This window comes from Juglans regia, chromosome 11, assembly GCF_001411555.2.
Source record: "Juglans regia cultivar Chandler chromosome 11, Walnut 2.0, whole genome shotgun sequence".
Lineage (NCBI taxonomy): Eukaryota > Viridiplantae > Streptophyta > Magnoliopsida > Fagales > Juglandaceae > Juglans > Juglans regia.
The window spans coordinates 28202716-28342681 of record NC_049911.1 but is presented as its reverse complement, the minus strand read 5'-3'; the positions used below and the strand labels follow the sequence as shown (position 1 = coordinate 28342681).

The 139966-nt window shown below is 35.0% G+C and overlaps 18 protein-coding genes across 35 annotated transcripts in view; 8 read left to right on the top strand and 10 right to left on the bottom strand.

Annotated features, from left to right (window-relative positions):
• Positions 1–6554: 6554 nt before the first annotated feature.
• LOC109010434 (CO(2)-response secreted protease-like) lies at positions 6555–11347 on the bottom strand. The gene is made up of 9 exons (XM_018991272.2): positions 10697–11347; positions 9512–9774; positions 9249–9366; positions 8575–9076; positions 8361–8461; positions 7743–7991; positions 7520–7634; positions 7234–7444; positions 6555–7147 (listed from the first exon to the last, which is right to left on the bottom strand). The coding sequence occupies exons 1-9, from the start codon at positions 10939–10941 to the stop codon at positions 6582–6584; spliced, it is 2370 nt and encodes a 789-aa protein (XP_018846817.1). The 5' UTR covers positions 10942–11347; the 3' UTR covers positions 6555–6581.
• A 9703-nt stretch (positions 11348–21050) lies between these two features.
• On the bottom strand, positions 21051–22761 carry LOC109018988 (protein FD-like). Of its 2 annotated transcripts, XM_019001197.2 has the most exons (4): positions 22181–22756; positions 21988–22081; positions 21552–21629; positions 21051–21405 (listed from the first exon to the last, which is right to left on the bottom strand). In XM_019001197.2, the coding sequence occupies exons 1-4, from the start codon at positions 22642–22644 to the stop codon at positions 21331–21333; spliced, it is 711 nt and encodes a 236-aa protein (XP_018856742.2). In that variant the 5' UTR covers positions 22645–22756; the 3' UTR covers positions 21051–21330. The 2 variants fall into 2 exon arrangements, with proteins under 2 accessions (XP_018856742.2, XP_018856740.2); XM_019001195.2 differs by having other exon boundaries at positions 21988–22761.
• A 2256-nt stretch (positions 22762–25017) lies between these two features.
• On the bottom strand, positions 25018–31283 carry LOC109018989 (la-related protein 1C-like). Its single transcript, XM_019001198.2, has 6 exons — positions 30524–31283; positions 29551–30118; positions 29309–29447; positions 29090–29180; positions 26134–26205; positions 25018–25863 (listed from the first exon to the last, which is right to left on the bottom strand). Exons 1-6 carry the CDS (start codon positions 30998–31000, stop codon positions 25576–25578), a joined length of 1635 nt encoding a protein of 544 aa, XP_018856743.1. The 5' UTR covers positions 31001–31283; the 3' UTR covers positions 25018–25575.
• A 13780-nt stretch (positions 31284–45063) lies between these two features.
• Positions 45064–48993, top strand: LOC108981421 (aquaporin PIP2-7-like). 2 transcript variants are annotated; one of them, XM_035682676.1, is made up of 5 exons: positions 45064–45403; positions 47690–47800; positions 47906–48201; positions 48294–48434; positions 48532–48993. In XM_035682676.1, exons 1-5 carry the CDS (start codon positions 45223–45225, stop codon positions 48646–48648), a joined length of 846 nt encoding a protein of 281 aa, XP_035538569.1. In that variant the 5' UTR covers positions 45064–45222; the 3' UTR covers positions 48649–48993. The 2 variants fall into 2 exon arrangements, with proteins under 2 accessions (XP_035538569.1, XP_035538568.1); XM_035682675.1 differs by having other exon boundaries at positions 45067–45410; positions 47697–47800; positions 48532–48991.
• Positions 48994–53207: 4214 nt separating this feature from the next.
• On the top strand, positions 53208–54963 carry LOC108981426 (UPF0496 protein At1g20180-like). Of its 2 annotated transcripts, none has more exons than XM_018952582.2 (2): positions 53208–53384; positions 53606–54963. In XM_018952582.2, the coding sequence occupies exons 1-2, from the start codon at positions 53315–53317 to the stop codon at positions 54694–54696; spliced, it is 1161 nt and encodes a 386-aa protein (XP_018808127.1). In that variant the 5' UTR covers positions 53208–53314; the 3' UTR covers positions 54697–54963. The 2 variants fall into 2 exon arrangements, with proteins under 2 accessions (XP_018808127.1, XP_035538559.1); XM_035682666.1 differs by having other exon boundaries at positions 53234–53432.
• A 651-nt stretch (positions 54964–55614) lies between these two features.
• LOC108981435 (protein Abitram) lies at positions 55615–59554 on the bottom strand. Of its 5 annotated transcripts, none has more exons than XR_001994555.2 (7): positions 59290–59554; positions 59089–59137; positions 58827–58953; positions 57576–57646; positions 57398–57470; positions 56828–56940; positions 55615–56015 (listed from the first exon to the last, which is right to left on the bottom strand). XR_001994555.2 is itself a non-coding variant. In XM_018952604.2 (6 exons), the coding sequence occupies exons 1-6, from the start codon at positions 59468–59470 to the stop codon at positions 55905–55907; spliced, it is 612 nt and encodes a 203-aa protein (XP_018808149.1). In that variant the 5' UTR covers positions 59471–59553; the 3' UTR covers positions 55615–55904. The 5 variants fall into 5 exon arrangements, 2 of the variants coding, with proteins under 2 accessions (XP_018808149.1, XP_018808151.1); XR_004797576.1 differs by having other exon boundaries at positions 55905–56015; positions 56832–56940; positions 57415–57470; XR_004797575.1 differs by having other exon boundaries at positions 55910–56015; positions 57415–57470.
• A 1096-nt stretch (positions 59555–60650) lies between these two features.
• On the bottom strand, positions 60651–62573 carry LOC108981424 (peroxidase 64-like). Its single transcript, XM_018952579.2, has 4 exons — positions 62111–62573; positions 61830–62018; positions 61432–61594; positions 60651–61301 (listed from the first exon to the last, which is right to left on the bottom strand). Exons 1-4 carry the CDS (start codon positions 62306–62308, stop codon positions 60907–60909), a joined length of 945 nt encoding a protein of 314 aa, XP_018808124.1. The 5' UTR covers positions 62309–62573; the 3' UTR covers positions 60651–60906.
• A 2780-nt stretch (positions 62574–65353) lies between these two features.
• On the bottom strand, positions 65354–66330 carry LOC108981427 (expansin-A11-like). The gene is made up of 3 exons (XM_018952584.2): positions 66192–66330; positions 65763–66084; positions 65354–65660 (listed from the first exon to the last, which is right to left on the bottom strand). Exons 1-3 carry the CDS (start codon positions 66328–66330, stop codon positions 65354–65356), a joined length of 768 nt encoding a protein of 255 aa, XP_018808129.2.
• Positions 66331–68328: 1998 nt separating this feature from the next.
• LOC108981423 (5'-3' exoribonuclease 2-like) lies at positions 68329–72100 on the bottom strand. Its single transcript, XM_035682679.1, has 8 exons — positions 71978–72100; positions 71255–71334; positions 71073–71159; positions 70868–70942; positions 70170–70234; positions 70035–70094; positions 69461–69646; positions 68329–68651 (listed from the first exon to the last, which is right to left on the bottom strand). The coding sequence occupies exons 1-8, from the start codon at positions 72098–72100 to the stop codon at positions 68587–68589; spliced, it is 741 nt and encodes a 246-aa protein (XP_035538572.1). The 3' UTR covers positions 68329–68586.
• Positions 72101–75407: 3307 nt separating this feature from the next.
• Positions 75408–78291, bottom strand: LOC108981433. 2 transcript variants are annotated; one of them, XM_018952599.2, is made up of 4 exons: positions 77917–78291; positions 76880–76982; positions 75925–76089; positions 75408–75719 (listed from the first exon to the last, which is right to left on the bottom strand). In XM_018952599.2, exons 1-4 carry the CDS (start codon positions 78192–78194, stop codon positions 75552–75554), a joined length of 714 nt encoding a protein of 237 aa, XP_018808144.1. In that variant the 5' UTR covers positions 78195–78291; the 3' UTR covers positions 75408–75551. The 2 variants fall into 2 exon arrangements, with proteins under 2 accessions (XP_018808144.1, XP_018808145.1); XM_018952600.2 differs by having other exon boundaries at positions 75925–76086; positions 77917–78289.
• Positions 78292–87202: 8911 nt separating this feature from the next.
• On the top strand, positions 87203–87592 carry LOC108981425 (E3 ubiquitin-protein ligase ATL23). Its single transcript, XM_018952581.2, has one exon. The coding sequence runs from the start codon at positions 87203–87205 to the stop codon at positions 87590–87592; it is 390 nt and encodes a 129-aa protein (XP_018808126.1).
• An 8010-nt stretch (positions 87593–95602) lies between these two features.
• On the top strand, positions 95603–100317 carry LOC108981430 (probable nucleoredoxin 2). The gene is made up of 3 exons (XM_018952593.2): positions 95603–95835; positions 97715–98209; positions 99510–100317. The coding sequence occupies exons 1-3, from the start codon at positions 95605–95607 to the stop codon at positions 100143–100145; spliced, it is 1362 nt and encodes a 453-aa protein (XP_018808138.2). The 5' UTR covers positions 95603–95604; the 3' UTR covers positions 100146–100317.
• Positions 100318–102591: 2274 nt separating this feature from the next.
• LOC108981428 (calcium-dependent protein kinase 29) lies at positions 102592–107308 on the top strand. The gene is made up of 8 exons (XM_018952586.2): positions 102592–103394; positions 104758–104901; positions 105208–105360; positions 105664–105779; positions 106168–106335; positions 106443–106570; positions 106676–106775; positions 106868–107308. The coding sequence occupies exons 1-8, from the start codon at positions 102713–102715 to the stop codon at positions 106919–106921; spliced, it is 1545 nt and encodes a 514-aa protein (XP_018808131.1). The 5' UTR covers positions 102592–102712; the 3' UTR covers positions 106922–107308.
• A 7516-nt stretch (positions 107309–114824) lies between these two features.
• LOC118343802 lies at positions 114825–115514 on the top strand. Its single transcript, XM_035682592.1, has one exon. It carries the CDS (start codon positions 114825–114827, stop codon positions 115512–115514), a length of 690 nt encoding a protein of 229 aa, XP_035538485.1.
• Positions 115515–115547: 33 nt separating this feature from the next.
• Positions 115548–121799, top strand: LOC108981429 (RNA pseudouridine synthase 2, chloroplastic). Of its 7 annotated transcripts, XR_001994553.2 has the most exons (9): positions 115548–116050; positions 116613–116756; positions 117327–117587; positions 117985–118187; positions 119015–119093; positions 119914–120089; positions 120178–120280; positions 120822–120902; positions 121338–121799. XR_001994553.2 is itself a non-coding variant. In XM_018952589.2 (8 exons), exons 1-8 carry the CDS (start codon positions 115694–115696, stop codon positions 120837–120839), a joined length of 1341 nt encoding a protein of 446 aa, XP_018808134.1. In that variant the 5' UTR covers positions 115548–115693; the 3' UTR covers positions 120840–121024. The 7 variants fall into 7 exon arrangements, 4 of the variants coding, with proteins under 4 accessions (XP_018808134.1, XP_018808132.1, XP_018808135.1 ...); XR_004797574.1 differs by having other exon boundaries at positions 119914–120280; XM_018952589.2 differs by lacking the exon at positions 121338–121799 and having other exon boundaries at positions 120822–121024.
• Positions 119427–126055, bottom strand: LOC108981431 (probable prolyl 4-hydroxylase 3). Of its 3 annotated transcripts, none has more exons than XM_018952597.2 (8): positions 125558–126017; positions 125365–125449; positions 124985–125082; positions 124715–124812; positions 123214–123343; positions 122919–123106; positions 122598–122687; positions 119427–119513 (listed from the first exon to the last, which is right to left on the bottom strand). In XM_018952597.2, the coding sequence occupies exons 1-7, from the start codon at positions 125737–125739 to the stop codon at positions 122614–122616; spliced, it is 855 nt and encodes a 284-aa protein (XP_018808142.2). In that variant the 5' UTR covers positions 125740–126017; the 3' UTR covers positions 119427–119513; positions 122598–122613. The 3 variants fall into 3 exon arrangements, with proteins under 3 accessions (XP_018808142.2, XP_018808141.2, XP_018808140.2); XM_018952596.2 differs by lacking the exon at positions 119427–119513 and adding an exon at positions 121688–121893; XM_018952595.2 differs by lacking the exon at positions 119427–119513 and adding an exon at positions 121911–122402 and having other exon boundaries at positions 125558–126055.
• A 10368-nt stretch (positions 126056–136423) lies between these two features.
• LOC108981434 (pentatricopeptide repeat-containing protein At1g20300, mitochondrial) lies at positions 136424–139291 on the top strand. Its single transcript, XM_018952603.2, has 2 exons — positions 136424–138289; positions 138741–139291. Exon 1 carries the CDS (start codon positions 136660–136662, stop codon positions 138277–138279), a length of 1620 nt encoding a protein of 539 aa, XP_018808148.2. The 5' UTR covers positions 136424–136659; the 3' UTR covers positions 138280–138289; positions 138741–139291.
• Positions 139292–139782: 491 nt separating this feature from the next.
• The window catches only part of LOC108981422 (LYR motif-containing protein 2), a 2391-nt gene continuing 2207 nt past the window's right edge, over positions 139783–139966 (bottom strand). For both annotated transcript variants that reach the window (XM_035682688.1, XM_018952573.2), the window contains exon 3: positions 139783–139966. This exon is cut by the window's right edge and continues 237 nt beyond it. The gene's annotated coding sequence lies outside the window, so the exon portion shown is untranslated.

Sequence of the window (139966 nt, the reverse complement as noted above, 5' to 3'; positions counted from 1 at the left end):
GCAGTGCTCATAGGGTAGGTCAGTTTTTCAACTACGATAAAATAGTGAACACAAGCTTAAAGGTAGGAACCAAAAAAAGAGGACAATAGATATCATCTATAGATCAGCAGTAGAAAGAACCAAAAAAAAAAGGTAATGCATGGATAGGTAAACATTATGCGATTAATTTTCTGCATTTTTTTCATTTTAAAACTTATAAAATGTCTCTATGTGCAGCAAAACCAGCATACTGTAACAGTACATAACTTGAAAAACACAAGTAGTAGAACAAACTGATGAAAAAAAAAAGGGAATATATGATTAAATGAATCAAATTTAAATGAGAAATACGTGACTACTCATCATCAGTAGTACTACTCACAAGTTGTTTAAAAAACAAATCTCTCCTAAGAGTTATTAATGCCTAAAAGTCACTCAAATACAAGTACAAACCAATCTATCCAAATAACAAGTTGTGGAGCTATTTTTTATTAATGCATGGATGAACCAAATGAATCACATTGGGGATTGGTTCAGATCCCGGTGAAAGCATATCAGCACTAGATTCCATAAGGTTCAACTGCAATTTGAGATAAAGCAAGAGCATGAGATTTTTTTTTTCCTGGGCTATTAAATTATGATAACAACACAATTTCGTTTTAGACCATCAAGCACAAACAAGCAACCAATATAAAACCTATTCAACCATCCAAACACCCATAAAATTTGTTCAAAACAAGCATTACATATATATGCAGATACGTACCATGCAGATTGTTGTCAAGAATTCAATCTTTGTATTTCTGAAACTTAACTTTTACATTGAAAGAATGATGAAATAAATAGATCCAAGGAATTAATCTATCTATGGTAATTGATTGAGTATGGTATGAATGTACAATTACAAAATTAATGGCTAATTTCCTAAAATCATGTTGTTGCAAATATGAAAGAGATCTTTGCTTGATTTATGGAAGTGATTTGTCAATACTCCCCCTCAAATTGGTGCATGGAGATCCGTAATGCCCAACTTGCGGAGAAAATGGTGGAAGAGACCCCTGCCTAATGCTTTGGTGAAGATGTCGGCAACTTGCTCATGAGAGGAAGTGAGGATAGTGGTAAGAGGTCCAGACCGAATTTTATCATGAACGATGTGACAGTCAATCTCAATATGTTTAGTTCGCTCATGAAACACATGATTGTGAGTGATGTGTAGAGCACATTGATTGTCACAATATAGGCTAGTAGACTTGGAGTGAGAGACACCATGATCAGTGAGTAGCTATTTCAACCAAGTAAGTTCATAGGTGGTAACGGCCATGGCGCTGTATTCAACTTCAGCAGATGAATGGGCCACTGTAGTCTATTTTTTTGTGCCCCAGGAATTAGGACTGGTACCAATCTGAACAAAGTAGCCTATTGTGGATTGATGATTAGTGGGGCAACTGGCCCAATCGTAATCAATGTAGGCATTAACATGGAGAGTGTTGGAGGAGGGGAAAAAATGCCTTGCCAGGGACTGCCTTTGATGTAGCGAAGAATTTGAGTGGCAGCCTGCATGTGAGGGGCACAAGGAGCATGCATGAATTGACTGAGAATGCTCACTGCAAAGACGATGTCAGGACGAGTAATAGTAAGATATATGAGACGGCCAACAAGTCGTCGATAAGGACAAGGATCGGGAAGGAGAGTGTTGTCGTGATTGGTGAGCTTCATGTTTTGTTTCATGGGAAAGGAAGCAATCCGAGCATTGAGTTGGCCACTATCAGATAAGATGTTAAGAGCATATTTGCGTTAGTTGAGAAAGATGCCTTGGGGTGAGCAAACAACTTCTAGACCAAGAAAGTATTTGAGAGGATCAAGATCTTTCGTTTTAAAGTGTGGAGAGAACACTTTTGAATACCTCAATTTGTGAGCGATCATTGCTTGCAACCAAAATGTCGTTGACATAGACTAGAACAAGAGTGATACTGGGAGAAGTAACCAAGGCGTATAGAGATTGGTCTGCTTGAGATTGAGAAAAACCTGCATCAAGAAGCATGGCTAATTTTCTAAAATCATGTTGTTGCAAATATGGAAGAGATATGTCAATAATTGTTTATACAGTTGCATTAGCAGTACTATATATCCAAACATTTGTCTTTACATTCATGTAATTAATTTAGTACCCTTAGAATGAGTGTTATATTGATCTATGTGTGTTCCAAAAGATTGGTGTTGACAGATTTCAATGAAGGATTATATATATTTGAAGGGTTTTTGAGAACATAAAAACCCACAAAAATCTCTTACTTCATCAAAAACAGTTTGATGAAGGAGTATGTTAATCTGATGAGCTTTGACGTATTTGTATCAGCTGTGTTTGAAGTTGGAAGAGGAATTAAAGGTAGAGCGAAAATTAGTGAAGAAAAATGAGAAGAGGGACCACAATAAGGGATTGAAGAAACTTGCAATTAAACTTTGTATGAAGGGAGAAGGAAACATAGATCAGCAAGGAATCATTAGCATGTTTTTCGAGGAGAATGTGATTTTTCTTTTCCGTAGGGAGAAACAACTCCCGCCACTTTTATGGAAGGTTTATATGTGAGGTACTAGTACTGAAGGAACTAGAAGAAAAAAGAAAATATTTATGAGTAATTAGTGTGTTTTTTGAGTATTATTGAAACCATTGTAGACAAACTGCAATGGTTTTACAAACTGGAGCACCTCTAGCAGAGGATATGTAAACACACAGGAGTACCCAAAATGTATAGGCAGGTGGACCAAAAGAAAGAACGGCCCTAAAATGTATGCAGGCCAGTTAAGATCTTAAAGCTATGAATAGATACAAAGAGAATTTTTAGGACGATTGTCTCTCGGCGAAAAGGAAGGATTCAACACATCAAAATTAAAATAAATTTCATGGACTTTCGTGTTCGACAAGTCATTTTCCCTTGTTCTAACTTTTCACCCATACCAAACACACGAAAAGCTGAAAACATTTCCAACCATAACAAACAAACTGTTATGATCCTGAGGGTTAAAGGTTTAACTAAATAGTATCCAACAGTCCTATGACTTTTGGATCAATGGTTAGGTCTTTAATAATTGGTATCAGAGTAGATACCATGTCACGGGTTTATGCCACGGAGGAGGCGACTTATAGGCTGGATTAAAATGCTTTAGTACTATATATGGGCATAATGTTAAGCCATTGAATACTAATAGATGAATGAAGCCGCCAAAAAGGAAATGGATACCACCAGGTCAGTGTCAATAGAGTGGACCGCCGTGGATATCGGATTTGGAAGCGTGGTGGAATGTCATGATCCTGAGAGTTAAAGGTTTAACCAAATTAGTATCCAACAGTCCTAAGACATCAATGGTTGGGTCGTTGACACAAACAAAGCCTTCAATTAAATTTATTTCCCATTAATATATTATGCAAAAAATCGGTTCCACATTATGAACGCTTAGATCTATACCAACCGAGATGTTCTTCTACTCGACCTACCCTAACCCAAATAACAATTTGTAGTTCACAGCCAGAACCCAAATAACCAAGATGTTCTTCCACTCGACCTATGATTATTGGAACCGTACAAACCCAAATCGTACCTGAGAGAGTGAAGACGCGACTGAGAGAGGCTGAGAGCTGAGGAGGCTGGAGCTGCGAGAGTCTGAGAGAGGCTGAGAGTGACGGAGTTGGGAACTTGGGACTTGAGAGACGAGTGAAGTATCGAAGAACGGAAGAATGGAGATGGAAGACTAAATTCAAACAAAAATGCAAAATGGCACTGTTGTACAATTGGTTATTTTACAATATTCGTATCGGATAATTACTTGATATCAAACCATTTTTAACGGAATAAAAGCGGAAGCGGAAGCCTTGGTTGGTAGATGAATTATAATATATTTGTAAAAAATTTGTAGATGATAGTTGAGCTTAGATGTGAAAGAAGAACCTATAAAAAAAGATGTGCAATAAGAGCATAGGAGCGAAAGTAGAACTAATTGTCAATATTCTCGAAGTGCATATATGGCTCATCTTTCATCGATTATTATTTTCTTTTCCCCAATTATGGAAAGTCTAGGTTTTCATACTAAATGAGTGAATTGGATCAAAGAATGCATCATGATGGTGTCTTACTCTGCACTAATCAATGGTGAACCTCAAGGATTTTTCAAACCTAGTAGAGGCCTGAGATAGAGAGATCCACTTTTACATTTCCTCTTCATCTTAGGAACGGAGGTCCTTTCCATATTGATCACAAAAAAAGAGAACCTAGGTCAAATCAGGGGTATTTCCATCAGCAGAAACAACTTATCACTCTCTCATCTGCTTTTTGTGGATGACCTTATTTTGTTCAGAAAGGCTTCGAGTAATATTGCCTGCAGCTTCAAGGAGTGTCTAGATACCTACTCTCACTGGGCTGAGCAAAAAATCCACATCAACAAATCTTTTATCACTTTTAGTGGAAACACTTTGCCTAGGAAAAAGTTGGAAGTAAAAAATGTCTTTGATTTCAAAAGAGCTCCTTCCAATATCAAATACCCGGGTCTTCCTCTAGTCTTTGGTGCCTCAAAAAAAGTAACTTTCCAGGACATTCATCAAAAAATCACTCAAAAACTAGCGGGGTGGAAGGCAAAAACTCTTTCTCAAGTTGGGAGAACCACTTTAATAAGGTCAGTAGCTAGCACAATTCCCTCTTACTACATGGCTACTATCTCCATTCCAAAAAGCAGCACCACTAGTATTGATAGGGAATTCATGAGGTTTTGGTGGGTTTCCCTTCTGACAAAGCCCATAATTTCACCAAGAACTCATGGAATTCAATATGCAAACCAAAATTGGGTGGATTGGGTCTTCGGCTCACATCAGATTTCAACAGAGCCTCTCTCAAAAATTGGTTGGCAGTTAGCAAACGGGAATAAGAGTATTTGGAGCAGAGTACTAAAGACCAAATATCTGAGAGAAAACTCCTTCTCCACCACTCAGAAACAAAATGATTCATGGATCTGGAAATACATTCACAGGCAAAAAGACTTCTTAAAAAACAGTTTGTGCTACCAAATAAACAATGGAGCAATTGTAAAAGTCTGGACAGACCCCTGGATACCTACCATGCCAAATTTCACTCCAAATCCTAGAGATGAGACAATTCCAAGAGATCAATCTCTCAAAGTTTCTGAGCTCATGATGAAAAATCCTAGAAGCTGGAACATAATTCTTATTCAGGCTCTTTTTCATCAAGACTCGGTGAATGAAATCTTAAAAATTCCTCTTGCCCAACACAACTACCACAGGCTAGAAGACAGAATCATTTGGACCCACCATTCCTCAGGTAAGTTTAGTGTAAAATCTGCATATGCGGCAATCACATCCAACCAAGAGAACACTGGTGAAAATTCCATTCACTGGAATACCTGGAAAGGCCTTTGGAAATTGAACATTCAGGATAGGTTAAAATTCTGTTGTTGGAAGATCCTCAATAATGTCATCCTGACAAAAGCTCTTTTAAAGAGTTTTTTCTACATTGATAGTGAAGCCTGTGTGTGCCCCATTTGTAATACTGGGATTGAAAATCAAGCTCATCTCTTCCTAAATTGCAATTTTACCCGTGTGCTTTGGCATCAGTCCCCTTGGCCCTTAAATATCTCAAATCTGGCTAGCAACACTGTGACTTACTGGATAGAGTTCATTCTAAGTCCACATAGGAACCTAAGAATCCATGTTAATGAGGAGCACCATTTTCAAATCTTTGCTGTAGTGGCTATGGATAGTATCTGGTTTCTAAGAAAAAAAGTTGTCCATGAAGCTTTTAAACCAAACCTCCAAATTTTAATTTCTCAAATTTTGAAAGTGTACAAGGAACATTGTGAAGCTTGGGGCAATAAAATGATAAACACTAGTCATAACTGGAAAGCTGTCCCAAAGGATCACCAGATCCTAACATTTGATGTAGCTGTGAGGACAACAGGAAGCACTGCTGCCGCAGTTTGCAGAAAAGATGATGGTGAAATAATTTTAGTTCACACAAGGCTCATTCATAGTACAAATCCCAACCAAGGAGAAGCCACTGTTTTGTTCATAGGACTGCAAGAAGCAAAGGAAAAAAATAATGAGAACCTAGTCATAGCAGGTGACTCACTGAACACATCGAGATTTGAATTGATGCGCACACTCTGTTACGCAATGGGCAGCCTCCAAATTGATCTTTGGAAGCATACCCTTAATTTCTACTCCTCCCTGTTTGTTAGATTTACAAAGTGGGAAGGATCCTCCCGTGTATTTTTAAAAAGACTGCACCGTTTGCTTGGTGCCGTATCTTGTTTTATTGTTTCACCACGGTTTTATTTTAATAGAAGTAGACTTTGTTTCAAAAAAAAAAAAATTATTTTCTTTTCCCCAACGTTGTTGAGTTCAGCTCAAGATGAGTTTCAATCCTTTTGTATGAGAAATCTGGTTAATAGACGGAAGGACAAGTGCGGATTGGTGTGTACTTACAGATATTTTACATCTGGAGATAGAAATGCAGTGCTCTCAAGTTACCGGGTATGTGTAAAAACTTATCTACATTATAAAATACCCATCATAATCGTCAAGAAAACGGTCCTTAGGCTTACTTGTCGCTTATTACAAATGGACTCCGGACTTTATAGTTTCCATTAGTCCAAGTGATTGACCCAAATACATGATCTTCCTTCAATGGCGTTCCACTGGAAGAAAAGATCACTTGGTAGCTCAGCTTCAATTCGTTTTTCGTAAACTGCAGTTTTTCTGGAACCACACTGACATTTACGCCACTGGGTGCATCCACACTTACAGTATAGACAGTTTCGCCATCCCCAGCCACATTAGTCACCGTCCTGCTCACGTTCTTGCTCTCTTTTCCATTGAAATTGGATACTGCAATTGATGGGTAGTTGATATTGGATATATAATCAGCGCTGGAGTCCTTGGGGCAAGCAAAACCATCTGGAATGGTTTGGGCGATGGTTCGAATTGCAGATATGTCAAGCCCCGAGTAGCAAAGGTAGTTCAAGTAGTCGATGGTGGTGGTCTCGTACACCAACCCTGGTCGTAATGGTCCAGATGTTGTCACCTCCCCTGCACCGTAATCATATGGCGTGGCCATTGCACCCGAGTCCGTTGTAATCGGAGCTTTCAGATTGTTTATCTGAGTCGCTGCAAATCGATGGTCGTCATAGATTAGTAGGCATAGGAAGTCTAGAAAAAATTTACATGTAATTTGTTGTTAAGACTCTGATCACCTGTTGTCATTATGGCTGATTTGATAGCTGAGGGACCCCATGTTCGGTTCTGAGATTTGACAGTGGCGACTATCCCTGAAACATGTGGGCATGCCATGGAAGTTCCTGAGAGAATGTTAAACAACGAGGCTTCTTTTCCTTTTGGAGCTCCTGATTTGTCATTTCCAATCCATGATGCCAGTATGTCCACTCCTGGTGCAGAAACATCAGGCTGCAAAAACAATCACATTAAACATGTTGTTGGTAGAAATTAAATAACATCGTAGAGAATGCAAAGAATCCTTGCCTTGAGAATGTTCCTTGTGTGATATGAAGGCCCCCTAGCCGAGAAATATGCAACATTAGGCGCGGGAGTATATTTCGTCACTGATACTGTTGGTAAAATTGTTGCGACTGGATCTCTTCAGAAATTTCCAAACTAATCAGCGACTTAGATAACGAATCGAAGCTAACAAGTTTTTGGATTATATATACTTTCTAGAAGACAAGAATTATGTGGGTATCATTACCTGGTTGAATTTATATAGGAGAGGACTACCTCGGCATCTTTCGAAGTGATTATGGTTGCTGGAAAATCACCATAAGGATTTGCCACTAACGTTGTTTTGTCATCCATCAAAGCTATACCGATTGCTCCAAGGTCCTTCACTGCATATAACTTGTCATCCTTTGAGTAACCAGAATCCTCATCATCGTTATTGCAGACCACAATCTTCCCCTTGATCAAGTCTTTATCCAATGAACCCGGTTCGCAGTTGCTGAGAACAATCTCAAGCGTTTAACATATTGTGGCAGATTGTGAAACCAAAAAATAAAAGAATTAGAGCGTTTAATTATTTATCTACTTTAATCTAAAGAGATATTTACAACGGAGATAAATTGAAATGAAAAATTCTATACATCACATTACTATCTTACTTTCATATCATTCTGTAATATATGATATATTTATCACTATTAGATGATCATTTATTAGATTATTCTTTATCATCTAATAGTAATATATAAATATGTCACATCTTACATAGTGAGATAAAAATAGAATAAAAATATAGTGTATAGTATTACTCATTGAAATATGTGTTCGCATGTAGTGTTTGAACTTTGCCATTGTTTGCTTTACGTACCTTGCTTCAACTTCTTTGGCACCACTTTTCTTGGCATTCTTAGCGTATATCAATGGATATACAGGGGATTTTTGGAGTGGAGAGAAATTTATGCCTTCACCCTATATAATGTCCATAAAGAGAAATATTATATATAATCAAATTGATTGAACCCTATAATGAAAGAAAATAAGAATTTAAAAAAAAAATTATATATATTTTCCTTTTTCTTTACCTTAATCACTTTGTTTCCGCCTAATACCAAATTAGATTGAAAATCACGGTCAATCGTCGAGGCTGCAACGGTCAAAATCCAAGGTGCAATATTCACAACGGATTCCGCATCGGGGCCGTCATTCCCTGCGGAGCAGACCACAATGATCCCGTGCTCCACCGCGTGAAACGCTCCGATCGCGATCGGATCGCTTTGGAGATCGAGTCGCGATATCGACGAAGTGCCGAGCGAGAGCGATAAAACATCAACACCGTCGTTAATCGCATCGTCGAACGCCGATAGAATAGCGGAGCCACGGCAACCGAATAACGAGCATACGCTATAGACGGCGATCCGTGAGCCCGGGGAGCCACCCTTGGCGGTCCCAGCGGCTAGGCCGTAGTAGGATGCACTGGCAATGGTGGTCCCTGCCGCAGTTGAAGCCACGTGTGTGCCATGGCCAAGCGAATCCCGGGGGGAATTGCTTCCCGTTGCATTGTAGAACCTTGCTCCAATCAGCTTTCTGATGCAAAGTAAAAATGTACAAATTGTCCATTAGAATATACCATTAAAGTATAAGATCTAATATATTCATGCATTTTCTTTCATTTTGACTTCGATTATATAAACTTTTTCACGAGAAAAATGCACTGATACGAACTGATTATATAATTATATAGGAGGTGGAGCGTTACTTGTTACAATTGGAGGAGCTGAAATCATCAGCAGTCATGCAGGTACCTTTCCACCCTGAAGGAAGTGAATTACCCACGATATCCTTGTCACTAAAGCTCTCTGACTCCGGCCAAATTCCTGTATTAATTCCATATATATACCATTCATTCAGAACTCAAAGCCGATCGATCGTTTGAGAACAAGATGAATAAATAGCATGCAAGATGAAAATACATATATATATATATATATGTATAAATAATACTGATCATTAATTAATTACCTGTATCCAAGATGCCGATTATTGAGTCTGATTGATCAAGAGATGAAGTTTCAGATTCAGAATTAGGCGTGGAGTCGATCACTACAGAAGTTTGATACTTCAAGAAATCCCAAGAACGAGTTGTGTGGAGCTGTAATAGAGGATCGGGAAAAACTGATACAACTCCAGGTTTTTGAGCAATCGAACGGGCTTCCTCCTCCGATATCCGAGCTGCGAACCCTGAGAAACCATGCTTGTAGGTGTGTACCAGTGCATTTTCTCTCCTATTGCATATCGCAACAGAAGTATCATGATTCATATATATAATATGCAAATTATTCGATGCCAATGGCCATATCATGTAGGATGCAAATTAAGATACAGTACTGATTATTATATATATCGTTAGATCATCAGGAATTTAATTGGTTCTGCATATAACGGTGATCATATTGAGAAAGAAGTTAAGAAATTAGAACATAAACTCAAGAATATTATTGTACTTTGGTAAATTAATATTAAAGAATATTTTTTTAATTTTCTTATCAATTTAATTTAGTGCTGATCTTATACAATTATTTCAACTAAAATCATTACATATCTTTCAGGAGAAGTATACAAACTAATTAGGATTAATGTAAGAATATTTAAGCATATATATATATATATATAAAAGATCCCTCTACAAACTCTAATTATAATATATTTTCATCCATTTATGTGTTTTAATCCTTTTTTTTATATTGGAGAATTGTTGTTAAAATGAGTGAAAAATAGAAGCAAAAAAACTTTAGAATTAGTAAGGAATATTGCATTTGGACTTGCTTGCCCCTTTTATATTTTGGCAAAATAGTGAGGAGGCCATGGCATTTTCTTTTCTTTAATTTCCTTTTCTTCTGAAGCTAGGAAAATGCTAAGGGGACCGAAGAAATGCACCAATGGTCTTGTTGGGTGCATGCTTCAGTCCCTCTGTAGAGGGACCCTTTTTTCTACAACTCATTCCAGTAACTCCTACAGTTGCTGCTTCCCATGAATGGACTAGCTAATATAAAAGGCGTTCAGGAAAAAGGAAAAAGAAAAAGAAAATGATTGAAAAGAACAAACAAGACAGAAATATTGTCATGCTTCCTAATCCTTTTGCCATTTTTTAAGCATTGAAGAGGTAATCATTTTCGAGTATATATGTATATAGTGTACGTAATTTACCGTCTTAACACTGTGTTCATGAGCTGAACATGGTCATCCCTCAAGGAACCATTTGAAATGTCCGCTGCTCCCATGTATACAATATAAACACCAAAATCATTCCCCGCTTCGGCTGCTCTAGTTTCATCCAAAAACAGGACAAGAAAGACAGACCAGAATGAGAAGAACTGCAGATAATTGCCTTTCATCATTCCCCGTACTTGTACCTTAATTAGAGTCTTTGAATGAACGATCGAGATTATCATTTCAAGAACCCGGACGGTGCTTTATATAGCAGTAATATCAATGTGATCATAGGTCGATTAGGTTGATGGTGGAGAAGGTGAAGGTGAAGGTGAAGGATATGGTTCTGCAAGTGGATAAAGCATTTTGCTCGTGCGCTAGCTGCAGACATATCAAGCTGATCTTATGCCATCCACCCAAAGTGCGCCTTTTGAGAAATGGAAATGCTGGTACTGCTGGCCGGTATGGATTTTGTTGTGGTGGTGAGGAAGATGAAAGTGGTGCGGATGGTTTCTGTCTGGAGTGATAATACTGGATATTCACCAATATCTAACCATAAATATATGTCTAAGGTATAACAAATTATGTAATCTACCCAACTCTCCAGTGCCGTTCAAACATGGAACTTTCCCCCACCTAGGAAGAATATTTCAGTGCGCGCGCTTGCTTTTCTCATTGATCTGTGAAAGTGGAGTAGCCTTCTGATGAACACTTTGCAATGATTTGAGGGGGTGTAATTCTGGGGTCCGATTTTGGAACTGAAATGAGTATTGTGCATGTGGTGCGTTGAACAATTGGGACCCCACCCCCCTCTCTCTCCTCCGATTTAGCTTTAACAAAAAACGCTCGCATGTGAATTAGAGAGAGTCTATGGCATGATTTTGCTCGGCCCCAAGAAGAACTTTGCTTACTTTATTTGTCCGACATTTCATATATTTTATTTTTTTAATTTTTCTTTTTACTTAATAGTTAAAAAAAGTAATAGTTAAAAAAGTGACTGTTAGTGTATTAATATTTTTTATATTTTTTAAAAATATTTTAAATAATTAAAAAATAAAAATAACATTTTGAACTGGCGGTCAAAATAGCACCGCTCGCCCCAAAATCATACCTTTAGAGAGAGAGAGAGAGAGAGAGAGAGAGTGGACTCTGACATAACTTGCACTGCAAAACATATCCTGGGTTGGAGACACGCCCACTAAATTTGTTTACTTGGGATTCGATATAATGGTTATTAAAACAGGCAACAAAGCATCTCATCTCATCTTATCTCATCTCATCGTTACAATTTTTTTAAATTTCCACACAAAATAAAATAAACAATTCAACTTTTTCAAATCCCAAAACAACAATAATATTAAAAAATATATTCTAACAATATTTTATTCAACTTTTTAACTTTAATCTCAACTCATCTCATCTCATCTCATCTCATCTCTGAAAACAAACGAACCCTAAATATGTATAAGATTATTTTTTTTATAAGATATATATTATATATATATAGGATTATGAAGGGAAGTCCAAGAAATCGGCAAATTCAATTCCTAGCTAGTACAAACTCCAAATCATCATGACTTATCAAAAGTTCAGAACTATCTTAAGGCCTTGTTTGTTTTCCAAAAACATCTCATCTCATCTCATCTCATCTCACCTCATCATTATAACTTTCTCAAATCCCTACATAAAATAAAATAAACAATTCAACTTTTTCAAATCCCAAAACAACAATAATATTAAAAAATATATTCTAATAATATTTTATTCAACTTTTTAACTTTAATTTCAACTCATCTCATATCATCTCTGAAAACAAACGAGCCCCTGCGCCTCTAGTTCCAGTTCCATAGATAGACACCTTTTTGTATGCATGTTCCTAGTGCTGGGCAATGGGGCCTATTCCTTGGCCCACCCGACCCAATCTGCCCACACTAGTTAGGGTAATGAGTTGAACTTCTACCCATTAATCAGGGCGGCGGCAAATTGTGTTTTTCATGAGTGTCGCATCTATTTACCAGTAGTGTGGGTGCGAACGGTATGTAGGGTGGGCTAGCTCGGGACGGTGAGAGTGGTGATACAGCCCCTTATGGGGGGTGAGGGGTAGACTACAGTCCACCAAAACCTGTCTGCAATGTCAGCCATGTACAACAAAAAGATACATGTTTTTGCTTGATGATACCCATTAATTAGGAAAAAGGAAACGTGTGCCATGACTATTCATATCACAAGCTAATGCTTGAATCTTCTTAGATTTGTATTAGCAGGGGTATTATCTGCCCTACATGGCAAGCAACCACCCCTTCTGTACCTCTCCCCTCGTAAGGAGTCTGTTTTTCTCCCGAACCCTACCCCCATTTACTCCCTAGCCCTATCCGCTTGATGGACGAACGGGTGGCTCATTCCATCGTTTGGATCTCCAGCATTAGTGCTACTGTATCACAGCAAAAAATCATATCACAACCAACAAAGCAGAAATAAACAAAACATAACCGCCATTTGCGTTTGGAGTCTATTCTTAATTAGATATGCGCTTGAAGGCCCACCGAATCCACACTTAGAGAGCCATAGCTGTGGCTTTCCATAGGGGTGGGGCGGAGGCACCCCTTCCCAGCACCCAGCCCCGCATGGGGCAGGGGGTGGGGTTTTCACCCCCGTCCGCCGCCCCAATGGGCGGGGTGCGGGATATATTCCCAATCCGCTCCGCCTCCTTCTACTTAAAAAAGAAAAATTATATTTTATTTGATTTAAAAATTATTTCTAAATGTAAAAATAATTAAAAATATATTTTTAGATCTAAATTATAAATTTAAATTTTATAAATATGACTATAATTTAAAAATTATGTAATTTCTAAATTTTTTAGTGCATATTTTGTGTTAATTATAGTGTATTAGTTTTTAAATTTATCAATGTATATTTTGTGAACAAGTCTAATAAATTGTAATATATATTTATATATACGTAATTTGTAAAATATAAATATAAACGAGGGCGGGCTGAGGGAAATGTAGGGCGGGGTTGGGCCCTCCCTCACTGCCCACCCCTAGCTTTCCATGCATAAAAACCACCAGATCAATGCTTGGAATCATGGCTCTTCAGAAGAAAAAGACGAGAAATAGAAGAAGAATAACAAGAAGAAGAAAGCGGAAAGGAAGAAGATGAAGAAATGATGAACTAGAGCTGCGAGTGTGTGTAGGAGAAAATGAGGAGAAAGATGAGAAAATTTTTGGTTTGGAATCTAGGTAAGTACTAACCCTTATATATAAGACATATACGAGAAAGCAAGTGGGCTTACCCATTCCCTCGTCTGCCAATACTGAGCGGCTAGTCTACCTGGTACCCAATAGTGGGGAGCGAATGTGTCGAGCGAGCCAGGTACAAGAGCCCACCTAGCACCCATATGTATTAGCCATTTTGAATGTTTTTTTATTTTTAACCCGTCACAATAAGTCAGATTTTGTTATCACTATATGAATCAATGGACTCGTGTAATTGGTTGGATCCGGATTTGAGATTGAGGCTAGGTTCGGATATAAAAATTTCATCTCCTTTAATTTAATGATTACATATTTTTCAAATTTTTATAGAAAATACAATTAATAATTTAACTTTTTTAAATTTTAAAATAATAATAATATTAAAAATAATATTTTATTCAATTTTTAATTTTTATCTTTACTCATTTCATCTCAACTTAACTCATTATCCAAACTTCATTTGTCTTTAAAATCTTAAATTTCTTAGACTTGAGTGGGATTTTACCTAAAAGCTACATTTTCTTTTCATAAAACTCACTAAAAAAAAAAACGCGCAGGATCTCAACATCAACGTTTTCATCTTTTTTCAGTAATATGTCCCCAAATAAATTGAGATTGCTAGATTCGAAATCCTCGTGCCAAAAAAATCGAGATTTCAAAAAGGTCAAAAGGGCAACATACAAAGATTCTGGTCTACCATGCCAATGATGACATAAACCGAACTTACAGTCCACAAATTGATTGTATGTTTGGTATTGAATATAATAATAAAAAATATAGACATATGATTTTTTTTTTTTAATTTTTTACACAATATTTTTTTAAAAATATGTGTCATTATTTTCTTAATTCTTTACGTATTATTTTATAAAAATACTTTCGATTTAAAACATGATTATATAAAGATAATCACGTATATATCCGACAATAAGTAAATTTAGAATAAAATATGTATTGAAAGATAATATTTAATTTTTCAATACATATTAAAACATATTTAAGAGCATGATTCCGTATACTTAACATTTACTTGAGGACTTTCATAAGTAGGAAAACTTTAAATACTAATATTTAAGAGCATTTATTTATATTAAGTTAGAGCCCTCCCCGTACTCGAGCCACCATCAATGTAAATTTAAAAGGTCTCTATAATTTTCATTTTTTTTAATAAAAAGTAATGGTTTGTATAATTTTAAATATACAAGTTTTACGCACGCTCCTTATAACAAAAAGTTGACTCCAAAATATAAAAAAATATTAAAAAAAAAAAAGACATTTTTTTTCACTGGACTCACCTTTTTAAAAAGTGTTTATGCCTAAAAAATTTATACCTAACGTTACTTTTTAATAAAGCCACGCAAGTAAAATAGGATTAATTTTTTTAAGGATTAATTACATTTTATCACATCAAATTTTTATTCAATTTATAATATGTTCCTGAAACTAATAATTACTTCAAAGTGAACCTATTTATTTTCAAAACTTATATATTCTCTCCTTTCATCTATCAGCAGAGTGAAATGTAACGAAAATTATCTCCACCTGCTTGTCACATGCATAATATTTACTGCAAAGATAAAATCACCCATGCCTTCATTGACTTCATGGCCCTCGTGCTCCTCATTGCAGTCAAAATCCCTCAGAAGCAATTATTCCAATTAATTGTAGGCAACCCAGGTCCATGGAAATTGACCAACCATAGACAACAGAAGCAATCTCGTACAAATGAAGAAGCATCTAACAAAAAACAAATACAGTTAATTCTTAATAAAGAGATAAATGAAAAATGAAGGAAGAAGGAAGAAGACACAGCTAATATGATTCAGTTGCACAGTTCTTCCCCCCACGCGAAGTGTATAAAGACAAGAGTAAGCTGGTTTTATTCACAATGTACATATCAATCACATTAGGAATGAAATTCAAAAAAAAAAAAAAAAAAAAAAAAGCAAAAACGCAGCATGACCTTCAGAAAATGTAGGTCATATATGTCAAAAACAGTACACCATGCGACTCAGTACAATACAAGACTCTCCATTCAACTCTACACCCAGGCCATCTAATGTCAACAGCAGCAATCTACTATTAAGCTGCTGCAGCTCCATAATCTTGTTAACAGACATTTATTTTCGTATAATCTTCTAAAACCAAGGGATTGCCAATGAAAAAAAGGTTCACTTTTCAACTCAAGTGACAGTATTTGCATATAAAGGCTTTTTCTCTTGGAGTGAGATCACAGTTTCAAAAGCACCCACCAAGGTCTGAACCTTGCTCTTCCGGGTTTCAGCAAGTTTACTTGTTTCTTCAATGACGTTATTAAACAAACCTTGCGCATTTCTCTTCCCCTGCACATCTTGATGTCTCAAAACAACTTTTTGTGGGTCAGGTTCGGTGCCACATGTGTCACTGTCAACTTCTGGCCTCTTAAAGCTTCTTTGACATTTTGGCTCTCCCCTAACACTCCCCTAACACTCCGCTTGAATTTGAGCCTCCTTGGGCTGTTGGTCAAAGACTGACTATCAACCACCTTCCCTATTCTGAACTTTAACTTCAATGCTTGGCCATTTTTATCTTCAGAACAAACCATCCGTCTTTTTGGGCCTCCCGTTTGTATCCCTCTTCTACGGTGTCTGCTTCTTCTATGTGCTCAGTTTCATTGCTTTCTGAGGGTAACTCGTCTTCTCCTTCACTCATTGTATACTTAGATTCCTCTTTACAATCTTCTTCATGGGATGAAGAAGACTGAGCATTTGGGCGGGATGAAAACTTTGGTCTCTATGAAGTCAGGGATAATTTTGTCTTTGAGTGAATGTTAAGCACGTGAGCAGCACGGGACAATTTTCATTACATTTTACTCTACTGATAGATAGAATGGGGGGATTGATAAGTTTTAAAAGTAAGCAGATCTACTTTGATGTAATTATTAGTTTTAAAGATATATTATGAATTGTGTAAAAGTTTAAGGGAGTAAAGTATAATTAACCTTTTTTTTAAACTCATTAATAAAACAATTACGTACACTTTCTTCAAACATTATGATGGAAGAGATTTGTACACAACGCGAAAAATATATTAGACTAGTAGTTGAAGATAATTTATTTTATTTCTTTAAAAGTAAAACTAGTAATTAAATACAAAGAAGTGTTGAGTGGCATTACTTTAATGTTGGCCTAATTGTTAAAATTATCTACTCATAGTGATAATGTTTTGGAAAATGCTAGAAGGACCGAGAGATTCCAACCGATGCTTGACCGATGCCACATGTAATATTTTTAATGGCCCATATAACTTAAAAAGAAAAACTAGTTATGTAATTTTTTTAGTGGCCGTATAAAGTATTTAAAAAAGAAAAACTAGTTAGCCCCTTCATAACTCTTTTCCCTTCGCACAGATCTACCTCCATCACCTTGGCACGCCTTCCTCCCTCCTTTCCCTCCCTCTCGTACTGAAATTATTCTGTATATTTTTCTTTTTAAGTTTTATTTTTCTATTTTACATTTTCTTTCAAGATTGTTCTGAAGAGTTTGTGAATCTGGATTTCTATTTAATCCATGGAACCTGGGTTTCTATTTGGTCTGAAGAGTTTCACTTCTCTGTTTGATTTGAAGAGTTTCACTTCCGTTTGAACCTCTAAGTTTGTTTTTTTTTTAATTTTATTTTGATCGTGACCACTTGTGGAGTTCATGAATCTGTCTGGATTTTTTTTTCCTTCTAATTTTATTTCTTTCATGACAACTTGTTTGTTCATTGAGAAGAAACTACAATAATTAGGAATGACTAGTCTGAAATGTAAATAAAAAAGAGGAAAACAAAACTTACAGTCCAGATTCACGTAGGAGTGAAGGAGGTGGGAGGGGAGTAGGCTGAGAACGAAGGTTCGCTGGAAAAAATCTCTGCTGCGCGGACGGAATGAGGGAGGGAGCGGGAATGGGTATTACAATTTACGAGTTTCCCTCTCTCTTTCTTTCTTTCTATCTCTTTTTTTGTCGTTTTCTTATTTTAATTTTTAATATTTTAAATTGTTACGTGAATCGGTCAATTATCGGTAAGAAATTGTGGGCTCTGTAGCATTACCCTAATGTTTTATTCTTTAGGCTGCAAATTGAATGGATGGCGTTGTGGCGAAATCAGTAATCGCCATTGGCCAATGCATTGTAGTTGAAGTTAACAAGTTTAATTTGCTTTCAAGTACTGGTTTGTCTCCTTCTAAATTCAGCCATAAATATTGCGTTATCCTTTACATATATACCAACTTTAACTAACTTTATGTTAATTCTTTTTCTTCTTAATTCCTTCTCTATGATACGTTTTAAGCACTTTCTTTCTTAACGTAATTATTTCATATATTTATATATATATATATAAATTATTATATTCTCAAGTCAACAATATATAATTTATATCATTTAAATGATAAGATTTAATTTATAAAATTTAAAATTTAAAATTTATTTTTTAAATTAAATTATATCATATAATCACATTACTTGGATGTATTCTACATCCTAACTAAGAATAGAATTGCGAAATTATTTCAGCTAGCTACATTTATGATATCTTTTGCAAATGAAGTGGTTGTGTGGGCCGTACTTCACGTGCGCGAACCCCACTCTTGTGGGGCCCATTGTTCCGCACATCTTGGGTGGGCCCACCCAGTTCATGAGCGGCTCGGGCGGCTACACACGAGGGTAATATTGCTCACGGGTAAAGCCAACGTAGTCGAATTAAGCAACCAGAACCCGATGGAAGGAAAGTAGACCTAGCTCTAGCTCTAGCTCAAAACACCCTAACTTTTGGAGTTTTGTATACGGAATTGCTTAAAAGAGCCGCAATTATAAATTTGTACTTAAGAAGACCTATTAAATTATGAAAAATAATTTATATAATATTTTTCACGACATTTTATATAATTATATTTTAAATAAAAAGTATTTTTATAAAACATCTTATAAAAATAATATTAATTTATAAAAATACTTTCATCTTATAATATTATTATAAAATATGAACAGTCTTTAACGGCTCTATCGGCATCTAGATGATGAACAGTATTTATATTATTCAAGTCTTTGTAAGAGCATTCTCATTGGATTAGCTAAAAGCTAAATCCAATGAGAATTTAGCTATTAGGTGGATAAATTGCTCACATTGAATTAGCTATATTCCAAATATTTGGAATATAGCTACAGTAATATCCAAACTAATTTCTAAATTTGGAAGACACTATTCATTCATCAAATCTTTTTTATATTATTTCTTTCTCTTTCCTTTTAATATTAATTATTTCTCTCTCCATTTTAAATGACAATTGAAAAAATATAATTAGAATACAATTACAAATTAATATATAATATTATAAATAATAAAATATAAAAAAATAAAATAAATTCATAATTAAAAAAATTAAAAAATTTTCAAAATTATTAATTACTCATTACTATATAATGAATAAATAGATAATTCAATTTAGAGATTTGATGTGAATAGTCAAAATTAAATTCATCTTATATTATTTTATTGTCATATAATGAAAAAATAGCTATTCTAATGTAGAGATTTATATAAATGGAATAGTTAAAAGTTAAATTCATCTTACATTCATCAAAAATATACTTTAATTTAGCTATTAGAATGCTCTAAGGGACGGTGTACTGAGAGTTTTCGCTACGCATTAATGAAGTTGTACATGTACTAGACCCAGAGGACAGAATACTGGGTCTGACGTGATAAACTTTTGAGAAATTCTAAACTTTTATTACAGGAGAGATGAAAATCTGCATGCAGACAATTTAGTAATTGTTTGGCATCTTCTCGAATACAGATCAATAGCTTTCCGCCTTTCCATGGCAACAGCCAATCTTCTTTATACATATATTCAACGATATTCGCATCTTTTCTCACGCAAAGCGATCGCCATATGAATGTTTCAATCAATGGGTTTGGTTAGTAGGTGGGGTAACCATGAATGCATCCTACAGGCTACAGAGGTTTACAGAGGGTTAAGGGTTTACAGAGCGGAGATATTATAAAAACAAGTTTAAAGTTTGAATAATGCCATTTCCGTTGCTCCCAGCTACCGCTTGCATTTTTTTTTTAATTTTATAATTAAGTAAATATTTTTTTAATAATATTATGATTTAAAAAAAATTAAAAATGTTAAAAAATATATAAAAAATAAAAGCCAAAAAATAAAACCACACAAAAATAACTAACAAGATATCAGTCGTGGTTGTAGTGTCTTATTTTTCTATAATTTTTTAAGAAAAATATACTCTTATCACTAATATTTACTGCTTAGTATTATTATTAAAAAAAAAATTCTTTTTACTTAGTGATTGAGAAAATATTTTTTAATAAAATTAATTTTTTTTTAAACATTTAAAAGTGTTAAAAAATATATGTAAAAAAAATAACAAAACAAAAAAGACTAATTATGCCTAACGGTAGCTCCCAACAAGAGCCAGAAGCGGTGGTCGTTGCATCATCGTTATAGATTATCATAGTTTGATTATCTTGCATTAAGTTACATTAAATTATAAGTTTGTTTATATAAAATGTTTAATGGACTAAATATTTTTTATTCAAGAAATATTACAATTAAGAGATTCTATAAAAGTAAATCTATAAATTAACATAACTTTAGATGATATTTTAAATTTACTTTATAATAAAAGTAATATTAAAATCTAACTTACCGAATGAAAGTAGGTCAATTTATAAATTTATTTTTATAAAAATTAAACCATTTTATTCTCACTTCACATCTTCACCTAATAAACAACCAAAGGATAAAAATAAGGTAAAAAAAAAAAAAAAGTGAGAGAGAAAAATGCATTAACCGCCACGCGAGATAACAAGAGGGGGGGATGAGAGAGGGTGCAGAAAGCAAGACAGAAAGGATTTGGGAGAGATTGGGGCGAGAAAAGAAAGGGCGCTATACTATATTAGCCAAACAAGTTACGACGTTATACTGCACAATGCACGTCATTTTATAAGCAAGCAAAAATGGCAAATGGTTCTTAGCATTGAGCACTTGTCCCCACCCACCCCAAACTTGTCCTCTGATTGGACAAGAAAAAGCTACGTCTGGACAAGGATTCAAGGAACGGGATATAATAAAAATTAAAAAATAAAAACCATACCATTAGGAATTTAGGACCTTTTCCATCTTCCATCCTTTTGTTTTTTTTCCAGCCAACTGATGGAGATGTAATAACAAACACACTTTTTTTTTTATATGGATATTGCAACCAATCCCCTCTGATCCACCCCGCTTCGAGAGAAATTTGGCGAGCCTGCTGGTTAATTCACTGAAGAAAAGGAGGCATAAAAGATCATATTACTAGGCATGCAAGAGAGCTTTTGCATTCTTACTTCTCAAAATGGAGCAGTTGAGGTTCTATAGATACGGTGTTTTTTTGGAAGCTGAGCACGGCCTGCCACCAAGCAGAGCTGCCACCACAAAAATACACCAAAAATCTATCAGCCAATTGAACTCCCTTCCCTTCCCTTCCCTTCATTGGGTAGATAAACCCAACAATAACCCTATAAAGTATAAACCCAAATAAGCAAAAATTATGAAATCGCTTTTATTTGACCTCCTCTTGCTGTCTTCTGAGCCTAGCATTCTCTTTCTGTAAACGGGCAACTTCAAGTTCCAACTCGTTCGTGTAAGCCTGCAAAAAGGATTAACTACCATATGAAACAGTGTCTCTTTGTAGATAAAGTTAACATGTTTATTGGCACTACAAATAGTTTTAACGTTGCCTGTTTGAAAATAAGATAGAAATGAATTATTTTTATAAAATAGGATGACATTAAAAGTTAAATAAAATATTATTAAAATATATTTTTTTAATATTATTTTTATTTTATAATTTAAAAAAATTAAACTATTTATTTTATTTTATACGAAAATTTAAAAAATTAGATGAAATAAAATGTGTTTTAACTGCGAGGAGGTGTAAAAAAAACATACGAACCAGACGCGTACTACTGTTTCGTTTCAATAGTTTCCAAGGAGAGTAAAGATACCTGTTTCCGTGATCTAGAACGAGCGGCTGATTCTCTGTTCTTGATCATGCGCTTATGTCTCCGATCGATGGAATCCTCAACATTTTCTTGAGCCCTTTTCTTGCAGCAAGAAGGGAACGCCGAAGAAGAGCATGAGAATTCGAAAGGAGAGTTAAAGGAAGAAACAAAAGAAGATGCAGTGAAACCCGCATGCCTTTGCAATTGTGGGTTTGACCCAACACCAACGGGAGTACGGATTTCAGGGTATGGAAAATCAGAACCGGAATTCAAGCTCAGAATAGTTGCTGGAGTTGGCGCCAGAGAACCCAAGAAAGTGGTCTCCACGGCCAATGAAAGCTCGGTGGCGCCAGATGATGACGCGCCTCTTGTTGGTGGCTCTTTGTTGAGAGGCCGAGCCAAGAAGTCTTGGAGAATCGTAGCACAAAAGGCAGGGTTTTGGGTGGTGGTAGTGGAGGAGAGGGTGTTGCTGGAGTGATCTTGAAGAGAGGCTAAGCTGATGTCTTTCCAAACTTCTTCCATTAATTTTCTGGCAGGAGGGGTTGGGAGGACTGGTGAAGAAGCTGAAAAGGGACAAGAGCATGTGGAGGAGGATTTGGAGGGTGAGCAGGTGTTTCCATTTCTGCCATTATTGTTGATTTCGCCTGTTGATGAACCCATGGTTGGGGGGAGAGAGAGAGAGAGAGAGAGAGCAGATGGAGGGAGGGAAAAAGAGTTGGGAACCTGGAAGTGGAGAGGTCTGTGTGTTGACCCTCGCTTGCGGTCTTCGCATAAATGAAAATACTAAACTCGCCGAGACTTGTCCTGATAGTTGGTAATGATAGTTTAATTTTTTATTTTATTTTTTTTATAACTTAACGATTAGGAAAATATTGTTTTAATGATGTTGTATTTGTTTTAAATGTTTACAAATATAAAAATGTATAAAAAAAAATTTTAAAAATTTAAAAAAAAAAAGCCCAAATAGCCTTCTAGGGAGAATTTCTCGGGCTACACTCTCAATTGATGTAGTACGATCCCATTATTAATTTAAATTTCAACTAAAAATAAAATTATTTTTTAATTTTTTGTAAATATAATAAGTTTCACGATAAATAGTATGTTGATTATTGCGTACAAAATTTCTAAAGAGTTAATCTAAATACAGTTTTTAAATAAAGATTGTTCTTACAAGTTAATACAATTATGTTTAAAAAAAATTAAAATTATAATAATATCTTTTTTAAAATACTATTTTTTTTCCTTTTATCCCTATTTATCAATGAGACTGCACATGCAATCCTCCACTCAGAACTGTAAATAAAATTTCTCATTTCTAAAATCTCTTAAAATTTTGCACATTCGTATTCAAGTAAAAAAAAATTATAAATGTTCCGAGTGAGATTAAAATGATTTTTTTTTTTCATTTCAACATGAATGTTGTTTTCTCAAATCTAATACACATATTTATAATAAAAAGCAATTATTGATATATTTGCAAAAGATAAAGATCGAAATGCATTGTGAGTTACGCAAAGTTAAGTGTGCCGTGAAAATATAAGTTAATTTTTAATCATTTGATATTGGGACCATGATTGATGATATATAATTTACCTCATCATCGGCTTAATTTGAGCGTGCTGTGAAAATGTATGTAAAATAATATGTTGCACTATCTAACTAATAAATAGTACTCTCATCTAATTGTTATTATTGTTAAAATTGATTAAATATTAATAAATGTTGCATGTTATGACATTTTTAATTTGGAAGTGGAACGCATCAATATTATGTATTTAGATAGAGGGTAAAACATCTATTAATTTGTCTCTTTTGTTTTCGCAGATGAGGTGAAAGGAGTTGAGATAAAAGTTTAAAGTTAAATAAAATATTGTTAGAATATATTTTTTTACTATTATTTTTATTTTAAAATTTGAAAAAAATGAATTATTTATTATATTTTATGTGAGAATTTTAAAAAATTGTAATGATGAAATAAGATGAGAATGATTGTGAAAACAAACTAGACAAATTAATAGATGTATTGTCTCCCCTTGCTAAACTTCTAATCAGTCAAGTATGCTAATCCATGTCGTAATTATTTATATATTCAATTATTACTCTGGATTCATGGAGTTAAATAGAGAAGATCAGCACTAATTCAAACCATGGGAAGCACAGCTTGGTTATTAGAGAACAGCTCCACTGGAACCAAATCCAAGAGCACTTTTTTCTCGATAGTTTTCTGCTCGTTTGTTGGCAAAATGGGGGTTGTATTTGATGTGCCAAATGAATCCAAGGTAACAGGAGCAAAATGTTGGGGACGGACCAGACAATTTGTACCTCTCCCGTTGTTATCATGTCACGACTCAGATTTGGGTTTTTACCAACTCGATGTTGCATGGGGCACGATTTTGTTGTTCCCCATTCAAATCTCAGGTACCCAAAAGCAATCTATGATTCCTTTTCTCTCTCTTTTGGGTAGAAGGAGACTGCACACAGGAAAAAATAAATAAAATTCCCAATACAGTGATAATGATTGAACACTGTTGTGTGATTCTCTTAGGCAAAATGCATAGATAGAGTGAAGACAAAGACAGTGATGTGAAACAGATTGAAAGAGAGAGAGAGAGAGAGGAATCTATCATTGGGTTGATCCATTGGAAGAGACTAGAAATAAGGGAAAGAGAGTTCCGGTGGAGAGAACAGACCAGATGGTTTCTGTTTTGTGTACGCAACAAATATATTGTCAATGTCTTTTACTTTTATAGGGGGGGTGGGGTTTGTCCCATGATTGAAAATTTCAGCGCACAGCTGACACCAAGACATAATATGCGTTAATCACGCTTTCAACCCACTAATGTTGATGTAACACTATTCATTAATCCCTATAAGGCCGTTCATACCAACATTTATTGTTGCTCAAAATACTCCCTCTACCAATATAAACACTAGATCCCCACAAATTAAATTCATATTAAATACCATTATTGAAATAAAAAAGAGAATTTAATATGCAACACCAGAAAAAACTGATTGGGGAAGAGAGTTTGCTATCATCCAACAAAAACGTCTGCAAAATTTCTATTAAAAAGGTACATTTAAAATGTAACAAAAAGTAATGATATATTTGCCAATAAATGATTAAGCAAATATAAAAAAGTTGAAAAGTAGGGGGAAGTGCAAATCGGAGACATTCAAGACCTTTTTTTTTTTCTGGCAACCAAAGCACTAATGCACTTGCCATTTTACCCACCTGAATGTTTTCACCCATCCATGCCACCGGAAAGCACCAGAAATCCAAAGGAAAAAGCATTCACACCAAAACCAAGCTATACACCCCAATAACCTTTGCCCGAACAGATAATCTAATTACTGTCTCACTTTCTTCTCATTCTTTACCTTTAGCCAATAATTTATGGATAATTCTTATTCTGTATTCCTCTACTAGCCTCATCAAAATACTGCCAAAACCACTCTATGTGACTTAGTAAACAAAAGAAAAGATCCCACACCTTCAAGAGAAGCCTCACTCCAGATTTCCAATTGTGACCCTTCAAAAATAGAAGCGCACTATACTGTGCTTGAATTTTTAGAGGGGGCACATATTATTCAGTTCCGCTTTGAGGAGGTGTTATGAGAAATCTCCCCATTAGGAAGGTGTGACTCTCCATATGAATCGGTTAAACATCTTCCTGGAACAGCTTCAGAGATAGAGTCTGCCTTAACTGTCACACCACCTCGCTTCGCATCCACTTCCTCCACTGCAATCTTCTGAAACGAAGTTGACAGCATATCATAACTCGAATTATTAGGGGAAACAAAACCTGATTCAGAGGGAGGCAGAGCAGATGCTGGTATCCATTTCTTCCACTCACTACGCCGCCTCACCTTGTCATCCTGCAGCAATTTCAACAGAGATTCAGTCCAGCTGGACACAAAAATATTATTTGGCGGCTTATGGTTTGCTTTTCCATAAGAGTACAGCGCCTCTAGTACATTGATCCTTAATAAGTAATTTTTTTACAAGTATCCTTAATTGAGTATTATTGTGTCTAACTAAATGCAAAAAACATGATTCCAATGCCATGTTGCAGGACATACAAATCCAATACAAGCAGCAGAAGATACAGTCAAACAATTCAGCTTAGAAAGAATAAAAAAAATTGCCTGCACTTCCACAAGGGTTGATGCTTTCAAGGAATCCAATATGAAATTGATATCAGTTGTCAAATTCTTAACCTGCACAAAGACATAAAGCAAGATCAATGCAAGGACATTCAATACTGGGAAAAGAAATGGAAAGTCAAAGCTGGGAAAGAAGATAGATTCAAATGTAAAATACGAAGGATAGTACTTATAACAATATAGAGAAAATTCCACTCTAGTAATAAACATTTTGCCATGAAGCCTGCCAGGTAGAAGGGGGTGCTTAATTATTCTGATGATGTGGTAAATTCAGATTGATGCATGAAACGTCAAAGAAAGGAGGGGGAGAATACAAAGAAGTGGCCCACTCCAAGTCCCATATGGCCCTGGCAAAGTAGGATTATTACTTGTAAGTCCTGCGAAAGCAGGGTCTTGGTAGAGATCTAAACATGGACTTGACTCCAACTGTCATTATATAGTTTCAAAGTTAATAAATAAGCAGCCAGACCCAGTATAAATCTCTAATCCACAAGTACAGGGATTTCATGTCAGGCCACATGGAAGCTAACACCAGTACTAAGGTGTCCACAAAAGTTAATATAAAATTCTAGACCTGATCCTTAAGGGTCCAACTACAAGGGTTACCAAAGCACAGGATTGGAAACGAAATAAATAAATATACAACAAAAAATGTAGGCATACTCAAAGTAAAAATGAATATAAAATTTTAACATGCAAAGCTACTCTCTCACAATTTATGGTAGCATACAACAGAGAAAATTTTCCTATGTTAAAGACAACCAGTGATCTGAAAATTGCCAAATACTTGCCATTGTAACACAATCGACTGTGAAGTGGATTTCACCAATATTCTTAGGATCCAAGTTGAAAAAATAGTTTTTTTTTCTTTTTTTGAGTCTGGACATACAAGAAGGAAAACCAGTTTGCAAAGCATAAGGTTCAATCTTGTACTTAACGGGCATGAAACCATAAGGCAAAACCCAATTTTTCAAATGGTGATCCTCCGCAAAAGCACCCTCCCCCTTCCTTCTGTGTGTGAGAGAGACACATCTTTAGATGGAAAATAAATTTTGTTAATGATCTTAGCTGGGATCCAAAGAATATAATTTCAGCATATTTATTTTTTCGATAGGTAAAATAAAGAGTATAAATCAGTATATTTTTTAATGTGACGGATTTGGGCCGTGCATTGTCCAAAGCAAGCCAGAAAGTACAACGCATAATATAGCAAAGTTTATATGTAAAACAAGAAAGTCTCTAGAGAGCAAACAAAGTTCTTTATGATATTTTGATCGCCGTTGCTTGGTCAATGATTTCATAATATTCTCATACAAACCAAATCGTTTTGAGTTTTTCTTTCAGGAAAAAGGATGGGGAGCATGAATGGGTTTATGCAACAACTTTTACATGAAAAAGAGTACTTCCCTTTCCACTGTTGCCACTGTTGGCCTACTACACCAGGATGGCATGACTGGGCTTAAGCCACAACTTTTACATAAAAAAAAGTACTTGCCTTTCCACCGTTGGCCCCCTACACTAGATCCTATGGCCAAAATATTCATAATCTACCCAGCACGTGAGCACCTGAAGAAAAGAGTGAGGAAGTTAAGCCAACTGCCAAGGGAAAGTTCCCCATGCTCAGAGGCAAATTTTCCAGAATTGGCTACTCACACTTCTGTCACCATGTATCAAATGCACCAAGACGATGCGTCTCAAAAACCACTTCAAAATCTGTATCTAAAGCCAATTCTTAATGATTTAGAATTAGCACTACACATCTAAAAATATGTTTATGTTGCCTTTATTTACAAAAACTGTTAACCGACGTCTTCAACACCACTGCCAAATTCTCTCCTCTCTTATGCACAGGTTGCAATGTACTGGTGGTACTACTAAAGTAAGGGCAGCTGGTGGTTTCATCATTAGTTCTGAATGAGGAGAATTCTCATACCAGAAATCACAAAATACATGTAATAAAAGGGAAGGGGATATCGTGCTTTAGGCAGGCTGCTAGGAAGTAAGGAGAAAAGTAGCAACCAAACATTAAAATCCAAAAAAGTAGATAGCAGTCAAACTAGGAGAATGCTTTAAAGAAAAAAAAGAGGCTACATAACTAATTACAGAATAAACATGCTCGGTGGTTGCAAACATCAGAAAATAAAGCTTTGTGCTTTAATAATTTGGTGCCAAAGACTAACTACATCCATGAACTCGAAACAAAATGATTCTATCCATGATTTTATCCACTCATCTTGCTCTCTATCTTGCAGATCAAAAATAACATTTTACTCGTACTTTAACTATAAACAAACTCCTAATTGGTCTGAACCAAAGCCTAGACATAAGAGTTCATAAAGTAAATACTCACCTATTGTGAAATAAAAGACCAAAACCAGCAGTTACAGAATCATAAACTCTACAAATCCCCAATGTAATGAAAATAAAATATAAATGGCGTAACATCAACCATGAACGCTTCTTCTTGAACCAAAAAAGTTTCTTGCTTGGGCTTTGCCTTGGTCTTATTCAGAAGCCTATAAGACTAGGTCTGCTAGAGTGAACAGGCATGTGAGTTACTAAAACCATAAGCCACTACACTATATTTGATGAACCTCCTAATTACACCTGAAAGAATAAGAGAGGAATAATGCATTAGCTTCAAGGCACATTTTAAATTTCAAGGCGATAATCTAGAAACAGTCATCTGCTACAGATGCGTTAGGTAATTTTTGAGCTCCCCTAGATCATAGTCCTATTTGATAGCTGTCATGCTCAACTACCGCCAAATTTTATGATTAAACAGAACAGGTCAATACTTAGGAGATGTGCAAATATCCTGAAATTTATCAACACATAAAATAAACCTTAAAAACAAAAACCATGGTAAAAAAGTAAGGGGAATAGCTTAACCATAAGAAAACTTGTAAAGAAAATAGCTAACCATCAGAAAACTTACTCGACGAAAGCTTGCTATCAAAGTAATTAGTACCCAGCCCTGATCATCCATGTTTGACCTCAAAAAATCATCTTTAATCAAATTTTCATCGCTGTAATGAACAAGTCATAGGTGCATGAATGGTTAATTTCTTTGATGAGATAAAGAAGATAGAAGATAGGTAAAAATAGATTCATATTGTAAAACCATCAAAGAAAAAGGCTGACAATGTCAGAGTACCTGAAATAATACTCTATCTGGTTGACTATCAAGGTAGGTAGAGATGGTTCGGCAACAGGTATAAGCAATGGGGGAGGTGGTGCATGAGCAATGAATGGCCTAAAGGGCTCCATTGGCATCGTAGGTATATAGTAAAACTCTGAAAAAGAACGGAGACATAAGTTTTACATTTGCAAACAGAAATAGACATAATCAGAAAGAACCACAATGCAAAGATTCTGAAAGAAAAAAATTAAACTCACCAGGATAGGCCATTGGGTTGACAAAGGGTCTCACCGGAGGGGGGGTAACAAATGCAGCTGTGTTAGGTTGTGAAGACCTTACAAAGCCCCTTGGAGGGGCTCTTTGTGGATGCAAGTGAACATCTCTGGCATTCCCATAATTTCCCCGATCTGGATCGCGCCTGCCCCCATGATTGTTATGGTAGGGGCCATCTCCACGTTGGTGGGATCCAAAGCTGCCCCTACGGGAGGAACTCCTATGATCATTTGAAGAATGTGATTGAGACACATATCCTCCAACTGGTCTGGTTTCCCAATTACTGCTCCTATAAGGAAATTCTCTAAAAGAAGGATCAGGAGCTCCTGGTACCATATTAGGATACCCATTCGGACGTATCTGGAATACGGGAAAAGGTGGTGGCGGTGGCGGAGGATGAGCAAAGCCGCTCTGTGCAGGCCCACCCCTGGTATTGCCGCCACCACCTCGCTTCATAGATCTTTGTCGAACTGGCAATGTATGGTTTGTGGTAGAACTAGGGTTTGCACTACTAGTAGCTTGTTTCTGAGGTGAATATGGAATAACAGGCCCCTGTAACAGTACACGAGGTCAACCACTGAGATATAATCGGTAATCCTTATATAATTTATTTTTGAAATCACAATCTTTATATAGGAAGAATAGTAAGTTGCAAATAACATGTAGAGCAATAAAAAGGAAATCCTAATTCTGAATCTTTTATCTTTCCGTTTGATTCCAGAAAACCCTAAGACGCCGCCAACAACTAAATGGCTCGATTAGGTAAGTTTAACCTTAAAATAGAAAAGAAAAATGGGAACAAAATATCAGATTAACCATAATATTCGAGATTATTTTATCTTTTCTTTTACCTCGGGCTTCTCCGGAGCCAAACATCAGATAAGAGAATATTCAACATTTCTTTATTTTTTTCCTAAGAAATCAAACATCTAATTAGAGAAAGAGCTGAAATCAAACCTGAGTACTGGAAACTGTTACATCAGTAACAATCTTCGAAGATGAATCAGCCGAAGATTTAGGAAAAGCCTTAGTAGACTCAGATAATGCAGGCCAAGAGCCTGCATCCATTACGGGACCAACCTCGACGCGGTTCGAGTGTTTATTCCAAGCCTGCTTCTTCTGCGGAGCCGCATTGCCGTTATTAACATCGGAACCCTCACCGGCTGAGGAGTAATCCGGCGTTGGTGACGGCGAAGCCGTCTTCGGAGGAGAGGAATCCGAGAACGGCGTTTGTTCCGGTTGAGAAGTCGTTGATAATGATGAAGATGAAGGTGAAGAATGGACAAGTGAGAGTGAATCAATAACTTGACCTCGAACGACTTGCGCCCACGGGGACTGAAGATGTTTTCGCCGGAATTGGGGACTGTTAATGTTTTCCCCACCGCGTCCGGCAGGAACCGTGGGGCTAGACGGAGAGTCGGCAGTGGTGGCCATTCCAAAATTAAGAACTTTAGAGCTCAGAAAACGAAAAAAATTTCAGAGAGATTGATTTAGTACAACACAAAACAAAACAAAAAAATAAGAAAAACAACCAACTGATTAACCAGCCAATTAATCGAATTAGATAGACAAAAAGAGGGAATTAGGGCTTGCACTTAGTAATGCAAAACGGCAAAATAGATGGATCTTGCAGAAGACCAAACCGTGAAAACAAAAGGAACCGATCTCCCCCCCTCTCTTCTGTCGCCCTCTCCCCCTCTCTCTCTCTCGCTCTCTGGTTTTGGTACCCTTCGATTTTGGTATCGGAAGCTGCAGGTTTTTGTTATGGACTTCAATTTACAAAAAACTCCCCAGCTTTTTTATTAATTTTCTGAGCCACGCCATTTATATTATTTTTAATTTATATTAATGTTTATCTTGTTTTTTCAACAAGCTTCGTACGGTTAGGAATTTTAAATCTATCAAAACACTGATCCTTATCTTGTTGAGGTGTGGTTTGGATTTAGAGAATGGTTGAGATAGTTTATAAATAGTAAAATAAAAATTAAATTATTTATTATATTTTAAATAGAAATTTAAAAATTTTGTTTTGAAATTTTAAAAAATTGAATTGTTTATTATATTTTGTGTAAGAATTTAAGAAAGTTATAATGATAAGATTTGATGAGTTGAAATGAGTTACGAATACAAACGAGGCCTAAATGTTATTTGTATTTTAATATAATATTTTCGTAAGAATTCTTCATTTGAATGAAGCTATTTGAGTTTAGATTTCAAATATTTAGAGTCCGTTTGGAGGTTCATCTTATCTTATTTAATTTTAATTAATAATCTCATTATTATTCACAAATTATGTCAACTCATTTCATCTTATTTTACTATTCAAACAGGATAAATTGATACAATTTCAGAATTTATGAGATAGAAATATATTTTCAACAAAAATAAAAAATAATATAATTTAGGTCTCTCTCTCTCTCTCTATTTATGTTGATTGAATTTTTGTAAAATTTCCTAATTTTAAACTTGGCATCATCTCATAAGTGTTTCTAATTAAAGGAATAATAAACATAATATATGATTGGTCGTATAATTGTGGTTAGATGGATTTTTTGTGCAACAACCTTAAATAAACAAGTTAAAGAATCAATTAATAATGAAGTCGACATTACCAATTTATTTTATTTTTTTGCTATAGAGGGTATCAAATATGTAAATTTTAACAATTTAAAGAACGCCCAAGTTCATCTCTATCTGTATTTTAAAAGTAGTAATCGAATTTATAATCACTACTCATTGAAATCATTATAAAAGGCAACAGCTTCTATTTTCTATTAAATGTGGGATCTTATTTTCCAACCTTGGTACTAAGTATGTGATTTTCTATTCATCCCTCTTAAATTCTCGACATCCTAATCTAACTATTCCATTCTATATGGCACGGCTTAAGTCCGACAATTTTAGTTAATGTTGGTTCTAAATTATAATACCGTGTGTTATAACAATTAAAGAAAGACTTGGTCTCCTATAGGATGGGGATGTGCTCTAAAATAATTAGTTAATGTTGTAATTGGAGTTTATTAGATTCGTTATAAAAGGATAATAATTTATTTATTTTAAATAATATGAGATCTCACTTACTATCATCTTGTATAAAACCTGTGGTATTACATAAGTGTGGTCAAATGTATAAAAAATATATATATAGTTATTTTTACGTATTTTTTGTGTATTTTATTAATTTGATTGACTGCGTCGCCTTTTTTAGTATAAAATAACTTATTTGACCAATCATATTAGTAGAGTGTGTAAAAAATACGTAAAACTGACTGTATGTAGCAGAACTCTTTAATTTAAGTTATGTCCAAAATTTAAGATAAAATGTAAAAGAAGTATATACATAAAGTGATCCTACTTGCTTCACTTGTAGATCTCAAAAACTGCATTAAATGTTCCATTGTTGTAAAATCCACTTTGAATATATTAGTCTCTTGTGATTTAGATCCTAATAAAGACTTTAGAAGACCCGATTTAATTTATTTAATCATGTCTTTAAGTTTTTCATGAAGTGGTCAAATTTTGTAACTATATGTTTATTATTGAATCAATGTCACATTTAATACTGAAAATGCAAAATAAATCTTGATTGGTAGAGCTACTCTTAACTCATAGTCATAATGCGAGGGGGAGAAAATCAATATATATATATATAATAAAAAAAAAGCGCACACATTCATACACACGATAGGTGGAGCTACTCCTTAACTCATGATTTTACCAACCGCGTGACAATTCATAGTGTATCTTACTATTTAAAAGGTCAAAGTTTCAAAGATTTATCAATCTGGAAAGGTATTTAGAGGGTCAAAAGGGGTTGCGTATTGACTTGTCATTGGGTGGAGAAGAATGATTATATATTTCACAATTTTTCATTTTTTTTTTCTGATTTGGTGCAAAAATATATGTGACAAATATTTTAACTATAAAAAAATTATATAGATATAAATTTATAACTAAATTGATGTGATTTGATATATTGAATTAAAAAATTATTTTTATTATAAGGTGAATTTTAATTTATATTAATTTATAACCTTTGCAGATTTTTTCTGCCTCGTAATCTTCTGCCAGTGTTCTGACCAGATAGTCATAGGAATAGAGTCGAGCATTATCTATAGATTATTATATGTCTACATGTGATCTTAAAAAGAAACCTTTGGTCACAAACGGACAAGCCCAAGTGTCCAACCAATAATTATAAATCATAAACTGACTCCTTTTTGTGTTTATGGTATGTCAAAACAATATATTCGTTGCCATTACAAGTTACCAACCTCATGTTCTCTCTCTCTCTCTAAATGATATTTATAGTTTTAGTTGCGTAAATACATTTAATATTTTTTAAAAAAATAATAAATATAAGATATATATATAAAAAATTAAATTTTTAATAATAAACTATTTTTATCTAAACGATTGTGTGACGCTTACGCATTTTACGACTGTATATATCATTACTTTATATATATATATATACATACTATCCCATAAAATTCAGGTATACCCCACTAGCTAATGTACATAACCAGTTTTTTTTTTTTTTAAGGGAAAAAATAAAGTTTATGACAACGTTGAAAATATTAGAGCATTCACAATAGTTTTTTTTTTTAAACTAAAATTCACTTTTTTATTTTTTATAATGACCTTTACAATACATCATGCATTAACTTATTTATTTTTTTTCTATATCCTTTAAATATTTTTTATTTATTTTAAATATTTCCCCTATTATCAATGATATCCTCATATATTTTGCAATATCTCATCGCATATAATTTCATAAAATTATGTCATTTTTTAAATTAATCTAAATTTATAAGCTAAACCAAAATTGAAATTGATTCAAAATATAAAAAATAAATTATATTACGAGAATATTCATTTTCGATGATTCTTACATGACTCAACGGGGAGGTTACCTAACTTACCTTAGCTAGATGACGTGATTCTTGAACTGGACTTATAGATTTGAATTAAAGTGAATGCAAATTGTGGTTGATGGAATCGACGAGAACTGAGGAAGGAAAGATGGCGCCAAACACATAGAGGGACTCTTGTGAAATAAGATGAACTTTGAATGTGGAGGAAACAGTACCAAAAGGCAGAGAAATGAGTTAAAAAATGTTTACATTTATGAATAGTGCATGCTACATGTAGTAGTAATATTGTAGCAAATTGGAAAATATAGATGAAATAAAAAATCGGTTGGATGTGCATTTTAAGCTAAATTATTCAAATCTTACAGATAGATAGGTTTTACATAATCTATCGGAAATGCTCTTAGAGCATAAGCATTGGTTTCATCAAAGTCATCTCTAAAATTTAGCTAAAAGTACATATTTTACATAAATTCAAAGTCATTCAAGACATAACCTCACATTAAATTAGTCAAAACAATAATATAATAATATTTATAAATATTTTTCATATTTTGTAACTACACTAACTATGTGCTAATTAATAATTTAGTTTTTAGTTAAATTATTGTTTTCCAACTAATTTTTTTTCCTCAACCTAATTTACAAAATTAACTTATTCTTGAAGATTGATATGTGAACCTAATTTACAATACCAAGTATAATATAGAAGTAGATCTTAATAGTTAATATATCGAATCAGCCATGAGTAGTTAAATTTGATATTTTAGAATAAAATATCACTTTTGAAGATGAATAATATATCTTCAAATATGAAGAAACACTTAGAAATACTATAGCTTATATTTGAAGCCACTAATATTTGACTACTCCAATACAGATGATTATATCTCTATTTCTTCAAATTTTAAAGATGAATTGATATTTGATTAAGTCAATACCAATAGTCTAAGAGGCTGCATGATGGCAGTATGATTGCTTGCTATTCTCTAAGCAGAAAAAAATGACAAATAAATACAGTAAATTAGATTTGAGCCCATCTTGAATGAGTTTGGGACGGAAGATGCACTATAATTGGCGGCTATTGAGGTATTACGACGGAGATATTTACAATCTTTCAATTGGGATCATAAGTTAGGAAAAAATGAAACATGTTGGTATTTTGAATCGAAAGACGGATCTACATTTATTGGCCTTAATTCAACAAGGTGGAGGCTTAAGATGGTCCCGACATGTGAAACTCCTAATTAAGTCGGAGAAGGTGGAATGGGGTGAGAGATTTGAAGGATTTTGGGTCACTGTTTATATATTAACGGCATGTTAAACTCATGAAGAATCTAGGCAACACGTAAGTCTCGTGTTGAATTTTTAGGAAAATTTTAGATGGATTTTAAAACATCGGTAGCTAGCGAGTACAATAGCACAACGCACCTATTTTTGGTTGCCAAAAGATATAAATCCCACGTATTTCAATTTAGAAGAAATTAAAAAAATGACATGAACAAGTTAGAATTGTGAGAGGCGAGGGAGAGAGAAGACGAGTAAAGATTAACCAAAACATCTCTCTTCCCTCCCATTGGAAAATGGAAGAAGTTGGAACAAAGGAAAAGAAATTTTTCCGTTTAGATATCAAAATCATCTCAACTCATCTTATCTCATTATTATAATTTTTTTAAATTTTTACACAAAATATAATAAATAATTTAACTTTTTTAAATCTCAAATTTCAAATCTCAACTTTTTTAAATTTCACATAGTTCTACCTTTTGCATAAGTGTGGATCGATAACTTTTGGATCGAACTACCAATTCTCCCTCCCTTAAAAATGTGGAATGACAACAATCTCTTGGAGTTGTAGGTATCCAAACGACACCAATGCTTGGATTTAAAACAGGTGTTGGTATGATCACTTCAAGTTAAAAAGAGAATCAATGGGTGGTTGACGTCTGTTTTATTACATTTTACATGATTCCCTTTAAAAAAAAAGTATTAAATACATTATAAGTTGGTTTGAATTCAAAAATGAGATAAAATGATTTTAGATCAAATATGAAAGTTGAATAAAATATTATTTTTTAATATTATTATTATTTTGAGATTTGAAAAAATTGAATTGAAATTTGAAAAAGTTAAATTGTTTATTATATTTTGTATGTAAATTTTAAAAAAATTATAATGATAATATGAAATAAAACAATTTCTTAATCCAAACAGCCTATATTTTTGAGTCAAAATATTTCTACTTTTTGCTACATGTATCATCATATACTTTGAAAATTTAGCGTATATATCCTAAATTATTAATTTGTTTTAATTTGTATCTTAAATTGTGAAAAATCACAGTGTATATTCTCATTAAACTACGTATAGGTTTGAAGCATAAATAAACAGGCATATTCAGCATAAAATTATGCATAAATAAAATAAAATTATCATTTAATTCGTATAAAATTATGCAGGCATGAATACTACTATTCGGAATTTAGGACAAACTTTTAAAAATGATTAGGCTGTAAATTTGATTACCTTGTTAACAAAAATAAAATAAAGAAGAAAAAATATGGAGGGTACAAACCCTTCCCCGAGTTGAAAAGACAGTACTGTAGGTACTAAAAGCGAAAGCTCCTCGCTCCAATAATGCTTCTAATTACCGGAGCCCAGGAAAGTCTCCAAGTCAACTCAGAAGTCCTTCTTGGTCGCTCGCGTTTCAATTCAAATATCTTTTCTGTTTTTGATTAGACATCGCTCCAATACATGAATCCGAGCTGATCCTTTTTGCCATACAGAGAAAACGGCATAAACGATGCGACCATACGGATCTGGTACTGTGTGATTTGCCAGACTATGGCATCATCTTGCTCTATTTACATATATATATATATATATATATATTCTGGGCATGAGATTACTGTTGTTAATTTGTAATCAAACAAACTGGGGACACAACGTAAAGAGGTTCAAGCCTTCAACGTATAAGAAGATACATCAATTGGTACTTGGGATCAGTGTGAATTTTGCATGAATTTGGTCTGAGGAGAATCACCGCCACAGGCTAGTGCATCAGCCCATGCAAAACCCTAGAATCCCATTTGTTTTTTTTATATAAGAAAAAACAAAAAAAACAAAAGAAATGTGAAAATGTTTCGTTGCTTTGTTATCAGTTTAAGTAGGGCAAACTTTGACTTCAATGGAGTCGAAATGTTCAACTCCGACTAAAGTCAGAGACCAAGTTGAGCTTTGACTCCAACTCCTAATTGGAGCAGATTCTGACTTCAATCGAAATTATTAAAGTTAGAGTTAGAGTCAGAATCAGAGCGTCTGAGCTATAGAGGGACTATAATTCATTTAAAAGAATGAATCTTAGTGCTAGAGCAAATATACATAGCTTAAGTGGTTGATTTTCCAACAGCTTATTGGGGACCAAATAGAGAAATAGGAGAGAGAGAGAGAAGAATAAGAAGATGAAGAACCTGTAATGAAGAAGTGAGAACCATAATACTTGTAGTAATAGACAAAGAGATCGGAATCCGGTCCATCTGGAGCGGTGTCCTCGCTTGAGTACTTATGGATTGTCCTATTATGCATTCATTTGCCGCTGCTTCTCTCCGAAAGCTAGGAAAAGATTTTTGTCTAAAACTATGTTGTTTCATGTTGAAATTTTACAGCATATTCGTGCAAAGGCTCAAAGTACTAGGATTTTGTAGTATACTCAAAGGAAAATGCTACTCAACATATGGAGAGAGAGAGAGAGAGAGAGGCCAGGAGACTTACCAATGATAAGGAGATAGACTTGGTTTAATCAAAGGATGTGGAGGTGGCAATGGAGTGATAGACGTAATGGAAGGAGTGGAGGGGGATGTAGTATTGGGAGAGGAGGGTGAAGAATCCGTTGGTGGAATCATCAAGGAAGGCAGTGGCGAGGAGACGAAGAGAACAAGAGAGTAGCGCCGGCATTGATGACAAGAGAGAAAATAGAAGAAGAGAGAAAATAAAGAAAATATGTAAGGTTTTAGAATATATAGGAGGAGAAAACATCGTTGTTTTAAGATTTTCTTAAAAAAAAAAAGTTTACAAAACACTATCTCATACGCAGGGACTCGAACGTGGGTTCTCAGGTTTGCAAAACACTGTTTCAAGTTACAATCTCTTCCCTTAAATTCTCGACGTATTCGTCGGGTTTGTCCATTGTAGATGGTACAACTCAAGTTTTACATATATGGTTGGGATAGGTTTTAATACTATTTGTAATGCCTCAATAGAAGGCCCAAACTACATAGTCTATACTCCAAAAAGACTAGTCAATGATACAATTGGAGCCTCATTAGAGTCTTATAAAGAGCAAAAATTTTTTCTTCCCAAGCAATGTGAGATCTTATTCACCATCTACCATTATCCTTATTATATGGGATATCACAACCTATTACATATATTATAATATTAAATATATTAAGTAAAATATCGGACTCGAAGCCTATATCAGTTCTGACTTCGACCATTTTTTTTCGAAACAACTCTGAGTTCGACTCTAAACTCTAAATTTTTCGATTCCGTTAGAATCAGAGCCGGTATTGGCTAGAGTTGGAGTAGCCGAAAGTTTTGCCCACCCCAAAGTCTAGCTCTAACTTCTGAGTGAAAAGCTTTTGAACCACCATTTTCAGCGATCAATCATTTCATAGAATTCAAGTCAAAATAGAGGGACATTATTATCTTATATTCTCTTTCATTATTTGATGTTAATTGTAAGGAAATTTTTTCCACTTTACAAAGCCCACTGGGCCTCGACCCAATACTCGGCCCCAGGATTCCAAGATCACCCATGAGTCAAGACGCCTGCAAAGGAAAGTAATTAGGTGGCTAATGGGACTGACCTGCCTAATATCGCTCTGCCACACTTTGGTTATGGGAACTTGTACAAGGCACATAATAAGAAGAAGAACCTGTTATGAGGACTTGAGAACCACAGTACTTGCAGTAATAGACAAAGAGATCGGAATCTGTTCCATCTGGAGTGGTGTCCTCGCCCAAGTACTTATGTATCGTCCTCTTTGGCATTCTTTTGCCGCTGCTTCTCTTGCTAAGAAAATATTTTTGTTTAAAATTGTGTCGTTTCACATCGAGATTTTGCAGCATATTTGTGCAAAGGCTCAAAGCACTAGGATTTTGCAATATATTCAAAGGAAAATGCTACTCAACATATGGAGAGAGAGAGAGAGAGAGAACGGAGGGAGAGAGAGGCCGAGAGAGTTACCAGTGATAAGGAGATATACTCGATCTGATCAAAGGATGTTGATGGGAACCAAGGCGAGTCTACTCTTAAAGATCCTTTGCAAGTTTCAGAAGGGCCAATTACAAGATCAAGAGCTAAGAAGATCAAGGAAGCAACGCAAGAATTGATGCAACCCACTTGGGACTAGTTTAGCAAGAGTCTAACATTCAAGATGGGCTTAAAGGATGAAATTTGATGAATTTATTCATTATGAGTTGAGTTTTACTCTTCTTGTTCTTGATTGAATTTTTGAACTTATCAAAGGTAAATCACAACTTTTGTGGCGTTTCTTATTGTAATTTGGGTTCTTGAGACCAGTTCTTCAACGGGTATAGATTTTAATATAATTTAGGTTAATGATGGGAACCAAAGTGGGTCTACTCTTAAAGACCATTTGCAAGTTCCAGAAGGACAAATTACAAGATCAAGAGCTAAGAAAATCAAAGAAGCAACGCAAGAATTGATGTAACCCACTTGAGACGAGTTTAGCAAGAGCCCAACATTCAAGATGAGTTTAAAGGATGAAATTTGATAAATTTATTCATTGTGAGTTGAGTTTTACTCATATTGTTCTTGGTTGAATTTTTGAACTTATTAAAGGTAAATTACAACATTTATGACATTTCTCCTTGTAATCTGGGTTCTTGAGACCAGTTCTTCAATGGGTCTAGATTTTAATATAATCTAAGTTCTTGAAACGAGTTCTCATCGGGTCTAGGTTCTTTATCCATTGACTTGATTTTAACTTTCTTGGAGATTTTTTAAATTGATTGTGAGTTTAAAGAATTCTATTCCTGCATGTTCATATCATATGTGGAGGTGGCAATGGAGTGGTAGACGTAACGGAAGGGGTGTAGTACTGGGAGAGGAGGGTGAAGAATCCGTTGGTGGAGTCATCAAGGAGGGTGGTGGCGAGGAGACAGAGAACAAGAGAGCAGCGTTGACGTTGAGGACAAGAGAGAAAATAGAAGAAGAGAGAACAAAGAAAATGTGTAGGGTTTTAGAATATATAGGAGGAGAAAACATCGTCATTTTAAGATTTTCTTAAAAAAGAAAAAATAGTTTGCAAAACACTATCTCGAATGTGGGTTCTCAGGTTTGCAAAATACTATTTCAACTATTAGGCCACTCAACTATCTATTACATTTATTATAATATTAAATATATTAAGTAAAATATCAGACTCGGAGCCTATATGGGCTCTAATTTCGACCATTTTTTTTTAGAGCAATTCCGATTCTGACTCTAACTTCGAATTCTCCGACTTCTTTGGAATTAAAGCTGGTGTCGGGTGGAGTTGGAGTAGCAGCCCACCCCTAAGTCTAACTCTAACCTTGGAGTGAAACGCTTTTAAACCACCATTTTCAGTGATCAATTACTTTATAGAATTCAAGTCAAAATAGAGGGAGACTGTTATCTTATATTCTTTTTCATTATTTGATGTTAATATTATCATGCAAGCATTATTAAAACATGATGGAATGGATCACATCCTTTACCGCATCTATTATAAACTCATAAAAATTAAATTAGAATCACAAGTACTCATTACTAGCCGGGGACGCATTAGAATTATTACATTTGATACTCCAGAAACTACTTATATAGGGACGGCCGGACAGGGAAGGATCGAAAAATCAGATACAAAAAGTGGTCATGAAAACTTTAATTCACTGCCTATGATACTCTGAATAGTAAGTAAAATAGTGCATGAACGTCTGGTCATTCAATTTGTTTTTAGCGTGCAGATGATTGACAGCGACAAAAGAGGAAAATTTACTTGCTGCTATGAAAAAAATATAAAATACTCGTCCTTTCAAGTGGTATTCTACTATCAGAATAGACGTGTTTCACGTACTCCATATTATCCACCGAGTATTGTGTTTTTTTCCAAGTTACTTCAATCTCTTAGCGTTTGGTGGAACTCCGTGAATATTGCTCGATCTGCATTCTGCACACTGGGAATATTTGAAAGGACAATATGTGGTACTGTTGCACATACCCGGAAACCTGGCGATGGATGCAGCAACATGGCTTCTATGTATGTACCGGAATGACAGTACTCAGCCCATTGAAAGACATTAATATATAATACGGTGGCGTCTCCGGGAAAAAGCTAGGATGGGCGGTTGTGGCCAGTCTGGGAGGCCTCGGGCATGCAGCTGTCAAATTTGGGAAGGCATGCATTGGTCATGCAAGTGTCTCGATCAAAAGAAAATAATTTTACATTGAATTGTAATTATTGTATAATAAAAATTATTTTTTTTTATATAAATCTCATATTTTACTTTTTTTAATATGAGTACGTTATAGTTACACAATTTATATTTATAAATATTTTTTCTCCTGTTGCAATTGCACACGTGCATTGGCAATACTGTATTTAAAGCCTTTTCACCTGGCAAATTGTACAACTGTCGGTGAAACCCAATTCTAGCTGTCTTCGTTTGGAGTTTGGAATTCAGTCTGCTAAAATATTCAAGAAAGGCCGTAAGAGCCCATTAGAAACGTCCCTTGAACCTGGCTGGCCCAACGGCTTCATTCCATTTTATCGTGTATTGGTATGTTTTTGACAGACCACATAGGCACATACTCGAGTATAATTACAACCGGCAAATAAATTATAGAGCTATAAATAAATTTTATAAACATAAATTTAGAAAATGATATAGTTTTATATAATATATTAGATCTATTTTAATCGTAAAATAGATTTAACGTATAAATCAAATTACGTCAATTTATAAATTTATTTTTATAAGATTTCCTTATAGCTAAAACATTTCTTTAAATTATAATGCTATCTATTTTATGTCAAGCCTAAAAAAAAAAAATATTTTTTTTTAAAACTGATCGACTGTATTATATATAGTTATATAGTACTTTCTCTTATATTGAAGTCATGGACTCATGTGTTCATGTATATGATTTAAATAATATTGACTAGTCTTTTTCTATTTTAACCAAATTATCTTAATTATGATAGATGAATAAGATCTTATTCATGTCTAAATAAGTAGGTGTACGTAGTAAGTATGCATTTTCTCTTCTGTAAGCTATGATCAAGATATATACAAAAGCATGTATATATTTCTTTTTACTAAAATAATGAATATTAAGTATAAGTTCCATGCATGGAATTTCATTTTTAACTACACAACTTATCACGCGGTCAGGGATCGAACCAAAACTTCTTGTCTCGGGGGTCCTAATAAGGTTGATCAGACGTATAATCCATTCTCTTATTTCGAATCTAAAAATAAAAGATTAGGGGATATTAGACTATTTTTTGGGGTGAAAAATGTTTTATCTTTTGAAATGAAAATGGTTATGAAGTTTTTCTTTACGACCATTAAAATGTAAACAAAATTCACATTTCATTGAATAGAACGTAAACTATTTATTTTTATGAATGAAAAGGTAACCTCTAAAAAACATAAATAAAAAGTCAACCTTATTTAAGTGTAGGGGTTTTTTTTTTTTTTTTAAAAAAAAAATTCGGGGAGGGGGGTCGAACCCAAAACTTCCATTTTAAAGATTTGGATGTCATGCCATCAAGCCACGTACCTTTAGCTATTTAAGTGTAGGTTTTTATTAATGTAATTAGCATGTACCACTATAAGAAAATTGTTTATTTGTGGTTATTTAATTCCAGCAAAATAACTATTTATAGTCAAAATGAGTCTGTTTTGATTACAAATAACATTTTTGCCGCAATTAAATAGTTACAAAAATCTATTTTTCTTGTAGTGTACAATATATAGATAGATAGTTTTTATCGTAAAATGTAATCTTCTATTAAAAGTGAGGATGATGAATAAAATCGAGAATCTATACCATCCCTCATCTATAAAAAAAAATATATAATAATTTTTTTTAATTTAATAGATCATCAGCTTATAAGTGAACAAAAACAAATAAAAGAGTACCGTGTAATTCAGGAGCTATATTATCGTTTTATGGAGTGGTTTTGATTCAGACCTAAGTTGAGATGAATTAAGATAATTTGTGAATAGTATAATAAAAGTTGAATTATTTATTATATTTTGTGTAGAAATTTGATAAAGTTGTTAATTTTAAGATTTGAAAAAATTGAATTATTTATTATATTTTGTGTGGAAATTTGAAAAAGTTGTAATGATGAGATGAGATGAATTGAGATGAGTTGAAGTAGATTTTGAATGCAAACAAGGTCTAAGTACGAAACACGAATTTTTTGTAACGAGAATCTGAGTACGTTTGGGTAGTGAGATGATTTCAAACGATCTGTAAATAGTTGTGAAAAAATAATAATAAAATATTAAATAGTAGTAAATAATAATAAAAAATATATAAAAAATAATAATAAAATATTAAATAATAGTAAAGATCACTTCATTACCGAAACACAATCTTAATCACAATCATTGACTTTTAAAATGACCACACTGCCCACCATATATATGCTTTATCTCCATCTTGGAGCGATGAATGATTAAAGTTAGAAGCAATATACCTAGGTAGCTAGCTACTTGGAAATCAATACTAATATCGGAATAATTAACTAGGCATGCATATTGTAATTTGTAGATCAAGAGAATATGCCGTTTGAAAATAGAATATCCTTTGTTAATTCTTTCACCCATAAATCTTTTGTTCGTCAATCGTCACAATATTTGGGCTAGCTATGCACACAGAGATTATGATAATACTAGCGTGCGAAATAATTAAGGTAGGTAGCCATCTTATTGAATGGACACCTCTGCTTAATTTGATCCATTCAATATATAATTTCCCTCCATTAATTTTAATTTGTGAGAATCAATAAGACGTTTGATAGATAATGTTCCAACATTGTTTTTAAATTAACAGCAATATCATTAATCACATGATAGACGTTCATGTTCCAACATTAATGTTTTTAAAGAAACAAGTTAAGGTAACAATCGGGAGAATAACAGTACTAAATAGCGAACGTGGTAGGTCCATTCAGCAGAATCTCATTCACTGTTGTGCATGTTGATCAACTGTAAGGTCAGTTTTAAGCGCGAAGATCGATCGAACATACTTTTTCCCAGACATATATCCTTGTCGAGTTTTACCTGCTTTCACGATTAATCAGTTGAACAAAAGTAAAGGTAGGTTGGCTATCATTGTCGTTTGATTTTATGACCATTCTTAATTATCAAGTAGAACGTCTTAAAAATGAAACAAAGGGTACGAGTGACTATCCTGCTTGCCAACAGTCTTTAGTCACAACAGGTTTAGGTATCAAAGATTCCTTAGTTGTCCTGCCACTTATGCCAGCATACATTCCATTATTCTATCCGATATGCCCTTTCTTAATTCTCACATGACACGCAGACATGATACATATTATAAATTCAGTCTTCCACTCACACTCTGTCATCAAGTGGTTCTCGGTTCATCTCTAAAGCAGCGAAGAACAAAGAGAAGAGAGAATTACATAAAGGGCTATATATATAGCTAATTAACTTCTTGTTGCATGTTCTAATTTCAGCCTTCTTCTAAAGATGTCTAAGGAAGTGACTGAAGAAGGAGAAGCCTCTCAGCAGGTGAGAGACTATGTTGACCCTCCCCCCGCACCACTTTTTGACGCCCAGGAACTTTCCCTCTGGTCGTTTTACAGAGCAGTTATAGCGGAGTTCGTTGCCACCCTTCTCTTTCTCTACATCACCATCGCCACTGTTATCGGCTACAACTGTTGGGTTTGTGCTCCTTTGGAATCCCACACCGATGGGATTTGTAAAGGGAGCCAAGGCCCATGCCTATAAATAAGAGGGCCTAGCCTCTTAGTTAAACACACCAAGTCATAAGCTTATTTAGCAACTTGTGACTCTAGTAAAAATCCTCTATTAGCCTTTTCTTGTAAAAAGGAAAGAGGTGAGAGTTAAAGTTTTGCTAGTGGGGAAGCTTTGTGGGTGTCATTTGGGGTGAGGGGAAAAATTGTGTGATTGTAATAATTTTTTACATAGTGTATTTTCTTCTCTGGGTCTGGTGGTTTTTTCTCCTGTTTTGGGAGTTTCCACGTAAATTCTTGTGTTATTATTATTTCTCTGTTTTTCTTCATATTTCACCAAAGGTGGATTCTAGGGGGTGAATTTAGGAGGTCTAAATTCCTAACAAGTGGTATCAGAGCCACTAGGTTCTTTTTGGTGGGTGGAGCTTTGGTGTGGTAGTGTGGATACGTACAGTCTAAGGAGGTTCTGTCTAGGAGATTGGTATTTAAGTGGTCCAGTGTGACCCTCCAATCTTTCCTGGGAACCTTGAAGTTCTGTCTAGGAAAGATTATAATCTTTCCTGGGAACTTACTTAGTGAGTACCATTCATTTCTACGGTAAAATTCATCGAGGCAATGTCAGGAAGTAAGATTTCAAATTCTATCAGATATGAGGTGGAGAAATTTGATGGGAGAATCAATTTTGGCTTGTGGCAAGTTCAAGTCAAGGATGTTTTGATTCAATCAGGATTACACAAGGCATTGAAAGGCAGACCAACCCCTGAAGTCAGCAGTGATACTAGCGTGACTGATCAAACAAAGAGCAGATCTGTAATGAGCGATGAAGATTGGGAAGATCTGGATTTGAGAGCAGCAAGTGCGATACGTCTGTGCTTGGCCAAGAATGTTCTTGCAAATATACATGGAATATCTACGGCAAAGGAACTCTGGGAAAAGCTAGAAGAGTTGTATCAGACAAAAGGCGTCTCAAATCGGGTGTACCTAAAGGAGCAGTTTCATACACTGCATATGAGTGAAGGTACGACTATTTCAGATCATTTAAGTGTTCTCAATGGTATTGTCTCTGAGCTAGAATCTATTGGAGTTAAAATTGATGATGAGGATCAAGCCTTGAGGCTCATCTGGTCTCTTCCATCTTCCTATGAGCATATGAAGCCTATTTTGATACATGGGAAGGAGAAAATAATTTTTTCAGAGGTTACCAGTAAACTCTTTTCTGAAGAGAGAAGACTAGGTGGTGGAAGAAATGGTCCACCTGTGAACTTAGCAATGGTAGTAGCTGGTAATGGGAAGAAGAAGAACTCCATGAAGATGAAAGTAGTCTGCTGGGGGTGTGGACAATCTGGGCACGTCAAGAAAAATTGTCCAAGAACAGGAGCAGGTTCGGCAAGTGGCTCCAAGTCAGTAAATGGAGATACTGATAATGAAACTAACGTTGTGTCCCTCTCCATGGAAGAAGATGTCTGTTAAAGGGACATGTACATCCTCATGGCATGCCATTAAGTTGTCATGATAGAGGATGTGTTAATGTTAGCGGGTCCACAAATTTGCACACAAGCATTGGTTTGGCATTAATGTAGGGTGTGGTGGATATTTATGTCGATGGCTGATGAACTTCCAGGAAAGCCAAACGTGGAAGTTGCACCATAATTTTTCAGCAAGGTTATTTTTCGACATGAGCCGAAATTGAAATGCTTGGAATTGGTTTATTCTGAGTGGGTATGCTTTTATGGTGGAGCATGATAGCAGAAGCTATGAAGATCTTCATTGCGGTGGAGCGTGGCTGTGGGATCAGCCAAAGTCGCAAGGTGGAGATTGTTGGGTTTGTGCTCCTTTGGAATCCCACACCGATGGGATTTGTAAAGGGAGCCAAGGCCCATGCCTATAAATAAGAGGGCCTAGCCTCTTAGTTAAACACACCAAGTCATAAGCTTATTTAGCAACTTGTGACTCTAGTAAAAATCCTCTATTAGCCTTTTCTTGTAAAAAGGAAAGAGGTGAGAGTTAAAGTTTTGCTAGTGGGGAAGCTTTGTGGGTGTCATTTGGGGTGAGGGGAAAAATTGTGTGATTGTAATAATTTTTTACATAGTGTATTTTCTTCTCTGGGTCTGGTGGTTTTTTCTCCTGTTTTGGGAGTTTCCACGTAAATTCTTGTGTTATTATTATTTCTCTGTTTTTCTTCATATTTCACCAAAGGTGGATTCTAGGGGGTGAATTTAGGAGGTCTAAATTCCTAACAAGCTACAACAAGCAAGCTGATAATCCATGCGAGACGGTTGGTCTTCTGGGCGTTGCTTGGGCATTTGGAGGCATGATTTTCATCCTTGTTTATAGCACCGCAGGAATATCAGGTTTATCTTTTCATGACCCTTCAAATCGTCATGATCTTCTTAATTTCTTATTTTTATAAACTTTTAGGACGTCTTTAATTATATACTTTTGGATACAAAGTACAGGTGGTCACATTAATCCAGCAGTAACGTTCGGTTTGCTCCTGATACGGAAGGTTTCACTAATAAGAGCGATTGCTTATATGGTAGCTCAGTGCTTGGGAGCAATATGTGGAGTGGGGATAGTGAAGGGCATCCTGGAAGACTACTACGAGGATGTTGGAGGTGGAGCTAACACCGTATCTCCTCTCTACTCCAAGGGAACCGCTTTAGGAGCTGAGATTATTGGGACCTTTGTACTTGTCTATACAGTCTTGTCTGCCACGGATCCCAAGAGAAACGCACGCGATTCCCACGTCCCTGTATGTTGCTTGCTTTCTGCATACAACGACGTCAACGCCTGATCTATATACCAATGCTTATGGTAGTTACTTTGTCTTTGATAAAATGATAGGTTCTGGCTCCCTTGCCAATTGGGTTTGCGGTGTTTTTGGTGCACTTGGCTACAATCCCCATCACAGGCACAGGAATAAACCCAGCTCGCAGCTTTGGGGCTGCTGTAATCTACAATAAAGACAAAGCTTGGGATGATCAGGCGAGTTATTTATAGTTAATTGACGAACAGTTTGTTTAATTCTCTTGTTGAATTAATGTTGTTAACTGAGATATATATGGTAATAATTTATAAGCAGTGGATTTTCTGGGTGGGTCCTTTTCTGGGAGCGCTTGCTGCAGCTTTGTACCATCAATTCGTCCTAAGAGCCACAGCCATCAAAGCTTTAGGATCTTTTACGAGCCAACCCGGCTGAGTACTAGACCGACTTAATTTATTTGATCTGGGTTTGGCCTCCCTAGCTATGACCGTCTCGATCATGTACAGATCATCATCAAGATGTATTTTATTCTTTTTCTCTCCCATGTGTGTGTATAATATATAGTCATATGTACATGCATGCTATTGCTATTAAATTGTTTGTATCTGGTCCTCTCATCCTCTTGAGGGTGGCATTTGAAATTTCTGTTTTAGGCAGAATGTGATCTATAGTATTTTATCTGTAAAAAGTTCTAGAAGTTAAGACCAATCACAAATAAATTTATGTATGGGTGAAGTTCCAACTTTGAGTAGTTAGCTTGTAATCTAAATTTTTTTTTTCTGTATGCATCAATCACAGCTGTAACTTCGCTTTCATAAATAAATGCAATCTAATTTTCATAAAAAAAAAAACGTAAAATGTTTGTATCTGGTTAATGTGGGGTTGTGGGGCTATTACGACCTTGTCATTTGGATGTTGGGTTTGTTATATACGAATATGCATAATTCGCTATAGACGTCTCTTCTTTGTCAAGTATGAGTTTTAAGTAATTATGTTGTAAGATCGTCGTATTCACTTCTAAATAGTTATATAGTACTCCAGTCCAAATCGGAGACGTACATCTGATGGTCATGTGTGTTGAAAGTATGATAAATTGTACATGAAGAATGTTAAAAAGAAAAATTAATGATCGGAATGAAAACAACTGGATAAGACATGGACATCTTATTCTTTCTTCTTTGTTTTTTTTTTTAACGTAAGATTTACCAATCAATGAACCGGATGATCTTCTTTTTAAACTTGTGCTTTATTTGAGTCAATATAATAATGTAGACGTGGGTTCTTTACGTTTCGGGATATTATTGATCATGAGAAAAATCTTTATCCATATATGCCTTTTTCTTCGAGCTTTTTTCATAACAGTACCCGTCGAGCGTGGGAGACAGCAAACTTCTCGATCAATTCGGATATTTCGTGGATAAGATCAGGATATATAATGTTTTTAATTAAATTAATCTGTGGTATCTCAAATTATAAAATTGATTTTATTATAAAATAAATTTAATATATTATATATAATCACGTCAATTTATAAATTTATTTTTATAAATTTTATTTAAATTTTTTATTTTATATAATATTCATATGATATAATTTAATTTAAAAAAATAAATTTTAAAATTTACAAATCAAATTATACTATATAAAAATCATCCCATAACATTAGTCAATCTTTTTAGAGATGTAACCTCCTATCGTTCGCAAGCAGTACAATTTAAATACAAATCACGCGATTTGACCCGGTGTCTCATCCTTATCTCCAGTTACAGTAGTCCTTTGAGCTGTCCGAGTAATGCTCGATCGGAAGTTGATCAAGTCTAATTTGGTTACAGGATGATATAGATAAAACTTAAAAAAATTAAATTATTTATTATATTATATATATGAATTAAATGAGATTGGATGATTTGTTTAAGACGTTATTCAAATTAGATGCATAACAATCGGATCGGGCCTTTTGGTTTATAATTATTATTTATAAATTTGTCCTCGGCTTTGCAATGCTTGCTTCCTCATTACATGACGGCCCATTTTAGTAAACTTAAGGCCAAGCTAATGAAATTGTTAATTGTCCAATGGAAAAATAATGGAAATAATGATTGGATATACCAGCCGGCCTGGATGCGATTGATCTGGCTACTCGATTTGTCATCAAGCCCAATTAACATGCAACCACGCGTGCGTACTGGGAAACTTGACTGACCTAATAATTAGTAATTAGTCTTGGGAAATCATGAAGTGATAAAGGTGAAATAATAATTTCAGTAGGCTTTGACTCGTACCAAATAGGAAACGACTGTCCATTAATTCGTGCCTAGGAAAAGATATTGATGATCTCTTTCAGCGACTTCTTGTTTACGTTCGAATGTTAAAATGGGTTGAATTAAATTATAAATAGTAATATTTTATAAATTTTATTAAGGTAAATTTAATTTTTTTAGATTGAAAAAATTTAACTTTTTAAGTTAAAATATATGAAATAGATTGAGAGATAAATTTAACTTTTTTATAAAAAATTGAAAAAATAGTAAATCTCAATAATGATATATTGATTTAAGAAGAGTTGAATTTAATTTAATAAACAAACACAATCTCAAAATGTCGTTTTCCTAGCCTCCTGCGCAGGTTCTCATGGTTTTCGAGATTAATTTAGATTACGTTTATATGATGAGTTGAATTCTCTATGAATAATAGTGAGTTGAGATGATGAAATTAATTATATAGAGTCCACCTAAAATGAGTTTAGATGTGCTTGAATGTTAAGATGAGTTTAGATATATTTATGAGAAGTTGAAAATGATTGTGAGTCCCACGTGTAAAGATGTGTTGAATTAAAAAATATTATAAACTCTACGTATAAAAAAATTTTAAATTGAAATGAATTTAATAATTTAATAATTAAATATTTGAATATTAAAAAGTATCTCAATCTGAATTAAATTCAACTGAACTGAACGCAGTCAATAAACCAAACGAGCAAATTACCCAAAAGCAACCCGAAACTCTACCAAAACTTACGTACGACGTTACCCAAAAGCTAGGACCAAGGTAGAGTACTTTCTTCTCCATTAGGCCAATGTCATGAAATTAGGGTCGCATGCATGTATGCGAATGTATAACACGTAGCATGCAACATGATCATGCATTACAATACTAGATCATAGCTGGCGGCTCCGTTCTCACTGCAACAATGTTCACACGGCCGATCGAGGTCCATTCATGTGCGCGCACGCTGCTTCGACGTTTTTATTTTTTATTTTTTAGGTTGTGTTTGGTTGTTGAGTCTGACGTAACTGGCATACAAGGCTGCACTTGAATCCCAATCCGAACGAACAACCAAATTACCAATTGATTCCTTATTTTCATGCCACGTGCAAACTTGGAGGGTTTTCTAATTCGAAAACCCAAGTCTAATTAGTTCGTACGTAGTTTCAAAGAACTCTTCACATACGATATCCTTCTCAGGTACGTACTAGACAAGTGCATGTGCAAAAAGGCCGCATGCAGACCATCCATTAGAAACATCATGGAAAATGTTTACATCCTTATATAAGTATATACGCATATTATAACTTAATGTTGCTGCGTACGTGGTGCATGTATGGAAATCGATTGAGGTTCGATCACGCTCCCAGATGATCAGAGCCAGATCATAACTAATTAATGTCGTTACGCTTCCTCATGCAGATCAGCCATGAAAATTATTTTTACGATAAATAAATAGACATATATTACGCTGGAAGTAATTAATTAGTAATAAGTATAACCAACCATATATATATAGGGCAGGTGGCTAAATCATAGCCTCATATTGAGACTAATTAATTAAGTTTGTGTGTCGGTTTGAAAGAGATATATACTGTATACATGATGATATCAAGGAGTGTAAGCAAGGATATCTTAAATTTAAGAGCTAGTTTTAGGTCCGATCGAAAGCAACCGTGCATGCATATTATGAGCTAAAGATCAAAAGAATTAGCTAGCTTGGCCCTGCCAAACTTTAACATATTCTATTCTATGCATAACCGGTGCACGCACCGAAAACTGATCTTATACTGATCATGATCAGTGCTAGCTAGCTACTGCATGGCCGCATGCATGCAGGATTTTAATTTAAATGTTTTCTTACACTAGAACTAACCGAATTAATTAATACAGTAATTAAAAGCATGCAAATTTCTAGACGTTTACCGAGGTGGAAGCTAATTGATGGCCTTATATCTATATATGCTCTTTAATTTTTACAAAACAAATATCGTAGAATCCAAGCTGTTCATTAGAATCCAAGCTGTGTGATTGTAGAGATCAATGATCTGCATATAATAATATCGTAGACCGACATCAGGTATCAATCTGCAGTATCTGACAAACAATCTAGCTAGAACTTGGATCGGAAAATCTTAATTTGTTAGCTTAAATTGTAGAACACCAGGTACGTACAGAAAATTAGCTATATATAAAAGATCCCTAGCTAGCTTGCGTCTACCTAAGATAAAAAACAAGAAAATCTGAGGAAATTAACTATCTACATATATATCCTTTTTAGGTGCAAGAAATTGTTCGTTTCTTTTTACAGATAAGATGAGTTAATATTAAAGTTAACAAATTGAATAAATTATTATTAGAATATATTTTTTAATATTATTTTTATTTTAAAATTTGAAAAAATTAAATTATTTATTTTATTTTATATTTAAAATTTAAAAAAATTATACTAATAAAATGAAATGAAATCTTTTCTAAAAACAAACTAATGAGCTGCATGGGAACTTCAAATAACAATTGTCATGGTCATCTCTTGCGTTTCCTCCATTATGATACAGCTCGATACTTAAATATCTGCCTTGTTTCTAGGCATTTGACACGTAGAGAACTCTAACCGTGTGAGGGACATTAACGTGTGGCGGAAGCCATAACTAATCATGGCGGTGCTCGATTAATATATATAATATTATATATATCAACGCTCTTTATATATATATATATATATATACACACACACATACCCAAAGACGCCATAACCTAGCCGTTTTTGATCGAGACAACTCGCACATTCATTTTGATCTCTCAGTTTCTTCTAATTATTATTTTCTATAATCGTATGATCCCGAACATGAGAAGCATTCATATTGGTTGGCCCGAGTTGAAATCTCCCTTTGGAAGGCCACTAGGTTATCTTCTCAATAGCTTATATTCTTCTTATTTTTCCCGTTCAAAAGGTTCTTCGATCAAATCTTTCTGAATCATATTTTTGGAATCTGATGAATAACACACACACACACACACAAGATTTTCTATATATAGGTCTTTAATTTTATTTTTTAACATATATATATATATAGATATATATTCTCTGTTCACTGTAATTTGTGTTATGAACTTATGGCCTCAGGCAGATCTCGGAAGGAAATTAGCGTCAATAGCTTGTCAAGCAAGTCAAGCGTGAATGAAGAATACACGGAAGCTCTCAGAACGAAGTCTTACATAGAAATATGGAACAAAGCTCAAGGTCAGCTGGGAAGTACAAGCATTATAAGCAGCCTCTCTTCATCGTCGTCTACTCTTCCTCTCTCTATGCATCTCTCCGAATATTTACTCGAACCACGCCAAGAAACCCTAGTGGAAATGATGGAAGGCATGAACCTACACCACCTTCTAATTGACTTTTTTGAAGCCAGCTTAGAAGCGTGTAAAGTCTGTGAATTACTCCTTCAAAGCATCCATCAAACACGTGCTAATTACAAGAAAATCAAAAGGGTAATCAAGCTAAGCAGAAGTGTGCATGATGATCGTGCAGATCATAATTACACTGATAAACAATGCCGGGCTATTTCTGGCGAGCTTGCTGCCTTTGTAATGTTGAAAAACCCATTATTGAATACTGGTGCAGTACAATTTCGTGACATTCGTGATGGCCACATGATATTGCTCCGGAGGCTAACATCAAAATACAGAAAGATAAAAAGGAGAGAGAGACTCCGTAGAATTTGGAAGAAGGTTTGTGGGACTGGTCTTTTTATTTCACAGAGCGCACTTCTGATTCTGCTGCTAATCTGTGCACTCCATGGCATGGTTGGAATCGTGGCAGCCCCAGCGCTCTTTGCTTTTTCCTTGGGTTTATCTTGGAAGAAAAGGAAGGGGGCTTGCGGAGGCCGGCTCAAGAAAAGATTGCCTGAAAGAGTTAGTGGGCAACTTGATGTTGCCGCCAAAGGGGTTTACATATTGATCAATGATTTCGATACAATGAGCAGGATGGTTATGAGGTTAAATGACGAGGTAGAGCACCGGAAATCTGTTGCTGATGTGTGTGTTAGAAATGGGAAATCTGAAATATTAAAGGAGGTTGTGAGGGAGTTTCATGTCCATGAGTCAAGCTTTCTGGAGCAGTTAGAAGAGCTTGAAGAACACATCTACCTGTGCGTTCTCACAATAAACAGGTCCAGGAGTCTTGTAATTCAAGGGATAATGGCGGCCCACCATTGACACGTACAGATATTAAACGTGCAAAAACTGAAATATACATATGCATGGTGGATGACACTAAGACGGTCAATTTTGAGATGGAGATTGCTGTGGAATAAAGGTTATTCATCACCAAGGAAGAGTTCAATTTATTCAAGCGCTAATTTCTAAGCCCGTCATTCTTTTGTAATTAACATAATGCCAAAAATATGGCTTTAAGACAAGTCAATTATTAGAATTCAATTGCTATACATTCCATTGGGATCGTATTCAATTCGCACCCGAACTTACTGTGGTGATTTGGTCCAAGTGGTGAAGGCTTTAATCTTGGAGTATCACTCCATTCAAGGTCTAAGGTTCATCACCTCGTAAGTGCAAACAATCATTTAAAGTCACACCCCTTAGTGAAAAAGCCAGAAATTTAACCAATTCTGAAAATTTCCGAAGATGCAGTGCACAAGACTGAAGTTTACTCTGTAGGGGTGAGTTGAAGGGCCTTGCCTTGGAGAGTTCCCCAACATATATATACATATAAAAAAAAGAAAAAAGAAAAAGCCACACCCCTTAGTGAAAAAGCCAGAAATTTAACTAATTCTGAAAATTTCCGAAGATGCAGTGCACAAGACTGAAGTTTACTCTGTAGGGGTGAGTTGAAGGGCCTTGCCTTGAAGAGTTCCCCGACATATATATACATATAAAAAAAGAAAAAAGAAAAAAAAAAAAGAGCATTGCTATTCATAAGCCCATACACCACACACCAAAATTTTTTTATTTTTTTAAAGTTTTTTTTGGTTTTATTATTCTTAAAATAATTGAATTATTCTATTCATAATTCATATACCACACATTTGGTAAGAGAATAAAATTAAAAAAATCATAAAAATAATGGTGTGTGGTGTATGAGGCTTAGGAATAGAATTTTTCTATTCTTTTTCCGGATAAAAGAATCCCCAACCTTAGCTCTACTTACTTTCATATAGATTATTTCACGACAAAATAATTAAACAAAACACAGAGAAACAAGAAGAAAACCAAGCTTCCCCACAAAGATTTAAAATATAAAAAACATTAACGTCGTGAAGCTCGTCACCAGTGGTGAGTTTTACCAGGCAGGGCCGTCAAATAAATCGACGAGGGGGCGCACAAATGCAAAATACACTTAACAAGGGGCAACACTTCTCTTGGCTCATTTTTCCTGACTCAGTAAAGTAACAAAACATTCCAATGACTTAACAATCCCTCAACTTCTTATACTCTTCGAGGCCCAGCAACAATCCCTTGGCTTTGAGCCAATCTGCTGGTTTTGGCATGATAATGGCAACGTATCCTTCTCTATCTGCCTGGGGGAACAAAAGGCCGATGCAGCTAAATTATGAACTAGCAATATGTCCCATAAATGTCACTAGAAAAACGAAGAACCAAAATCATTTGCATATGGAAACAACAACAACAATTAAATGCAGTTAATGGCAAGGTGCCTGATGACGATGTCCTCAAATGAGGGAACCTAGTGTGGAAAGAGAAATATAAGGCTTAGGTAACATGTTCATGCAAAAGATAATCAAGAAATCACCATCTATTTTATTAGAAAGTAGTAGGCAATTTATCAGAAAATCATGAGAGATGACCAGGTCAGCCAGTTCTTTAGCTGGACAAATTGTAATCGTATACAACCTGTGTACTTGAGGTTCTCCTTTTTCTAAGAAAATTATTATTACCTATAAAAATTCAATATCTCCACCATCAACATAGTTGCCAATCATCGCAATAGTATGACAACTGTCTAATCCTAGAAGGCCACCACCTCCACCCCTTCTCATCCAACCGGTAAAATATTTATTTCTTACAGGTCAAAATCAACTAATTTCTTATCCTTTGCCTTACAATCTCCTAGATAATTTTCCAGAATCCAAACCTACCAATTCATTCTACTTCGTTGGATTAGCATGTGATTAGATTAACAATCAAGTGCATCCAAGAGGTCTTTAATCTATTATGGAAGCACATATGGTCTACCAATACATCTCAAGTACACACAAACAGTCAAACATAGATCATTCTCCCTAATTAGCATATAGAAAGCCAACGACTAGATGCAAACTACTTGTCATTTTATTATCTAAAATATGAAAGACAATTTTTAACAGCTCACCCACACTATCACTATTCTCCTGCCTTGCCTTTTTTTTTTTCTATAACTCCATTGACTGTTACATTCTCAAACACCATTGCTGAAGATCATCGTATCATGTATAAGTACTTGGCCTGCACCATTTCAGTCCCAACAAATTCTCTTACTTGTTAGAGGAAAAATGTGCGCCTGCATAGTTTATATTATCTTAAAAACGAATAAGAGAGGCAAATTCCTTGCTGGTACTGTTTTTTTTATAAGCTCTGCCTCATTATCTTATGAACTTATGTGTGCTTAGTACAATATGTATAGATCATGAAAGACTCAAAAAGCTAATGGGGAATCATATACTTCTGGCTATTGTTTCTTTTATTCACAATATGAAGCCGGAAATAGTCAGGAGCATAAAGCTCCAAGTTTTTAAAATCATCCTACATGAAAGCCAGATTACAAACTAGAGGATTTAAAGTGTCCTGACAATTAAAGACAGAGATATTATACTAATTAATTACACTATACGAACTCTGATTTATTGGGACATTTGCATAATACAATATGATTACTCAATAAAAGGGTATTAACCATTCTCACCAATGAATTAAGCAAACCTGGCAGCTTGATTAACCTATCATTGACTTCCAATAGAGAGCCTTTCACACAACATCTGTCAAGCCAATACAACTTTTAACTTCACCTGAAAAGAACTTAGAAGCCAATACAAATGAAACACCCCAACAGGGAAAAGGGAGTTAAAGATGCAGATTTCTACCTCACTATATAAGAATCATCATTGGTGCAAACTTTACACAAAGCTGTGTTTGGTTCAAACTGTTGCGCATTCTGCATAAGAATATCTCCAACTTTAATCAAGCATAAGGTTCAAAGAGATACATGAAACAAAATATATTGAAAAAAAGAACTACCCTGAAAAAGAATTTTGTATATATTTGAAGCCACTTAATCTGATCAATTTGATTATACTGAAAATTGATACACAGGAGGGGACACTGTAGCAGAGCCACCAATACACCAATATTAACAACTTCAGTTCAACCCATTTAGCCTTTAAGGAAGCGCTCAGTAACTTCAAATTGACTCAATTCAATTGAGATTACTACCAAAGTAGTCACATTCTTCCAATTCTACACACTTCATATGTAAACAGAAGCAGGATAGTAGAATGGTGCCGAGTTGACAATAAAGGAGATTTAGATTTGGTCACAACTCACAGCTAACCCAGATGCTGGCTCAAGTTATAGTGGAAGAGCAATAGTATACCCTATTCTTGAATAGCCAGACACTGAAAGCATATTTATATTTTAAGCCTCGGTAATTCATGAAATCTATAAATATAACTATATCATTTAAATGACAGTGGATGATTACCTTTCAATTGCTGCATCAAAACGATAAAGAATTCCATGATACATCAAAATTTTCCCTAATCAGTCACTTTTATCTGCTTTAAACATGAGAAACTCAAAACATATCTTGCCATTTTCAGATTATTTTTTTTATTGGCACCGGGCGTCCGAGAACAGCGTCCCGACTAATTCCGAGGTTGCACAGGCCCTTGACAGGGAGTTTCCCGCAAGTGCACCTCGGGTAATTCAAGGGAAAAATCCCCCAATCTGATGCCCCTAGAGATTGTTGCAGGGGATTTGAATTTTGCTATATAATCTTGCAATTTTCAGATTATAATCTTTCCATTTTCGGGTAATTATAATCTTGCCATTTTCAGATTATAATTTACCCAACCAGAAACTTTTCTAGTATCTGCTGCTGAGAGTGATCTGTAATTTCAATAAGATCTCGAAATTGACTACCAATCATTGGGGAAAAAAAACGTACACTTACTTCTATGAATTTGATTATTAAAAAGATTACAAAAGAAAAGAAAAGAAAATCTTCATCCTCATTGTTAGAAACTCAAAATACTAACCAGGATTTAAATGGTAATCTTGACTATACAGTAAATTAATTTCTGCAGATACACGCACTGATAAATAGACATTAGTACCTTCTTGCGTTTCCCGGTGACCTTAAGGACACTGCGATCAGACCTCCCAACGTTGAAATCGACGGCCGTGATACCACCGCTATCTTTAAATGCAACGTGCGTCGGAGCCAAGCCAATTACACAGAGTCTTTTTTTTTTAATGAAGAAAACAAGCCATCATAATTATGGAACCTCTAATTTAACATCTAGAAAAAGATTTTTTTAAAAACATATTAACAACAGAAAGTTTTTTTTAGAGAGAGAGAGAGAATTGGAAATTCACCCATTGGCATGGCGGTAAACGTACTGGTCGTGTCCTGGCTTGATGAAATCTGCCAAGTTCGACAAAAAATCGGTGAACATGTTAACCGTACTAAAACATGGGGAAGTTGAGCGCAACTTTCGAGTTAAATAGGAGTTATAAAAGGGTTTTTACTCATTAAATTAAATGCATAATACTTATCACCGTCTATGGGAAGAGAACCTGGAGCGAAGTAGGAAACAAAGTTGGATTCAACCGCAGAGGGAGGGATAAGAGGAAGGTCGCGTGCATCAGGTACCAGAAGCCGATGTAACCCATCCCCCTCGTGTTGTTGTTGTGGTGCCGGATTGTTTTGATCCGAACTGTCTAGCTTGTCTATGTCGTCGACGCTGTTGTCCTTCATTGAAATCTAACTGGGAAGTCCGTACACGATTCAGGGGCTTATTACGACTTCCGAGTTACGACCGCCGTGCTGTTAAAGCACTTAAAGCTACTCACGGCAATCAAGTTAGGATGCTCACGACCCGAGAAATTAACGGTTGGGTTTAAATTAAGCCCGGCCCTTTCCATATCAATGCATTAGGCCAGTCAGGCCCTAAAACAATTATCAGGCGATTCAGGCCTGGCCCGTCCGTTAATTCAGAGGTTCGACTGATGTACTTAATAGTTCGTCTTGTAGGTAGGGCAGTATAGAAACCGATGCCACCGGCCGTAACAAGTGGAAAACTGGTCGACATGCGGTGGCTGGCAATTTGAAGAAATCGATATTCAACGGTTCGATTCCGATTCGAAAGATCGCTGAACCGATCGATATAATGAAACTTTTTTTTAATATACCCTTATCAAAATTATGCTTATGACATCATTTTATAACTATAAGTATTACAACAGATAATGTAAACGAAACCAAACGGCATTGTTTTATTAAGAACATAAGGAAAAAAAAAAGTCTCGTCGTTATACTTAAATTTAAGTGGAACGACGTTATTTTGAGATGTGACTTCTTCTTCTCTAGCCTCTTCTTCCCGATTTACTCTGCAACTCTCTCTCTCTCTCTCCCCCCTACTCTTTGGTATCAGAGAAGTACTGCAGTCACAAAGGAATTTTATAAAAATAAATCTACATTTTAACATAACTTTATATAATATATTAGATCTATTTTATAATAAAATTATCTTTACAGTCTAACATCACTTCAAGCCACGTCAATTTGTAGATTTATTTTTATAAATTATGTCGCTTAATCATTAAACACAATTTTTTCCAACTATGATTCTCAATTGGGAAATGAATTTTATGGTCCTAAGGTGTGTAAATCTCACACAATTTATATGAAAAAAATTAGTAAATATGAGACTCACATGAAAAAATTTATTTTTTAATAGTATACCCATTTATTTTTTAAAGAAAGTGCATAAGATTTGCATACCTTAAAATTATATTTAGTATTACTTTTCGTAATTATATATATTTTTTTTTTCCTGAGCAATAAGACGTGACTCTACTTTGAAGAGTTTAATGTTAAGAGGAGAGACATTCATGGCCAAAATAAAACAAACAAAAAATACCACTTAATCAACCAATTTATAACAAATGAAAATCGAATACATGCCCATGCATTAAGCATGCTTATAGATATTCAACTTTTAATCTTCAACGGTACTGAAAGCACATGAGGAGCTTGCATTCATGCACGTTCACGATAGCAACATATTTTTCCCCTCTTATCCCTCACAATAAAATTAAAAAAAGAAAAAAGAAAAAAAGAAAGATTGACTAGATTGACTACACAACACCCACGAATAAAATCCTCACGACTTTACCATTAATTAAAATGAATCATCTAACTACTTTGCAGTCGAGTCTAATCTCTTGGCCACCGGTGATGCTACTCATCTTGATCATGGACTTCACAAAAGCGTTTCGAAACTCCATTTGGGAGCTAGCAAACTTGGAAACCAATGCCTTAGTTGTTGGGGCAGTGAGTAGAGCTTGATCCGAAGAGAATACGCTTTTGCCTTGGAGAAGAAGCTTGAAGTAGGCGTTGTCAAATCCTGCGGTGGTTGAATCCAGGGCGGTGCCTGCATTTTTGGCCTTGTTGTGTGCGGGGCATATGCTTCTTAGGTTGGCTGCGAAGGATGGGTGCAGCGAGGGGTCTACGTCCTGAGTGGTGTTGAATTTGTGTATTCTGTTCTGGAAAGATGAACAATGAGCGAACCCAAGAGTGTGACCCCCTGCCAATTAACAGTGCATCACATTGTTATGATGACCATTTATAAAATCTAACTTATCCTATAAATCTAACCTGATAGAAGACTTTGACGACGATTATATATATATTTTAAAGATGGATTCGATATTTACCAGAGAGAGCAACTAGATCTTTTGAGGAAAGGCCTCTCTGGGAGAAGCTTTGTTGTAGTTGAGAGATGTTGAATGTGGGAGCTGGCAATTGTATGGTCTCACTTGCCTTTGAGATTCTTCCATCTTTTCTTCCTTTTGGCACTTCCCAAGTGGGACCTCCTGACTGAAAGCGTTGAATCAGAGCCAAAAAAACAATCTACTATTAGCTTTATAGACCCAATAATTACTGGATCAGTTGGAAAAAAAACCTGATCAAAATGATATCCACGAAAGTTGGCAATTATTACAATTACTATTTCCATGATTTGTTTTACTTATCAGTCGGTTAAAACAATCTGACAATTATTACAGTTACTGTTGCCATGATTTATCATACTTGTCAATGTCTGTAAACTAACCAGAGCAACGGCATCACGAGCCGCCAGAGCCAAGATATCAGCACAAGAGACCACACCAGGGCACAAAGCTTCCACCGCTTTCTTTGCGTTGTCTATGACATAAAATGCATGCAATGAAATATTAGGAGGCCCGTCTTTTTCTGCTTTGTTCTTTCCCTTTGATTGCAGCAGCACGGAAGCATCACAACCCTTAAAACACAAACACATGAAACACATGAAGTTCCCAGTAATTAATTTCGTCTGAAACGATTGGGGGGCGGGATAAAGATAAAGATGATTACTCTTATAAAGCAGTCATGAAAGTGCATTCGAAGCAGCGCGGCTGGAACTGTTTTGTCGTTTTTGATTGCTTTCTTGACAGCAGTGGTAACGGTGGAATCCAGACGTGGGCATGTTTTGCCATAGTAGTTTAAGCTCAGTGCATTCACTGAAGAAGAAATAAAAAGGATGAAAAGGGCTACTGCTACTATTGCTGCCATTGTTGAAACAAGTCAATTGAGGTCTGTAGTTCTAGTTTTCTGTGAAAATTTCAGAGATGGCCTGGCATCGTATTTATACCAGAGGAATCCAGCATTTGAAGGGGACAGACACTAGGAGACTAGGAGTGGTTATAGAGGGTATAGTTGTTAGTAAATTTGGTTATCAAGAACATAGTTTAGTGGAGTAGTGTTATTGAAGCAAGCCCGAAAGAGGACAAGCAATATCACATCGATAATGTTATCAGGAAAACGAAGTTTGTGCTGATGCTGAGTTTTGACCGATGAGAAAAAGGTGCAATCATCTGAAGAGATAAAAAAAAAAAAAAAGAGGAACAAAGAAAACACGACAAGAAGGGAAAAAAATAGCTCAGGTCACTGCTCAAATGTCAGGATCATAATTGAGACTGTTGGACCCAATAAAAAGCTTGAAATGGATGTTCCAATACATGCATGATAGATAGGGGAGAGCTTAACAGGATGTTCCCTAAACTTGCTGCCGTTGGAAAGCAGAAAAATGATTACCTTAGATTCTTGAACTTTTAAGTAGGATAAAAGTAAGATGAATCATATGCATCAACTATTATTAATTCTCATATTTTATATTTATAATTTTTTTATAAGATATAAAAATATTTTTTATAAGACGTAAAACTTTTTTTTATAGAATGCAGATGTAGAATAGAGTATAATGATTGATAAAAATAATTTTTTTATAAATAAACACATAAAATAGATTTTATAATATTTATTATTTTTTGTATAAACTTTTAAGAAATTTTATTTATTTTTAATAAATATCGTAGAAATTCATATATTTATTTTTCTAATATTTATTTAAAGCTACGATAATTGTATAGTTATTAGTTGTCAGATCAACTTTTTTCTTGCCTTAGACATTATTGGAAACCTAACAAAGGAAAAGACATTCTTTATAGTATAGCATGGTGACCCTACAACCTTAGACGAGAATATGTTCGGTGGATAGGGTTGAACAAATAAAGGCAACTTTTTGCCCTTACCGCAATCAAAGTTCATTCGGTCTGTAGCTTTAAATTTCACTGTCTGTCCGCGTGTCACTATCAACGGCTGATAAATAAGTACTTACCGCAATCAAAGTTCATTTGGTCTGTAGCTTTAAATTTCACTGGCTGTCCGCGTGTCACTATCAACGGCTGATAAATAAGTATAGTGATATATTATTCAAGTATATTTCAAATTTTTTTATTTTTTTTAATTTTCTTTTAAATATTTTTTTAACATCTTTAATTACTAAGAAAAATTAAAAAAATATACAATTTTATTAATACTCACTTCTTTAATCATTAAATAAAATTAAAAATTAAAAAAAATCAAATACAAAAAGAGTAATAGATAAATAATAATAAAATAATAATCCTATCATTATTGGATAAACAATTAGATAATCAATTTTACAACGGCTGATAGTCCAGTTTATAATATAAAGTCGTGCATAATTAAACCCAATAAAGGAGATTAGATAATACAATACATACATGATGGAGCCCTTTTTTGTTACTGTTTTCTTATATATTGGTTGGCAACGAGCCATTGTCAAGGACGGAATTTTATAAGCATGAGATCATTTTTTTTTTCTTTTTGCAAATTTCTTTCACCAGAATTGCCTTAAGCTCTCAAAGTTGTATTGAAACGATGATGCCGTTGTTAATGATATATAGATAATCAAATATGCCATTTTCCTATCGACTAAAATTTTTAAGGTAAATAATGATTTTATATGTATCAGAGTAAAAATTTTGAATTTGAATTCTAACTCTACACTTCATCCGTTTAATTATATATTTTACGAGTTTGACACATTTGTTGAGGAAATTTCATAGTAATGATTTATCTTAAAAAATAAAAAAAGTTAGTGCTATTCCGGCTGACTCTCCAAATATAGTTTGTATATTTGTAAAACAAAGACATTTTTGTTTGTTTTTTGCTTTAGTTGTGGCATTGGTTGTAGTGATATACAAATGCCAGATTCCTCTAAATGGGAAATCTGTTGAGGTATGAACAATTGGAGGCATAATTTTAAGGGTATGGCCAACAACTATGTCTTGACTCTCTGTGCAATTATCCACCTACTAAATTAAAAAAACCGCACAAGAATTGCAAATAGAAAAACTGAGAAATCCACAAGGCCCTACAGAAGGCAGGCGTGGCGGCATTGCTGTATTTGGGGTTTATGGATTTATGGATTGATCTTTACAGCTTTGCATAGAGAATCATATTGTTATTGCACTCAAGTTTTGGATGACCACTTTCATTTAGTCATGAACTTTTCACCTTTTACAAATCTAGGCGAGATGGGGGGAAAAAAATCAGGGGATTTGTAAGCACTTCTATCTAGGTGTTATAAAATTACCACTTGTCCCAAAAGCTTAAACTAATGGGAAGAGGTAGATTTTATTATTTATTTTATATCTTAACACTTCCCCTCAATAGGTAGTCTAACACGTAAAATATTTAATTAAATGGGATAGAGAGTCAGGGTTCGAACTCAAGACCTCTGCTCTGATACCATATAAAATCACCACTTGTTCCAAAAGTTTAAGCTAATAGAAAGAGGTAGATTTTATTATTTATTTTATATCTTAACAGGTGTAACCTTATTGAATAATGCAGAAAAATTATAGGAAACTCCATTCCCCCATAATGCAACTATTACAATAAGATTAATACTACAACTATAATATTGTGAATTTGAGTTTTTCTACAGGCTGAAGCTTGCTACATTTTTTACTGCGTTTCTTATCGATCGGTGTTTCATAACAAATGCAACATCCACAGAGCCCCACCAAAAGTTGAGAGTTAAGCATTTGTCTTTCGGTACAAAAATGCATAAAAGTAATAGCCTTGAGTTCATGGGTTTGCTCCTCATCTCAACTACCGACCAGAACTGTACGTCCCGACCACCGTAGGCGCCTGAAAATAGGGGCGGGCTGCTGCAGTAAAATAATAAGCATGCCTCTGTCAATCGGTTCCAAACCCAAAACACTGAACTCTGAAGTAGTTTTTGGCTTAGAATTGTTCGGTACTGGAGAATGTTTGGCCGAAAGCCCAATTAGAGGGCACAATGTTTTGGAACAATCTGGTTTCTCCATCAGTAGTAGTGACCTTGAAGGATAGAGATTGGCCGTTGAGGTAGGCATTGGATTGCCAATTAGCTTCCCAGTTTCTTGACATTGTCATCCAGTTAGTTCTTGAGCCTTTGATGGATACAGATTGAATTGATCTTGCCCCTGCCACATTACTAATCAAGACAAGCTCAAAATAGTCTCTTCCATTTACTGTGAATCTAACACCTCCATGTTTCTTGCAGGGAACCCTGTACCAATATCAGAATAACAAAAAAAGAGCATTAGATTACCTTTCTACGTGGAACATCAAGCATAAATATAAGATATAGAAAGTAAAACCAAGTTCAGACCTTTGGAACAAAACAGGCACAATCCCTCCCTTGTACATGCCAATCTTTTCCCAGGCAGGTTGAGCCATATCGAAATGCTGGAGAGGTGGGTTGCACCAGCCTCCGTTATTGCTCGGAAGATCAAAGTTTGGAGGGCAGAAGTTTGTTACAGTGACTGTCACAGACGCCCCATTCTTACACCACTTAGAATTAGCTTGATAATCGCAAATGATCTTGTAGCATTGCCCACATGAACCTCCATCATTGAACAATGCAGTACTTAAGGCCGCTGTCCTAGTCCCATACCCTGTAGAATACAAGTTCCCATACCCACATGCTCCTCCTACATGCAACCAAACCATTATTCATTATTCAAACTTGCATGTTGTGCGTGCTATTTGGCTTGAGAAAAGCAGAAAATGGAAAGCATACTGAATTGGAGTTGCATACCCATAGTTCTTGAGGCATCACTACCACCATAAAAGGTAGCATGTGCTTTAGTCCACCCAGAAGGCGAAAATGCAATGGCATGGATAGAAAAATAGCATAATCCAAACAAGATTGCTGATGCAGAAACGGTTTTCGCCATCTTTTGCTTGCCCAATGAAGGAGAAAAAATAGAGACGGATGGAGGAGAGGATTTGGAACGTATCTATAGGCTATAGCTATTGTCATTTATAAGAACAAGAACTTCCTCTATAAATAAGACAAATGCAACAACTTTACATGTGAACTCTGCAAGTAGAGAGAGTTGATATGTTTTATTTTATTGAATTATATATGCGAACATGAAGATTTCTGAGCCTCATTCAATTATTCCCATGTTCTCTACCTCTCCCCTCCAACACCCACATGCTTTCCCCAACGGAATGGCCGTGAATAAATCGAAGTCTACACTCCCAAGTGGTCTTTTACCATTAATTTTCTGTTCTTTTTTAATGTGTTGGTTGTTGCTACTCGAAGATAAGATGAAATGTTCAATAATTGTTTGATGGTATATTTGGTTCGATCAATCATATCATGCACCCAACCTCATCACATGGTACACGTGCCAATCATATGACTCGTTTTGACAATGGATGGGGATAAGTAGAGACATATTCATTGGTTTATTCCTGCAAAATATTTTGAGAGAGAGAGAGATAGAATTAACGATTACAAGCGGATTTAGACTTTTATGGAAGGGGGGTATGTTTGAAAGAGATAACACAAGCAATGAATAATTTTAAGAACGCACTTTTCTTGTCTTTTTCACCTGAAATATTGAAGACCAATGGCGTTGCAGAGCTCAGATGAGTGATATCAGCCATTGATGATTTGCAAAACCCCCCAAGCCCTCCTGTAATATTAAATTTAAGGAAACTAAAATAATGCTGAGCACTAACCACCAGGTATAGAGTACTATAGATCAACCGCATGCATTTGATGCTTTTTCATCTTTTTCGTTGCCTTCCTCCTCCTTCCCTTATGCAAGGAAGGTGCTATGTACCAAACATAACATAAATTTGTTTCTTAACTTCGCTCTTTACTATAGCGTTACCACTAGAATTGTCAAATTTTAACTAAAAAGTTTATTCTTTTATTTCCTACTTTAATTTTGAAAGCAGAACGAGCACTCATTAGAGAACATTATTTGAAAAAAACATAAAGGAAGCAGTTCACTGATGTGCATAAAACATCGATATAGAAGAAAATTAATAAAAACCGCTCTTTTCAATTTCTTCTCTTTTACATATACTGCCTGCATGACAAGTTTCAATTTTACTTGGTAATTAATATAAGTATCTCAATAAATAAATGATTAAAAAATAAAAGTACAAAAATGGGAAAAGTAATCTAATAGGCCACATTGCAATTCAAAGAGCGGTAAACGATTAATAGGAGATTTGGTGTGCTGAAAGAACCAATTTATCAGGACATTAGTGCCTTTAATTTTCATAAGTTATCAACGCAAGCAAATGATTGGGTATTCATCCTTGGGATTTAAATAAGCCAACAAGAGAACCATACCTCAACACATTGTTCACTATTTCTCCAAATTCCTTTTCTCTGACCTTGCAGGTTATAATGGCAACCAAAACACAGAAATAGACTCATCCAAGTTAAAAGGTTATAAGAATGGGCTAAATAGTAACATATCCACACAACATCCATAAAATGGTCAGCTTAGAATATCGAACTCTACTAAAACTAGGCAAGTAAATGCAACCACCAACATAGCCGGTAACTGCCTGGAAAATACATGTCTTGGCTGGGCACGTAATCCTCCACGTTGGGTTTCACCTCCACGTTTATTAAACACAGCATGTGTATGTGATCTAGAGAGAGAGAGAGAGAGAGAGAACCATTATCAAGACTTTTTTGGGTGTGATTTTGACCGGTAAATTGGTCCTAAAAGCATACCTTTTCCGGGAATCCATATTACATGTAATCTTTAGGGGTGAAATTCATGATAGATATATTATACATGTATCATACATATATAAGTAGGTGCGAAATGCATAATACTCAGTATTTTGTCCTGAAAAAAGATTGAAAGCACTACATTGACAGCAAAAACTCTCCAAACGAAATAAAAGAATGCGCTGCTCGGTCAAAATGGAAAATTACAACTGTCCAAGATTTCACCTAAATCTACGACAAAAAGGGTTAGACTCATATGGCATCAATTCCAAACTAGAAGTATACAACACCAACATGTGAATACGTCCTACAATAAATACTAGCACCAAACCAAAAAAGAAACTAACAAGAGATAACAAAACATAGATTGGAAACAAACTCCACCACTGAAGTCATTTGCATTGTGCTCATGATAGCTCACTTAAATGTATCATGCAGCTGCCTAGATCAGCCCATTGGATCTAAAGCTACGACCCCTTCCACGATATCCCCTCCCACGGCCACGTCCTACAACAGAACAATTCCATCACATTTAAACAAAGTTAAAAGAATATACGGAATAAGAAGCGCAAATCGATTGAGAACAAAGTTTGTTGAAAGTAGTCCAAACTCTCGTGATTTATCAATGATAGTCCCGTTATACAAAGTCAAACTGACGCAACTAACTCTCATAAAAGGTTCGCTCAAATAGCCTCTGGCTGGATAAATCATGATTGCAACAAAATTGAGTTAGTTCTAATGTTCAGCAAAGGATTACAAGGAAATTCTATAGTTCTTCATGCAATCATGGGTTTAACACCCCATCTATACAGATTGGAAGCATAGAATACGATGTTGCACTCGAGTTTTGACTAGTGACTAACAAACAAAAAATAAAAGGGAGGGGAAACTTTTAGAAGCTTTCATTATAGCCTAGGAAAGGGAAGCTTTTAGACGAGTGGCTGACTAATAATATAGTCTCTTTAATCCTCCTAGCCTTCAGAAACTCTATGTATCAGTTACAACCTCAAGGTATGAAGTTTTCATCATTACACACTAGAAATCTACCTCTTAAACCATCCATTACTTATCAAGTTGCAGCACCTAGCCAATTCGAAACACATTTGTGAGATGCTTATGGGTTCTAAATATTTCAAAGGGAATAATTGAAGGGTAATCGATAGGTTGTCCAAATAACTCGTCATTGTAACAAGAAAAGAAAATTGATCAAACCCACTCATTTTGAGGAAAGTGCGAGAACAAACACCAGTGGTCGACCTACAGGCACAAATTCAACTTAAACCAACAGCATTGAACAAAAAAGACAGAACAAGTACCACGGCCTTGAACATGTGCTTCTCGATGGTATCCTCCATCTTGTTGTGTATCAACCTGAGGTCCACCATACCATCCCCTTCCACGGCCACGAAAACTACGCCCTCTTCCCCGACCACTACCCCGAGCATTACCCCGACCCCTATCCCTTCCTCCGTCCTCATAATCAGCCAACAAAAAACCATTCCCTGAAATAAAATGTAACATCCATATCGGGAGGGAGGGGGGGAAGAAGATTACTGTACAGCTAATAGTCAGAAAAGCGACTCGAGGAACAATAACACATCAAGTAGAATACAGAATTACATGTGGCTTATATATAATTTGAATGCATGGATAAAACATTCTAGAGCCATTAGTTTTTGTAAGGGAAAAAAAAACTATTCTATTCCTATCCACTGCCTATCTATTTGCAACAATTCTCTTTCTTTATTTATTTCAGTTTTCTTTAATAAGTCATTTGAAACAATAATCTCAAAACTGGCACACACAAAATCAGTCTAATTTCCAAGTAAACCCACAGAGTAATGAATTACAGAAGTGGAAGCATGGAAAGAGATCCCATATGAGATGTACCTCTAGCCTTTCCCCTTCCTCTACCACCGCGGCCCCAACCACGACCATTTGGTGAGCCCTCTGGAAAATACAAAACAATTGAACAAATTCTTGTACAATAATTTCAGACAGATGAGGAAAATCATGATGTGGGACTACCTCCTTCATAATCAAACTCTGTGGATGCCTTCACCTGTTCCGCAGGTAAAGGAGCCTGGTACCTAAGAACACCATAAATTCATAAGTTTTAAGCGATGCTAAATATCTGCAACTAATTAGAACTTTAAAAAAAAAAGTAGAGAAAATCCTGCTAAAAACTGTTCCAGTTAAAGCTCATCATTTAACATAATTTCTTTCACTTTCAGCCCATTAATCCCAAAAATGCAAGTGAAAGAAGTCTGACTTCCCTTCAAAATTTAGTACCTACTCACGTTCTGACTCGTGAGTTGAAAGTGCCTAATGCTACACCAACCAAACTATAGTTCAAATTACAAAACTTGCAAAGCAACTAACACTTCCAGTCCTACCAATGCAATCCATGTGTAACCATCACACAACAGTCTGAAAACTTCAGCAACCAGGTACTAAGAGAAAATATCAGTCTTCTAGATGAAAAGCAACATGAAAAAAAATGGTGATAGAAATCGATCACAACATATCACCAACACTGCAAATTTATATCACAAAACGCTTCAAGCATTTAATAAACCTCCACAATAGCTTTAACAATTAGAATTTTGGAATGCTTTCAGTTTCTATCTTGCAAGTACATCCACAAAATTCCAACAATATAGCAGCAAAAAAAGGCAACAACACCTGCCAATTTGCATTCAACAATAAAATTAAAAACTCACCCAACAGAGGATGTATTCGGTTCCTTCTTTGAAAGGGTTATTGTTATCATTGACACGTGCCTTGTGGTTTCCAATCTGTGAAAGAAATTAGAGAATAAGTCATGTAACATTTATAATCATACATAACCCACGAATGGGAATGTACTCATTATCATGAAACTTGTGACTGCAACAATTCTTGGGATAAAGCTCAAACTGCTCTTACGGAAGGAGGCCTTCCTCTAGGGGCTCCCATGTATTAGTTATGTCAGTGGATCCAATTGAAGTATTCTGATGAAGACCAACAATTCTTCTCTGCGTGAAAATAAAAGATCCAATTGAAGCATATTTCGACTCAATAAGAAAAACCAAATTATTGTCTGCTGTATGCAAATAGTAAATAGAAACTTTATTAACTCCACAATCGTCACGGTCTTGTTAATGGCTCTTCCCATTGCCTTGAAGACAATTTCGCTCAAATCCTTTTCCTCCTACAGAATATATAAATGGACAGAGCAAGGGTTCATAAGGTATCAACATACACAAGACTCAGGGAAGAAGGGGAAACGTTACTTTGTTATAAGGAATCAACTACCTATAACAAAGTAAGCCCTAACAAGGCAAACCTACCATATACTTGAAATGCTAGCACAACCATTCGACAACAACAATTGTGTTCACACCACTATAAATCAAACTGAACCACTACAACTCACAAAAACTGAAAACCAATTCATCAGATCATTGTAGAATATCAACCACCAGTCACAGCATTAACAGATTTATGATTCATTGCATTTCCAGCATACAAGATTTGAGCCTAAGATTTTAGGCAATGTTCCAGCCATTAGCGCACTTTCTCCAAGACTCTAAAAATTGTTTTCATCTCTGTCAGAGAAATTCATAACCCATTTCTCAAATTTTTCCTACCATGAACACAGAAAAATCACTAAACCCAACATCAAGCATTGCCCAAATTTCACAAAGTCAAATAAGTAGCAAGTTCAAACAATAAAAAGTTGACAACTATAATGGCCCGGGAAAAATCACAATCTATACAACTCTCATAAAATTAACCCACAAGATAAACATGCAAAGAGAAATTGGAGAGAGAGAGAGAGAGAAAGATACTTGAAGCAGGCTCATGGCATAGGTGATATAGTTGCGCATCCTTCCCTGACTTGTAATACGAATCTCATTCGCATCAATCGGCGTCTCTACTCTCAGTTTCTCCACTCTCAGGTACCGATCCATCTTCTCCGCAAAAACAATTTTGAAATCAAAAAAAGGAAACCAGAAACAGAAACCCCAAAAGCACATCAGAACCAAGCACGAAAACAAAGAGAACTACCATTATTGAAAAAAAAATGAACCAACGAAACTAAAGAATGACTATCACAGAAAGGAAAGAAAAGTTATATCAGAGAAAAGAACGAAATCATCTAGGGTTTGGTTTTGATCTACAGGGTCATTTACCGTGGTTCGTTAGGATAAGTTTGCTCCACCACCAAGAAAGAGCCCTCTTCTACGGCTTCGTTCTTCTTTTACACCCTAATTTGCATATAGGACATTCGCCCTATATATACCGTAACCTCAAAATTGTCCTAACCAAATCTTTCTTCAGGTTTTTATTTTCCCTCCCTTTACGGTCGGGCGTGAAACCTTTCTTTTCACTCTCAGACTTTTTTTTTTTTAAGGGAATTTCAAACGCCAAACCTCCGTTTTAGCTTTTCTTGTTTTATTTTATGAACTCCAAATATGCACAACTGTATAAATAGACTTTTTCGTAAGTATTTTTTAAATGTATTTAATTATTAAAAAGAATAATAAATAATAATAAATGGATACATTTAAAAATCATACTAATATTTGTTTTTATAATGTATAATAAAAATAATTTTATAATAAAATTATATCTGGTTAAATTATATCAATTTATATAAATTTTATAAATTTATTATTATAAAATTTATTAATAGTTAAAAGAAGTTATTTATTGTTAATCTAGTTTGCTTTTTTAATGGAAAGTTCTTGAGCATCGAGAGGTGGTCCTTTGATATTTTTCCGATTCAATGTTGTTCTTTTTTTATTTAGGCTGCATTTGATTGTAAAACTCAATTAAATTTAATCTAATTTTAAATTGAATCTAATATTTAAACACTCAACTCTCAAATTATTAAACTCATCTTAACTCAAAACTTCTTTACATGTGAGACTCACAACTTTTTTCAACTTCTCATAAAAGATATTAAATATATGTTAACATTTAAATACATTTTAAACTCAGTTTAGATGAGAGCCTCACATAACCCCTTCCATTACTCAACTCCTTACTATTTATAAAGAACTAAACTCAAACTCAACATCTAAATGCAGCCTTGAAGATTAAGATTTTCTAATAATATTCTTTTTTTTTAATTGTTTAAGAAAATAAGAATATATATAAAAAAATTAAAATGGCCTTGTCAGGAGGACTTAGTAGCAGTAGTGTTAGGTCCAGTTTGGAACTTGAATTGAATTCTGTTCAGTTCAATTTAAGTTGAATCTAATATCTAAACATTAAACTCTCAAATCACTAAACTCATCTTAATTCAAAACCTCTTTACACGTATGATTCGTAACTTTTTTCAACTCAACATCTCTTTACATGTGAAATCTATAATATTTTTGAACTTTCCATAAATATATCTTAACATTCAAATATATCTAAACTCATATTAGATGAATCTCATAAAATTTATCATATTATCTCAATTTACTATTATTTATAAAAAGAATTTAAATCACCTCAATTAATCTCAACATCTAATCCATACCTTACCCTTTTTAATGGGGCGGGGCCTAAGTAGCGCTTGGACATTAGAGCCGATATCGAAGTTTAAGTTCAACCGAAAGCAAATAAATACGCTACAAGCGAGGAGGACACTGTCTCAAATCTATTGAGAAATGAAAACATCTAGTCATAATTATTTTTTTTATAATCTTCTCATGGTATTAGATTATAAGTTTATAAATAAAATTTAATAAATAATTTTTAATAATTTAATATCACATGAGTAAATAATAAAAATTGTGACGATTTCTCTTGAAAAATAGGCGGAAAATAGGATGCAGGGCTGTTTAAGGGTATTTACTCTGAGTAATGCTACACAACCTTCCCAATCTCTATACATTATTTTTTTAAAAAAATTTTAATACTTTTTAATATTTTTAAAAAAATTTTTTTTTTTTTTTGAGTTTATTTTTTAAAAAATAATTTTATTTTTATATTTATTATTTATATATTAAAAATTTGATGAAAGAAAAAAATAATAAAATTTAAAAAATATGTTGTGTGTGAAAGATGGGAGAGTATGTATATTTTTTCATTTTGTCTGGGCAAAGTTGACTTGATCCTAAAAAACAGAAAGAGAGAGACGCTCCAGATGTCAACAAATATGATCACCGAGTTTTACGCCCGTTAGCAGTTGACAGGACATTAACACTTGTCAATTTGTCTATGTCAATGCATAAATCACATTAAATATTAAGGATACGTTTAGATAGTGAGTAGTGTTGAAAAATATTGAAAATGTTTATAAATAATAATAAAAAAATATTAATAAAATATTAAATAATAATAAAAAATAGATAAATAATAATAAATAGTAGAAAAATAGATAAAAAGTAATAATAAAATAAAAAATAATAGTGAGAATACTTAAGATACTCTTACTTACCAAACATAGCCTAAATGAAAACAAAAAACAAAAAACGGCTCGTTTGTTTTCAGAGATGAGATGAGATGAGATGAGATGAGTTGAGATTAAAGTTAAAAAGTTGAATAAAATATTATTAGAATATATTTTTTAATATTATTGTTGTTTTGGGATTTGAAAAAGTTGAATTGTTTATTTTATTTTGTGTGGAGATTTGAAAAAGTTGTAATGATGAGGTGAGATGAGTGAGATGTTTTTGAAAAACAAACAAGAAAATTTCTGTGTGGAGTTCCAGATTCTGTTTGCACATTTATGCAGACACGTGATTAGGACCGCACATTTAGACGGGAACAATGCAGAGTTTCATGTCACTAACATCACTCCTAATTGCATTTTGGACACCAAACGTGACAAGTGTTTGACGAGTAAGAAAAAAATAATGGTAAATATAATGATGAGATATGCAAATTACGTGTATTTTATTTGAAAAAAATGAATATTATTAAAAAAATTAATTCTTTATATAAATTCTAGATTTATTTTTTTTTTCAAAAAAAATGTAATATTCTAAAATTACAAATATAATTTATGGCATGTAAAATGATGATTCGGAGGATCAAAAGGTCTCAAATTATTGTAATTGGCCACCCCTCGCTAGTCCGCGGTCAACGTACCAATGGTCGGCACCACAATGGCCTTTTTTGGGGTCGACTACACATTTTTTTAGAGTTTTACCTTAAAGGAAATTCTAGACAGCAACGCAGGCCGACGAGGGGGTTTGGAAATATTTTTCAACCAGCAATAGACGCGCCTCGGTTAGATCCTCACTTGCCCCAAGCACAAAGATGGGGATACCATACACAAATTTCATAATCAAACTGCATTTCACATTCTTTATTTTATGGCAAAGCCTTTGTTGCGGGATTAAATTACACCCCATGGCAGCTACTGGGATAGTGCTACAGAATTCAGCACTACAGCCTACTGGCAAGGTGAAATCAAATAGTTCATAGGAAGAAATGCAGGGTGTCCTCGCTCTTGACGCCCTGTGCACGAATTAATGGATCGATGATGTTTCTCCATCCACTGAAGCCCATAGCGGAGCCAGCATCAGCCAACAAAAATCCATTTACGTAGAAAAAAGGTGTCCCATATACACCTCTGGAAGCAGAATACTGCGTGACAAAAGATATTACCCCATGAATGGTTATTACAAAATCAAATTAATAAAACAAAAAAGCCAAAACGGATGAAAGGGCAAAGAATCGGCAGCGTGTTTGTTGCTTAGAATAAAGGCGATGTTCCTGTCAGATAAGATGTTCGGATACCACAGCATATGAGATGTTGAAACATATTTAAACATGAAACCGATAGTCTCACCTTGAAGGAAACCCTTGTTTTCAGATCAGTTTTTGTGTCATTAAAGCCGGATTTAACAGCACCATAATAGGAGTTCCCAACTACTTCTGTTGTAAACTTCACAATTTCGCTAACAACATGAGCCCTGGACAAGTTCCGGGTTTGGGCGTTGTAAAATTTCCCCTGCTTCATAATAGGCAAGAGGTTTAGTCCACATGAAGTTCAATGACTAACCAAAAAGAGAGTATATGGCTATACTTATCAACAGCGGAAAAATTGTTGTTCATAAAAATAGAAAGAGACCAACCAAATCGCAGTATGTAGGATCCAGAGTTTCAAAAGAAGATTAACCAGGAAAAAATATGACTTTTGACACTTTTCTCTAACGTGTAACAGCAACTCAATTTCCACAATAGATGAGTGAGGAGAGCAATATCTCCAGGGTTAGTCCATGCAAGAGGTATCTCCTCATCAATAAAACAATCAGGGCCATCACAAAGATCTTACACAACGGAATGAAAAGTTGAAGAAACAAAATGGAACATGGATTCATAGAACTTAATTGCCCCAGATGCTTCAGAGAAAATTAACTGCTGACAGAGTTACAAGGTGGAGAGATCAAAGATTCAACGGAAGAGGGAAGGAAAAAGAGAAAGGGAGAGAGAGACCACATCATCAACCAAGAAGGTATGGAGTGATGAGAGAGAGCAATAACAACACATACAGCAGCAGTTTCCCAAAAATTGCTAGAATTTAAGTCATGAAAGTCTGTGCTAAAACTAGCAACCAAATAATTTCAACACTCAATATGGATCAATTCAAAGTGAAATTTCAATGCAAAACTGAAAAACAAATTACGCAACTAGGGATGGTGTGGGTACAGGTCAATGTCTATATGCTATACCATATTACACTAAATTCAAAGGAATTTTCATGGCAAGAGAAGACTATGCCATAGATACTGGAAAACCCTAACCTGATACTTGAAGAAGTGCTCCAGCAAGGGGAAAGTGGCAGAACCATTCAATGAATTTACAATGTGCAAAGCACGAGACGCAACAAAAGCATTGTCATGGTAACTGCAGTTTTCAGAGAGAAGATCAAGGATCACGTCAAGAAGCAAAAAGATCGATCATATTTCTAAAAGGACAACATCTAAGATCATCAACATCAAGGTTAATGACGTTATTAACATCTCTACTCAAGCATCGTTTGCGTTGGCTGCATACACATGGAGCCCAATCATATTTAGGAATTGGGCTCACACATCTCAACGTGATCATATAATCACGACACTGTGACATTTTATTGCGCGAGTTACAAGTATTGCCAATAGATAGTGGCTTGGCTTTGTGATGTTATGTCCGACATTTTGAACCCAATATGGAAATGAGCAAGCACAACGCACATTGATATACATACTGGAATGACTATGAGGCAGTACATAGCGGTACAAAAGAACGCTGAAAAATGCGATTGCAACATGAAAAAAGCATTTTCGTGTCTTGATAATGCTCCATGTACCACAGTTAAGTTCTATGTCCATCAACGGTGATGCTCAAGACAAAAAAATTAAAAATATAAAAAATAAAAATATAAAGTGTTAAGCTAAGGCAAAAAAAGATATGGATATTCATGGATGAGTTCTTAAACTAACAAATGAGAAAAGTTCTTTCGTTTCTGGGTCATAAGCAAATAAGCTGTAAACCTAATTATGCTCAAGAAGAACCTAAATTCATGGTTGAGTACTAAACAATCTGAACGAATAAACTCCACGCACAGTAAATATTTATGACTCCCGGACATTAAACTTTTCCACAATTAGGCGTATTGTTGGAATTGAATTTAGCTATTGAATATCGAATTGACAACTATTATAGAGTAAAAATAATTTAAAAACTACTTGATCCTCTATAGCTGTGGGAATTTCAAGATTCAACCACGGATTTCACGGCAGCCAAACGGAGAATCTAAATGAATAATGAGAAAAAAAAAACAAATTAAATTACTGACGGCAAGGGGAAGAGGTGAACGACGAGCCAAGCGCGAGAGCCGTAGTAGCGAAGGGCTTGCTTGAGAGGAGGCCAGGAGTCCCTACTATCGGGGCAGACCGGGTCGTAGAACGCTTCGATAATGATCGTATCCGAGTCAACTGGGGTATTTTTGTATACGAAGCCGTCAACCCTTGCAGGTGGCAAGGTCTGGGCAGGAGCATGGAGAACAGAGAGTAGAAAGAGCGAGAAGAACAAAGCCGATTGCAATATCAGGGTCTTGTGCTTTGGACTCTCCATTTTTGAGTCTTCGTTAATTTGAATGGCCACTAAAAATGGCTGCTCGCTGCTCTCCAATAATTTGGAACTCGTTCGTATAAACCACTCAAAAGAAATTTATCTCTATATTTAACGTTATTCCAATCTGAATTAAACCGTTAAAGCGTCCATGTTAGTTAACCAAGGAGGTACATGTACTATACAGTTGTACTTGTACCGCTAGGAAGCCGCCCTGCAATCATCCTACCCTACCCTGTCATGCAATCATACTATTTTATTGATACTATAAATGATATGAGATGAATATTATTTTTATTTAAAATTTTAAAAAAATTAAATTATTTATTATATTTTCTATAAAAATTTAAAATAATTATAATAATTATATAAAATAAGATAAGGTTAAATAATTTAATTTGATATAACCAAATCAGTTCTAATAGATTTTAATTTTAAATCTTTTAAATAAATAAAGTGTTATCATGTCAATAAAATAAATGTGTATTTTACACTTTTAAATAATTTTTTTAATTAAATATTATAAAGTTATATTTTCTTTTATTTATTTTTATTTGTATTTTCTCAAGAGTTATGATTGGTCTAAAAGAACAAGATTTATCGATTCAGGGATGTATTCGAGGTTCTCTTCTTTATTCATGGCTCCGATGTAACAATATGGTGATATCTTGGATCTTAAATTTTGCTTATCTTAAAATTTCTTCTAATATCTTGTATATTATAACTACTTGTAAGATCTGGTCAGATTTTAAGGAACGATTTTCTCAGAAAAATAGACCTCGCATTTTTTAGTTACAGAAATCGATTTCCTATCTCTCTTAAGGTTTTATTTCGGTGAGTAATTATTTTACTTGTCTTAAAGGACTTTGGGATAAACTTATTAATTACAAACATTTTCCTACTTGTTCTTATGAAACTATACGAACGTTGAACTACTATGTTTAATAGGAATGTGTTTTATAATTTTTGATGGGATTGAATGAATCATTTGTATCTGCTCGTGCACAGATTTTACTTATGGAGCATCTGTCTCCTCTTAATAAAGTTTATTCTTTTGTTTTACAAAAGGAATAATAACGAGAAACATCTTATGTTTCTCTACTTTTGTTAATTGACGTGTTTTTATTTTTCTAAATGATGAAACCAGTTTTGTTAAATTATTTTTTAAGAAAGATAGATTAATTTATAAATATTGTAAAATTACTACTCATGTAATTGAAAAATATTATAAGTTACTTGACTTTCTCCCAATTACAAATCGAAATAGAGATAATAACGGTGTCCTCGATGATAACACTTTTTAAAAAGTCTAAATAGTAAATACGATTATTGAAAAGTATTACAAGTTACATAGATGACTTTCTCCCAACTACAAACCGAAATAGAGATAATAACTTATGACTAATAATGTTGTCCACGATGATAATACTTTTAAAAAAGTCTAAATACAATTATTTAAAGCAACAAAATGCTTTCGGGGGTGAGGATCCTACAGAGCCGACCATCCTACGGAGCTAGAGATTGATGATGCCTTCTCCGTCTGTCTACTCAAATTAAATGGTGTAGTTGAAGAGAGATAAATACAGTATTTATCAAGGCTGCGTTCACATATTCAATTGAGTTAAATTGAATTAAGTTAAAAATTAAATAAAATATTATTTTTTAATATTATTATTATTTTAAAATTTTTAAAAAATTATAATGATTAGATAAGATAAATTGAGATGAGTTTGAAATATAAAGATATCCTAAATGTTGTGGGTGTCTGACCAGAGCTATAAGATTGATGATGCATAGTTTTTGTGTGTTTGACCAGAGCTATATTTTACTTAAGAGAAATGTTAAATTTATAAATAAATATTATAAAATAAAGTTTACAAATTGTTGTGATTAAATACGTTACATTAAATCTACTAATATACAGCAGTAAATCACGTCATAAATTTATCAGTAAATCAAACATACATTTACGTGTTACACTTTTGAACTTTCTCGAGTGTTACAGTATTAGAATCCGAACATTAACCTGAAAAACCATGCCTCCATCCCAGTGTGTTCCCAGTGCTTTCAAACAGATCGAGGGGTGGGTCACGCCTGACCGTGTCGAGCCATGGGGAAGATGGCCAGAGGCCCAAGTCAGTAACCATGGGCTATAGCAGTTTTCTCACAGTTAAGGCAGAAAACAATTTATTACATAAACCATATGTTTCATTAATTACCAAATACATGATCCAATATTGCACAATCAATCTGCATAAAATGATTTCAGCTCAATAACTTTAGCCTGATAGTGCTGAGTGCTTATCCCAACCATTCCATTGATCCTTCATTCCCTCAAAGTAATGGATCAATGAAGCTTCTCCCCTCGAGGCAGCATACTGCATAATACAAATGGCAATCAATATATATTTACAATGACGAAAATATTAGAGAAATAATGCTACCATTATTCCCATTCATAAATCAAAAGCGAAACTAGGTACCATCAATTTCAATTTATATTTATAACTCGACAAAATTAAAACAAATTAAATTAAGAATATTTGATAAAATAATTTTAAAAAAGTAAAATTATTTTATATAAATATCCTATTTTAAAATATAATTATAAAAAGAATTGTAAAAAAATTATACATGCGGCCTTTTTCTCCCAACAAATTAACAATATGCATGCGTATTAATGGCCCATTAGTAATGGTTAAATGCGCATTGGCTCTGAACCGTTACCCACTATAATTTTATAATCCACCGTATCAATTATAGCACCTTTAAAATGTTGGTGGACCATTAAAATGAGATGACAAAAGGATCGCTATTTTAAACAAGAACGCGTAAACGTGTTTGAATCTGATCTCTTTTGATATAATGTTAAAATTTTTATTTATCCTTAAAAGTTTAAATTGATAAAACAAAATACATTAGATTATTTATATTACATCTTTGGTAAAGTAACTCCTTAAACGATAAAATGATCATTCTATTCTATTCTATGGGAATTTAAAAAAAAAAAAAAAGTGCTTTTAATTATCTTGTTGTTCATGAGAAATTCTACATGAAAGTCTTTCTATTTTGGCAGGTTTGGATTTTACAATTTCACATGATTATAGACAAGGTTATGCTCTGGCAGGCTTTTTGGCACGCATGGGTAGTAATGGTTGTAGCTGCATTTGAAATAATTTTTCTAATCTTCATTTTCTTCTAAAAGGCTTACTTAAAATGGATAAGTTAGGTCTTACTTATTTGAGATTTTGGTTTTAAAGTGCTTACGGTTTTTTTGTTTATAGTGATGATGTTATGTCATTTTAGTGTCTTTGTATCTATGTTTTTACTCCGCCATAAGTGAGGAGCACTCAATAAAGTCTGGAGGTTCTGCCCTCCATTTATACCACTAATTAGCAAAAATACATCACAAAGATAGATTTAGATTGCGTTTGGATGTTGAAGTGAGTTGAGTTGAGTTGAGTTGAGATAATAAAATATTGTTAGAATATTAATTATTATTATTATTATTATTTTGAGATTTAAAAAAGTTGAATTGTTTATTATATTTTGTATTGGGATTTGAAAAAATTGTAATGATGAGTTGAGATGAGTTGAGAGGATTTTTGGTTCCAAACGAAGTTAGTTTGGATTAATCAGTTTCTATTGAAATAGAAGTAATGGTGCTTTTGGCTTATCGTATTTATAATTTAGATTTGGATTTACATCAAAACCAAACAAGCTTTTAAAAATTCTTCTATCCAAACACAACCTAAAATAAAAATATTTCTGTATCTATTGGTTTGAGAAATGATTATACTAAAGGAGAGTTGAGAACAAATAAAAAGATCAGAAAGCTACTGACGGTAAAGGGAAGAGGTGGGGGGTGAGCCCAACACGGGGACCGTAGTGTTGGACGGCTTGTTTGAGAGGTGACCACGAGTCCCGACTATAGGGGCAGACCGGGTCCAAGAACGCATCGATCACGGTGGTATCCTTGTTAACAGGCCGATTCTTGTACACGAGCCCATCAAATTTTGCAGGAGGTATGAACTGAGAATGAACGTGATCGAGTACAAAGAATGAAAAGACGAAGAAGAAGAAGAAAGCTGATTTCTCATGGCTCAGCAACATGATAATCTTTTGCTTTTCCTTCTAGGCTTCGGAATGGTTAATCATAATAGAAAAGTGGCTGAGCAGGACACATTTACGGCCATAAATAATTAAAGAGTACGTTTGCTCCTTGCAAATTAATTGCCACTTAAATAACTACTAGCAGTGGTAAACGTGCACCATCTGCCAAATTAAAGAAAAAAATATAATATAATATCAAATATTAAAATAATTTAATGTATAAAAATAAAATTATTATTTATTTATATTTATTATTTATTATAAAATTTAAATTATATTAAAAATTCAAATTAATTAGATAATATTTTTCTCTTAAAAATATTCAGTAAAACTTCATTTTATTTAATAATGAAAAATTAGTATTTTATAAATTTAATTTAATTTTAAGTGTATGATATAATATTTATATTTTAACTATCTATTTTATGTTAGTTTAAATCAATATTTAAACTTCTTTCGTTAGATTAAATATATAGATTTAAGATAAATGGTTGAGATTTAAAACCCAAAGTTTATGTATGATATATTATTTATATTTAATTATTTAAATTTTAAATTAGTTTAAATCAATTTTTTAATAAGATAACTTATTTATATATAAATTTTAACAAGAAAATTTATTTATTATAGTGATAAATATTACAGTCTTATAATTATATCTCTAAATTTTAATAAGAGAAATTATTTATATAATTTTAAAGTGTGTAAAATATGCACAATATCTTTAAAAAAATTTGGTATATTTGATATCTACTTTAAAGAATCTACTTTTTACATAATAGTGATAAATATTTTAATGATTTTTTTTTTATTTTTATATATAATAGTGATAAATATTATAGTGATTTTATTTTTTATTTATATATAATAGTGATAAATATTATAGTATTTGTTTCCTCACTTTCTTTCTCTCTCCTCTGGTCCGATTCTATTCATCATTCTATACCACACATCACACTTGATAATTTTTTTTATACTAAATAAATTATTCTATTCATAATCTATACATCATACATTTAGCAAGAAAAAAAGATAAAGAAAAAGTAAAATAAAAAATTATGTATGGTGTGTGGTGTAAGGAATATGAAAATATGAGTAAAATAAAAAGATAAAAAATTGTTGTTTTTACATTGATCCATTACATTTAAGGATATAGGATTTTAACAACTCAAGTCAAGCCACCTTTAATATTATATTCTAAAATAACTAATCAATATTATAATTAAAATATCTTAGAAAAAACCTAAAGAGTCATTGTCTTACAGTCTATTTGGAACCAAAATATGTTATAATTTATGTTATACAAACAAGTTTAAGCTTTGTTCATAAGTTAATTTTAACAAAATATATTCTTACAGTCTTATAATTGTATTTCTAAATTTTAACAAAATAAATTATTTTTATAATTTTAAGGTGTGTAACTTCTATACAATATCTTTTTAAAATTTGGTATATTTGAGATCCATCTTAAAGAATATATTTTTTACATAATAGTGATAAATATTTTAGTAATGTTATTCAATTTTATATATAATGGTGATAAATATTATAATGATTTTATTTTTTATTTAGATATAATAACGATAAATATTATAGTGATTTTATTAATTTTTTTATTTCCTCTCTCTCTCTCTCTCTCTGGCCCGCCCGACTATTGCCCACGACCCATTCTCCTTCAGCCCAGCTTGGGGCCGCCGTGAGCCGGCCAGCCTCGCTGCCACCACCGGAGAGTCCCCCTCACTCCTACCACCAACCCAGCCACCGCCGATATCCTCCACGAGCGGCCTCTCTCTCCCCCGCAGTAACCCAACCGAAATGGGTTTCTCCCATTTGTGTCAACGTGCGCCACCGTACGCGGCTACCCAGCCTCACAACCACCACCGGGGACTCCCCCTCAAGTCGGCGACCAAGGCAGCAACAACGGATGTCCGTCACGTGCGGTTGGCTCTCCCCCGCGAAAACCCAACCGAAATGGGTTTCATCCATTTGTGTCCACTCCCGCAGCCGTATGCGACCACTCAGGCCACCGCACCTCCACCACCTCATACCAGCGGCAACCACTAGCAGATTCAGCCACCACGAACCTCTATTTCCCTTTCCGTCGCACACTGCCACTTGCACACACCAACCCATTTCTCCAACTCTCTCTCTCTCTCTAAACTAAAAAGAAACAGAAAAACCAAACAAACATGCGGAAAAAAAATAAAACACAGCCTATTTATTGTTCATAGAAAGATAGCCTCTTTTAAGTTATAAGAAGATATACAAATAGGTCCAGCATTCCAAAAGAATAATTATATTTAAAAATGCTAAAAAAAAAACCAAAAACAAATGCACCCATTTGTTCACTTGGGGTATGGGTATTGATAACCCTAGTAGCATCCATTCATGTTATATAATTTAATTTAAAAAATAAATTTTAATTAAATTATGTCATATAAATAGTACGTTATAAGTGTAAAAGTCTTCAAATAATACTATACATTCTAAACCATAAAAAGATACTAAAAAAGAAATCTTAATTAGGCACAAAACAGTCGACAAAACCTTGTTCTCCAATCTCTGTATAAGACGACAAGAGTACGCAAGTATCTCCTTAAAATCTTCTTTCACACAGCTAGAATATTATGAAAACGGCCCAAATGGGAGGAGTTGAGAAGAAGATTGATCGTTAATTTGTTCGGCTCTTGAAAGTCGACAAATGTTCTATCTACATTCATATTATTGCAGGGCGGACATTCGTCGGATAATTGACAGATGGGTTTTTAAGGTATTTTTATTTTGGATTAAATTTTCTTAACTAAAATCATTATAGTGTGAAGACGAATTAATTATTAAGTAGACACTTGATATTTTTAACCTATTAAAGAATGTCATATCATTGAAAACTAATGCTTATGTAAGCATTAATGTCATGGCTTAACAATTTTCTATCGAATACTTGTTAAACCCATTTAAATTTAAAAAAAAAATCACAAAATTATTAAAAAATACATCCTTAATTATTAAGTAAAAAATATTTTTAAAAATAAATACAAAATTGGTGTACACTTTTTGGGTGGCTCTATTATTTCTCTATTGTTAAAACTCGAAAGTAACACATCATTTATATTCCACAGTTATTTAATAATTTCGATCATGAGCATACAGTAATCTCTCATGAATGTTACTAATAAAATGATTTCCTTTGGGTCCATCCCACTTATAAACGATGGAAGCAACTATATTTTGTATGACGACTCAATAGTTAGTGGTAATATTGAATATTGGGCCATGATTATTCATTATTGTATTCGTATATACAATGCACAAGTCTCGTCCAAATTTTTTACAAAAAATAAATTTCTTTATGAAAAAGTGTAAAAACTCTTTTTTTTTTTTTTTTTTATGGGACTCACATTTTTATAAAATATATGCATATTTATAACTTGTATCTAGTATTATTTTTTTAAAAAAATATTTTACTTAATAAAAAATAAAAGGTCAAAATACAAATATATTTTTTTATATATAACACGGGATTTTTTGTCAAGATGATGGACCCTGCGAGTCTGCGACAATTCAGATATAGGAGTCCATCTCCACTTTTTTTATTTTTTTGAAACCAGTCCATCTCCCACTTGATAAGTCAACAGATGCTCGTAAATATAAATTGTAGAAATCAAATGATATTGTTAATAAAGTTCAAAGTGATATATACCATCAAAAACAGCTACAAAACCAGATCACATTAATAAAATTCAAATGGACAACTATAGTGCATATCCATTATATCATATCAAACTCGTGAATACCTATAAATTGATTAATACAACATAGTTTTAATATTTGACTGAACTATTTATCTATATTTTATATCTTTATTTAAAGACTTTTACACCACATATTATCTACATATTATAATTTAATTTTGTAAATAAATTTTAAAAATTAAATTAAATTATATACATAATGAATGGTATAAAGAATTTCTAATAATAATTTATCCTTAAATTTGATCAGTTTTGCTTCCTAATCCTTCCTAATATAAGAACATCTTTAATGGATTAGCTAAAAATTAAATCCATCATATATTTAGTTATTAGACAACAAAAATTAACTGCAATAGATTAGCTAAAGTAAAAAAAATTAGATTTTAGTTACAATAACTTATAGAATAAACTCTAAACTTGATTGTTGTTGTACATAGATCAAATTTATATTTTATTATTGTTTCTCTTTATTCTTCTCATCACACCTGCCTTCAAGCAAGTGTTTTTTATGAAAGACTTTGTGCATAAATGTTTTCCTTTCTTTTTTATGATGTTCTTTTTATTTACTAACATGGTGGCATTGGCCTGTGTCGATAATGATAAGTCATGAATATAAGATGTTATATTTTTAAGTTTTTAATAATGCAGGTCTTTATGTGTCTGAATAAAATTAAAAAAATTAAAATGATAAAATTAAAAAGTTTTTAAATTAATATTATTTTATTATTATATAATGAGTAAATAAATAATTTATTGTGAAGATTTAAAGTAAATAAAATAGTCAAAATTAAATTAATCTCATATTATTTTATTTTTATATAATAAAAAATAACTATTTTAATGTAAAAATTTAATATGAATGGAATAAAATCAAATTATCTCCCATTAGTTAAAAGTGTACTTTTTAACTTTGGCTCTTAGCGCGTTTACACCACCATAAACAAATCCACGCCACATCAATCGCTCACTGAAAACTGCCACATTTTCCCACCGCAGAATACTCTTCCAACCGGTTACACACCCACCCAAGAAACCCCAGCCTGGCTATATAAATTCATCAATTTCCCACACCCCTAATCGCGCGCTATGGTGTCCACCAAGCCTCTTTACTCATCACAATCACTTCTCTTCCGGCCACCCTAAACAATGATCGTTTGGGTTTTCTTGGCCCTCTTTCTACCTTGCGCCGGCACCATCGTGGTGTACCTATTCTACATCTGTCTCTTATGGTACGTAAAGAATTACGAGAACGAGCCACAGTTTCCGGTGAAGCCAGTAACCCAGAATGGTTTGTCGATGGCGGAACTAGAGAAGCTGCCCAAGGTCACCGGAAAAGAGTTGGTGTTGGGGACGGAGTGCGCAGTTTGTCTCGACGAGATCGAGAGCGAACAACTGGCACGACTGATTCCCGGTTGCAACCACGGGTTCCATGTGGAGTGCGCGGACACTTGGCTTTCTAAGCATTCGGCGTGTCCCGTTTGTAGGTCCAAGCTCGAGTCCCAGTTCTTCAATTCCTCTGATCAAAATCCTTGCTAAGAAATCATTTAAAAGTGTACTTTTTTTTATTATTCGTTTGTTGTTTAAAATTAGTTAATTACTATTTTTATTAGTTATCACTTATCAATGAGCAGGCTTTGTGATTAATTTTGTCAGTTTTTTCGTTGTCATCCTCGTAATTCGTAGCGTACAGTTTTTTTAGTCTGGTTTGGTCATTAGAAGATGCATAATCTGGCATAGTTCGTAGAGACACGTCAACCGGACATGTTTTCTCTTTGAGAAAATGTAGCTTCCTTACTGGGTAAGCCTGTGGAAGTGGTGGCAAGCTGGCCGCTAGCGGTGCATCGAGTACTTTGAGGCGGTGCTGTATGGAGTATAGGGTAGTGGACAGAATGCCAGAAGTTTCGGGTGGCCTCGGTTTCCGATTATTCGAAATCTTAATTATTTTCTATAAAAGTGTTTTCCCTTCTTAAATCATACATACATTCTGGAGTGAATGAGGTTACTGGAAAATTTCAATTTCAACTTTCACCAGTGCCAGTAATCCAGTGAGGACCAGCTGGCATTAGCAAATCTGATTGGATAGCACTCACGCAGTGCTCTTTTTCTTTTATACCTGCAACTTTCCCATTTCATCAGTGAGAAATGTTATTCCTCTTAATTTTCATCATCTTTTTACCATCTTATAATCTAATATTAAATAATTAAAAAATATTTATTATATTTTATTTATAAATCTATTATCTATGACACATTATAAGATGATAAAAAAAATAATAATAAATAAATTTAATCTTTGAAAATATCATTCTCTCCGAATTACCGCTGAATTACTGCTAATTTTTTTTTTAATAAGAAAACTATTTTTTAATTTTGGAAACGTTTATGAATACAAATAAATTATTTAATTTTTTTCATATACATCTTAAAAAATCTTTAAAAAAAAATGAACGGTCCCGATAAATTAATGCTCATAGGGGTATGATTCTCGTTAACCGACACTTTTTTTTTTTTTTTATATTTAGTATTTGGATGAATTTCTTTTTCTTCAATTTATTAATAATATTATTATGATAATGATACCCCTTAATTGTCACTACATTAGTGTAAGCTTGTTGCTTGAAAAATGATCCTTTTTTCAATTCTATTTTAACTGAGGGCGAATTTGAAAAATAATGATTCCCTTATAATAATTTTAAACTTATTTTATAAAAATATCTTCTATTTTGTAAACGGATTTGGTTCGAATAATCTGGAGTTTCCGAGTCTTGTAAAATGCAAAAGCCGGCATCTTATGTGCTCAATCCGACATCTTAAATTGAATTTCAATCTAATACAGCCGTCCCCCACCGTTCCCCCCAAAAAGGTTGAAAATGTCAACCTATTTCACGAATGAAATTTATGATCAGACATCAATCTGGACACTCTATGTTCATTGCTGTTCTTTTCAACGGATAGTACCAATCGAAAACTTCGAATTCGAGAGATACAGATGGACTTGTGACCCATGAGAACGGGTTGGGCTCTAGGAATGCCCCCGGCCCCATTACTGTTAAATTACTAATGTTTAAAGATATGTCGAGTTGCAGGAATGGGTCCCCAAATCCGACTTTCGGGTTGCGTGAACAAAGGACTTGATGACTTTACACGTCATGGATTAGAGTAATGATAAATATAAATTTTAAATAGATAAAGTTTGTATAAGTTGTTTGTTAAAAAAAAAAAAAAAAAAAAACATATTTTATAAGATGAGATCATTTTTTTAATAAAGACTGCGTGCGAAAGTGATCAATTCTCCCAAGCCGAAATCATTGGTTTTGGAAAAGGAAAGATTGACCGGAGCCACTTTTACTTTAAATTTTCAGAAAATTTAAATTCAATTCCTTGAAATCGCAGAAGCAGCGGCGTGGCACCAAGCTGCGTACGAAACACCACGCGTTCGAAGGTGAACAAGCCATCACGACCTTAATAGCTGGATTGCAGGTCACGAGGGGGGCTACATATCAAACATTTTTAGAAAGAGAGTGGCTTTCGGCGTTCGCTAACTTCGACACGGAATTTGTCTGAACACGTGTCCTTAGAACGCAGAACTGATGATCTCCATGGTGGGTCCCTCCAAATTCTAATTATTTGATTTTGACGTTTTAAATCTGTCCAACAACTTCCACGGGGAGTCACTGACACCTGTCCTCGTTCTTCTTCCCTTCTTCACATCTATTAAGTATTGAGTATATTTTATATTTAAAAAAATTTTGCATCACACGTTATTCGCGAATAATAATTTAATTTAAAAGATTAATTGTAAAGTTTAAATATTGCTGATATGTTATATAAGTAATGTACAAGTCTTAAATAACACTACTCTATATTTAAACAGGGAGTAACGCTGTATATATCTTTAAGAAATATAATTATTTTTTTTTAAAAGAGGTGATTTTTTATATAAATCTTTTATTTGCCGATTTTTATAAAATGTGCGATAGTGTGACAGTTACATACACCATAAGACTAACTTCTTTAAATAGGTGCATGAGATATAAAAAAAAATATATATATATATATATATATATTAGCACGCTAGCTAACAAATATTTACAGAAATAATATTTATTCATGTGAATGATAAAAATACTACTTTTATGAGTATTAGTACACACGGATGACTGTTCACAACTTCACGTACCAAAGACTCCAAAATAAGATCTTCCTTTCAATTTAATATTTTTTTGAAGCCTCGGGGGGCCGATGCTTCTCTCAGTACTCGCTTATTGATTCCGCCCAGTTTATAAAAGCATCCGCATCTGGTTTTCTTTAAAAAATTTTATAATTTAGTTAAAAATCACATTTCTTAAATTTTATTCATATTTTAAAAACCTCTTACATCCCATTTTTTTTTTAATCTTTTTTTATTATATTAAAATAATATTTCTCTATTTTTTTTATTATTTATTTTCTCTTACTTCTATTTATAAACTTAACTACTCAATATTTTATTTTTATGTTTTGAACTAGTGAATATTTTAAATAAAAATTTAAATTATTTTTTTGCGGGTATGATAATATTTTTAAATTAATTTTTTTATATTTTCATAATTATTTAAATTACTTTTAAAATTATTATTTAAAATTATAACAAATATGAGTGATAGAAAGTGTAAATGATCAGAATAATAATTTATTTTATTTATTGGAATAAAATATTGTTAGAAAATGTTTTAGGAGATGAATAATAATTCTCTATATTTGGAAAGCTATTATTCATTCCCTAAATATTCCTTCAATGTTATTGCTCAAATTAGTTACTGCTTGAATATTTTAATTTTTTTTAATTTACTTAATGATTAAAGAAGTGATTATTAGTGAAATTATATATTTTTAAAATTTTTTTAATAATCAAATATATTAAAAAATATTTAAATAAATGATAAAAATCAAATTACACATTTGCCCACCACCCTAAAATGATATATCTTGCAGACAAGGCTTGCTAATTTGGGGGGAAAAAAACAAATCCTAAACTCCCCAAAAACCTATCAACAGCTTCATAATATAATAGTATTATTAATCTTTCTTAAACTCCCGTATATTCAGGGAGAAAGCTTGGGATTTGATCAGCAGTGCGCATGGCATACGTCAGGATTATGGATTGCTCTGTATTTCTGGAATCGCTATTGAAAGACTTCCTGCCAAACAATTTGTTTTGTTTTTCTTTTTGTATTTATTTATATTTTTTTTACAGAACACAACAAAGATTTTTTGCAGCACCTTAAGGGAGATGAGCAACGTGCATGGCATTGGAGCTTGAAGATTCCGAGTTCTTAGCCAAATCCTTTCCATACCTTTCCCTTTCCAAATTCCAACCAAGTTAGATATTATTTCAGTAGAAGACATTAAGGATTTATTATTTTGCAATGGACAAAGACGGCTTGATGTGTTTGTATTTAAGTTTCCCTTTGAAATATGGTTTTTAACTTCTTGGAATTTTATGGAAGTGGTGAAAAGGGTACGTAGGAGGATAAATACTGTTTATAAGTTTCTGAATTAAATGTTCTATAGGTTTTGGAGATATATAAAATAAAGACTATACTACTTGAGCTACTGCACGGTTGGGCTTATTACTTTTTCTAAATTAATTATAGAAAGTACGTACTATGTGTAGAAAACAATGCATGCAGTGAATGATGTTTGGATTCAGATATTGTTAAAGGTTTTTATTTTTGAAAATTCTTATGATTTTTATCATGTTATTATCATGAAAATTGAGAAAAACGATTGATTGAAAATAGCTTTCAAGAATATTTTAAAGTTACAAAATATTAAAACAAGCGTTTTATATTCATTTTAAAAGATTGTGGAGCTCATTACTAAAAAATAAATTTTTTTTCACATAGATTTTAATTTGATCCACTTTTTTTTAAAGGAAAAATTTTATTTATAACACACTTAGTAAAATGCTTACATGGTACAATTGTTTTGGAAAATAAATTGAAAGATGATATTTGCAATCTTATGATATGCAAGTTATGTATACTCATTTTAAAAAAAGTGAATAAATATGAAACTCATATAAAAAATATTAATTTTTTTTTATAATAGATATATCTCACATTTTTTCAAATGGAGTGTACGAGATTTACACACTGTAAGATCGTATGTAACATTACTTTTTAAAATCTGTATTTTACAAATAAAATATTATCATTTAAATGATGTGGTTAGTGTGTGCGACACACCGGCATGAGAGTATGATTATTTTCAAAATAAATGCGTAAGACTTATATACTTTAAGATTATACAAATTATTTTATATGATATAATATCAGGTGGATTATCTAGCATATATTTTGTAAGATTAATAATATCACATGTTAAGAATCAAGCACTGTACTTCTGGATCTACACATGCACGCACAAAAGTATATATAGAATTATTCTACTCAGCAACATTACCTATATATCTGCCGATGTGGATCTTTATTTTATATTTTTATATTTTTTTCTTCTAAGTAAGTATGTAATGTAGAATTATTGAGTATAATTTTTCATATATATATATAACTGTGAATGTTTAGAAAATGAATTAAATTAAGATGAAATGAGATAAAAGTTAAAAATTAAATAAAATATTGTTAAAATATAATTTTTATTTTAAAATTTGAAAAAATTTAATTATTTATTATATTTTATTTTTAAAAAAATTAAAAAAATAAATTAAGAATTTTTTTTTCTTTAATCCAACGTCCCCTAGAGTTTTCAGTTTTTACATTGGAAGTACTGGTGAAGAGTGAACAGACAATCCATCTGTCCTGGAGTCATCATAGATCTGGGATAACAGTGATCTAGAGCCAAAACACAGCTAAAGTTGCCCCCAAAGTGGGACATGACCCCCGAAAGTATATACATAATTAATTGCACCCTCAGGCCTTTCAAATAAGTGATATAGATATATAAATATATATTATTTGGATTTTTTTTTTTTTTTTCTAAAAAGAGGGAAATTATGACAAAAGAATTTAACTCAAAGCCCGTGACTTGTTGTTGTCCTACCATGGGCTCGCTTCATCTTTTTCTTTGTTTTTATTTGCTTTCATCAGTATCTTTCTGATCATCTCAACAACCACAAATTCGATCGAGAAAACGAGAATTTTCGTTTGAAGAAGTAAAACTGTTATATGCAATTTGCATTATTTTACTGTTCGTGCATCCTTCGTAGCATTCTGATGTTTGGATATTTTCAAACCTTAGATTTTCTACTTCCCTTTCCCTTTAGGAATAATTTAATGCATGGTAATTATGATATTAATATTCAAAATTGATTTGATAATATCAATATCTTTAAGTATCTCCAATTCTCCTATAATAAGTTGTTAATATTTTTTAGCAAGTAGATTTTCTAACCTTTTTTTATTTTTTCAAGTGCATTTACAGGAGCATTTGATGTGTTTTATTTTTTTTTTAAATAATAATACTACATACAATCGTAGAGTATGTAAGTTACAATCGTTTTAAAAAATAGTGAAGTTCATTATTAAAAAATTATTATAATTTTCATGTAGATCTCATATTTATTCATTTTTTTAAAAATAATTACACAATATTTTATACATTCACAATCATAATTATGACTAATGAGTAGTGTGTTGCACTTTTTTGAAAGAAAAATAATGTTTGGCCATTAGGCCGGACTGAACGTACTTACTTTTAGCTTTATTTTTTTATTAACTGGGTTAACGTTTAGCTCAAGATCATAGCATTTTGTGCAATTGTGTTCTCTCTCATTATCTCTCCTTTCTATTGTTCTATTTTAATTTCATTTCAAGTTTCCTTTGATGACATTAGAGTCCTAATTAACTGCGCGCCCATGCCCTTAAGTAACGCCTTATTAATGCTATAGAATATTGGCCTAAGTACTTCCATTTTTTGATTCCCACTCTGAGTTTGCTGGCATCATTTTCATGCCCCCACATCCAACCTTGAAATGATTGCCATCATCATTATCTTTCACCCTGCCTTAGTATTTTGTGTGATCATTTAGATTGATTTTTTTTTTTTTTTAAAACCATCGTTTAGATTGATTTCCTCCTCTATAATGATGATCCGAATTGACATAGTCACAGTTATCATGCGATATAGACTGGTAACAGGCCAAATATTTAATAAACAGATAAGGAACAGATAATAAGCAGTGATCTCCACGTGTATAATTTACTTATTTCTTCATTTTTCCAAGTCGATAAAAATTAACCAATGGCATGCAATAAAACTGTCAGGAAGTAAATACTTAGCCATGTTATATGGAAATGATTTTATTTTATTTTTTTTAATTATTATAATTTTTTTAAATTTTTATACAAAATATAATAAATAATTTAATATTTTTAAATTTCAAAATAATAATAATATTAAAAAATAATATTTTATTTAATTTTTAATTTTTATCTAAAATTATCTCATCTCATCTCACTATATAAATGAGATCTTAAAGACAAAAATTGTAGACTTGATTTAGGTCCCGTTTAGATGTTAAACTAAGTTGAGATCATGAATTAAATTCTTTATGAATAGTAGTAAGTTGAGATGGTAAAATAAATTTTGTAGAACTTACTTAAAATGAATTTAAATATGTTTAGACGTTAAGATGAGTTTAAATGTATTTATAATAAGAAGTTGAAAAATGTTATAGATCTTGCATGTAAAGAGATGTTTAATTGAAAAAAATTGTGAAACTCATATATAAAAAAATTTTAAATAAAGATGAATTTAATAATTTAAAAATTAAATTAAATTAATCTCAATTCATTACAAGTTACAAACTAAGTTAATAATTTCAGTCACCGAATGAATTGAAGGCGCCGGTCACAGCCCGTGACTGAACTTTTCTCCGGAGAATCCTGACACTTATAAGATACCCTTTTATTGATGCCGTTGGATCTGTGTTTTCGTAATTGAGATTACGCACCTCGTACTGTCATACGCGAAGACTTTAATTTTTCGGAAAGAGTAATGCTTTAATTTTTAAACATACAAAATTCATACAAATCATTTATAAAAAGAAAGATTCTATTAACAAAAACTAATTGTTTTTACATATTTTTAAAATGAGATTTATTTATTTTTTACAAAAACTTATATTAGACTAAACAAATTATTTCTATGTCCCAAACTATATAGGTGTCCCCTTTTTTTTTTTAACCCCTTTTTCACAACATGAATTCAAAGTCTTTTATGATAGCACGGACATTGCCACGTTATCCAATAAACAACAGTTTTGGTGCGTGAATGCTTAATTCCCACGTCAAGTTAATTACTGCTCAATACATCGCCTACCATTTACGTGGCGTATTTTGGTTTCGTGTGTGATATGTGCAGTAAAATATGTGGTGGAGATTAGTGCATCAGCACCAGTAGCTGTGTATGCTAGCAGGTAGGCTGTACTTGTCTCCGGAGAAAGTGAGTGCTACGTGTTGGAGCGTTGGGGTATTACGGGCGAAGTGAACAGGATGTAATGATGTGGAAAGAATATGGTTCTTTGGAATATAAGCGTTGGAAGAATGACGGAGAGGCTGGTGTGTAATGTGTATGTTCATTTTGAAAGAGAGAGAGAGAGAGAGAGTGTGTGTCTGTGTGTGGGTGTGCGTGTGATGAAGCAGGAGGCGAAAGACATGAACGATGACTTTCGAGCCATGCTAAACGGCGACTCTGGGCAGGTCTCGAGCTCCAGAATCTCATCTCTATTGGCGTCCAAAGATCGTGATTATCTTCTTTCATCAAACGGAGCTCAGGTCTTCTCTCTCCCTCTCTCGTGAAATGAATGATTAATTAACAAGTTAGGCAAACAGTGAGCATATGCATTATCGGACCACCCATTTTGTTACAAGTAATTTGTAGCAGAAACAGGAGTAGTACTCCACACTTCAAACCCACATAAAAAGACTCCATTTTTTGAATTAATCTTTCTTATTAAATTTTTTTTTCGTGTCCTAGTTCCACAAACGACGATATTGAGTTTTTTTTTTCTTAAACAAATTATTGGGTAAATTTTTCTTTTCATGAGGAACTTAATTTCAAGAACGATAGGCCGCTGTTTCAGAAATATTCAAATAATGTTTACATATTTATTAGTTCACTTCTTCAAATAGTATTGATATTTTACTAGTACTTGAGTTTTGTAGCATAAGTACCCCGGCCTGACTCATGGTTATATATAAGAGATCTCTAGGCAGGTCAGTCGGTGGAGATCATGTAGATCGGAGTAACGTCATGGATACTATATCTAATTAGTGTACACCTGAGATTTAGCTGGTAGCTGGATTATGTAGCAGGGTGTTTTATATCACTCGTGCATATAAGTACCCTCATCTTGTTAAGCTAATATATAGATAATTTTCTCAAAAAATAAAAAATAAAAAATAAAAAATCGTTTTATCAGGTTTTAAGAAAATAGAAAGAACTAATTAAAGTGGTATATAATATGCACCGTTTTCAATTTGTTTGGTCCATGTCCTTAGATTTAAATTATGTTATTCTTTGTACACCATCTCATGTGTATTCAGATAATCTCACGAAAAGATTGTTCGCTCTGGGTCTAGCATCGATCCGTTATGATTCCGCGGCGAGCAAAAGCTTAATTATCGTTATTAAGTACTTGAATTCATTGGAAGTTGAAACAAATTAAGCAATCAAGCTGCAAGAAAAACAATTCGATGGCCATTTCCAAATGATATGTGAGCATGGGGGTATATAGATTTTACCTGTTTGGGACTGGATCGATCCATTTTGTTCCCACCAGAACAATGGATATTTTCTGTCTGAATGTTATTCGCCAGGAAAAAAGTTATTGAAAAGCAACGCGTTTGAACAGTTTCATTGACGGAACAGTACATTAAATATATGGAAGCCATGATTATCTCTTAGTTTGCTGTCATCGTTGTTTATTTTTTCGTCTGTTTTAAGTCCATTGGAGTCGGTGGGGATAAGTTGCATGCTTCGGATTCGGGCTCTCGCTCTCAGACTCGGCCAGGAAAGGAAAAACCGATCGAAAGAATTTAATTAGGAGAAATTGATCTATGTATTGATTTATTCATTGACCCATTGAAATGCATTACTGATACGTTAATTAGTTATATTTTTTTATTTTTAATGATTGACTCGGTTCCACGACTTTCACACTTCACTTTCAGTGGAGTTACACTGAAGATGATGCTTATCGTCAGGAAGGGGGGGGACGTAGACCAAATTGGAGGTCCTAATCAAGGAGGGCTCCCCACGTACGCTGTGGTAGTCGTGGACAGCCAGGCAGAAAGCACACGTGTCTAACGTAATAATTCCCTTTAGCCTCACATTAACGCTATTGGTATTTGGTACAACACGTGGCCCCTTGTAACCTATGTACACAGTCAATTCGGTACGATATCAGTTTTCCATTTCTTTCCAGGCCGAACCTTCCTGGGGTAATGATTTTGTGCTGCATGTCCACCGTATCAGTATGCTCCTCTGATCTGCGTCATTTATCTGCAGGAAAAATTAAATAATTAAATTCTTCGCAATCAAGTATTGATTATATGAAATTTGCATTTTCTCACATCGATTTATAAGTAAAAAATTAACTAGTTTATTGCTGATTATTATTATATGGTCATGAATCATGATCTAATTTCGCAGGTGAATGTGTCTGATCTTGAAAGCAAGGTCATAGGACTGTATTTCTCGGCCAACTGGTATCCACCATGCTGGAACTTCACCAAAGTCCTAGTTGGCATCTACGAGCAGCTCAAGACTAGTGGGTCTAATTTTGAAATTGTCTATATTTCGTCGGATGAAGACTTGGATGCATTTAACAATTATCACGCATGCATGCCGTGGCTGGCAATTCCGTTCTCTGACTTGGAGACAAAGAAAGCATTGAACCGGAAATTTGATGTCGAGGGTATTCCTTGCCTTGTTATTTTGCAACCTAATGATAATAAAGACGATGCAACCTTGCATGATGGCGTGGAGCTCATTTATCGCTACGGTATTGAAGCCTTCCCATTTACTAAAGAGAGGTTGGAGACATTGTACCAGGAAGAGAGGGAGAAGCATGAGAACCAGACCCTAACCAATTTATTAACGAATCATGATAGAGACTATCTTTTGGGCCATCCCAGCCCTAAACAGGTCAGTCACGCTCACAATATATATATATATATATATATATATATATATATATATATTACGAGTATTGTTTTACATCAGTCACATTCTCAAACTTTACACTTAGTATAGTTTTTTTTTTTTTCTATAAGTGTGGGGTGTGAGGTAGTGAATAATGATTGATGAAAAAATTAATTCATATATTACCCACCAATTGAAAATAGATTTTGCCCAAATGAGGCCGATTAAGTGAAATTTAGTAAAAATTGATAGTAATGGTGCTAAAATTTAGCATTATTCTTTTAATTGTCAATATTTGTAGGATGATCTATAGAAAGTAGTCAACATCATGTCGCTTAATTTATCTAGTTTTAGTTATTGACCATAACGTAGGAAGTATAACTGATCTTGTGATTTTCTTAATAACCATATATAATATTTGCTACAGTTACATGTTATTTAAACATATATGGATCTCATCATGAGGTTTACATGAGTTCTACATGAATCTCATAACATAAACGAACTGATGCATGCCATCGCGCATGCAATTACAAAAAAGGGTGTCTGTCAACTTCATCATTCATTCATTTGCTCATGAACAAATTAAGGATCGTGACCAATAAGTGAGCTGGTGCTACCCATACTGTGTCTTATTCCTCTTACTTTCTGTCGACACAACATGTGCTCATGTTTCTGTCGATCCGTAATAGCATCCCCGTACGTACGACGTTGTCCAGTACTCGAAACGATGACTTGCCCCGATCTCATTGGATGTCGGAAATCTTGAAGGTTAAAGGAGACCTTAAAGTCGACTGCATGAAAAATAGATCATGTATACGTCTAAAATATAGGTATATAGTCACATCGATCTCTTGTTAGGGGCTAAGCAAAATATTTACGGTGATTAACTGCGGCCAGAAGTTGCACCGTGGAAATGCTTTAAATTATTCATAGCTCTGTTAATGTTTTTTTTTTAATTTTTTATTTTAGATTTTTTTTTCATTTTTAATTACGTCTGTTACTATTACTATGTTATATTTTAAATTGGTTTTCATTAAATAATAAATAGTGCATACAGTCGTTGAGTGCATAATTGCTGCGCAACAAAAAGTGTGAAATCTACTATTAAATTTTTTTTCTTCGTATTTACAAACTTTTTTTTAAAAAAAATTGTGCGGTGATTATAAATATTATTTTTCTTAAATAATTAGCATATCGAGTCATTTAAAATATATTCCGAGATCAACAAGCGTCGTGATTGTGATTGAGAATATTATGATGAGTAGATTAATATATGTGCGGATATTTTTCTCTTGTGCAGGTGCCTGTTGCTTCATTAATAGGAAAAACAATTGGACTATATTTCTCTGCTCAGTGGTGCCTTCCATGTGTAAAATTCGCGCCCAAGTTAATCTCCATCTACCAAAAGATCAAGCAGATGCTGGGAGAGAAGGGAGATGATGAGGACTTCGACGTAGTGCTCATATCAAATGATCGTGACCAGGAGTCATTTGACTCCTACTTCGAAACCATGCCATGGCTAGCTTTGCCTTTTGGGGACCCAGCTGGGAAGGACCTTGCTAAGCACTTTGACGTACGGGGTATCCCCTGTTTGGTAATCTTAGGCCCCGATGGTAAAACTGTTACCAAACATGGGAGGAACTTGATAAACCTGTACCAAGAAAATGCGTACCCTTTCACGGAGGCCAAAGTGGAGTTGCTAGAGAAACAGATGAATGAAGAGGCCGAGAGGCTTCCGAGATCAGTTTTCCACTCCGGCCACCGCCACGAGCTGACTCTGGTCTCCGAAGGGAATGGAGGAGGACCTTTTATATGTTGTGGTTGTGATGAGCAAGGGTCTGGCTGGGCTTATCAATGCCTGGAATGTGGGTACGAGGTACACCCCAAGTGTGTGAGTGCTGCTGCTGCAGATCGTGACTCTTCAGACAATAGTTGACTGGCATGCAGTTTGTGTTGATTCTAATTAAGAACTTGGGTGCTATTTGTTTGGGCCTTGATTTTTGGATTATGTGTTGATGTTTGCTGATTTTGACGCGGGATTTGGTAAATTCCATTGGATCATTGATCCATCTGGATGCGTCTAATTATATATGAGTTTCCAACACGTATTTTTTATTGTTGTTAGCTGTTAACAGGATGTAAAATAATTTTATTAGGGGATGAAAGGTGCTGGAAACTAGTACTTGTTCTTGAAAACTACTCCAAATCAGAAAGGTTAATGAAATATACTTTTTTAAATCCAGGAGAGTTCGGGCTTCCCAGTACTGTATGAGAAAATGAATTACTGACTGGATTTGGTGGCAAATTCGTAATACCAGTGTGACTGTGGGAAAGTAGTATTCCCACAGTCAGACATAAGAGTTCAGTCAGACAAGAGTTCCTCTTATTTTAGTGTCTCTCCGTAAGAGATATAGGGTAAGAATAATGATAGATAGGGTAATATTAGAGAAGTATTAAAAATATTTGTGAATAATTATGAATAGAGATTGAAGTGAGTTTGTAGATCTCATTAAGAGTATTTTGAGTTGTTTAGATATATGAAGTTATATTGAATTGTTAACTTTTGGATATGTAGTTGAAAAATGTGTGGATCCTATAAATATTATAGTGATTTTATTTTTAGTAATAAATATTATAGTGATTTTTTAATATTAATAAATATTGTAGTGATTTTATTTTATTTTTATATATAATAGTAATAAATATTATAATGCTTTTATTTTTTATTTATATATTATAGTGATTTATATAAATAGTGATTTTATTTTTTATTTCTATATTATAGTGATTTTATTTTTTATATATATATAATAGTGATTTTTTATTTTTATTTTTATATATAATAGTGATAAATAGTGATTTTATTTTTTATTTATATATTATAGTGAGTTTATTTTTTATTATATATTATAGTGATTTTATTTTTTATTTATATATAATAGTGATAAATATTGTAATGATTTTATTTTTTATTTATATATTATAGTGATAAATATTTGTAGTGATTTTTGGAAAGACTTTAATACGAAAATAGTTTATTGCGTTTGACATGTGGAGTATTTCTAATAGTACGAGAATACTTAGAAAATGTTAAGGTATGTTGGCTACCCAAACGCAGCCTTAGATTTACGAGAGTAGTATTCTCCATTTATGTCGCCTAGCCCATCCTAAGTCGACGTTGACATGAGTCCTAAATAGTAATATTTTGTGAATTCTATTGAGATGAGCTAATTTTTTTTTAAGTTGAAATGAGTTTTAACTTTTTAGGTTGAAATAAGTTTTAATTTTTTAAGTTGAAATGTATAAAGTAGATTGAGATGAATTTAACTTTTACTTTTTATGAGAAATTAGAAATGTAGTGGATTTCGTGAATAATTGATTTGAAATGAGTTGAGATGAATTGAGTTTGGTTCAACAATTAAACATAGCCTAAGATTGCGTTTCGATTTTGAGCTGAATTGAGATGAGTTGAGTTTTTTATAAATAGTAGTGAGTTGAGATGTTGGAGTAAGTTTTGTGGGGCTTACTTAAAATGAGTTTAGATTTATTTAGATGTTAAAATAAGTTTAGATATATTTATGAGAACTTAAAAAATGTTTATGGTCTCGAGTGTAAATAGGTGTTGAATTGAAAAAATGTTGTGAATCATATGTGTAAAGAAGTTTTGAGTTAAAATAGATTTAGTAATTTGAAAGTTGAATATTTAAACGTTAGAATCAGTTTAAAATTAGATTGAACTGAGTTGATCTCAGTACAATCCAATAAACAGGATCTAAGTGAGGCAGGTTTTAGCCACAACCAAATCCGGTCTAGTCCAGTCATGCAGCTGAGATTGGGTTAATACGAGGCCCAATATCACAAGCCTACAAAAAAATCTTTTTAGATATATTATATTAATTTATAAATTTATTCTTGTAAAATCTATGCAAAACAAACATTTTTCTTCTAAAAATTACGAGGGGCTGACATTCAAACAGCGATGCCCGGTTTGAAGATTATTCCTCACCTGGATCCTGACTACCTATCTGAAATCCCACGGGCCGCATTTTGGGCCGCCCAAACAAGGCCTTTTATTATAGATCAACGTATCCTGGACGCAATGCGCTGCCACATCAGATAAGTGCGTTTTTTTTCAGACGTGGTGTGCTTGATCCACTGGCCAATATCAAAACCCCTATCGCGTAAAACGCGTCAACTTTTATGAACAAAGGTTATTAGGTTCAGATAAACAACGAGGTCGAACCAAAAGCGTATCTTAAAAAATAAAAATAAAAAATAAAAAAAAGTGAAGAATGATGCCCAGGACCATCCAAGGGGCAAAAGCAAAGCACAAACAAACAGAAAGAAATAAAGTCCATCAGCAAGCAAAGAAGCTCCTCTAGAATCTTTATACACGCTGTTCCAACCAATATTAAGCCATTAACCAAAATTCCTTCTAAACGACAACCACCTGCAACTCTCTCTCTCTCTCTCTCTCTCTCTCTCTCTCTCTCTCACCCACCAATGGGACTCTGCTTCACCAAATCCCGTGACATCTCAATCGCATCCTCCTCCGCCTCTGAATCACCTCCTCGTCCTTCAAGCCAGGCTCCCAGGATAACCCAAGAACGGAATAACCCAATTCTATCCAAACCGGCCTCCACTTCCTCTAAAGCCACTTCAACTTCTGAAGATATTGGACACATTCTTCGCAAACCGTACGTTGATATAAACTCTATTTATGTTCTCGACAAAGAGCTGGGGAGGGGTCAGTTTGGGATTACCTATCTCTGTACAGAGAGGGCCACGGGTCAAAAATACGCGTGCAAGTCCATAGCGAGGCGGAAGCTCACAAATCATAAGTATATTGAAGACGTTAGGAGGGAGATTCTGATACTACAGCACCTAACAGGGCAGCCCAATATCGTGGAGTTCAAGGGCGCTTATGAGGACAGGCAGAATCTGCATTTGGTGATGGAGTTGTGCTCGGGGGGCGAGCTCTTCGACCGGATCATCGCCAAGGGTAGCTACTCCGAGCGCGAAGCGGCGTCGATTGCTCGGCAGATTGTGAACGTGGTTCATGCGTGTCATTTCATGGGGGTGATTCATAGGGACTTGAAGCCCGAGAATTTCTTGATGGTGAGCAAGGATGAGAAATCTCCCATAAAAGCCACCGATTTTGGACTCTCCGTCTTCATTGAAGAAGGTTAGTAGCAATATGGGTACCTTCAGTTGGTGCATTTCTCAATTTTTTTACTCCGTTCTTGTCATTCTTTGGCTTTAATTATGCAGTACGAGTATTTTGTTTGCATTACTTTGTTTTCTTCAGATTTTGTGACCCTTATAATAGGTTTTGATTCTAGACAAAAATGTAGAATATGGATAAAGGGATAAAATCTTTGAATGTCCATTAGCTTGAACGTATGTTTCTTCCCTTAGTTTATCTGTTAATTTCTTGGACAAAAAGCATTTGTGTTTTAATGGGAACTTAAAAAATCATTAAGCGGTTGGGGATCCACTTTAACCAGAATTTGTAGTAATAGAAATCCAAGCTCCAAAGATTTCTGGGGATGCCATAATGGGTCAGCTTGACGAAGTCAAGGATGAAAGCGACAAGTCAACCAAGTAAACGTTAGTCGATAATGAAAGAGGAAAAGCAAAACGAGAAGCAAAGAAAAACAAACACACGTCCCAAGGCTCAATCACATCGTGTCAAAGATAATTGGGCCATTGGCCAACTAGACACCCAGTAGACATAGTAACATACTCTAGTGAAACGGCATCAAATTCCACTTGAGTACTGTAGACAATTACAATGAGGGAGGAATGCCTACAAACAGAAAACGTATAATAACTGATCCGACATATTTCACAGGCCATCCTTCTCATTAGTCGAACCCTCAACATCCATGGACAATGGGTACCATTTCACTAGACAGACTAGTGTAACCTTTCTTGATCTGGTAGCATAAAAGTAATTTGAATTATGAAATATCTTGTGCATAGTTTCAATTGTGATGTAGAAGATGATGGTTGCTATTTTAGGTAGTAATTTCATAGAAACAGGCAATGGCTTAAAGTTAGCTACCATCGTTATATTTAACATTTCTGATATAAAAAAAAAAAAAAAAAAATTCTACTTATCATCCTCGCATGCATCACACACCAACATGTCATTTGTTATTTTTGTCATTTTATTTAAATACACACATATTGATTTGTAAATATGTGTATTTAAATAGAATGATAAAAATGACAAATCACACGTTGCTATGTGGTGTATGCGGATGTGATAAGTACCATTTCTAATAAAATAGATTGAAACTGCCCATAATTGTTATCCTTGTCCGCATGCTTGTTCCTTTCCTTTACCTTTTCCTTGTTCTTTTTGGCGTTCCAAATGCGTGCACAACAAACAACATGTTTGCGACTCTATATACCAATGGATTTCATAGCAAGCAAACCTGTCATGGTTTTCCATAAATGCAAGACATTATTGTTTGGTTCAATGCAACCCATTTCTTCATTAACTAATACTAAACAAATGAATTTTACCAAAATTGATCCAGGGAAAGTGTACAAAGACATTGTTGGAAGTGCATACTACGTGGCCCCAGAGGTGTTGCGGCGACGCTATGGGAAGGAGATCGATGTCTGGAGTGCTGGAGTCATTTTATACATCCTCCTGAGTGGGGTGCCTCCTTTTTGGGCTGGTTGGTAAAGTACTTAATTTCTTACATTTCAGCTGTTATTGCACCAGATCAGAAATATGATTTACCCGACTAAATTAATCGTGGCAAACTTGCCCGTTAAATGGATTTTTTGATTTTTTTTAAACATTTAAAACATCTTTAACAATTAAAAAAAATAAAAATACAATTTCACTAACAGTCAAATCCTTTAATTATTACACATATGGTTATATTTAAGAGGCATACTATCATTTTTCATATATGTATGTATTTTCTTTTGATGTTATTTCTATATTTGATGAGTGAATGAGTAACTTTTGTTTTTAGAGACGGAGAAAGGCATATTCGATGCAATTTTAGAAGGCAATCTTGACTTGCAGAGCGCTCCATGGCCTAATATATCTACTGGTGCTAAGGATCTCGTCGGGAAAATGTTAATGGGGGACCCTAAGAAACGGATTACTGCTGCCGATGCTCTTGGTGAGTATATAGTTGTTTTTTAACAGTCCAATATATATTTATGCATATATGCTGCTGCTCTTCAATAATTTCCACTTGTTCAGTCCCTCCCTCTCTTGGATAACTCACACGTCAAATAAACATTTTTTAGAACGTTTCATCTTAATTACCATGCAGCCATGGGGAAAAAAGATTTAAGAGTCATGATCACCGGTCAACTATTTCTATTTTTAATTTCCCAAATGAATGATCTGTAGCAACGCAATTTTGAATACAAACAACTAGCTGACGATTATTGTGATTTGTATTATGGGTATAAACCAGAACATCCATGGTTGAAGGAAGACGGTGAAGCATCTGACAGACCTATTGATAATGTCGTTTTAAGTAGGATGAAGCAATTTCGAGCAATGAACAAGCTGAAAAAACTCGCACTAAAGGTATAATTTTACCTCTTTCTTTTTTCGAGTTGTACAGAACTTTGAGATCTACAATGGTTGAGTCGTTTCATGTTGAAATGATGTCCTCAATGATCAGAACCATATAGTACTCTTATCCATTGAAGTTTCGCTAGGAAATGAAATAGCTACATTTCAACCAGATTTTTAGATAGAAATGTTTTCTTTAGAATGAATATCATCATTGAAAAGTGATGATGTACTTGAATTCATCTCAAAATCCCAGAACATTTTGTTGGTCTTAGTGCATGTTTTCATCTCAAAATCCCAAAACACCGTTTTGTTTTGTCTGTAAACTTTAATTTTTTTTTTCTCCCATTTTCTTATTGGATGTTTTCCTTGTAACCGAAATTTTTGGAATGCTTGAAAGGTCATAGCAGAGACCCTTTCAGAAGAAGAAATAAAGGGGTTGAAACAGATGTTCAACAACATGGACACTGATAAAAGTGGTGCAATAACATTTGAAGAACTCAAAACTGGATTGTCCAGGCTTGGATCTAAGCTTACTGAAACAGAAATCAAGCAGCTGATGGACGCTGTAAGTCACTGTGAAGCTATCCAATCCCAGTATCCGTTGATCAGTTTACATGAGTTTACGTAATGGAACTATATAAACCATTAATTGCGTCAATATTCTTTTGTCAGGCTGATGTTGACGGAAGCGGGACTATTGATTACATCGAATTCATTACTGCCACTATGCATCGGCATAAACTCGAGAAGGATGAAAACCTCTATAAGGCGTTTCAGTACTTTGACACAGATGGCAGCGGGTTAGTTTCTTTGATATGCTTAAAACATCAATGAGTTATTTTATATATATATATATATATGTATGTATGTATGTATGTATTGTTTTATATGTTGTTTTTAATCAGGTTTATAACAAGAGAGGAATTAAGACAAGCCATGACTAAATATGGAATGGGGGATGATGCTACCATAGATGAAGTGATCAAAGATGTCGATACTGATAAAGTAATTATCATCTTCTTTTTCTTTTTTTTCTATATTTATTTATTTCTTGAAGTGGTCTTTTTTCTGATTAATATGGAATTCTGAATGTGTAGGACGGGAGAATCAACTATGAAGAGTTTGCAGCCATGATGAGAAACGTAAGATAAGTTGAGTTGAAAGATATGATGTACATATGTACATGGAATAAAACCCCTCCACCACCAAAGCTCAATCTCTGCTCTCAGATCAATATGCACGCACGCGGCACGCCCCTTCCAAATGTCTCGAAATTTGAGGCATTAGTACTGTGCTGCCATTCTGCTAGTAATGATCATCTAGATTCTAGAAATGAAATATATATGTGATGTTACCTTATTAGCCTCTCCCGTACTCCCGTCTTCCCATGTGTCAACGAACACTTTTTTTTTTTTGTTTTCTTAGCATTTTAAATCTGGTCCATGCGGACCTTCTAAATATGTAATTTCTCAGCCCGATGGAAAATTGTAAGTAAATTCAGACAAATGGTATAAATAAATAAATTTGTATGTTTGAAATGATTGGTATATCTTATGGAGAAGAGTAAATCTATTCCTAAGCCGGTTGAATTTACCAACACCACACACTGTGACGTGGCGAACCCGGTCTGGTCACCACGTCACGGTTTTACGCTTCCCACGCAGATGGGGTTCGTCCTTCGCAGATTCATTCCTCCTCGAGTTCGTCTCCCTCATTTCGTCCCTTCACAGGACACAGAGTTTCCTCCCCGTCGAGTACGTTTCCCTTTGTCCGTAACCAAAATGGCTCCAAAATCGCAGAGTTTGTTTCATCGGCTGCTACGAGAAAAGGACCCGCACCGCACCGCACCCACCAAGCCTCTCTAAGGCGCCGCACCCACAAAGCCTCTCTAAGGCGTCGCACGGACCAAGCCTCTGTTTTCCCTAGGCGATTTCTCGACCCGCACCCACCAAGCGTCTCTAAGGCGCCGCACCCACCAACCCTCTCTAAGGCGTCGCACCCACCAAGCGAGTTTGTTTGATCGGCGTGCGAGAAAAGGACCCGCACCGCACCGCACCCACAAAGCCTCTCTAAGGCGTCGCACGGACCAAGCCTCTGTTTTCCCTAAGCCATTTCTCGACCTGCACCCACCAAGCCTCTCTTTTCCCTAGCTGAGATCCGCTGCATCGCGGTGCGAGCAAAGGCTCCACACCCACCAAGGGTCTGTTTTCCCTAAGCAATTTCTCAACATTTTGCAGGTTCCACCCGTGTGTTTCCTTCACTCTCTGGCCCTCTCGTTCCCAATTTCTCAACATTTTGCAGTTTACTCCATATCCATTTCCTTCATTCTCTTATAATTATAATGATCTCATCTCGAATTTGTTATATTTGAGATAGGATTGGATAGGAGCTTAATAGTAAAACTTGATGATGTCGTTTCCCTTTATTGATCAGAATATAGTGAGAGAGAGAAATTAACAGATGTTTGGCCGGTCGGCGTCTATGGCAGCACAACACAGTGACCGGAAGAACGAAGCACAGTTGGCCAAAGGAGCAACGTTGGAAAGGAGAGACGCGGGGGAGGAGAAATTTTCGAAGGAAACGTGCGGAGGAAGACAGTAAATCAATAAAACTTTCGTTTCATTTGAAAAAAAAAAATGCCACATAGGCCGGTGTGTGGTGTTGGAAAAGTCAAGGCGGTTGTATAGACGTACTCTATGGAGAATGCTGATGGTAAGACTAGGGAGATGGAGAAGATGGGAGAAAGAATGAAACGCAACGCTTTTGCCTACCAAAACTCTACCCAGCAAGATGCTCAATTCCTTGATTACATTACACATCTCAAAATTTGAAGTTAAGTGTAACAAAACCATTGCTGGTTCATTGGATGTTTTCTCCTCTCCGGTAAGATTAATAGCTCGTTTGGATACAAAAATTATTTTACTGTTATAACTTTTTAAATTTTCATACAAAATATATTAAATAATTCAATTTGTTCAAATATTATAAAAATAATATTCTAATAATATTTTATTTAACTCATCTCATCTCATCTCATCTCAACCATTAATTGAATAAAGTTTTCAAGTTTTCTCTTCTTATGTTATGATATAAATGTCTTTGCTGAGGTTTTAGTTTTGCAAAATGGTTGGTATTTTACTAGTTTGGTTTTCATGACCTTGTAGTTGAAACTAACTATTTTATTTGTGATAAATTAGTTCCATAACGCAAAGCTTTGACATGATATTCTCGCCTTCTACAATTTCCATATCCTTTGAGATATGTCACCCTATCAAAGAGGACAATGACGTATTAAATGGATATTCAATTTTTGTAGTTCTTTTGTTCAGAATCAGCAGTGTTTCCTCAAACAAAAGGGGGAATGATAATTATTTGAGAGTCTTCTCTCACTTTTTTCTCTCTAGAAGAAAGTTGAGGTGAGGTGGGGCCTACCAAGATTCTAACTGAATTAGTAGTGGTGGGAAACTTTTTTGCCTTGTGCGAGGGACGGAATAGGTGGTTACTGGGCATTGTTTGAGAGTAGACGGTGGCGAGAAGGAGATGGAAGGGAGCTCAGGGGGTGGGATGAAGAGTTTGGAAGCACAGTGGGAACACTTTCGACTTACGGGGGAAGAATCAGAAGTATTAGAAATAGGCGATGATGGAGAAGAGGTATGGGAACATGGAGACATGAGCATAATAGGGAAAATCTGTTTGGATAGTAACATTGGATTGGAGGTTATTGCTGCCACAATGGGGAGAATATGGAGGGTGAGCAAGCCAGCGGTGTTCAGAGAGGTTGGGGCGAACCTTTTTGTGATCACTTTCAGGAACCAAATGGACAAGATGCGTGTTATGGACGGGCGGCCTTGGCTATTCGACAATCACTTTTTTGCGCTGCAGATGTTTGATGGATATGCTCAACCAAAGCAGTGGAGGTTTGACCGAGAGTTATTTTGGGTCCAAATACATAATCTACCAATGGTCTGTATGACAGAGGAGAAGGGGAAATTACTGGGTGAATCCTTGGGGAAGTTAACCGAGGTGGACGTTCCCGATGATGAGATTGGCTGGGGAAAGTTTCTGCGCTTTAGAGTTGAAATTCCTCTTACGAAGGCGATAACGAGGGGACGCTTGATTAAAGTTAACGGTAAGGAAGTGTGGGTGAATTTACGTTATGAAAAATTGCCTAGAGTGTGTTTTAAATGTGGGAGGATTATTCATGGGGAAGAAGGGTGTGATACGGGTTTTGAGGGGAGTGGGAATGGGAGAGGGTTAAATGAACAATTTGGTGCGTGGCTGAGAGTTGATCCCTGGGTTAGGAAAAAATATAATAAGGGGCAGGGGTCTGAAGGGGACGGTAGGTGGAAAAAAAAGAGGAGAGGGTGATGAAAGCTCTAACAATGTTGGGGGAAGGAAGGATGTAGGTGAGGAGATGGGGGTAGGGATGGTAAGGGGAGAGGGAGAACATGGTGTGGAGAAGGTGGTAGAAGGGGGTAAGGGCGCCAGGTATGTTGGGGTGGAGGATCAAAATGAGGGTGATGGAGAGGATGGGGCTTTGGAAGAAGGGAGGGGACAGGAGACGGGGATCAAAATGAAGATAATACAAAATAATGAGAGTGGAAGGATGAAGGTTAATGGGAGAGAAAATATTAAAAAGGGAGGAATGGAAAATAACTTGAGTACTGAAATGGAAGGGGGGGGACTGGACTCTCGGAGGGGGGGAAAGGTTTAGAAGGGGAAATGGTTAATGATGTACTGGTGTTGAAGGGGAAGTGGAAGAGAAGAGCAAGGGGGGTGGGCAGGTCCGAGGGTCTGGAGGGTAGCTCTACGGGAAAAAGAATATTGTTGGTAGAGGAGGAAGAGGTTAGTAAGACAAAGGGTAGGATGAATAAAAAATCTAAGGTGGAGCAAGAGGGTGAGGTGCGAAGTGTGACAAGTTTGAAGGCGGGAGCTGCTGGTCAGCCCCGCGCAGATCAATGAAAGTTATGAGCTGGAACTGCCGAGGGCTTGGCAACCCTCGGACAGTTCAAGTCCTTGGCAAACTTGTCAAGGAAAAGCAGCCAGATTTAGTCTTTCTAGTGGAGACTAAAATTCGGTCTAATAAAGTGGAAGTTTTACAAAGGAAAGGGGGTTATAAGGGCTGTATTGTGGTGGAACCAGTAGGTTTGGGTGGGGGCTTGTTGATGATGTGGAAGGATGTGGATGAAGTAGAATTATGCAATTATTCTCAATGGCATATTAGTGTTTGGGTGAGAAATACAAAGGATAATGAAAAATGGCTGTTAACTGGATTTTATGGAAATCCGGATGTCTCAAAAAGGGATAGGTCCTGGGAGTTATTGCTAGCATTAAAACAACATTCTGATATTGGTTGGTGTGTGATTGGGGATTTTAACGAGATAGTGTCACAATATGAGAAGTGTGGAGGGAGGGAAAGAAGGGAGGGGCAGATGGAAAAATTTAGAAGTGCGTTGGGGGGTGAGGGTTTGATGGATCTCGGATGGAAAGGCATAAAGTACACTTGGAGCAATGGGCATGGGGATGAGACTTTCATTAAAGAAAGATTGGACCGAGCTGTTGCCAATAGAGCTTGGAGGCTATGCTTTGATGAGGTGCAGGTGGAGACAATTTTGGCTTGGAGCTCGGATCATATGCCCATACTTTTACATTGCTCAAGGGGCTGGAAGGATAATAGAAGAGTAAAGAGGTTTTTTAGATACGAAATGTGTTGGGATAAGGAGGATGATTGTGGAAGTGTAATTGAGAGGGCCTGGAAATGTCAAGCAGGAGGGGTTCAAAGCAAACTTAATTCTTGTAGACAAGCTTTGGGCCTTTGGTCTAAGGAGGCAGATAAAAAAAGAGGTGAAAATATCAGGGGACTGACTGAAAAGCTGAAGATCCTTAAAGAAACTGAGGGGCCCGAGCAAACATGTGAGATAAAGCAGGTGAGTGGGCAACTGAGCAACCTACTAGATCAAGAAAATGTTTGGTGGAAGCAAAGGGCAAAGAGCCGTTGGCTGCAGCAAGGGGATCGAAACACCAAATATTTTCACGCCTGTGCAACTCAGAGGAGAACGAAGAATTCCATTGTGGAAATTGAAAATGCTCAGGGGCAATTGATGAAGGGTAAGGCAGATATAGAAGAGGCTTTTTGGGGTTATTTTTCTGAGCTATTTACAACAACCCAGCCCTCAACTGAAGTGATTGATGAGTGCATTTCTTCTACTAACCCTAGAATTTCTGAAGCTATGAGAATGGATTTGGAAAGGGATTTCTCTGTCAAGGAAGTGGAGGGTGCTTTGAAGCAAATGTCAGCATGGAAGTCCCCGGGTCCCGATGGCTTTGGAGCTGGTTTTTTCCAAGAACATTGGGGTATAGTGAGGAAAGAGGTATGTTTGGCTGTTTTGAGTTTTCTAAAGGGGGGGGGGGGGATGCTTATGGGTCTTAATCACACTCATATAGCTTTGATACCTAAAGTGAAGGACCCAAAAACAGTGATGGAGTTTAGACCAATTAGCTTATGTAACGTGTTGTATAAGCTAATCTCGAAGGTGCTTGCAAATAGGATTAAGAAGTTGCTGAATGTGGTTATATCCCAGAACCAAAGTGCTTTCATCCCTGGTAGGCTTATAACCGATAATATTATGGTGGCTTTTGAATTACTTCATACAATGCAGACCAAACAGAAGGGCAAAACAAGATACATGGCCATCAAGCTAGACATGTCAAAGGCCTATGATAGAGTGGAATGGCCATTTTTGCAAGCCATGCTTAGTAGATTGGGTTTTGGTGAAAAACTGTCCATGTTACTTATGAGCTGTGTGTCAACTGTTAGCTATGCTGTTGTAGTAAATGGTAAGCCTGGAAAGGTTATTGTTCCCTCGAGGGGCTTGAGACAGGGGGATCCTCTCTCCCCCTATCTTTTCTTGTTATGTGCTGAAGGGTTGAGCCAATTATTTCAAAAAGCAGCAAGAGAAGGCATGATAAAGGGGACAGCAGCCGTGAGAGGGGGCATAAGGGTAAATCACCTTTTGTTTGCTGATGACTGTGTGATTTTTGGAAGGGCAAGAAATGAAGAATGGGCTAACATCTATGCAACACTTGAATGCTATGAAAAAGCCTCAGGACAAATGTTGAATAAACATAAGACTTCTATCATGTTCAGCTCTAATACAAAGGAGGAGGTAAGGAATGAAATATTTAGAGAGGCGGGGTCTGTGCTTTGTGATCGGTATGAAAAATATTTGGGGTTGCCAGTAGTAGTTGGTAGGTCAAAATATAATGCTTTACGAAGCATTAAGGAGAGAGTATGGCATAGACTTCAAAATTGGAAGAATGGTTTCCTCTCTAAGACTGGTAAGGAAGTGTTGATTAAGGCTGTTTTACAAGCAATTCCCACTTATTCCATGAGTGTTTTCAAACTGCCTCAGAGACTATGCCATGAGATTGAAGCTTTGTTTGCAAAGTTCTGGTGGGCACAACACAAAAAGGAAAAAGGGGTGCATTGGTGGAGGTGGGACAGAATGTAGGTGGTAAGGGACGAGGGAGGGAGGGGGTAGGTGGGTGGGCCGCCCAGCTGCCCAAGCCTCCCCGCATAGAGAGTATAGCGGGGGCGGGGGGCGGGATGACCCCAGCGGGGCCCCGCCCCACCCCTGCCCCACATTAAAAAAAATTTTTTATTTATATATATTAAATAAATATATTGTATATAAATATACACAATTTATAAAAGACTTAAAATTATATTCAAGTCATTGGATTGCTTTGGCCTCCTAGGCCAATCTTTATATAGGAGGCCAAGGCAATACAATAGTCATCTTTAAGCAATGTGGGACTTACTACTAAGTCCCACATTGCTTAAAGATGACTATTGTATTGCCTTGGCCTCCTATATAAAGATTGGCCTAGGAGGCCAAATCAATCCAAAATCTAACTCTAATGAGTTTAAATTTTTTTTATATTTATAAATTTTAATTTATTATTTAAATTATATTATAATTTTGGTCTAAAAAAATATTTTTAGACCAAAAAATTTTTTTTTTAATATAATGGCGGGGGGCGGGGCGGATGGGGGTTTTTCCCCCGCCCCCCGGCACCGGGGCGGGGGAAAACCCCCATCACCCGCATGGTGCGGGGCGGGGGGCGGGGAGGGGGTGCCCCCGCCCCGCACCATGCGGGTAGCACCCCTACGAGGGGGTATGGGGTTCAGAATGTTGGAGGATTTTAATGAGGTCTTGCTTGCTAAACAAGGTTGGAAACTGTTAAAAGAGCCCGAGTCACTGGTGGGAAGGATATTTAAAGATAAATATTTTAAAGACTCACATCTGCTTGCAGCCCCTCTGGGCAAATCTCCATCATTTATATGGCGAAGTATTTGGTCTGCTATGGATGTGTTGAGAAGAGGAATGTTATGGCGAGTTGGAAATGGAGAGGATATCAAAATATGGGGTCAAAAATGGCTGCCTAAACCTGGTATTGGATGTGTCCAATCCAGAGTGAGTGTGTTGCAAAATGAAGTTTGTGTAAATGAGCTTATTGATATGGAAGGCAAAAGGTGGAAGGAGGAGTTGGTTAGGCAGATTTTTTAAGAGGAAGAGGCAAATTTGATACTGTCTATACCCATTAGCCGTGGGAAGGTAAGGGATAAAATAATTTGGGAGCTTGGAAAAAATGGAAAATATTCAGTTAAGAGTGCATATCATATGGAGCAACGGGAGAGGGGGGAGATCTATGGGTGAATCTTCCGAGGCTGATAAGGAGACCGATTTGTGGAAGCAACTATGGAAGTTGGAAGTTCCAGGGACAGTAAAACAGTTTTTATGGAAAGTTGCTAATAATATTCTTCCCACAAACTTAAACTTATGGAAGAAATACATAGTTAAGGAACCAAAATGCCCGATTTGCTTGTTGGAGGTGGAGACGGTGATGCATGCCATTTGGAATTGTCCAGCAGTTTCAGATGTGTGGGCAGAGGAGGGGAGTCCAGCTAAGAAGTGGTGGTCTGGAGAACAAAGTTTCACACAGCTATGGGCCGAGATGTACAGCAAACTGACAAAAGATAATATAGGAAAAATGGTTGTGATTATGAAGAACATATGGTATAGGAGAAACAAGTTTGTTTTTGATACTAAATTCTTAAATCCTGCACAGGTTATACAGAATGCATTTGTAAATTTGGAGGAATATTCGTTGGCACTAAAAAAGGAGAGGGATGGAGAAAAACAAAGGAGTGTAGCCAGAAGAGGAACAAGATGGAGCAGACCTGAAGGGAGAAGCTTTAAAGCAAATTTTGATGCAGCTTTTAATATGGCCGAACAGATTATGGGGCTGGGAGTAGTGATCAGAGACTGTAATGGTGAGGTGATGGCTGTAAAATGTGCAAACAGAAAATGTAGAAGCTCTCCTTTCATTGCAGAATGTTCAGCTATGTGGGAGGCAATGGAGCTGTGTAAAGAGCTGGATTTTTGGGATGTTTGGCTGGAGGGGGATGCAAAGGATGTAATAGATGCAGTTAACAGAGATGAGGAGGACGAGTCCAGGTATGGTCATGTTGTTGAAGATCTGAAGCAGAGCCTGAAACAAAGTAAATCATGGAAGGTGGTCTTTACTCATCGTGATGGAAACGAAGTGGCGCATCATCTAGCAAAAATGGCAATCCATTGTATTAGTGATCAATATTGGATAAAAGAGGGTCCTGAGTCTATTAGGAATCTGTTAGCTATTGATAAACTGCATAGTGAAAGTGTTATTGAATGTTCATGAATACAAAGTGGTTTTTTTCAAAAAAAAAAAAAAAAGGGGGGGGAGGGAATGATACCTTTAAGCGTCGCCGTTCTAGTACTTTGCGTTAATCCGTTTCCCTAGCCCGGAGTCAGATTTCCCTCCCTCTCTGATCTACTGTCTATCCAAACGAAGCAACAGAACGGGCGTGAGAGGAGACGATGATTTCCCTCTACAGTTGCTCAACTTCCTTGGCAAAATCATTTATATTTCAATCCTCGCCTCCTTTCTTCTGCTTCTCCCCTAGAAACCCTAGAACTCCCTCCAGCTCCTTGAGAATATGCTTCGTAGCCAGTTCCAGTTCTGGTTCCACAAACTCCGATGAAGACAAAGAAGACCTCGCCGGCCGCAGAGCCAATTTCGGCGGAGTTCAGTTGGAGGATACCGTGTCTCTCAATTCAGGTAAGCTGAGGCTTGATTCATGGATATCTTCTCGCATTGGTGGAATCAGTAGGGCTCGCGTCCAGTCAAGTATTCGCTCCGGCCTCGTTGCTGTCAATGGTCGCGTTGTAGATAAGGTAATTTATATTCTGTACGTTTTTGGCTCTTAAAAATTAAATTATAACATAATCAAAACTTCGTCTAATGGAACACCTATTGCTATGATTTTTGTAATGCAAGATCCCTCAAATAAATTATTAAGAGTTACTTTTGCTTAGTTTGGCTTTACTTGTTGATATGAGTCGTCAAAGTTTACATTTGACAAGTCTTGGCCACTTTTTACCTATGGCTTCCCTATTTAAAGCCGCATTAGCTTAACTGAGGGGGAGTTGAAGGAATTTAGATTTTCCTTTCAAGCATACCACATATGTTACGGCTCTACTAACTGATAGAAGATTTCCTCTAGATGGTTCGGTTTTAGAAATTTCTTTGTTGTCTGGATGGTCCCATTTGGCATTTGCAATGATCGGTTTAAAATTTTCAATCTGAAATGCCTTTTAGTTAATTTCTTAGTCTAAGCCGCTCTCACGACGTCATGCTTTTCAGGAGTTTTTTCTTGGTTGTGTATTTCAATTTGTTTCCTGAACCTGGTGTGTAGTGTGCAGTGAGAATTCTAAGTTTCAGTTTTGATGTAAGCAGGTCTCGCATAACGTCAAAACTGGAGATAAGGTGAATTGCACTATCTCAGAGTTGCAACCCTTAAGGGCTGTGCCGGAAGACATACCTTTGGATATAGTTTTTGAAGATGAGCACGTACTAGTTGTTAACAAACCTGCACACATGGTAAACACCTCAAAGTTTACATATCCTTAATGATGATATGTATTATCAAGTTATCTTTTAGCAAACTAATTCAGGTTACAAATCTGCAGTTCATCCTTTGACTGATACCTTATGTTTATCATGCAGTAAGATTTCCTGTAGTTAAAAAACTTACGGAGTCACATCTGGTTGACAATTGACAAAATTCAAACCTGCAGTTGAAAAAACAGTTACCTACTTGCCTACTGATGGCTCATTTAGATATTCTCGAAATTAACCGTGTGACTCTTCACAGATATTATTGGACCTTTGACACAAGGATGTGCATTATTGGATTACTTAAAAGACAAAGAAAAGGATTTAGTACAAGTGAAATCTTAGCATGATTTATGTTAGCAGCAAATGCTGGCCATGATACTCACAGCTCACTTCATAAGTATTGCTCAAACACTTGTGATGGTTCAGTTTTCTTGCCTTTCATTCCATGCAACCAAATGGAGCATTTCATGATCTGAGTCTTGACAAGGTTCAGAAATGATCATCAATCAATTTCATATTGACACTACAAATCACATTCTCGTTCTGATTTAGGTTGTTCATCCAGCACCTGGGAATGCTACTGGCACACTTGTAAACGGAGTTCTTCATCATTGCAGTCCTCCGGTGGTTGCATTTTCAAACGAGGAAGTTCTTTCTGATGCTGAGGATATTTCTGATGATGAGTTGAGCAGCTTTTCTGCAGGGCAAAATCCTAACGATGGGCTTTATTCCAGAAGAAGTGGGGCATCTATACGCCCAGGGATTGTGCACAGATTGGACAAAGGCACTAGTGGATTACTTGTTGTTGCAAAGGTAAGATCCCCCACCTTTTCCTCTTTTTCCACCCTTTAGAACTGCTTGTAGGCACCCGAAGCTTGAAACTAGCACATTCTGAATCTAGGCCTTGTTCACTTTCACAAAACTTCTCAACTCATCTTATTTCATCTAATCATTATAACTTTTTCAAATTGCCACACAAAATAAAAAAAACAATTCAACTTTTTCAAATTTCAAAACAAAAATAATATTAAAAAAATATATTCTAACAATATTTTATTCAACTTTCAACTTTCATCTCAACTCATCTCATCTAATCTGCCAAAACAAATGAGGCCTAAGAGTTGAATATGCAAGTTAGGCCTAAGAGTTGAATACGAAGTTACTAACATGCAGTTTGGCTATCCCTTGCACCATTGCACTCTGATGGCAGGATGAACACTCTCATGCCAATTTATCTGAACAATTCAAGCTACATACCATCCAAAGATTATACGTTAGTCTTACTTCTGGAGTGCCATCTCCAATGGCTGGACGGGTCGAGGTTCCTATTGGTCGTGATTTAAATAATCGGATTCGTATGGCTGCTATACCTGGATCAAATATTTCTAGACAGGCCCGTCATGCTGCTAGTAGGTGATTGATGGTCCTCCACCACTTTCTTTATCATTTTATAACTACATCGGCTTGTAAGTGCTTGAAGTTATTTCACAATGTTGGTAAATGTAAGAGAAAAATATGTCAGTTTGGGATGTATTGGGATAACTGTGAGCATGGTATGGTGGCTGAGCTTTGACTTCAATCTGCTCACACCTTTCATAGCATTCAATCAAGTTGGTTATAAGTACAACCCTGCCTAGTAGCAAGAATCTTCATGAAATATGACTCATCTTATAGCTGCAGAGTTTTAATTCTGGAAGGCTTAGACTATTAGAACTAATCCTCTGAGTTCTGACATCTAAAGTAGTGAAAGGCGAAAGTGGGAGGTCGGACGACTCAAAAATACTTACCAAATTTGCTAGCATCTGGGGCTTGGCCATAGGATCAGTGGACTTGGTTTCCACTATGCTGAAACCCTGATTTATTTTTCTTATATAGTAATGTGGAGAAAGCTCTTTTAACCAAAGTATATTTTCTTCTATCCCACCATGTGCATTTTAGATGTTGCTTTCATTTCACATCTACGGTGATTGGAACATAAGAAAAGAAAGGAACCCAAACCTATGTAGTGAATTATTTAGGATTTGAGAGGTCATTGAAAAGAGAAGGAAAGAAATGTCAATCGGGTTTTAAATGTGAGCAAAAAGTAAACGTGAGTTATAAATTTTATGCGACAATGCAGGTTAGTGGCAAAGAAATGAAGTGATATTTTTCATTATATAGCTTTTTTTTTTTTTTTTTTTTTACAATTTACACCATTCAAATCTTTATCTGGTTACTAAAGTTGGCTGAAACTGTATCAGGTACAAAGTAATTGAAATACTTGCTGGTGGCAGTTCTGCATTGGTTGAGTGGAGATTAGAAACTGGACGCACTCATCAGGTACTGCATGGTGTCTGATTTCAAAACTTCACACAGATGATACAAGTTAAATTTTATATTAAATTTGTATCCAAACTTCAATAAACAAATTCATTCATGGAATATCAATATCGTGTTGTAACACCCATTTCCCGATAAGGTTAGGAATGGTTACGTCATTTCATTCCACCAGCTATTAAGCGTTAGATAAACATTAAAACTTTAATTATGACTAAGAACTCGATTAAATCTCAAAATAATAAATGTAACACCTCCAACATACCAAAACTAAGTAAAATCATGATGTTACTAAAACTTAACAAACCAAAATAATAAATGTAACACCTCCTAATAGCCTATGTGAGAAACACTTGTTTAATTCTTCACTAGGTCAATGTCTCCTTTACTGACTCTGGCCTCCAAACTCACCCTCATAGTCACCTGAACAATTTTAGAACATAAAAATAAAAATGAGGCAAATACTCCATAAATGGCATCATCATACAATACAAATCTTATTATTTTTTCGAAAACATCTTTGAAATACATTGAATACAACATGCATATATTAAAAATTGTTAATCATTAAATTCATGATGCCTACATACACTAACCCTTGTGTGCCTAGGTTGTGCCACTGAAGATGGATGTAGCACTCTACATATGTTCCTATTCAGTATAAACTTATGCATCTTCCCTCCTCTCTCATTTTCATGTTCCTTTAATTTTAATGACTAAATTGGCTAATGTAATCTAGGGAACGTAAACATTAATGATGATAAATATATTCTGATCTCCTACAACTTACACTCACAATTCTTGGATTGTTTATTTGAACTAGATCCGTGCGCATGCGAAGTACTTGGGGATTCCACTTTTAGGTGATGAGGTGTATGGAGGGACCAAGAGCATGGCTTTATCGCTGCTTCGGCCTAGAACCCCACCTAGTCGTCATGGGCAACTTTTGCAACTGGTTTCTCGATTGGAGAGGCCTTGCCTCCATGCCTTGGCTCTTGGGTCGGAGGATATAGCTAAGTTTGTAATATTTTGTTCACAGATTGTGGTACAGAATAGTTACTCCCCCTGCCATTTTTTTTTTCCTCAGGTTCATGCATCCACACACAATGGAGAATGTATATTTTCAATGCCCTCCACCTGCAGATTTTGCTGAGATCCTGGGCCAGCTTCGTAAAATCGGCACAGTGAAGGTTTGTACCTATTACTGTGCATGATCAGGCCTCACTTGTGGCATTTCTAAAATGACATTTCTGAATGTTTCTTTTCTCTACAGCGCACACCACAGCACTTACAATTTGGAAATACAATGGATTTTACCTGCTGGAAATTTGTAACCATATTTCCTTAAGTGATATTTCTTGACATTTCATTTCGAAGCATATATACCACAAAAAATTGCAGCAAGTAAAAATGATTTGGTTGGTAAGCCTTTATGCTTAACCAGACCTTACATAGCATGTTATATGGATTGTTAGCCACAATTCTTGATGTGAACATAATCCACATGGTCAATCAAGATTTTCCAATATTTTGAATGGATATTTGTAGGCTTACAAACACAAAATCCAGCTTTTACAAATAATCATGTTTACTCATAGATGGACTCGTTATCATTTGCTAACTAGCTTGGCTTTTTTTTCCTGAGCAACAAGCTTTCGTTAATGCAGCCTGTTGTAGAAGTAAATTTTTTGTGGAACATAGCTTTCTAACTATCAAGCATTTGATGTGCAGCATTCATTTGAGGAATGATTGAAATTGATATAGCAAGCTTACGGTGTTGTCAGTCTCAATAGCCAACTTTGGATTGGTGAGGTAAGGAAGATTCTCCAATCTTGTAAATCATGCGCATTTCCAACACTTGAAGCCTGTCCTGCGTCTTGGGGGGAAACCATTGCTCGCTAAAGTAAACTAAAGTTTTATGGGCCAGACAACTCCACCCCGGCGGCCCAACACAGACACCCAAAGAAACGTTCTGGAATAAATAATTGTTCCAGGAATATTGTTTGATGAAACAGGACTTTTTTTGGGTTGTGTGCAACAAACCTGTGAAGGGAGTTTTGCCATTTAAAACCCCTTCTAGAACCTGTTATTCTGTTGTGAATTGAATCTTATGGTCAAATGTGGGGTAAAAGACTTGCACTCCATTGAGAGGCATACTTCCCAGTTTGTAAGAGTTTGAATTCCGAAAATTCTCTTCAATGGTTATCTGAACGGACGCTAGGAAATAAAATCTCTATCAATTCCCAGTGAAGATTGGCTGTGCAGAAGCTGATATTGGAAGTGATGGCGATCGTTGCTACAGCATGCTTGCTAATATCATTAGAGACGGGCACCGTGGGTTCTCCAAGTGGCGTTAGTGCCCCTAGGCCATGTCTATTCCAAATTGGGCGGGAGTACGGGCATGCACAACCTGGCCAAACCTTGGGCCTCAGATTATCGGGCTAGCTTCAGGGGAAATTATGCGGACTCTAAGCAAAAATATGAGCTTTCCCTGGCATAAATTATATTTGTTTTTATTTCCCAATTCTTTTTGTTTCAAAAGACTCTTAAAATGAGATTGTAGGAGAGAGGGGTTAAATGTTGGCCAATATGTGATCTCCACTGTGTAAATGAATGGAGTTAGTACCATTAAAGGCAATCTAATTGGAAACATCAATAATTTTAAAGCTTCATCTGTATTCGATCAGGTGAAAACTCTTACGCCCAAAATTTGAGTCCGATCCAGCAATATGTTACGACCTGTAAACGGAATTTCTACATACACTAGCACGGCAAGGATGCACACTGTTCTTCTCTTGCTCTTCTGCCAAAAGAAAAATATAATATGGGTAAAGTAGAATAATGATTAAAGTTGAGTACATATAGTTCGAAATCACTTGTATCAGAACAATCACTTGTGCTCCTAGAAATTATGAACAGGTTCCAAGGAAGTCTTCCATAACACCCTCGTTCATACACGAGTTTATGGGTTGGAGGTGACTTCACCGATGGCTGGCTTAGGATACAGTTAAGACACAGAGAGGAAAAAAGAAGTAGGGGCATGAAGAGGAAACTCAAGATGCCTCTAGCCTTCAGGCTCCTTATAATACCATGAGTATAACGGGGAACAATACACCATGTGTTATCTACATCTACGTTTACTCTTTTAATCTCAATCAGTCAACAACTAGCAGGGCCTTTCTGGCATATGAAGGGTGGTGTTTTCTGCCGCACTTCCCTTTATCCATAACTTATAATGGTTAAAAAGCAGCATCCTTATCCACAAGATTTGATCGGCACGATTAAGGTAAGTCGAGTATACTCTTTCGGTCACTGTTAGAAAGTAAATGAATAAATTAACACAAAACAGCAACTAGAAACAATATATTTTCTGAAAAAAAAAAAAGAAAAGAAAAGAAAAGAAAAAAAAGATCAAAAGGTGAAAGAGCTTCAACAAAACACAAGTGATAACAGACCGAAAGGATGGCTAGAATCGTATCAGTGACTGCTATGGGCATCGAGAACTACCTTTACAAGCAATGGCTTAAACCGCGTACTCCTCAACATGCATCCACTTCGTAGCCGACCACTTGTTCCCTCTAATCACAGGGCAACTACCTAACACAAACCAAGCATTTTTGTTTCAAATAAAAGTCATTTAATAATGAATAATAAATTCAATTCATTATTAAATGTCAAATGACAAAGTCATGACAGAATAAACACGAGAATTAAAATCACATTGGCACAAATACTAATGTCTCCTATTTTTCTGAAAAAGAAAAAATGCAGAATCATTGTTGAAGTTCAGCAATTTAATGACAATCGATTAACTGAAGAATTGCTAACCATGCAAACTCGAAGGATCTAGTGTGGCGTCGGGCCTCATGCTCCAAAATAGCAATGCATCACCCATTTTTGGTTTCACTGAGAGACCCTCTTTAGCACATTCGGATAACTCATGCCACCATGGCACAGAGCTAAAATTCTTGGTTGCTGCAGGAAACAGAGTTTCACCTCCTTCTTCAACATCTGACCTGCATTCATGGCAGAAGTGACAAAATGGATCAAGGAAAATTGAGGGAGATGAGTGAGACTTAGCAAGAGTAAGCTTCAGATATGGGAATAGGAAATACAATCTTACAGATACATAAGAACAGTAGCAATGCGCTGCCCCCCATTCTTGGTGTTAAACTCATCGAGGAAGTAATCAAAGTGAGGCTCGTATTTCTGCCCTACTTCATAGTGCAAAACTTGAAGTCCCTCTCCATGCTCTGTGCATTGACAGTTACCATGAGAAACGTTGTAGCCTATCCTCAAAAATATCAGATCCAAGTTCCAACTATGGAAGCCCCTATCTTTTAATTTGTAAGCCATTATTCACACAATCAAAGTTTATGAATCACCAATTCCCACCAACCTACATGCAGGACCTCCAGAACTTAAACAGAAAGAGGCAAAAGTTTCTTTGAAAAAAGGAGAGAACAAGAGAGCAGCAGCCTCACAAAAAACTAAATAACTTCAAGGCATGTGACATATAAATACCAAAGAAAATAAAAGTGTTTGATTTTCATATGTGCGCCATTTGCTATTTAAATTATGTCGCTGGTGCACTTATCCCTGGTCATACTCCCCCATTGGTATGCGATGTGATTATTCCTCTCTAACAATCACTTTAGTCACAAAGAGCTGTTCACTTCAGTCACAAAAAACTGTACTCACAATATAAAAGTCTTTTGGAGCTCTAGATTTTAGAAATCTTTTGGAGCAAAGACAGCCTCTGGTTGGTAATAAAAAAATATTGAAACTTAAAAAAGTGTATCTAGTGAGAATGACTAATCATGCATGACAAAGAAGGTGAAGAATGCTCATTGTATCAGCTATCACCTAACAAACTTGACTTGGCAGTCCGTTAGGATCTTGGGTTTCAGGGAGATAAGAGTTAACACCTTGTTAAGTCTAATTGTGAGGACTTGATATATCATGTTTTGTTTTTGTTTTTGTTTTTGTATTTTTGATTGGGCACCGGGTGTTCGGGAACGGCATCCCAACAAATCTCGGGGGTGCACAAGCCCTTGGAAAGGAATTTCCCGCAAGTGCACCTTGGGTAATTCAAGAGAAAAATCAGCCCGATGGCCCCTAGAAATTGTTTGCACCCAAGTGGGAACCTTAGACCTGGATGGAGCAATATCTTGTTTTGTTATAAGTAATAATTTTATTGACAAGCACAAAAGGCACAATCCAGGTCCACCGGATGCACACAGAGAAACATATTGAGAAGTAGAAAAAAAAAAAATACAAGAAAATCATGAAAGTCAAGCCCATTAAACACCTATCACGTTAAAACACTACTTCAATCGACTGAATTACTTACGGAAATTCCATCTTTTTAAACTCGTAAATGACAGCAGATCAGAACAGTCATCATCATGAGACATAACAAATTTATGGAGGGGACAAGAATGCCCTTGTAGCTAAGCACAACAAATCAACATGCCAAACCCAATAAGCATATAATGTCTCTCACTCAAACAATGGTTAACGACCATATTGAAAGCAGCGTCAATTATAAAATTAAATAAATAAATTAGTTAATGAGAAAACAAATCAAAATGTTTACACAGGTATTATTTTGAATCTCATACCTGCAGGTATAAAACTGAAGTCTGCAATCCTTTTCTCTATATCCCTAATGATTTTATCTCGCCCTCTCCTCAGAAACATTCCAGAACTTGTACGAACCCTGAAAACAAGCATCTCTAGTGCCTTATTAACAATGTCTAGTGCGTGACTCGATTTTGAAAAACAACTGACGACACCGGCGAAACATAAGGGTAATTCAGATTAAATTTCATTTTCCTAGGAATATTTAATGTGAACTGAGACTGGAGATAGATGAGGTTGGAAAAGCATACCTGCTATCTTTGCTCTTACCGGTTGTGCTATCAACAACAGTTGACTTTTTCATATGAGGTTTGGCAAGACTAATCAAGTACTCACATTCTTCTCTGGACTGTTCAAAAAGATATCCAGAATTAATATTCTCTAGCAATATTTATTTACCTACTTCTCGCACGAGCACGATGAAATGAAAACTTCGGGTGCACAAAAAAAGCTTATATAGACCAGAAACGAAGACCCCTTGTCAAATTCACAAATCTCAAGCCAACTGAGCAAAAGCTCTTTGGCTGCATAAATTGACTTTTAATATAAAGATATTGCTGCGTCTAAGATCGATCGCTTGCGAGAGAGAGAGAGTAGACAAAGGAAGTATAACCACATTTTACTGACTAACCAAAAAATTGTGATAAATGAATGCCCTGGGTTCCCAGGCGAGAACTTCGGTCCACTGCTCCCCCCTGTCCCCAAGCCCTTCACCTCTGCGAAAAGGAAAATAAGAAAAAGATCGTCACACAAAACAGCAAAGCATCGTTAATTCCAAATGGATTAAACTCTTAACCAACGTAGATTAGGAGCGAAACGCGTACCTTTCAATGATCATGCGGCGAAACGAACTAAGGTCTTGTGGCGGAGAATCGTCGTCGATGATCGGAAGTGAGACGATCCCAAGAGCCAATAGCATTAAAAGAACGACTGAGAGCATGGACCACACAAGCGTCAGTGTCGACCATTTCTTCACCTGAAAACGACCGTACCTTACCTTCGCCATTGTTGAACGAGAAACCCTAATTCTCCAGTAACGAAAGAGGCCTTCAATTATAAAACCAGCCAATTTATTGAATTATTTATTTCTCGCTGACTGACTGAGATGCTGCGTTACCGGAATCCAACTGGCCGATGTTGGCCATTCATTCAAAAGATTGTGCTTTTATATCAAGTTTCGGGCGAGTCAATTAGGGGTAATTTAGACATAGCGGCGCTCATGGTTTAGCGTGCCCAGGGATTGTTGGCTGCCCAAGGTTTGGTACCTCAGGAGTCAAATCTTCTAAGATAGACGGTGGGCTTTGCAAAACAAGGAATGCTTGAAAATGTTTTGAAAGTTCCACCTCATGAGTTTTGAAAGGATTTTTAAGGTAGATATCTCTCGAGTTGTTGGGCCCAAAGAATAATCAAAGGGACTATTTTTGAAATTTCAATCAAAATTTAATCCCACGTTATATTATACGTATTCGGTATTACTCTATAAAAATTAAATATTATTATCATATTTATTTATTTGTTTCTTTATTTTTTCTATATTTTAATTATCATATTTTGCAAATGACGGTCATAATTTGTTTTTTATCTAACTTTTCAATATGCCATATTCAAATGTTTAATCAAGTGATTGATCTATAAACTGCATTAAAATGTACTCATCCATCACTATTTTACTTTGAGAAATGCTAATTGTACTTAAGAAAGACATACAAAATACTTAATTCTCTATGTGCCAGCTATTGATATGCTGAAACTATGAAATTCAAAATTCATAACTTTCTAACTCTAATCTCGTAGCCCACTCAAAAAAGTGCTAATGTGGAACTACTCGATAAGCACATTGATCCTATTAGATAGTACCTCAAAGTGGGTTTGGTATTCCTCCCCTGAGTTTGTCTGGTAGAGTTTTGTGAAAGCCTTAACCAGATCCTCATAGGCGGAAGGCCCAAAACGGACCTTGAGTGCCACCATAAATTCCTTTTAGGGATGAATTGGGTGGGAATCCATCAACCAATAATATCATGAGAGATACCTTCCATATGGAAGGAAGCAATTTGCAATTTGTATTTTTTTCAGAGTATTATAGTAACCATAAAATTGTTGGGCCTTGAGAATCCATTTCATGGGTCCCGAACCATCAAATATTGGAAAATCCAGCTTAAGTGTCTGAACTTGAATCTATGTATCTCTATCAAATAACAAATTACCACTGATTTTCATCACCAATCCAAATGAGCCCTCACCTGAATTATTAGCCCTTGTTGTAACAAACAATTGATTGTAGTTGGTTGCCAATTTACTATATGCTTCAACACCGTCTCTATCAATTGTTGTTGCTGCTCCTGTTCCTCTCTCAATTGAGCCATCTTGCCCTTCAGAATAGTCACTGCACCGACAAGTTGAGTATGATGAGTACCCTCTGCCATTATGCAGGAACATGACTATGAAACCACTTGTCACGAACTAAGTAATTAAATAATAGATAGTTTATTGGTAATTCAAGGAGCCAACATACCTCCAATACTCACACGAAATAAATTATCCTGAAGATATATTTCATTGGCTTCCAACATTACATTAAATAGATAAACAAAAGCAACAATCTCCCCAAGTACACAAAAACGTGCAGACCCACTACTAAAAGGCTAACAAAATAACTTACAATTAAACCCACTAGGCACAATGGCCCAAGTAGGGGTGCTACCTGCCCCCTACGGGACGGGGTGCGGGACGGATTTCCAATCAGCTATGTCTCCTTCTACTTAAAAAAAAAATACTACATGTTATTTTATTTAAAAATTATTTCTAAGTATAAAAGTAATTAAAAATACATTTTTAGACCCAAATTATAAATTTAAATTTTATAAATATGACTATAATTTAATAACTATGTAATTTTTAATTTGCTAGTGCATATTTTGTGTAAATTGTAATGTATTAATTTTTAAATTATGTAGTTTTTAAATTTTCCAATACATATTTTGTGAACAAGTCTAACAAATTATAATATATATTTATATATACACAATTTGTAAAATATAAATATATATGTTTATGTTTATATATATGTATAATATATATATATATAAATGGGAGGGGGCGGGACGAGGCGGGGCGGGGTTGGGCCCTCCCCGCCACCCGCTCCCGCTAGCCTACTTGGCCCACGTGATAACCCTCACCCAACTCACAACACTGTGTGGGACGATGCTGAGAAGAGAAGGGAATGCGTCGAGGTAGCGAACAACAACAGCACAACTACATTATTTGGGCTTTTCCTCCATAGGATTAGCCCAGTGCATTGGACGGATGGATAAGAGAAATGAGCTGGCCTAAAAAGCGTTTGGGCGCCCTATGTACGGTGTAAAAGGAAACTGGCGGCAAAATTGACTCAAAATTTGAGTAAGGGTTTCAACGACACCATAGAGAGAGAGAGAGAGAGAGATGAACTTGGGAATCAGGCGACGTGGGTGCGTAATCCCATTACAAAACGACGTGTATAGAAAACGCGTGATGCGGATATCGGGTACCGCATACCCAATCCGGTTTTCGTACCCGCTAGGGTTCAATATGGGTGGATAATTATCTAGATTCACTTGGATCTCCGGATTCTAGACTGGACTGGAAAAAATTCAGTTCGTATCTATAGCCTTAGTTGGCATTAGGGGTGTAATTGGTTTGGTTCGATCCAGTTTTAAACATATTTTAGAACCAAACTGGTATACACCGGTTTCTAAATTTGAAGAACCAATATCACACCGTTACACCTGTAAAACCAGAACTTCTGATTTTACCGATTTCGGTATATTATATATATAGTATATAATAATATAGTGATAATATATTATAGTATATTATAATATATAGTGATCTTACATTAGTATAACTATTAATACTATAGATCATAGTGATAATATATATTTATTTATATAGGATCTTAAATTTTAACATTATTTTAATTAGTAATTTAGCATATAATACAAGATTATTATATATATAATTATATATAATATAAAAAATATTTTATATCATATAAAAAATTAAAAATATACCGGTCCGGTTTGGTCCAATGTTAGAAAAAGAAAAATCGGACTGATTTCGACTGGTTTTGAAAAAAAAAAGAATCGGCATCGGACTGAATTGATTTAGAACCAAACCGAACTCACCGGTTCGGTTTACCGGTTCATCGGTTTTTCTTTTACCCCTAGTTTGCATGTAGAGCCTTAAGCCTCGTTTGAATAGTAAGATGATGAGATTTGATGATCTGTGAATAGAAATAAAATGATTTATGAATAGTAGTGAAATGATTTAAATTAAGATGTTTTATGAAATTTTGAGTCAGGAGAGAGAAAAAATTGAATAAAAATATTATAAAGTTAAAAAATATTATTATAATACAATTTTTATTTTGAGATTTGAAAAAATTTGATTGTTTTATGTGTTTTATTATTACAAAATTTAAAAATATTGTAAAGATTAGGTAATAATCAAATGAAAAAGTTGAAAGATTTAAAATTAAAAAGTATTTATATTTTTTATATTTAAATATTAAAATAAGATGAGATGTAAGAATCTTACTATCTAAAAACTCAGTAACTAAACCATGCAAGTGTTTACAAGCCCATGGACAATCCTTGTTCACATCCGTTAAAAAGATTCGAATCGGTCCAATCAGAACTTAATCTTTACGTGCCTTTTGAGCCCAATTAAGTTTGCGGTGTCTAACTATATAGGTACCTGTTAGCTGGCATAGCTTTTATATTTGGGAAATGCTTTTTTTAAATATAAAATAATTTGTGAATAATATTAAAATAATATATTTTATTAAATTTTGAGGATTGAGAGAGAAAAAATTAAATAAAGATATTATAAAATTATAATATTGCTATAATATAATTAGAGTTGGGCTCTGATTTCGACCAAAATCGGAAGGTTAAGTTGAGCTCTAACTCCGATTCTGAATTTGAGTGAATTCTGACTCCAATTGGAGTTCTAAGAGTTGGAATGTCTGAGAGAGTGCGAGCAAATGAGCTTAGTGGGAATCAAATTTCACCAAATATTCATCTGAAATTCCAAGCAAAACAACCAAACCCACCAAACATTAATTGATCAACAACCAAACCCACAATCTTAACATAAAAGAGAAAAAAAAATCATAGTAACATCGACTATCGTAGTTTACTTTGGTGCAACTAAGCACGAGATTGTGGTGCTTTGTACTCGTGGGAACGGTCGAAAAGCGCAACCATGGCAGCAGAGAAAAAAGGGTTTTACCCAAAGGGGAAGTCTAGTTGGGGGTTGAGAACTTAAGACTGTGACATAGAGCCATGGAGGAGCAAGTGGTGGAGGAAGTGGAGGGGCAGACCATTAGGGTTTGGAAATTGGTTGTCATTGGTTAAAAGAGAAATGAATGAATATATAAGGAGTAGAAAATGATGTCATTTTATAAAAACAAAAAGTTAAATGAAATCAATCTGTACGGGCTCGATTGCAAGATTGACTATTTGTAAAACACTCTCTCAACCTTTAGGACACCCAATGGCTAACAATTATATTACAATTTTAAATATATTTAGTTTAGGTATCGGAGTCAGAGTATGATTCGATAGTGGTTTTGTATGCCCTTAAATATAATTTTTTAATATAATTTATGTTTTAAAATTTAAAAAAGTAGTATTTTTTTGTATTTTGTTTAAAAATTTGAAAAAATTATAATCATTAACTAATGGTTAGATAAAAAATTGAAAATTGAAAATTGAAAATTAAAAAATATTTGTATTCAAATAATATCTAGGAATAAATTATGATAAATTTGAGATGAGATTGAAACCTCGAGAGAGAAAAAAAATGAATGTGCTTGCCAAAATTACTGAATGGAGTACAGAGAGAGTTGATAAAAGAAGGCAGAAAAAAAAAAAAAAAAAAAAGCATTTTCATTCATCAAATTGGCATGCGAAGAATTAGCCAATAAAAAATTGTACATACTCCCAGATTTTCTTGTCTAGTTTGAATTCACAATTATTTCAATTCATCTCAATTTATCTTACTACTATTTATTATTATTTAATAACTTTAACTTATAAATCTCACTATTATTCACAATTCATCTCACTATTATTCATAATTCATTTCAATTCATCTTTGAATCCAAACGACACCATCAGCAAAAGAACACTCCGTGAGACAACTGCAAAGACTGGAGGGGGATCAGGACTTCTATTCCATGTTCTAAAACTATCAGACCTTGGTATGCTAAATACCAAACAAATTATATATCTTGTCAACCCATACTCTAATACGCTTGATTATACGCTTGTCGAAGAACTCAAAGAGTCCTTCGTATGGTATTTCAACATCCAAGTACTCGTCCGCATCATCTCTCTTCACTAATGTCTTGGGTTGCCAAAAAACCTTGGTTCCGTCTCTAACCACCGGCTTCTTAAGCTTAACATACTGCCTATTTTGGTAATTCTCAGGGAACGGTGGCGCCGGCGTCCTCCATGGTTGCAGTGGCATCAGATCCTTCAACGGCATTAGCCTCCATTGCTTCGCACTATCCATCTTCACCTTGCACAAAGAGAAGCAGAGGCAGATGCTCAACTGTTGAAGAAATAATAGAATAAATGACTTAAGCCCCGATTAAGATTCTTGCAGTACTAATCGCTTTTCCCAGTAGGGAAAGAAAACCCCATATATGGAAACCATAACCATGGGAAAGAGCCACGTAATTTTGTTGTGTTATTTAAAAATATATTTATTTATTTGAATCGTGCTCCATAGAAACTTCACATTCTATACACTATTTAAAAAATATATGATTTTATTTTTTCATCCTCGTATTTTAAAAAGTAATTTTGTGGTGTTGGATCCAGATATACTGTCCCTTAAGTGGAATGACGGATGATTACATGGAGTATTCAAGTGAGAGCAGTTAATTCTGTATAGGACTTGTAACATGACGGCAACTTCCCGATTAAATCCCAACAGATTGCATACTCATATTCTATCTTTAAATAAAAATCTTCGAAAATTAAATCCCAACAGATTCCATACTCATATTTTAGATTTACTACCCTTCATTTTATAATATAATTTCAACCAACTACATAGCAGTGTTACTTTATAAAAGAAATATATATATTTTTTCTACTTGATTATCGAAAGGTAGAAAATAGAGGTTATCAACGAGTTACTAGTTAGCTATTAAACGATAGAAATTAATTTCTTTAATCTATCTTAAACGTTTTGTAGATGTAAAAGTTTGATTAGAACTAGATGGCTAAGTTGATAAGTTTGGATATGACTAGGTGAATAAGATGATAGAGTTTATCTTATCTTTAGTTTTGTAATTTGGATGAATGTAAAACACTTTGACTTTATTTATGGCTATTTTGATTTTATCTAGAGGTTGTTAAGAAGTGTATTAGATAAGTCAAAAGTGTAGAAGTCAAGTTTCAAGATATAGATCTTATCTAGAGAAGAATTTGAATGTGAAACTGCCAATCTTAAAAAAATAAGTATCAGGCACTAGCAAAATCAGTTTATATAATTCTTCAACGGAGTTTTACTGTGACTGAAACTCCTACCAGATTTGTTTCGTCAGCAGAGTTCTACATGTGTGACATTGCCAAAGAAGGTTGAGATATTTTATAGGTTACACATGAAAGCACAATAATTGTAAAAAATTTTAAATTGTAAATGCTAATCTCAAAATTTGAAGAGATTCAACTACTGAAAAATGAGAGTTTTAATTATTTTTATTCTAAACTTAATGATATATTGAATATTGAAATATTTGATGGTGGTAATAAGTTGCCTCACTCACACACCCACATAGACTTTGGCTATGATGACTTTGTGGTGTGTTCACACTTTCTTTTAACTCTTTATGTTAAATAAGAGAGTATGAACTCATTTCAATGTTAATTGTGTGATTGGTACATTGTGCCTGGACACTTGTGCATTTAGACAAGTGATTTGGCTTCAAAATAATTAAGTTGTTTAAAAAAAATTTTGAGGGTGAGGGCCAACCTTTAAGTTATTTTATTTATCTTTTATTTTTGTATTTTTTGTATTTCTCATATTTTTGGCATCGGGGCATATTTTGCATGTGCATAAATGTTTTTTTGGCTCTCATGCATACGGGATTTGGGAGCTTTCATTAAGGTATTTTATTTTTTTTAATTTGGAAGTCTTCAGCGGGACTCTTGTCATAGTGAATAATCCCCACTGGAGTAGCCTAGTCTTCAAGTGGGACTATGCTATGACTTAGTCATATGCCCACATGAGCGAGACCTCTAGTCACTTTGTTTTACTAAGGATCCACACTGTTATTTTCCTCCAGTCCCACGTATTTTTCACTCCTTGTGCTCTAACCGAAGACCACTAGTATTCTAGAGCACTTGGGTTGTTAGAAGTCACACAAATCTTCTAGTCTACACGATTTCCAGTCACGATAATTACACTATTAATTTATTGAGTTTTGCTACACAATTTCTACCACATTTTACACTCTATATTTTTTTGAATTTATTCTTTTTGAATTATTTCAAATTTTCTATTTATTATTCATATAATAAATATTTGATAAAAGAAAAAAATAATAATAAAAATTAAAAATAATGTAGAGTGTAGAGTTTTAAGAAATTATGAATATTTATTCTAATTTATTTCCTCTTCCCCTAGGGCTTGGTTCTACATTATTTTGCGGATTTTTGTGATTGGTGTGATTTTAAAGTGCAGGTGTGGATTATGGAGTTTTAGATTGGAGTTTTTGATGTTTTTAGGTTGTCCAGATTTGCAATCGGTAGTTGGATTATTCTATTTTCATGTATTGAGGATGATTTCTAGGTGGGTTCTTGCATTTTGGCATTTGGTTTTTAAGGAGTGCCTACCAAATGTTTGATGTTTTGCCTCGATTAAAGTTTTTCAGCATTTTGTCAATTTATTTACATGCATTCATGTTCATTCATGATTTTACTCCTATTCCATTGTAGATAGGGGTGAGTTCGGTCAGGTCCCGGGAGGTTTTGTGGATCAGATCGGACCAAACAGCCTAAGGACCGGTCCGTCTGATCCTATTTGGGACGGTCTGGTCCATTCGGTCCAACCTTTTTTTTTTAATCGATTAATAAAGCAATTATTTAAAATACTAAATTAAAATTAAGTGACTTATTAAATGAAAATTACATTATAAATTGTACAATTATTAATATATACTAGTATTATATATAATAGTTATACATTAAAGAATATAATAAAACATTGATCTAAATATATATAGTTATAGACTTAGTACCGATACTATAACTAATAACTATACTAGTAGTATTACTAATATACTATATGTTAGTGATAAATTGGTAATACACTACTAATGCTATACTAAATAATACTCTATGTAGTTATAATGATTTAATAGTAACATATTAAGTTAACTATACTAATACTATTATAAATTTATACATATACTATAATTTATACTATAACTCTTATAATATGTTAATATATTAATATAAACTAGTACTATATATTATAGTTATACATTAAAGAATACAATACTTATGTAATATTGTGATATATTAATAATTAATTATATACAATTATTTATATAAATAATAAAATATATTTATATTTTTTTAAATTTTCATTCGGTCTGGTCCGAGGTGAAAAACCTTTAGACTAGGGACTGGACCGAATTCATTCAGTCCTATATAATTTGGACCAGACTAATTTGGTCCGGTCCACTTCAAAAATGGCTAATCCAGTCGGTTTCTCCGGTTTGAACCGGCCGAATCTCACCCTTAATTGTAGAGTTGAGGTTCTTCATAGTTGTGGGAGAGTCTTCTCAAGAATTTTATGTTCATATTCCCACACGGTAGTCAACATTGATCTATTTCTGATGACGAGGAGGTTTAAGGTTTGTCAGATGACAAAAAGGATGAGATATTAGAGGAGCAAATTAATTGATTCTTTTTTTGTGTTGTGGAATTTAGGAGAAGTTATAGTAAAAGTGTGGTTAAGGGGGAGTTAAATGAATTTTTTATTGCGGGAGAACTAAATTCTAGTTTATTCTAATTTTGGACATAGTTTTAATGTTGAACTAGAACATGCTTAGATATTGAATTAGATTTTAAATCTCGTGAATTTTGATTGTACTAATCTTAGTCATTGTTCTATGTCAGTATATGCTATTCTTATTGATTATTTGCTTAGAATTTCTACTTTATTTTTTGGTTTGCGGTTTGTGCTTTTTACAGGTTTTATATTACATTTATCAAACTGATTTTTGTCACTAATCTGCCAATTGGGAAGATTGTAGGTGCAAAATTTTGACTAAGACTAAGTGATTAAGGTAATAAGTTTGGATATGACTAAATGAATAAGATGATAGAATTTATTTTATCTTTGGTTTTATAATTTGGATGAATGTAAAACACTTTGACTTTATCTATGACTATTTTGATTTTATTGAGAGGTTGTTAAGAAGTGTTTTAGACAAGTCAAAAGTGTAGAAGTCAAGTTTCAAGAGATAGATCTTATCTAGAGAAGAGTTTGAATGTGAAACTGCCAATGCGAAGAAGATAAATATCATGCACCAGCAAATTCCGTCAGCAGAGTTTCACTTTGATTCAAACTTCCATCAGATTTGTTCCGTAAGTAGAGTTATACTGCGAGTCAAATTCCTATCAGATTGTTTATTTAAGTGATGTTACTGGTTATGATCTATAGAGATTGCAACTTTACAGATTGAAGATCGCTAGAGGTTCTGGCTGCTACTGAGGTAGAGACAAATGTATCGTTTGTCAGGTTAAGTAAGAGAGTCAATTAGCAAAGAGTTTTGTAATTGAGAATTACTTATAACTAATTTTCAAATAATAAAATTCATTTTTTTGGGTTCTGCTGCCTCGTAGAGTTTTACCTTTGAGGAGTTTTTCAAAGTATTTTCCTTCGTAACCAAATTCAGTGTAACACACTTTATTTAATTTATATATTTGATTGATTATCAAATTATTTTATTATTAATCACTAATCAATTTGTTGATTGAATTGACTGAATATAATAATACAATACAATGGTATTTTGAGTAATTTGGTTTGATGTATAATTGTTCTTTAATATAGCTCTCTGAAAGGTTTTTTTAAAGAATACGGTATAGTCATTTTCAGATTGTTTGATCGATGAAGAACATTGAAATGTGAAGTTTATGATATTTAGATAAATTATTAGAAAATACAAATAAATAATAATTAGATAAATAAATATAATAATAAAGACTTGGAATATATTTGAAGAGGAAAGTGAAAATTTAGATTGTATTCCTATATTATTGAAATCTACAAAGCAAAATTCTATTTAGCTTAATTTTTTATTTTTTTTAACACACCTAACACACTATTGATGTCGAAGCCTTCCATATTAACTATGCTAAAAAATATTTGATCTTTTTATTTATTTTTTTAAAATTATAATGAGTCTCACGTTGCACACCAGAAAACTAATGTGAACAGTGAGTGCGCTTTAAAACGTTCTTCCACTTGAGGCTGGGGACCAAAAGGAATCAGGTCCAGTTAAGACTGATTATGATGCGTAACGCGTCTCAGTGGAGAGCCCAAAGAGGAGGCTGAAGCCTTAAAACTGCAAAAGTTAATACAAACAAACAAAGAAAGCAATCTATTTGCCCCGCACATACTCAACCCAGCCCAAGTTTTATAGAACCAAGTCCAGAACAACGTTCGGTTGGTTTCTATAAATGATAAAAAAGCAAACGGCGTCGTCTTCAAGGCGAATCTGACCTGCTCCTTGTTCTGTTCCCTCCCCAGTCAGTGCTGTTGCAATTGCACTCCCAGTCCCTACTCCCTCCCCATTTGTCAGTCGCGCAGCGTGGGGAAGTCTTTTGGAGAGACGAACCCTCTTAAACGAAGCTATTCAATGGCTTTAATGAAATCAAAGCTACGTTTACCCAACAACTATATTTCTCAGGGTGTACTCAAAATCAAAGCCTATTCATTTTCTTCTTCAACCTCCGGAGCACGCCTTCAAGAGGAAGAGGATGATGCAGAAAATCATTCCAAAACTCCCTCTATCACTAACTGCTTAACCCCCGAAGAAACCCTTATCGCCGACAAACTCCACGCCCTAATCAAAGACCACCACCGCAAAAACCCCAACCCTCACCCTAACCCCACTCCGCCTAACCCTAATTACACCATTCCCACTCTATCCCACGACTTCTCCCACATCTCCACCGCCCATTCAGTCACCCCCTCCATCGTCCGCCGCGTCATTGAGAAATGCGGTGGGGTCCGCCACGGCATCCCATTCCTCCAAGCCCTGGCGTTCTTCAACTGGGCCACTGCCCGCGAGGAACCGGCCGCCCATTCCCCCGCCGAGCACTACAACGAGATGGTCGACCTTGCCGGGAAGGTTCGCCAGTTTGACTTGGCCTGGCACGTGATTGATTCCATGAAAGCTAGGAACGTGGAAATCACCGTCGAGACATTCTCTATCCTTGTTCGCCGGTACGTTCGGGCCGGTCTGGCAGCGGAGGCGGTGCACGCGTTTAATCGAATGGAGGAGTATGGTTGTAGGCCCGATAAGATTGCGTTTTCGATCGTGATTGGTATTTTGTGTAAGAAAAGAAGGGCAGAGGAGGCTCAGACATTCTTTGATAGCTTGAAGGATAGGTTTGAGCCCGATGTTGTTGTGTATACGAGCTTGGTTCACGGGTGGTGTCGGGCGGGTAATATTTCGGAGGCCGAGAGGGTGTTTGGGGAAATGAAGATGGCTGAGATTAAGCCCAATGTGTACACTTACAGTATTGTGATCGACGCGTTGTGTAGGTGCGGGCAAGTTACGCGTGCCTACGATGTGTTTGCCGAAATGATTGATACGGGATGTAGCCCGAATTCCATAACTTTCAATAACCTAATGCGGGTACATGTGAAGGCCGGGCGGACTGAAAAGGTCTTGCAAGTGTATAATCAGATGAAGAGGCTTGGATGCCCCGCTGACATGATTACGTATAATTTTCTTATAGAGACACATTGCCGGGATGATAATCTTGAGGAAGCAATTAAGGTGCTGAATTTGATGATTAAGAAAGAGTGTAGCCCGAACGCCTCAACTTTTAATTTGATATTTAGGTCCATTGTGAAGTTACGGGATGTGAATGGTGCTCATCGAATGTATGCTAAGATGAAGGAGGCTGAATGTGGGCCAAACACGGTGACCTACAATATATTGATGCGGATGTTTGCGGACTCAAAATCAACCGATATGGTTCTCAAGCTTAAGAAGGAAATGGATGAGAATGATATCGAGCCTAATGTGAATACTTACCGGGTTTTAATCTCGATGTATTGTGGGATGGGGCATTGGAACAATGCCTACAAGTTTTTCAGGGAGATGATTGAAGAGAAGTGTTTAAAACCCAGCACACATGATTATGAGTTGGTTCTTCAGCAACTAAGGAATGCAGGGCAGTTAAAGAAGCACGAGGAGTTAGTGGAGAAGATGGTGGATAGGGGATTTGCTTCTCGCCCTTTGTAGAAGTAGGCAGGCAAGCAGCTTTCTTTTGCACCTTTGAGCCGGATTAGGTGGTCCTTGATCTCTCCTTCTCTCGCGATTATTTTTGTCTCGGTTGAAGTTGTAATTGTTTTTGTAATGCTGGTCTTCATGTGCTTGAAATTTGTATGTCGGACAATTGTGACAGAAAAACTTCATTTGCAAACCTTTTTATTGATGCACTAAATATTGTGCGGATGAGAAATTCTATAGATCAGCAAGTGTAGCTGATCCCCACAGGGTCACACCCCCACATCTGACGCGGTGGGTTTTTTTTTTTTTTTTGCGTCCCTACTGCTGAAAGAATTCCTCTCAAAATACCAAGATTTTTCCTGCATACATACTCCTCAACCTTTCTGCATTTTCTCATCAATCACCCTATCACTCTCTCTCTCATCTTCTCTAACAGAGCTCTCTCTCATCTTCTCATCTTTTCTATATGGCAGCTCAATGCTTGGGAGCCGTGTGCGGATGTGGGCTAGTGAAGGCATTCCAGATAGCTTACTACAGCAAGTACGGTGGTGGAGCAAACGAGCTTGCTGATGGGTACAGCAAGGGCACTGGATTGGCACTGCGGGGCGGGGGGGAATGGGGGCTTCGGGAATGAGAAATCGCAGCAAAGGGGAGAGGGACCCAGAGGGGTTGGGGATGGAAAAATTTTTGCATCTGCCTACACCGGCAAACCGGTGTAGGCAGATGCATAGCAAACCCCGGTTGGGGATAGGTGTAACCCGGTCTTCCACATGGGGTGTGGGGTGTGCGCCCAACAACCGGCTGGTACCAAGATTTTCTTTTGATACATAAGTTTCTAACACCACATCAGCTAGCAAAGTATTTGTATTTGAACTTTTGTATTATTGATATAATAGATATTACAGCTAGTAGTTTGTATAAACATGGGCTTGACTGTCTCAACTTGATCGTCAGATTTCAAAATCATTGTTTCAACTTGGTTACTGCTTTCCAGATGAAAAAGTTCATGTCGTCGTGAAATTTCCTGTAAAGCCTTGAACAAAAGATGATTGATTGGATAATTTCAACTTTTGTGTACTTGAGCGGATGAGTTTCTGATTTAATAGAACGCAGCGTAATTGAATAGCTTTCAGGTGCTGTTAGTACCAGTAAAGAACGCCAACCCAAGCTCTCAAATGAGGTTCCTCCATTAACACGTTTCACTATTCAAAAGCAGAAAAATTTAAGGTCACACTCTTCGTATTGCTTTTTTCCCTTCTGATCATATGATCACATTAAAAAAGAAAGAATCCAGCTTAGTAGGTATGGAAGGGCATTGCTTTGCACCCTTACAGTAGGAGTTTAAGACAACAGGAGTAAAATAAGAGCATTGTTTGTTAAACAATGTTTTACGATATCTCAGAAATGTCTTCTTCATCCGAAGCATCAGCATGTATAACAAATCATAGATTTTTCAAATAAAAGAATCAAATTTGACTGAAACTGAACTTGCTCGCCCGTTCTTAGCCAAGTGAATATGGGCGCACATAATATGTACCAAACTTATAATTGTTTGGACATATGTAACCCGAAGTCTCCAACCAGTATACTCCAGTATGGGCAGATGTTATTGAAATGTCCACACAGTACATGTTTTATTGTCGAGCAAATAGAGGAAAGTTTAATAATAAAAATAAAATACTAAAAACATTTCCGGTTT

Excerpts from the sequence above, each read along its gene's own strand:
- LOC108981428 (XM_018952586.2), top strand. The coding sequence starts at position 102,713 with ATGGGACTCTGCTTCACCAAATCCCGTGACATCTCAATCGCATCCTCC. Across the intron at positions 105,361-105,663 it reads TACTGCTGCCGATGCTCTTG|AACATCCATGGTTGAAGGAA; the intron begins GTGAGTATATAG and ends GGTATAAACCAG. Across the intron at positions 106,776-106,867 it reads AAGATGTCGATACTGATAAA|GACGGGAGAATCAACTATGA; the intron begins GTAATTATCATC and ends CTGAATGTGTAG.
- LOC108981431 (XM_018952595.2), bottom strand. The coding sequence starts at position 125,739 with ATGGCGAAGGTAAGGTACGGTCGTTTTCAGGTGAAGAAATGGTCGACA. Across the intron at positions 125,450-125,557 it reads CGCCGCATGATCATTGAAAG|AGGTGAAGGGCTTGGGGACA; the intron begins GTACGCGTTTCG and ends TCCTTTTCGCAG. Across the intron at positions 125,083-125,364 it reads TCATTTATCACAATTTTTTG|TCCAGAGAAGAATGTGAGTA; the intron begins GTTAGTCAGTAA and ends CTTTTTGAACAG.
- LOC108981425 (XM_018952581.2), top strand. The coding sequence starts at position 87,203 with ATGATCGTTTGGGTTTTCTTGGCCCTCTTTCTACCTTGCGCCGGCACC.
- LOC108981429 (XM_018952587.2), top strand. The coding sequence starts at position 115,694 with ATGATTTCCCTCTACAGTTGCTCAACTTCCTTGGCAAAATCATTTATA. Across the intron at positions 118,188-119,014 it reads GCCCGTCATGCTGCTAGTAG|GTACAAAGTAATTGAAATAC; the intron begins GTGATTGATGGT and ends AAACTGTATCAG. Across the intron at positions 119,094-119,913 it reads AAACTGGACGCACTCATCAG|ATCCGTGCGCATGCGAAGTA; the intron begins GTACTGCATGGT and ends TATTTGAACTAG.
- LOC108981421 (XM_035682676.1), top strand. The coding sequence starts at position 45,223 with ATGTCTAAGGAAGTGACTGAAGAAGGAGAAGCCTCTCAGCAGGTGAGA. Across the intron at positions 48,202-48,293 it reads CACGCGATTCCCACGTCCCT|GTTCTGGCTCCCTTGCCAAT; the intron begins GTATGTTGCTTG and ends ATAAAATGATAG. Across the intron at positions 48,435-48,531 it reads ACAAAGCTTGGGATGATCAG|TGGATTTTCTGGGTGGGTCC; the intron begins GCGAGTTATTTA and ends ATTTATAAGCAG.
- LOC118343802 (XM_035682592.1), top strand. The coding sequence starts at position 114,825 with ATGGTTGTGATTATGAAGAACATATGGTATAGGAGAAACAAGTTTGTT.
- LOC108981424 (XM_018952579.2), bottom strand. The coding sequence starts at position 62,308 with ATGGCAGCAATAGTAGCAGTAGCCCTTTTCATCCTTTTTATTTCTTCT. Across the intron at positions 62,019-62,110 it reads TTCATGACTGCTTTATAAGA|GGTTGTGATGCTTCCGTGCT; the intron begins GTAATCATCTTT and ends TTGTGTTTTAAG. Across the intron at positions 61,595-61,829 it reads CTCGTGATGCCGTTGCTCTG|TCAGGAGGTCCCACTTGGGA; the intron begins GTTAGTTTACAG and ends CAACGCTTTCAG.
- LOC108981426 (XM_035682666.1), top strand. The coding sequence starts at position 53,315 with ATGATCCCGAACATGAGAAGCATTCATATTGGTTGGCCCGAGTTGAAA. Across the intron at positions 53,433-53,605 it reads TTATTTTTCCCGTTCAAAAG|GCAGATCTCGGAAGGAAATT; the intron begins GTTCTTCGATCA and ends TTATGGCCTCAG.
- LOC108981434 (XM_018952603.2), top strand. The coding sequence starts at position 136,660 with ATGGCTTTAATGAAATCAAAGCTACGTTTACCCAACAACTATATTTCT.
- LOC108981430 (XM_018952593.2), top strand. The coding sequence starts at position 95,605 with ATGACGGAGAGGCTGGTGTGTAATGTGTATGTTCATTTTGAAAGAGAG. Across the intron at positions 95,836-97,714 it reads TTTCATCAAACGGAGCTCAG|GTGAATGTGTCTGATCTTGA; the intron begins GTCTTCTCTCTC and ends CTAATTTCGCAG. Across the intron at positions 98,210-99,509 it reads GCCATCCCAGCCCTAAACAG|GTGCCTGTTGCTTCATTAAT; the intron begins GTCAGTCACGCT and ends TCTCTTGTGCAG.
- LOC108981427 (XM_018952584.2), bottom strand. The coding sequence starts at position 66,330 with ATGGCGAAAACCGTTTCTGCATCAGCAATCTTGTTTGGATTATGCTAT. Across the intron at positions 66,085-66,191 it reads TGATGCCTCAAGAACTATGG|GAGGAGCATGTGGGTATGGG; the intron begins GTATGCAACTCC and ends GGTTGCATGTAG. Across the intron at positions 65,661-65,762 it reads GTGCCTGTTTTGTTCCAAAG|GGTTCCCTGCAAGAAACATG; the intron begins GTCTGAACTTGG and ends ATATTGGTACAG.
- LOC109018989 (XM_019001198.2), bottom strand. The coding sequence starts at position 31,000 with ATGGCCACCACTGCCGACTCTCCGTCTAGCCCCACGGTTCCTGCCGGA. Across the intron at positions 29,181-29,308 it reads CAGATAGAGTATTATTTCAG|CGATGAAAATTTGATTAAAG; the intron begins GTACTCTGACAT and ends TGTTCATTACAG. Across the intron at positions 26,206-29,089 it reads TGATAGCAAGCTTTCGTCGA|GTTAAGAATTTGACAACTGA; the intron begins GTAAGTTTTCTG and ends GTCTTTGTGCAG.
- LOC109018988 (XM_019001195.2), bottom strand. The coding sequence starts at position 22,644 with ATGGGTTCATCAACAGGCGAAATCAACAATAATGGCAGAAATGGAAAC. Across the intron at positions 21,630-21,987 it reads GTTCTAGATCACGGAAACAG|GCTTACACGAACGAGTTGGA; the intron begins GTATCTTTACTC and ends TCCTTTTTGCAG. Across the intron at positions 21,406-21,551 it reads TCAGAAGACAGCAAGAGGAG|CTCTGCTTGGTGGCAGGCCG; the intron begins GTCAAATAAAAG and ends TTGTGGTGGCAG.
- LOC109010434 (XM_018991272.2), bottom strand. The coding sequence starts at position 10,941 with ATGATAATCTCGATCGTTCATTCAAAGACTCTAATTAAGGTACAAGTA. Across the intron at positions 8,462-8,574 it reads GCGGAAACAAAGTGATTAAG|GGTGAAGGCATAAATTTCTC; the intron begins GTAAAGAAAAAG and ends GACATTATATAG. Across the intron at positions 7,992-8,360 it reads GCCAAAGAAGTTGAAGCAAG|CAACTGCGAACCGGGTTCAT; the intron begins GTACGTAAAGCA and ends GATTGTTCTCAG.
- LOC108981433 (XM_018952599.2), bottom strand. The coding sequence starts at position 78,194 with ATGGAGAGTCCAAAGCACAAGACCCTGATATTGCAATCGGCTTTGTTC. Across the intron at positions 76,983-77,916 it reads GTTCACCTCTTCCCCTTGCC|TTACCATGACAATGCTTTTG; the intron begins GTCAGTAATTTA and ends TGAAAACTGCAG. Across the intron at positions 76,090-76,879 it reads AGCACTTCTTCAAGTATCAG|CAGGGGAAATTTTACAACGC; the intron begins GTTAGGGTTTTC and ends CCTATTATGAAG.
- LOC108981435 (XM_018952604.2), bottom strand. The coding sequence starts at position 59,470 with ATGAAGGACAACAGCGTCGACGACATAGACAAGCTAGACAGTTCGGAT. Across the intron at positions 57,647-58,826 it reads TCACCGGGAAACGCAAGAAG|AATGCGCAACAGTTTGAACC; the intron begins GTACTAATGTCT and ends ATTCTTATGCAG. Across the intron at positions 56,016-57,397 it reads CAGGTTTGCTTAATTCATTG|GCAGATAGAGAAGGATACGT; the intron begins GTGAGAATGGTT and ends TTGTTCCCCCAG.
- LOC108981423 (XM_035682679.1), bottom strand. The coding sequence starts at position 72,100 with ATGGATCGGTACCTGAGAGTGGAGAAACTGAGAGTAGAGACGCCGATT. Across the intron at positions 71,335-71,977 it reads ATGCCATGAGCCTGCTTCAA|GAAAAGGATTTGAGCGAAAT; the intron begins GTATCTTTCTCT and ends ATTCTGTAGGAG. Across the intron at positions 70,095-70,169 it reads GTTTGATTATGAAGGAGGTA|AGGGCTCACCAAATGGTCGT; the intron begins GTCCCACATCAT and ends TGTATTTTCCAG.